General features: G+C 35.8%; 1 protein-coding gene across 1 annotated transcript; it reads left to right on the forward strand.

Annotated features, from left to right (window-relative positions):
- The first annotated feature begins 19,994 nt into the window (after positions 1–19,994).
- Positions 19,995–92,946, forward strand: FAM149A (family with sequence similarity 149 member A). Its single transcript, XM_074275389.1, is given in 15 exon segments — positions 19,995–22,756; positions 61,980–62,090; positions 64,751–64,889; positions 65,879–65,948; positions 65,951–66,020; positions 68,271–68,396; positions 69,520–69,669; positions 70,470–70,660; positions 72,992–73,146; positions 80,369–80,472; positions 81,428–81,655; positions 87,469–87,589; positions 90,657–90,785; positions 91,142–91,220; positions 92,697–92,946. Coding segments are annotated over 15 exon segments (2,934 nt in total). The 5' UTR covers positions 19,995–21,569; the 3' UTR covers positions 92,771–92,946.
- Positions 92,947–102,000: the final 9,054 nt, after the last annotated feature.

Genomic DNA, 102,000 nt, shown 5'->3' on the forward strand with positions numbered 1-102,000 from the left:
CATACATATATAATGTGTGTATATATATTTTATATATGTTTATGTATAATACTTAATAGTATTTTTTCCAATTACATGTAAAGATAGTTTTCAACAGTCATTTTTGTAAGATTTTGAATTCCAATTTTTTTTTTCTCTTTCCCTCTATTGCGGTGTAAGAGATCCCCAGGCCAGTGTCACAGGTTTTTGTAAAAGAATTTGCAGTCCTGAGTGCAAGTAAGGTTTTTGCCCCCAAATGGGTTTATTATCCTGAAAAACAACTTCTCAGTGAGCTCTTCCAAAAGGAATCTAGCAAAGGTAGGTTTTGGCAAAAATTAATTTGCACTGAGAAACAACTTCCCAGTGGGCTAAATCCAGAAAGGAATTTTAGCATAGGTTTGGGGTACAGCTTTTGATTATATTAGGTTTTTATGGATTGGGGTTAGGGAGTGATCTCCAGATGAATTTGAGGGACTAATTTTCAATTCAATAAAAGGTGCTAATTGTTTCCCAGACCGAAATGATTATCAGATCAATTGGGAGTGGGAGATTCCAGGGGGAATTGTTACACCCCTATGGACTACTCTAACCTGGTAGCTCCCCTTAGAGCTATTCTTAATGCCCGTCCATCGACGGCACAGCTAGGCCATACTTACCCGTCTTTGGGCACCAACCCGGATCCCATAGAGACAGACCACCATTAGATAGGGGCAAAGCGAAAGAGAGTTTTATTTTGAGATAGCATATATTTATATCCCACTGATGATATGGGGGAAGCGGGAAGTCCTCTAGGAACCTGGCATAATGGGATTGGCCCAAGAAGAAGGAGGGAGGCGTGCTAGGCCTTGAGAGCACTAAGGAGGGGGGTGTGGTACCTGGAGTCAGACACCCCCTCATGGGGCTATGCCCCACCTCCACGTAGGACTTGCTTGCACCTCAGAACCTCTCATCCCTCAGGTCTTCCCACATGCCTTGAACTGCATTCCTTGCTTCAAGAGGCTTTTTAACCCTTACATATCCCCCTTTTTTATTAATAAGACCAAATGTTCTCATGTTGACAAATGAGAAGCTCTTCCATAAGCACCTCTAAAGAATTTTTAAAAGAATATATATAAAGCATCCTAGCAAAGTAGGCAAAAACAAAAGAAGCAACAATACAAAAATGGCTCCATAGAGCCCATGGGATACAATAGAAGGGTTTGGGAAGGGAAGTATGTTGGATCCAATCACTAAGTTGGTTCAGCAAGGGTAGTCATCTCTCTGCTATGGTGCTGTTTTGGGCGTCTCCTGGGTCATCTCCTTCTCTTCTTCTTCAGCCCCTATTTTAATAGGGGGAACTCTCCTTATCCTTCTTTCTGGAATCCAGTGGCCTTCCCCATCAGAATCTGCAAGACATAAATATCCCAGCCCTCTCCAAAGTAATAAGGATGGACCTTGCCAACGTCCTTCCTCATCCTTCCAGAGGACCTTTTGAATGTTCTCTAGCACTTGAAGTGCAGTTTTCATGGAGCTTAGTTTTCTGTTCTGTCTATAAAATTGTGCCAAATATATCATTCCTGGAGAGAGGCTGATATCCCTATCCAGGCACAAAAAATTGTAATTATATAAAGTCTTATCCATGTCCACCTGTGTGGGCCATCGGGGGTTCTGTCTACTTACTCCCCCTTTCTGTTTAACAAGGGTGGCCTTCAGAATATGATGGGCTTGTTCCACCAGGGCCTGACCCTGTGGATTATAGGAAATCCCTGTAGCATGCTTAATGGTGAATGTGGTGAGAAGGGTGGCCATCTGTTTAGAGGTATAAGCTGGCCCATTGTTGGTCTTTATGGTATTAGGAACTCCGTGAGAGGAGAAACAACTACACAAATGTTTAATGGCTGAAGGAGTGTTCTCACAGGAGGTCACTGTGGCCCAAAGGAATTTATAATGTGTCAATACAGACGTGGATGGCCACACAATCCACATGTGTCACATCCATTTGCCACAAATCATTGGGGAATAAACTCCTGGGATTAACTCCTTTACTAGGTGGAGGAGGGAGAAACTGAGCACATTGCTTCCCTATCTGTTGGGCTTGTTCCCAGGTGAGGCTATAAAGGCTATGCAGAGAATTAGCCAGTAAGTGGAGAAAATCATGGGCACATTCAGGAGGTGTGGTGACCATGAGAAGGGAGCATTGTAAAGCACGGTTCACTACCTCATTGCCAATAAATATGTCTCCTGCACATTTCTGACTAGGAAACATCCCATTTACATCCTGTAAAATCAGCCGCAATTCATCAAGAAGGTCAGCAATTGAAGAATTCTGAGGCTGTAGGACAGCATCCTCAATGCCTCTGAGCATTTGGACAGCATTTAAGCTATCTGATATTATAATAAGGGGCTCTGAGTATCTTTTACACCCTTTTAAGATGTCATATAAAGGCTGCATCAAAGAAATAGGAATAAGGACATGAGCCCTTAACCACTGACTTTGTCCAACTAGTTTCTGAAATAGGTTCAGAGTATTCACCTTATCTAATTGTAAGTTAGGTATCTGATTAGTAATTGCAGAAGTCCCCATGTGGAGTCCCGGGTAAATGATGGGAAACTTATGTGGGATTTTTCCTGGGGCTACCACCAGTCCATGTGGAGCAAGAATGCTCATGGTCTCTTTAAGCAGGGCAGAGATATCTTTTTCACTGCTCATTGATAACAGTATATCATTCATATAATGTAATATCATGGCATGAAGCCACGCTTTCCAAATTGGCTCTAGCACTTGCACTATGTACACCTGATACAAAGTGGAGCTACAACAATCCCTTGGGGGAGAACTTTCCATTGGTAGTGCAAATCAGGTCCTACATTGTTTATAGAAGCAATGGTAAAAACAAATCTTTTCTTATCCACTGGGTCCAGAGGGATGGAGAAGAAACTATCTTGTATGTCTCTTACTGTAACTAGCCAGCCGGTAGGTACTAGATTAGGAGATGGCATGCCAGTCTGTAGGGCTCCCTTAGGTTCAATAGTAGCATTAATGGCCCTAAGGTCCACTAGCATTGTGAATTTTCCACATTTTCTCTTTTTAATAAATACAAGGCTATTCCATGGGCTGGACTTTGATCCTATATGTCCAGCCTCCAACTGTTATTTTATAATTTCATATAAGGTTCGGGTTTTATAAACTGAGAAAGGCCATTGAGGTACCCAAACCCGGGTGTTAGATTTCCATGTTAATGGTGTGGGCATGATATGAAACAACACCAAACACTCAATGACCCCGATTAAAAATCCTGTGGAGGTCGTACATAGATTGAGGCTCCACAAGCCTTCCATATATCCCTGTTCCATAGATTGTATCTGAAACTTGCAACCACCAGGGGTTGGAATATCCCCTGTTTGCCTGCAAACTGCCAGGGCAGATCTTCTGCTGCAATCTCTTTAGATATAGCAGCTGTGAGGGCATCCATTTGAAAGGCACTGGAGCCAACATTCTCACATCTCTTTATCATCTCTTCCAGGCCAGCCTCCCCATCTATAGTAGGCATGGCCCTCTGGCAGTTAGTATTAGCATTCTCCCTTGTCAATTTCTGTATAAGGAGGCTGGAGGCTTCTCCTCTACCCACAGACCTCTCAACAGCCACCGGTAGCTATGCCACAAAATCATGAAAAGTTTCATCTGGGCCCTGTTTAATCCTAGGCATTGAGGGCTTCTGCTTTCCAGAAGCTTGAATTTTGCTAAATGCTCTTTGGGCACATTGAGATACAGCTGCATATACTGCTGCATTATATTGCATTTGATCCTCATTTCTCTTATATTTTCCAGCTTTCTGTATTATTTGTCCTGAACTTGTCTGGGAATCTGCAAAGCCTTCACAAGCGGGCTCAGAGGGAGCTGACAGGAGACATATCTCCTCAGGGAAGGAGGGGGACGAGGGGGAAGGCCATGCCTCAGAGACAGAGGCAACCTTCCCTCTGTTCCCTTTCTCCTCCCTCGTCTTATCACCCTCCTTTACTTCAAGGTCATATGTGTCTCTGTTTATTTTCTCATTACTCATCTTATCCCTACCCCATCCTGTTCCATCATATCCACTTCCTGCTTCTTCCTTACTACCTCTTCCTTCTTTCATGTCACATCCACTTCCTTCATCTTCCTGTTTATTTCCTGATTCTTTTCCACAGCTAACTTCCCCCGGCTCCATTTTATGGGCACGGCTGGTCCTGGTGAGTGTCGGTTTATGACCCTCATTTGTTTTATGACTCTCCCTTTGTACTTCATTATCTACTTTTAATGGATTGAAGCTTGCACCTCTTAAAGTGCCCCCAATTACTTGATGCCATTCCGGGATGGCTCCAGGAGTTTCCTTATCATAGGAAGCCATCTGACTACCTACTACCTCCTACTTTTTAAAATCCATTTCCATTTCTACTTGCTTTACTATTCTAGAAGCTTCTTTCCCTGGTACCTTCTGGTCTGGGACCATTACAATACCTTGTCCCATTTTCCTAACTTTGTACTCATTCATTAGAGCAGTGTTCTGTCTCTTTTCTCACCGGTAAGCCTGCTACAATTAAGGTCCTAGCCAAAATTGTCCCTGTTCGGGCGCCACTTGTTACACCCCTATGGACTACTCTAACCTGGTAGCTCCCCTTAGAGCTACTCTTAATGCCTGTCCGTTGATGGCACGGCTAGGCCACACTTACCCGTCTTTGGGCACCAACCCAGATCCCACAGAGACAGACCACCAAGAGGTAGGGGTGAAGCGAAAGAGAGTTTTATTTTGAGATAGCATATATTTATACCCCACTGATGATATGGGAGGAAAAGAAGGGGTCCTCTAGGAACCTGGCATAATGGGATTGGCCCAAGAAGAAGGAGGGAGGCATGCTAGGCCTTGAGAGCACTAAGGAGGGAGGCATGATACCTGGAATCAGACATCGCCTCATGGGGCTGTGCCCCACCTCCACATAGGACTCGCCTGCACCTCAGAACCTCTCATCCCTCAGGTCCTCCCACATGCCTTGAACTACATTCCTTGCTTCTAGAGGCTTTTTAACCCTTACGGGAATCAGATAGCTTTCCCAAGGGAGATTCAGGTGAGTGGGGATCATTTTCAGAAATTTCCCCAGGCCAGGTGGCCCACCCCTCACAAAGATCTGGGAGACACAGAGTCCTCATTACATTACCTTCTTTTGTCCTGTATCCCCAAGACAGTAAGCAATTTGATATAAGTTATACATGTACAATCATTTTAAACATATTTCCATATTATTCATATTGTGAAAGGAAAATCCAAACAAAAGGTAAAGAACCTTGAGAAAGAATAAAACAAACAAAAGGTGAAAATAGTAAAGGATCCTATTATATTGTCAGTGAAAATAGATAAGGTCTAGATTTAGGGAACCAAAATGAGATTAGGGTTTCTGCTGGTCAGGGAGTTAAATGATAAGGTCTAGTGGCAGATTCAGGGTTCAGGGAACCAAATGGAGAGGTTTGGCTCCCCTGCAACTCCTTGGAATTCGGTGCAAGGGTAGGGAGTTTTGGGGACTCCCTTCTGGCAGCACAGAGGTTCTCTGTAAAAGAATTTACAGACTCAAAAACCTAGATTGATAAAAGAGGTTTATTATGGGGATTGGAAGTAAGGTTAGAAATCCTGATAGAGAGGCATAAAGTCTGGGAAATAGGTGAGGATAAAGAGAGGATAACACTGGATATTCCAGTGTGGTACCATTGCAAGCATGGCATAGCTGGCATGTTTGGAACCTCTGCAAAGAGAGGGTTTTAGTTTGGCTCTTTTATAATGGGAGCTTTAGCTGAAGGGAACTTGTGGGTGGAGTCCCAAGTTGGCTCATTTTGGGGTTTCAGCTTGAGCTGGAATTTGAATTGAATTCATTGAGTTTCAGGACTGAGCTGACCCCACCCAGATAACAAAGATGAAACTGTTTGCTCTTGGTCGAGGTCCCTCACTGAGGCAGAGTTGAAGGAGATTTTCTCTTTAAGGATTTTTAGAGTTTCAGGGTCCCCTCTTCATTCCCCCTCCTAAGCAGTCACCTCCAAATGCATTTTGGATAGAGAGGCAAAGATCTCATCTTCATGTAACTGCTTCAAGCTGGCAACGGTTGTAGAGATTTTGGGGGGTTCATGCCAGGAGGTGAGGTGTGAGGTGTGGGGTCTGAAAATGGCAGCAGGGCATCTAAGGGGTGTTTGTCCTGGTCAGTCATCCCCAGTCAGTCATCCCATGTTCTCCCAGCTGAAGAGCAGTTGAGAATCCAAAGTTTGAAGCCTAGAGAAAACAGATCTCAGGAGCAGATTACAAGTGGGGTATCATCCAGTGTTGAGATGGCGACATTTGGGAATGGGGCCTTTAGCAGGAAATGCATCAGGTCCCTTTCACTCCAATATCCAGGAAAGCTAATTTCTCCTGGGGTTTGGTCAGGGTGGCAAGGATTAAGGGTATGGACTCAGAGAGTCAGGCTAGGAGGAGGCCTTGATACCTATTAGGTTTAATAAGCCACTGATGTCCATAGGCTTCTTTTTTTTAAATAGAGAGTTGGTCCCTCAATCTCACCATAAAATCACCAAAATGGTTTAGGCAAAGATCCTGAGCCTTCTACTATCTCCACTTTTTATCAGGGAGGGATGGAAGGGGTCAGAGGGAATGAAAAATTACAGCGCTTTCTACCCAGCTTACTGGTCCCTGAGGTGTTTGAGCTGTCCTGGTGGATATGATAGGGGTTAAGGTCCCTTTAAGATTCTTTTCTGATTGCCCAACCCCCATGGCTGAATATCTGGGCCCAGCCCCCACTATCAGCTCAGCTTCCCCCAGCCCCCACCGGATCTGAGCTAACTGAAAAGCCCGCCAAGAACTTGCGGTACCGCCTACAAGCAGTCTCTTCTAGGTATAAAAGAGCCGAGCTGCAGCTCTCTCCTTTCAGGAGCCCTTCCCTCCAACACATGGTATCCTTCCAGCTATGTAAGGGTTCCTGCCCGCCCAGAGGCCACCTTTGGCCCTGGCGTCTTTCTAACTGAACTTTACTTCCAAATTTCTAAAATAAACCTTTTATTTATCAATCTAGGTTTTCAGGCCTGTAAATTCATTTACAAGGGACACTGCGCCTCATGGGATTATCTTACTATTTTTGCTCCGGCAAACAGGTTTCCCCCTTTCTTTTCCTTCGTCAGATAAAAGGGGAAACAGGGTCAAACCCCAAATTCCTACCAGAGAGCAGAACTGGGGGGGGCAGTCTAACCCCGTGGTATTTGCTGTTGTGGTGGAAAGGCAGTTCCTCCAGTGCTCCTCCTGCTCAAACTCAGGACAGGGACTGGGGTCTCCTCAGACAGTTTCCCTGACACTTACAACACGAACTTTTGGGGTTCCTGGCATAGGTCTGGGAGGGATTTGCATTAACAAGTCACCTCTCCTTTGAGTGTCCTTTCAGGAGGCAGAAGTTGCCCTGAGAAGAAGAGAGATGAGAGTCTTAGGTTTTAGTTCAGGTGAGTGAGTTAAAAAACAAAACAAAACAGCTGTTTGTAACAGCAGAGTGGGAGAAACATCAAGAGTTCAGAATGGGCTCCTCTAGTTTTGGCCTTAGTATATTGGCCTTGGACCGCTGAAAACATTTTCGGGGGGATCCCAGGTTTCTCGTTAGGCTGGGAGTTTTTTTCAGCTTTGAAAGAGACAATTCTGCTGGGCAGGTTGGTGTAATGTTCTTCTCTAAAATATAATTTCTCTGGGAGCAGTTTTCTTCAGGAGCTTCTGAGAGCAGCCTTAGTTTCAGTTCAGTTCAACAATCACCTCAAATACAGCCAGGAGCTAAAGTCCAGATCCTTTATTGTCTCCTTCAAAATAGCCTAGTTGGCTTTCTTGGAGGCCTATCTAACTCCTTGGTTCCAAGAGTTCTTGCTGCTAGTCCTTTGTCTCTTCCAGTTTCAGCCTCTAGCTCCCTCTGAATCCAAAGCTTCCAGCTAGCACAAAGGTGGAAAATGGAATGAATCTGACTCTGCCTCCAAGAGTGGGCTTGTGGGTCTGACCCACATATTCATAAATTATATTTCTGTACTAGTAAACTAATATGTCATATATAATAAGACAGACAGAAGTATACATTCAGAAATGGTGATAAAGAAGACAAACATTAAAAAAGTTAATTTCATTTTAAACTTATCTTTAAAATTAAAAATTGTTTCTCTTAAAATACACTTAAAATTTTAGGATTAAGGTTTTAATCAGAGAAATGTAAAAATTTGCTCTATTATTTTAAGAAAAAAAATCCTTTGTATATCCTGGAGGGTAGGGAGAAAAAGAAAGAAAGGAAAGAAAGAAAGAAAGAAAGAAAGAAAGAAAGAAAGAAAGAAAGAAAGAAAGAAAGAAAGAAAGAAAGAAAGAAAGAAAGAAAGAAAGAAAGAAAGAAAGAAAGAAAGAAAGAAAGAAAGAAAGAAAGAAAGAAAGAAAGAAAGAAAGAAAGAAAGAAAGAAAGAAAGAAAGGAAGGAAGGAAGGAAGGAAGGAAGGAAGGAAGGAAGGAAGGAAGGAAGGAAGGAAGGGAGGGAGGAAAGAAAGAAAGGAAGGAAGAAAAAAAAGAAAGGAAGGAAGGAAGGAAGGAAGGAAGGGAGGGAGGAAAGAAAGAAAGAAAAGAAGCAAAGCAGGAAAGAAGGAAAGCAGGAAAGGAAGAAGGAAAGCAGGAAAGCAAGAAAGAAAGCATGGATGAAGGAAGGAAGGAAAGAAGAGAAGAAAAAAAAGGAAAAGAGAAAAATTGAAGGGAGGAAGGAAGAGGGTGGGAGGGAAAGAGGAAAGAGAAGAAGGAAGGGAGGGAAGAAAGGAAGGGAATAAAAAAAGTAAGGGAGAAAGGAAGAAGAAAAGAAAGAATGGAAGGAAGGAAGAAGAAAAGGAGGGAGGAAGGAAGGGAGGGAAAAAAGAAGGGACAAAGGAAGGAAGAGTAGAAAGGACTAAGGGAAGGAGGATCACAGATATTCCTGTGTATCATATAAACATTGCCAAATAAAACAAATTACCATTGTTCATATCCAGAAGCTCATTTCTCATTCTGCATATTAGTTTAAGATGGCTGTCTTCATAAGTGAATAATGTCATTTAATAAAATGTCATTTTTCTTTATCTGGAATCATAGTTAATCATTGAATTTATAACAGATCTTTAGTATTTCAAAATTGTTCATTTTTTTAATATTAATGTCATAGTACAAATGTTCTTCTGCTTCACTTACTGCATCAGTTCACACAAGTTTTCCCATGCCTCTTAGAAATTATCTATTTTCTCACTTCTTATAGCACAAAATATCTCATTGCATTCCTATAGTACAATTTTTTCAAGCATTCCCCAGAAACAACCTGAGCAAAATTAAATTTAAATATATTTGTTTTTTAGGCAGTGGGGGTAGTTACTTATATAAGGAATTATTTTATGGGTAAATTTTACTCATAAAAGAATGCAGTTTGAGGACTATTTGGCCATTTACAATAGAGATAACTGAGTAATACAGAGTTTTATTTGCAGGTGAACTGGGATTTGCTATTTCCAAACATGCAGCAATTGCTTGTGAAGCTTTCACTTCACATTTTTTTTTATTTTTTCCACAATAATCTTCTGTAAGCAATGAAATGTAAAACTATGGATCTGTAGAGTCATACATGATCAATATAATATGATCTTTCAATATGTAGCAATGTTATCAGTTGAAATCAGATCTTGAATATGAGGAAAAGCCTACTAAGTACACATCTGTGTTAGTAGAGAAAGTTTCTCCCCACACCGATGAAAACACAAGTTTAGTCTAAGTAGTCCACAAAAGTATGAATGCTAAAGTATGTAAGTGAACATACATATATATGGAGTATATAAAGTGTGACAGTATAAATAGTATATGTCTATATATAATATAAATATAGTATATGAACCATATATTTAGAGGGAAAGAATTAGGATGCTCAGGACTGTCAGGAAGAATGAAGCACTGCTATTTACATGAGAAAACACCCTTCTTTCTTACTCTGGCAGAAGTCTAGGCATGAAAAATAGACCTATAAAGTTAGATATTACCTCTAAAGTCATTTAGACTGACTTATACCTAATCAGCAGCTAGGTGGCACAATGAATAGAGCATAATCTGGAGTCAGGAAGACCTGAACTTTATAGAATAGGTGTGGCCCAAGGCAAGTCATTTAATTGTGTTTATCTCAGTTTCTTTACCTGTAAAATGAGCTGGAGAAGGAAATGGCAAACTTTTCCAATATTTTTGCCAAGAAAATCCCAAATGGGGTCACAAAGAGTTGGACATGCCTGATAAAATTGAACAACAACTTTGGATCTAGCCATTGGACTGGTTCTGAATCCACTGAGTTATGCTAAACATTTAATTTTCATCTTTCCATCTGGTTCACAAGAATAGGATAATAAACTTTCAGATGCTTTGCTAAAATAAAGGTAAATTATAGTCACATAATTTTTCTAATTTAAAAGTCTAGCAACTTTTTTTTTTTTTTTTTTTTTTTTTAAAGAAGGAAATGAGGTTAATAAAACATGAACTGTTCTTAATGTAGTCATACTGGTTCTTCCTGATAATCACTTCCATTTTTCTGCATGTTCACTAACCACTCTGTTAACAATGTTTTCTGGAATTTTAATAGGACTTAAACTAATTGTTTACATTCTTTCCTTTAAAAATAAAAGGAACATTTGCCCTCCTTCAATGCTTCTGTGTGGGGCAGCTAGGATGGGAACAATTGATTATAATTTTATATTGGAGAAGTCATTGAAGAAGATTAGGAAATAGATTGTTGCTTTTAGTGATAAAAAATAAAACATAGTCAAAGTCAACTTGCCACAGAGTATCATAGAGTCACAGAAAGTTAATGCTTGTGGTAAACTGTATTTTCACATGAGAACAGTGAGGGAATGAAAGGAAATTGTTTTGAAGGTCTTGCTAAAACCCTTGCCTTGAGCCTCTTCTCCTGATATGGTCATCCAGATGTGTGCATGATTTTCATTTATTTTTTAAATTCTTTTTGCTAGTCTCTTCTACACAGTGTATATGTGTAGAGTAGGAAAACTAATATCAATGAGGGGAGATCTCAGAGCATTGTGGGTAGGATCTTTGGCTAGAAGATGAAAGACATAAAGGGGTACTGAGTGATTCCTGCTAACTTATTAGAATCTTTCCTTTCTGGGAAAACAAGGAGAATTCAAAAGTGTTTTTGTGTTTGTGTCAAAGTGTTCTTGCCATCACATACTACAGATCTTAACATTGCTAATTTACTCAATACCTTAACTATTTCCTTAGTCAAGTCTGTCTCGGATGTAGGAAAAAAAAAACAAACAAGGAAATTAAGATTTATTAGGCATCTATTATGTGTCAGGTAGTGCTAACTGTTTACAATTATAATTTGATCCTCAAAATGATCCTGAGGATAAAGTCCCCATTTCACAGTTGATATTGAGGCAAAGGTTAAGTGACTTGCCCAGATAAATTTGAACTCAGGTTCTCCTGATCTACCATGCCAGCTTACTTTTAAGAGGGTGTGTGTGTGGTTTGTGGTGTGTATGTGAGAGAGACAGAGACAGAAACAGAGAGTCAGAGAGAAAAACAGTGAGAAAGAGAGAAAAAGAAAGGAGAGACAGAGACAAAGGGGAAAAGCAGAGACAGAAAAACAGAGACAGAATATGATAAACAAATAGGTTTTAAACTATGTGACTTTTTTGTGTGTTCTTCCAATCCTCTATATGTAGAGCAAACTTTATAAATTCCATGACTTGCCATGGCCAAAAAAAAAAAAAAAAAAAAAAAGATCAATGATAGTCTTTTTGATGAAAACCCTGAGAACTTAGCTAAGTTCTCATCTACTCTTCAAATGACAAGAATAATCCAAGTCAGCATCATGGCCATCAAATTACATGATATTTCTTTTTTTAATTTAAATTTAAAAATTTTTTATTTATTATAGCTTTTTATTTACAAGATATATGCAAGGGTAATTTTTCAGCACTAACAATTGCAAAATCTTTTGTTCCAATTTTTCTCCTCTTTCCCCCCACCCCCTCCCCCAGATGGCAGGTATTTAACATGTTAAATACAATCTATGTATACATAACCACAGAGTTATTTTACTGCACAAGAAGAATCAGACTTTAAAATAATGTACAATTAACCTATGAAGTAACTCAAAAATGCAGATGGACAAAAAAATAGAGGGATTGGAAATTCTATGTAGTGGTTCATAGTCATCTCCCAGAGTTCTTTCGCTGGGTGTAGCTGGTTCTATTCATTATTGAACAAATGGAACTGATTTGGTTCACCTCATTGTTGAAGATGGCCACGTCCATCAGAATTGATAATCATACAGTATCATTGTTGAAGTATATAATGATCTCCTGGTCCTGCTCATTTCACTCAGCATCAGTTCATGTAAGTCTCTCCAGATCTCTCTGAAATCATCCTGTTGGTCATTTCTTACAGAACAATAATATTCCACAACATTCATATACCACAATTTATTCAGCCATTCTCTAACTGAGACATGATATTTCATATCTGTGAAGTCTAAAGTAGTAAAATGAGTTGATCTTAATGCAAAATCAAATATCTCCCCTGTAGTAGTATAATTGTAGAATGCTGCCATTATGGGCATGTAGAAGTACAGTTCTTATACTGGGAAGTTCTGAGGAAGAGAAAGAACAGAACCTATGCATGGTAGTTCATAGACTGACCTGTAGTGTTGAATGTTTCAGCAAATTCAATTCTGTGCTCTAAGGCTGAGGCTTGGCAGGGGCACAATTGAGACAATAACAAAGTGGTTATGTATTCAAAAGAAAAGCACACTGTATGTAGAGTTGAATTGATTCACTAAAGGCTCAAGGCAGGGAAAAGAAAGTGCTTAGTAAAGGTGAGATAGCTTGGGAGAGAATTGAGGGATCAAGCAATTGAAGATCAGAGTAAAGTTGAGTGAATTGCAAGGGAAAGCAGAAGGAGAGGTAGAAAATCAATATTTTATAGTCAAATAAGGGACTTTCAGTATTCTTGTACATGGATTTGGCATATTTGAGGAGGTTGGCAAGATTAAGAATGTGTTTGACCATCTTTTGAGTAGGATATGGGAAGAGAGTAGTTAAAGAAGGCTATTATTATAATTGAGAAAGATGAGAAATTTTATGTTCAAAACAAAAACAATGCAGTTAAAATTAGGACAATTTAATTAGGGAAAATCTTTGCACAATATTTCTATGATAAGAATCTTATATCCAAGATATATATATATATATGTGTGTGTGTGTGTGTGTGTGTGTGTGATTCAAATTTATAAAAATAAGAACAATTCCACAATAGACAGTCAAAGCAGCTTTCAAAAGGAAAAAAAATCAACAAATATACAAAAAATGTCCAAATAGCTAATAATTAGAGGAATGCTAATCAAAACAATATTGAGATTTCACTTCATGCCCTATGATTGGCAAAAATGGCCCCTCCCCCCCAAAAAGAGGAGAATGATAATTGTTGGATATCTTGGGAAAAAGCAGGCATACTAATATTGGATAATTAATAAAGCTGAATGAATCAAGGGAAGGTGCAGGAGTAGTTGCCAGGCTACATTTCCCCTGGGGTTGCTTTCTAGAATTATAGTTGAGAATATAAACATTCCCCATGCTTTCAGGTTCAGAGTCCTGAATTGTCTCCATTGAAGTGATAGTGGCCGACTCACTTGCTTGGCACATACTACTTTTCCTTTCTATCAAGGTGCTTTTGATGTTTCAGCTAGACTTATCTACTAAATTAGGTCTTGCTACCAAGATAAGAATAATTAAATTTTTAAATCTCTGCTTACATGATATATAACATGGTGCAACACTCTGTTGAAGTATTACATGTTAATTTTGGAATTTCTGTTATTCTGAAGCAATTTTGCTTTTTGGTAGATCCTCACAACAAATTTGGAAGGTATCTAGAGGGTATAGTGGTGGATGCCTCACTGGGCTTGGAATCAGGAAGACTAACCCTTGTAAATTCATATCTGGTCTCACTGGGCAAGTCACTTTACTCAATCTCATGGTCCTCATCTGTAAAGTGAGTTGGAGAAGGAAATGACAAGCCATACCAATTATCTTTGCCAAGAAAAACCCAAATGGAGTAACAAAGAGTCACATAAAACTGAAAGTATTGAACAATATGACTTATTCCCAATGAGAGTTTGGTAAGTGACTTAGAGAATGTAAGAGTAAAAAGAGAGGACAAGACTGGACAGTTTGAACTTCAGAAAAGGAAAGATTAGTGATGGAATGGAAAGGGAGTAGTCTGGAGTTTAGGGAGAGTATTATGACTTATGAATGGAGGGAATGAAATAAAGGTATTTTCCAAAGAATGGGACTTCAAATAATATGATCAATCAATCTACCAACAAATATTTTAAGCAGATGCTACATTCTAGGTTCTGGGTATGAAAATGAAAGCGTCTTTACCTCTAGAAAATACATTATATAAGAAGAAAAATGCATTAAGATATACAAAGTAATTTGGTAGGTAGCAGTTAGGGATCAGAAAAGATATCATGCATAAGATAATGGAACTGAGCTTTGATTTGAGTGAGGGAATTTAAAAGTCAGAATTGGGACTACATTTAATGTAATATAAAGTATATGAAGACAAACAATGTATAAGATTTTATCCTGGAGTGAGATCATGGAAAGTTTAAATATCAAAAAAGATGAGTTTACTTTTTATTCTAGAAATAATAAGGAGGTGCTAGAGCAATTCTAATAGGAAAGTTATTTATACAGGTCTATACTTTAGGGATATTAATTTAGTAGTTATTAGGAAGATAGAATGAAGAAGAGGAAAACTTATTAGAAGTCTACTTCTACAGTCCAGGAGAGACATAAGAGTCTGAAGAAGTGGAGCTATAAGGAGAGAGAAGGGAATGGATGTGTGGTATGGTGGAGGTAGGGTCTTTGAGATGTAGAAAATTATTTGATATAGGAGTGAAAAGAGAATGAAAAGTGGAGAAAGACTATAAGATTTTCAACTTGCACAACTAAGAGGCTCATGGTAACTCAACAAAAATAGTGAGGTCTGTAAGGAAATGGTTTTTGGGGAAGAGGTAATGTATTCTGTTTTAGACATGTTATGTTCCAGATGCCTTTTATTAAGCCTGTGGCTAAATAACTGTTTCCCATAAATAATTGTTGGGAGGCACAAGGAAATATACTAATAACAGCTCTTTTAGAATGATGGTAGAGGAGACAGTAGAGTTGAGTATTTCTCTCTTTTATAGTTTACAGACTTTTTATAGAAATTCAGCTACAGAAACAAGCAAAACTCAGTCTACTTCCTTAACATCTGTTTCCTGAAACATTCTGTGGTTATCCTGAGCCCCTAGTTCAATCTTGTTCAAGTTTTTAAGACAGAGAAGCTATATACATATCACAAAACATACATATAAAGTACATATATATTAATTTATAATGCATATATAAATACATATACATTTACATGGTGCCCAAAAGTCTTGTGGCAGTTTTAAACCTTAGTAGATTTAGTAATAATAAATAAAAATAATTAAATAATAATAAATAATAGCAATTATGTATGATTGTATGTATGTATGTATGTATATATATATATATATATATATATATATATATATATATATATATATATATATATATGAATGCATGTATGTATATATGTGTATGAAACTTTGCCTTAGGAAGCTACTCACATGATTTTTTAAAAAGTTAAACAAACACTTGCAAAATTATTGAACTGTTTCAGGTCATGAAACTTCTAAATATAGCATCAGTATAAAACCTTCAGTCACAATGTCCAGAGTGATATAGTAGAAGGCAGCAATGTAGTTTAGCTGTATCCCACTGTTAAACAACCTGATTACTAAATAGCTCATCTCTTAGACAAGTTGTAAATATGTTCTAGTTGCTGTCACCAGTGAAAGTGAAAGACTTCAGACATCTCTCAGGGGGAAAGCAAAGATGAAAGTGAAAGACTTGCCCTTTTGAAAGCTTCAGGAAGATATTTTCTAAGGTACTAGAATGAAACTGATAGATTTGAGAATTAAGGTCAAACAAATAAATATGACAGTTGTGTGTTTTTCTCTATCTACATTTAGCGGGACATGAGTAGGAGCAAAGGCAGAGAAATCATGCAAAGTTAAGACTTAACAGATACAATCAATAAAATAAAGAGGCAGGGACTCAAAAAAGAGGTTAGTGTAGTTTTGGATACATTCACCAAGCGATTGAAGTGGAGAAAAGAGGATAGAGTATCTAGCCTGGGAGAGAACTGAAGATCTGAAGGAATGGATGTCACTGAATGAATAGTAGGGTTTGATAAAGGTTGGCAGAGAGAGATGAGGTGAGCTAATAGATTATGGTCAGGTAAAGGTATTTTGGATTGGACTTGGAGGTGATGCATTTGTTCATGACAGCAAGATTAAAGGTATGGCCATCTTTTTGTGTAGCTGAGATAGGATTGATGAGTAGGTCATAAGAAGTAAATAGGTAGAGGAACTAAGTACTTTGATGTTTGAGGTAGAGTCAATATGGATATTGAAGCAAGCTGATATTAGGACAGAACTTAGGAAGGGAAGACAAATTCTGATCTATTTAGCAGATTCATTGAAGAAGGAAGGGGCATAGATAATGGATACTAGAATTTTGATTTGGTGTAGATATGAATAGCATGTATATCAAAGGAGGACTAACATAACTTTGAATGTGAATGGAATGAACTCACCCATAAAACAGAAAGCAAAATCAAACAATATGATGATTCACATTTAGGTAAAATAAAAAGTTAGAGCAAAATCTCTTATATCTCTTCTAAATACACACGAGATAGGGGAAACAATTATGATTTCACACGAAGCTACAACAGAGTATAAACTTAATAAAAAGAGAAAAAAATAAAAAGTACATTTTGCTAAAGGGTAATATGAACTATGAATCAATTTTAATACTTAATATATATATGTATATATATACTCAATAGTATACCTTCAAAATAATTAAAGAAAAAACTAAATGAATTATAAAGAGAAATAAGTAATAAGATTATAATGATAGAGTGCCTCAATTTATTCCTATCAGTTCTAGATAAATCTGTTCTTTTATCCTTAAATCCTGTTCTTTTATCACCCCCCTTCCCATATTCCATTCCCCTCCTATTTTTCTGCAGGCAGAGACAGATTTCTATACCCCTTCTCAGTATTTATGGCTTCTCCTATTTGAGCCAATTCTGATGAGAGTAAGGTTCACTCAACCAACCTCTTATCCCCCTCTGCCTCTCCACTGGAAAAGCTTTTTCTTGCCTCTTTTTCTTATGGCAGATAATTTGCAACATTCCACTTCTCCCTTTCCCTTTTCCTGGTACATTCCCATCTCACTCCTTTTCATTATTTTTTAAAAAAAGATATTATCCCTTCATATTCATCTCATACCCCTTATCCCTCTGGCTATGTATACTACTTCTAACTGCCAGAATATTGAGAATGTCCTAAGCAGTTAAACATGTATCATACTCGTATATTGCATTGTAAACAGATAAAGCTTAAATCACTCCCAGCTATATAGATTCTGCCTCAGTCTCTCTCTTGACCTCTTTTCCCTAATTCTCTAATATTATAATATCTGTTGGACATTTTGACCCAGATTCCCAATTGCACCTGAATCTCAATGTGTCCAAAACAAAATCTGTTCTTTGTCCCCCACCCTCTGCCCCTCTTCTGAAATTCCCTTTTCTGTCACCCAGGCTTGCAGGCTCAGTCACTCACCACTCTTCCCTTTGCTTAGCCCACATATCATCCATTGAGGTAGGCATCTTTTAATTCCTTATTCAACATTTTTTCCACCGGAGGTTTTCTTTTCTTCATTCCCATAGCTAACAACTTGGTCACCTTGTACACCTCTCTCCTAAACTTTTCTGATACCCTCATTGTTCCATTATGATTATGCCTTCTGATGTTACTTATCTATATTCTGTATTTATCTAGCATATTCTAATTTATGTACTTTTGGTACTACTTCTTAGAATGAATTTTTTGGATATATTTCTCATTTAATACAGTTACTGATATAATAAAAACTATTACTATATGTTTGCTGATTAATTGATTCTCATTGTGGGGAAATACATGATTTCTTTTCACTATATTGAATTTCAGGGATTTCCTAAGGGAAAAGAATGTCAACAGATAAATACTAAGCTTTGGTTTCAATAACTATCCTATCTTCCCAGTTAATGGAGTAGCAAGCAGCCCAAGAAGGTCCTAATAGCTCATCCTATGGAACTGTCAGACTTATAATCCATGGGCTTCTATCCCTGCTTCTTCTTTCCCCAAAGAGTTCTCTCATATTTGTATTCTCGAATCCACAAGACCTAAGGGCAAAGTAGAAACTACAATGTAGGACAGAAGGGCCAGAATGAGAGGCTTGAAAGTCTTAACCTACACTTCTACCCTGGATAAATCTTTCTCAACCCTCTTAGTACCTTGAAGCACACCAGCTTTCTAAAAAGAAGTGACAGATTGGCTACCCAAGAAAGGGATTTTTCACACCTACACTAGACATCTACAGGTACAATGAACAACTGTGCCCACCCTCTCCAATTTAAAAAAATGGAGTAGGTATGCATTCTGAAATTTCAGAGAAATTTTTTATTAATTTAAAATATAGTTTGGAGAAAGGTGGGATAGACTCCAATAGTTGTCAGAAAATTAATTATCAGAAAAGGGTTAAGAACTTGGATGCTTCTCTGCCTCATCTCCTCACTGGCTAAGGGCATCCACAAGTCTCTGATAGTTCAGCTTGATCCCCCAATGGGGGGAAATGTTTGAATGCTCTAAGCAATGAGGACCTGGAGACAGTCTCAGGGTCTCATCAGGGAGAGAGAAAGTGAGAGTAAACACCTCTCTTCTGTCCTTTGCACTGTACTTAGCAGCCTTTACCAATATACCATCTCATTTGATCCTTACATCAAACCTGTGAGGAAACAGAATAGGTGAAATGGTTTGCCTCAAAGACACTCAATTCTGTCTGACTCAGATCACCCCATTGGAATTGCCTTGGGGTCTGAGAACCACTGAGAAGAACAAAGTCTTTCATAGTTAATCATGGCACTCATTTCTAATAGAACAAAAATATTCCATTATTCACATTAATATTCACATACCATAACTTATTCAGCCACTCTCCAATTGGTGAGCATCCATCCACTCAATTTATAATTCCTTGCCACTACCAAAAAAAAAAAAAAAAAAAAGCACCAAAACCCCCTGCTATATGCATGCTTATACAAGAGTCCTCTCCCTTCTTTTATGAAATGAGACCTTTATAAGAGACATTGTCAGTCAATTATCCCAATTTGGCTTCACTCACCTCCATACACCAACCAGCCTTGACCAATTGTACATATTCTTAACATGAAAAAACTTGTATGAATTGCTGCAGGGGGAAGAAGGCACTAATAGAAAAACAATTTATACTGCAACATCAAAATTATCAAAAAAATACTCTTGAGGACTATTATAAATTAAGGATAAAATGAAATAAGCAGAATCAGGAGAATATTTTCTACTACCATAGAAACAAGAACTATGATCTGTACAATGATTATTCAGCATTTCAGAAGACTAATGATGTAACATTATCTCCTTAAAGAGTTGATGGATTTAGGGGGCAGAATGAAACATATATTGTTGTCAACATATATTGAATAAGTTTGTTTTGCTTGATTATGCATATTTGATACAAGAAAATTTCTCTCTATCGCTATTTTAGTGGTACAGGATTTAGAAGGAAGAGAAAATAGATTTCTTGTTTCTTAAAAGAATTAACTGGGGAGGCAGCTAGGTGTAGTGGACAGAACACCAACCCTGAAGTCAGGAGGATCTGAATTCAAATTTGACTTCAGACAAATTTGACAATTCCTAGATGTGTGATCCTAGATAAGTCATTTCACCCCAATTGCCTGGGGGGGGAGAATTAAGGAGAATGCTACATGCACTCTAAGATGAAATCACTGAATCATTAGTTTTATTTACTTATTTTGTTTTGTTTGAGAGACTTCTCATGAAATGAGAAAGCACATCAATAAAAAAAAATACTTTCCATTTGGCAGTTGGTGATGCAGTAATGGAGTTCAGGCAAGAGAGACTATGGTTGAATATATTTTAATATCCTCAGGGGAGAGGGGAAAGTCACATATAAATTCCTTTTCCTTATAGTCAGCTCCCAAATATTCAGTTCTCAAATATTCAATTGGGTATTGCCCTATTGAATCCCTTCCAGGAGCTCAGTGTCCTAGCCAAGAAACTACATTGTTTCTTAAATTCTCCCTACAATTTCTGGTCTTTGGGCCTCCTCTCATGGTCCTTATACCCTGAAAATCCTTTCTCATTTAACGTATCACTAATCAGCCAAGAACTATTGTGCCATGTGCCTGGCACATGATTGTTTCCTTCCATCCCAACCCTCCTCTTCTTTGTATATGAAATAACATTTTCCCTTACATCTTCTACTTGGGGGTAATAAACCTCAGAGTTAAGGACTTGAGAGAGGCTTCTATCAATACTGTTTTAGGGTTGTTGCCTTTTCAGAAAGAGTACTTTAACACTAAGGCTCAAGAGAGCTGAGGCTGTAAAAAACTAGCATTGAACAAAGAGGAAGGAATCCAGGGAGCTGAGTGAATCGACCCAACCAGCAGAGATGGGACCCTATGCAGAACAACCTGCTCAGATCAGTTTGGCCTTTCCAAACTGGGAATCAAGGAAGAAGACAGTCTCTTTGGCATTTATTTCCAGGGTAATCCAACACTTAGTGCCGAAACTCTGCCCTCCTTTCACACTGGGCCTGTGACAGCTACAGCTCCCGGCTTCACCCCACCCTGCCAACCGGGCTCCTATCTGGAGTAGGGTTAGGACACTGGGGACGTTGATTACTATTTTTTTAAACTACACCAATCCAATTGGGAATCCTTTGCATCCACAGTGGACTTCAGGTCTGGTGCCCAATTAGCGGTGAGTTCAGTTTTTGTTTAGCTTAGCAACCGCCTTCCTTTTCCCTCTGCTGGGTGTCACCTGTGGAGGCCCACAGAGGGAACGGGGCAACAGCGACGGTGACGCCGGCGACTGCAAATGCCAGTCCCTCTGGGCACGTTCTCCTCGCAGCCAGGACTTCCTGCCGCTCTGGCTGGGCGCTTTCACCCCCCGGGAAGGCTTGGATGCTGTGGAGAGAGGGAGAGGCACTTAACTTCGCTCAGTCAAGGATCTGATTGTGCCGCCGCCTCCTCACGTCCGCGCTTCTCTCCTTTTCTTGGAGGAAGAGGAGCTGGGGAATGGGTCAGTCCTGAAGTTGGGGCCTTTTTTGCAAAGATCCGAAGAATTGATGCACACAGAAGAGCGTTCGGAGCCGGAGAAGTGACAGCGCAGAGTCGGGGGCGTCGCTAGTCCACTCGGCTTTTCTGTCTAGGGTTGTCGCTGATCTCCCACAATCCCCTCCCGCTAGGGTGGCGGATCGAGCTCAGCTGCCAAGGGTGGGCTCGGTGCCCGTGATTTAACTGGACTTTTCGGGACACGGACTGCCAGTGCTGAGATATGAAGGTCGCAGTGTTGGACCTGGGCTCTCTCTTTGCCAAAATCTTCAAAGCCTCAGTGCAGCCCCAGGCGGTCGCTTCCCCCGCAGCCTCGGCTTCCTCGGCGGCCTCCGCTTCCACGGGCAGCGCCTCAGCTGTGGCTGCGACTGGTCCGTCGGGCTCCAGCGTGGGCAGCGCGGGCAGCGCCGCCACCACCGGCCTCAGTGCTGCTCAGAGCGTCACCCTCTTCCCCACGGTGGCTCCCAGATCCCCAGCTGCCCCCAGGGTACCCTCGGTTCCGCTCCCGTCCCCGAAAACTCTGCACCCTCTCCTTACTGCCTCCTATCCCAAGGTTTCCTCCGTGAGAAAAGTAACAGAACTCGCGGGGGCCCCATACTCCTTGCCCAGTAGCCCCAGGACAGACAGGCTTCAACCTCTGCCCCTGCCTCACCCCCTGTCCCAGTCTCAGAGCCTACTATCATCCCCATCCCAGCCCCGGTCCCAACCTCAGCTTCAGCCCCTCTCACAGCCCCCTTCCCAACCTCATCTTCAGCTTTTGTCCCACGGCCAGCCGCAGGCCCTCCCCCAGTCTCCTTCTCAGCCGCATCTTCAGCCTTCGCCCCAATCCCAGCCACAGCCCCTCTCCCAATCTCATCTTCACCTTCTGTCCCGGTCCCTCCCTCTTCCCCTTCCCCAACCTCACCTCGAATTCCTGCCCCTTCCTCAATCCCAGCTCCAGCCTCTTTCCCAATCCCGGTCTGAAGCCCCGTTTCAGGTTTTATCCCGTCCCCAGTCTCAGTCTCAACCGCACTTTCTCCCCCAGCTCCCACCCCAGCCCCTGCCTCTTCCCCTTCTGCACTCTCCGGTCCAGACCCCGGCCCGGCGAGGCAGTGGCGGCGGCGGCAGCTACTGCAGCAGCAGCGGCTCCAACTCTCCCGCTCTTTCTCTTCCTGTGGCTCTGTGGCGGCCGCCCCCGGGCTCGGGAGGAATCGGAGTGGTCCTGCAGCCCATTCCAGGTACCGGCGGCAGGAACAGCGGCTTATCTGCGAGCCCGGCTCGCTCTCCGCGCCAGCCTGGCCCTGGAGAACGCGAAGCCAGTGGCTGGATAGGGTCCGGCCCCGGCCCCAAGCCTCTCTTCTTCACGCTCCCGGACATCGGTGAGGAGTGGGGGACTGACTGTGAATCCGAGGATGACCGTGGCCATGAAACGTGAGTTACTTAATCTTTTTCTTAGCCCTCTCTCCTCTGCCACTCTCCCCCGCAATCTCCACCCCTCGAGGCTTACAGGATCTACCGCGCATCTCCCAATAAACAGGACATTTGGTCTTGCCTAGAGACTGAGCTAAAAGTCCTCCTTTTCCTGCGCTTTCCTCAGTCTTAAGAGTTTGCTCGTACTTTTCCCAGACCTCTACTCATCGAGCTTAAGAACACCTCCGCCTCCTATATTCTTTAGGGGAGGCAGAAAAGAAAAGGGAGGGGACAAGGAGGGACAAGGGAAAAGACTTTTCATTTGTTCGCTTTTAAATTTTGACGTTCTTGCATTTGCACTTGCTATTTAAGTTTATGTTGTCTTCTTGTTTGCTTTGAGCCTTTTATCCAGAAGCTCCGGAGCCTTGAGAAAACATTTCTCTTCCTTGAAAATTGGCAAGAGTGTCTTTTACTCAGAGTAACCAAACACAAACACTGACAATATTGAATTTGCTGCAAAACAAACACAATTATCTCCAGATTAAAACAACAATAACAAAACACTTCTAGTTTTTACCCCAAATAGGCCAAGATTAGGTTGGAAGGGTGCGTCTTTTTGATACTTGGACACAGAGAACTTCAAACTTTATAGCGGATATTAACACATTCCCTCTTCCTCCCTCTCTCCTCTGTTAATGCTTTTTGCTTGACCTCATTTAGGAACACACTTCACAGACCAACGATCCCCATAATATTAAAAACGTTCTCATAGCTAAAACATTAGGTTTTTTTATAGTCATTTTGAAGGCCTAGAGTTGCATTTATTTATTTATTTTTTTACAGACAAAACATGTAAATCATTTAGTAAATACAAGAACTTTCACTCCTCAAAAGCTGGACGAGCAATGTGAAAATCAAAGAGAACACTAGATAGAATAGTTTTCATTGAGATGGAGATTCCCCTCTGAATCTAGAAAGACTATGAACAATAATTTCTAACAAATGGAGAAAAATGTTTTCTTACAACTAAATGCCCTAGTGATTTGACTTTAAAATATGCTTTTAAAAATGCTAATGCTATGTATGCTTGAGTAATTGTGTGCCCACGATATATGGAAGAATTTCACCAAAAGAGCCAGAATTGTTTTCTAAGACAATTCCATTTCACTTGAGTAAGTAGTTGGATGAGAGTCTCAGGAACAAGATCTTTGTTTTCTTCTACTGGTCCTTAACCTTTATATTATTAATGCTTCATGAGTAAACAGAGCTATACACCTGCTTTAAACTCTGATCTGACTGTTCTTCCTGAGAGATCCTGAATACTCAACAGGAGATTTGAAAAGGATTGCTAGAACAGGTGTTTTAGGGTTTTGTAATTTTGTGAATGGAGATTGTTTTCATCATTATCAACCAAGTCCTTTTCTTTCTCCTCTCTTTCTCCCTTCTTTCTTTGGTGGTGAGGAGTTTTGAATATAAGGAATGCTCTTCTCATGGAGTTTGTAAATTTTTCTGTGGAAGATATGATGTGCATTGATAAACATATAACAGTTCAAAGGTGAAAGTAATGTACGTTAAGAGATACAAAGTACTATGAGATCTAAGGGGAGGATTTCTAACAGAGGATTAGTCAATAAATCAATTATCATTTATTAAATACCTACCATATGTCATGTACTAATAGATATGTGTGTTTGTACATACACATATTATATATAATATTTTTATTTTCCCTTAATTGCATGTTAAAAAATTTAAATATATTTCTAAAAAGTTTCAAGTTCCAAATTCTACCACTGCCTCCCTCTGTCCCTCCCCTCTCCCTTCCCTGAGATGGTATACATGTGCAGTAATGAAAAGCATTTCTGTAGTAGTCACTTTTTGTACAAGCAAACTCAGGTTAAAAAAAACAAACAAACTAGGAATGGAAATGAAAAATAGCATGCTTCAGTCTATAATCAAACAATATCAGTTATTTCTCTGGAGGCAGATAGTACGCTTCATCATTAATCCTTTGGGGTTATCTTGGATCATTGTATTGCTCAGAACAAGTCATTCAGTTTTTCATCATACAACAGTATACAATGCTTTCTTAGTTCTATTCACTTCACTTTGCAATCAGTTCATGTAAATCTTTCCAGGTTTTTCTGAAATCATTCTGCTTGTTATTTCTTACATCAAAATAATATTTCATCATAATATTAAACTACAGCTTGTTTAGTCATTCCCCAATTGATGTGCATCGCTTTGATGTCCAATTCTTAACCACCACAAAAAGAGCTGCTATGAATGTTTTTGTAAAAATAGGCCCTTTCCTGTTTTTGTGGGATGTCTTTGGCACATAGAGCCAGCAGTGGCATTGCTGGATCAAAGGACATACATAGTTTTATAGCCCTTTGGGCATGGTTTTGAAGTGCTCTCCAGAATGATTTGATCAGTTCACAATACCACTAACAATGCATCAGTACAAGACAGACTTCTTGAAGAAGGCTGTTTGAAGAACTGAAAGAGCTGACCAGGGGCATCTAGGTGGCACAGTGGATAGAGCACCAGCCTTGAATTCAGGAGGACCCAAGTTCAAATCTGGTCTTAGACACTTAACACTTCCTAGCTGTGTGACCCTGGGCAAGTCACTTAACCCAGCCTCAGAATTAAAAAAAAAATGAAAGACCTGATCAAAGCTCTCAAATTGTAAGAAACCTCAGAGACCATCTCTTCCAATACCTTCATTTTATAGATGAGGAGACTAAGAAAAGTCTTATTTGGGTTTTAATTTGAACTTGTGTCCTATTAGAAGTTAAGCTTTTTGAGGTCAGGAACTGATTGCTGCTTCATTTTCATGTGTCCAGGGCCTTCCATATACATGAACTTCAACTATGACATAACATCAAGACCCCACTTTGGTGATGCGCTTCCTACATAGAAGTGATACTTTTGAACTGAACTGAATTCTAGGTGAAAGAAAGTGAGCCTAGAGTAAGTAACCTATAGCATAAGGAATGTAATAGAAAAACTCAGGGCAAGCTCAGCAAACAGTATATAATCCAATTTGCTTGAAATATAAGATAAGTAAAGAGAAGTGATGGAAGATAAACTGGAAAAATAAATGGGATGCAATTATGAAAGACTTTGAATGCAAAAGGAAGGGAGGTTGAACTTTATTTAGTAATAATAGCTGGGCATTATAGAGAGCTTTAAGGTTTGCAAGGTACTTTATAAATATTGTCCCATTTTACATTTACTTATAGTAAAGTAATAAGGAGAATGAGAGCTGTACTATAAAAGAGTGAATTGAGTTTCAATATTGGGATGAATTTCATAAAAAAAAAAAAAACCTTTATAGAATTGGGCACTTTTAGATCATATGATCTTAGCTATGTGCCCTGGGAGAATCAATTAACTTTTGTGAATCATATCTATTATCTATAAAACAAAGATGTTGTACTTTTTGGATCCTAAGGTCTCTTGAAACTATTAATCTCTATTCCAATTATTTCAGAGTAGATATAGTATGGAGCAGTTAGGAGGTGCAGTAAATAGTGTCCAGTCTGAAATGAGGAAGGCTTAAGTTCCTAAGTTGAAATATGGCTTAAGATACTAGCTGTGTGATCCTGGGCAAGTCACTTAATTCTGTTTGCTGAGTTTCCTCATCTCTAAAATGAGCTGGAGAAGGAAATGGTAAACTATTTTGCTAAGAAAATCCCAAATGGTCATAAAGGAGGGAAAAGGACCCACATAATGCAAAAATGTTTGTAGCAGCTCTTTTTGTGGCAGCAAAGAATTGGAAAAATTCATCATTTGGGGAATGGCTGAACAAGTTGTGGTACATGAAAGTAATGGAATATTATTGTTCTTTAAAAAAGGATAAACAAGTTGATTACAGAAAGGCTCGGAAAGATTTACATGAACTGATGCTAAGTGAAACAGGTATTATTGTACGTAATAGCAGCAAGAAAGTCTGATGGTCAACTATGAAAGGCTTACTTCTTCTCAGTAGTTCAGTGGTCCAAAATAATCCCAATAGACTTTGGACAGAAAATGCCATAAGCATCCAGAAAAAGAACTAAGGAGACTGAATGTAAATCAACACATGCTATATTGACTTCTTTTTTCAGGTTTGTTTTTTTTTTTTAATTTCTGTCATGGTTTTTCCCTTTTGCTCTGATTTTTTTTCTCCCAAGATGATTCATAAATCAATGTGTAGTAAAAATAAATAAACTTATGACAATAAAAAAGAAAGGACAACTCCAAATGGAGTTACAGATTCATATATGACTGAAAAAATGACTGAACAACAGTAGAAATACTGGAGTCTAGAAGATCAGTTAGGAACGTATTACAGTAATCCAGATGAGAGGTAACAAAGGTATTGCCACTGGGAATAAAAAGGTGAGTTTATTATAGAGGTAGGATTAATACAACACAACAACTGAATGCTTGTCATGAATGGGAGGAGAAAGTTATAGAGAAAGAGGAGTCAGCGAAAATTCTAATATTTCTAATCTGAAATGTAGGGGAGAATAGTATTAATAATAGAAATAGGGAAGTCAGGAGGATGTCTCTAATCTATAATACAAGTTAAAAAACAGGGGGAAAAGCTATGATTTTGTTAGTATAGGTTTTCTATTTACTGATATGCTGATATGCATATCAATCCCCAATCAAAACAAAAAAATATTTAGTAGTTGGTTTTCATAAGTTATTATTGAAAAAAATCATCATCTGAGAATCAGCCTTCTGATGAATTTTTCCTCCCTTAAAAAGATGAATCTTTAAATGAGAGACCTGCAATCCATCATCAGCTCTGTATCCATTTCATCTTGCCTTGTCTTAAATTCCAATGGTACAGAATTTGAGAATCAATGGCAACCTCCATTTTTATGAAGGATTTTGCAAAAATAAAAGTGCTGTATAAAAATTTTTAAAAAGTTAGCATTAGTAAAAAATACTGAAATAGCCTGACAATCTGTTGATTTTTCAGTACATAAGATCTCCCCGATATTTGCTTTTAGATTTGTAGATATCTTGACTTATGATAACAGTAAAAATAACTAGCAATTAAGTGCTTTTATAATTATTATCTCATTTGAACCTCACAAAAACCCTGGGAGGAGTTTACAGTTGAGAAAACTGAGGCAGACTAAAGTTGAGTGACTTGTCCACTCACATCCAGGGTCACATAGCCAGTAAATATCTGAGGCCGTATTTGGACTTAGTTCTTCTTGACTACAGGCTTAGTGCTTTATCCCCTGTATCTTTTTAACTGCCTAATTATTATAAAAACAGATTTGAAAATCAGATTTGGAGATTCTTAAGGCACCAGTCAGCTGAGGGACAGTAAGCTGTCTTAGAAATAAAACACTGTATTTCACGTGTACATTTTTTCATAGAGATACCATAAACAGTATTAGGAGTGAATACACAAACCTTCTGCTTGTAACAGTTATCTTGATATTTAGTTTGGAGCCAAGTTCATATAAAGGGAAAGTAGTGTGGTGTTCTAAAGCACTGGACTGGAATATTGGAGTACTGGAGTTGGAAGAGACAATCAAATGCAAACTTATTTTACTGATTAGGAAACTGAGGGAGGTTAGTGATACTGAAACTGAGAGAGGTTAAGTGGATCCAAAGTCAAACAGGTAGTAAATGTTGGCATTAGAATTCAATTCCTCTTTCTCAGGATCCAATTTTTTTTAATTTAAAAAAATTTTTATAATTATAACTTTTTATTGACAGTACATATGCATGGGTAATTTTTTTTTTTTTTTTTACATTATCCCTTGCACTCACTTCTGTTCTGAATTTTCCCTTCCTTCCCTCCACCCCTTCCTTTAGATGGCAGGCAGTCCCATACATGTTAAATATGTTATAGTATCCTAGATACAATATATGCATTCAGAACCAAATTTCTTTTAGCACAGGAAGAATTGGATTAAGAAAGTAAAAATAACCTGGGAAGAAAAATAAAAATACACTTATTTCTCAGTTTTCCTTCTCTGGGTGTAGCTGATTCTGTCCATCATTGATCAACTGGAACTGAATTAGATCTTCTCTATGTTGAAGAAATCCACTTCCATCAGCATACATCCTCGTACAGTATCATTGTTGAAGTGTATAATGATCTTCTGGTTCTGCTCGTTTCACTCAGCATCAGTTCATGTAAGTCTCTCCAAGCCTCTCTATATTCCTCCTGTTGGTCATTTCTTAAAGAACAATAATATTCCATAACATTTATATACCACAATTTATCCAACCATTCTCCTATTGATGGACATCCATTCATTTTCCAGTTTCGAGCCACTACAGAAAGGACTTCCACAAACATTTTGGCACATACAGGTCCCTTTCCCTTTTTTAGTATTTCCTTGGGATATGAGCCCAGTAGTAGCACTGCTGGATCAAAGGGTATGCACATTTTGATAACTTTTTGGGCATAGTTCCAGATTGCTCTCCAGAATGGTTGGATTTGTTCACAACTCCACCAACAATGCATCAGTGTCCCAGTTTTCCCACATCCCCTCCAACATTCATCGTTATTTGTTCCTGTCATCTTAGCCAACTGACAAGTGTGTAGTGATATCTCCAGAGTCTTACAAGGTTTGTTTTTTAAAGTATATTTTCTAGACTTACCATGAATCCCATCTCTAAGAACTCTTTTCCTGGGGCAACTGATGAATGTCATAGTAAAGAAGCCCTATATCTTCTTCTGCAACAGTGAGGGACTAAGCTATATACCCTTCTAAAAAAATGACCATAAAGCTTTGCCATCTGTCCTGACTCTTTGTCTTCTGTAGACCAGTCAATGCCATCCATTCTACAGCTGGTTCTTCCTACATGTGTCGTTCCTTCACCTTATTAGAAGGGCTGATCTATAAAATCATCTTTTACAATCATTCATTTACAAAAGGTTTGGAAGGAAATATTTGGACAAAACCATTTATGAACTGTACTAGTTGGGAGAGAGTACTTACTTGGATAAGATCATGGCTCCATTATAATAATAAATTATTAAAAGAATCCAATGCAATGACAGTTCCAAAGTAAGAACTCAGCTTTGGATTATTAATTTTCATCATTTCAAGACAAAATAAAAACAAAAACAAAAAAACCTGTCATGCTCAGTAACTGCCTGAGCTTCCAGCATGGAAGAGAATAGGAGAAGCTCCAATCCAGTCAATGGAGGATCACAAAGGTAGAGGTTTTCTAGGTCTTTGCTTTTTTTAATCTGTAAAATGAGAGTGAGTTAGACTAGATGGCCTACAGATTCTCTTTCAGCTCTATATCCTTGGTCTTATAATGTGGAAACACATGCTCCTTGGCTCAGGGATATAAAAGGAATTTTCTTTTTTTTTTAAATTAAAATAAGTTTTTGTAGTATATTATTATTTTCAATTACATATATAGTTTTCAACCTTCACTTTTATAAGATTTTGAATTCCATATTTTTCCCCTCCCTCACTTCACTTTCCCCTCCACAAAATGGCAAGCTATCTGATACAGGTTATACATTATAATCATATTAAATATATTTCCACGTTACTCATGTTGTGAAAGAAGAATCAGAATAAAAGGGGAAATATATGAGAAAGAAAAAAATGTAAAAATAGTATGCTTCAATTTGTTTTCAGACTCCATAGTTCTTTTTCTGAATGTGGATAGCATATTCCATTATGAGTCTTTTGAAATTGTCTTTATCATTGCATTACTGGGGAAATATAAAAAATATAAAAGCTGATCATTGTTCAGTGTTACTATTTCTTATATAATATTCTACTGGTTCTTCTCCCTTCACTCAGCATCAGTTTATGTAATTCTTCCCAGGTTTTTGTGAAATCTGCCTGTTCATTATTACCTAGAGTACAATGGTATTCTATTACATTCATATACCACTTCTTCTTCAGCCATTCCTCAACTGATGAGCATTCCCTCAATTTCCAATTCATTACTACCACAAAAATAGGTATTATAAATTTCTTTCCCATTTTTTATCTCTTTGAGATGTAGACCTAATGTTGGATCAAAGAATATGCGCAGTTTAAAGTCCTTTGAGCATAGCTCCAAATTGCTATGAGAAGAATTTTCATCAAAGATGCTTGCCTAGGAAGGAAAAATCAGTTAGAGTAAGGATGACCCATGTATTTGAAATGCCAAATTTACAGTGTTTCAGAAAAAACAAAACAAAAAAATGATATTTTGAGATGGAGAGGAAGTATTTTTTTTGACATTTTTATTTATCTTATTTTTAATTTATGGAATAAAGTGAGGACTTCCATAACAGTATGATTTTTTAAAATTGCACATGAAACTGCAAATCTGTTATGTACAACTTGTTACTCCTTTAAAATATAATGAAGTTATTGTGGACTTTCATTTTTTCTTCTTTTTTTTCTTCCCTCTGTCTTTTCCCCAGAGATGCTTACCATTAAACACAAATTTAAATATAAGTAAATATACACATATGTAAAATCATTCTATATGCATACATTCTACACATACTTTTTCACTTCTTTCTTTGGATGCAGATAGCATCTTCTACCATATGTATTTTGTAGTTAATTTGGATATTTATAATAATCAAAATGACATATTTACTAAAAATTTTTCTTAAAACAATATTGCTTTTAAGACAGTTCTGAAGTACCACTTCATACCTTTCAGAATGGCTAAGATGACAAGAAAAATGTCAGAGGGGATGTGAGAAAACTGGATCATGGTTGACAGTGTTGGTGGAGTTGTGAACTGATCCAACCATTCTAGAGAGCAATTTGAAACTATGCCCAAAGGGCTATCCAACTGTACATACTCTTTGATTCAGCAGTGTCTCTTCTGGGTCTGTATCCCAGAGATGAGAAAAACGGGAAAAAGAACATGTGTAAAAATATGGCAGCCCTTTTTGTAGTGGTAAGAAAGTAGAAATTGATGCCCATCAGCTGGGAAATGGCTGAATAAGTTATAATATATGAAGGAAATAATATTATTGTTCCATAAGAAATGACAAACAGGCTGATTTCAGAAAAGCCTGCAAAGACTTACATGAACTAATGCTAAGTGAAGTGAGTAAAACAAAGAGAATATTGTACATAGCAACATGATTATGTGATGATCAGCTGTGATGGATTTGACTCTTTTCAACAATAAGGTGATTCAAGGCATTTCCAATAGATTTGGAAAAGAGCCGTCTGTATCCAGAGAAAGAACGAAAAAAAAAAACTAAAAAAAAGAGATTTAAAGTGGATCAAAGTATAGCATTTCATTTTTTTTTTGTGGTTGTTAGTTTGAGTTTTTTTCTTTCTTGTGTTTTTCCCTCTTTATTCTGATTTTCTTTTGTGTGCAGCATGATAAATATGGAAAAGTTTGCACATGTTTAACCTATTTTGGATTGCTTGCTGTCTATGGGAGGAGGTGAAAGGGAGGAAGGAAAAAATTTGGAACACAAGGTTTTGCAAAGGTGAATATTTAAAGCTATCTTTGTATGTATTTGGGAAAAAAGCTATTAAAATAAAAAAGAATAAAAAGGGAAAACAATATTGCTGTTATTGTATATAACATTCTCTTGGTTTTGTTTATTTGCTCTTCATTATTACATGCAATTCTATCCACATTTTTCTAAGATCATTGAGTTCATAATTTTTCTTTTTTGATCTATGCCTAGTTTCCCTTTCCTTTTTTATCATAATTTTTAAACATTGATTTTTATATAAAATTTTGAGGGAAATATTCCATGAAGGCTTAAGAGCAATATAGCATAATGTCCAGAAAACTAAACTCAAGAAACTCTAAGATATTGGTTCATCTTGCTTCTGTTATTTATTGGTTATATGAACAAAACTCAACAAAAGTCATCAAATTTCTCACTGGTATAATTTCTTAGATTTAGAACAGATGTTAGCAAAGTGCACTTCCTCATAGGGGGTTCCTTAACACAATGAAATCACAGGTCTAGTCTGGAATACTCAGGAGGCTTCCATGTTGTTGTAGTAAAAATTGAGTAGTCAACCAGATCTGAACAAAGAAGAAAAGGAGGATGATGACAATCTCAACAGTGTAGAAAACATGATTCCTAGTCTTGGAATGCAAAGTCCTTTATGGAAACAATATAAAATACTAAGTGGGAAAATTCCATTTCCCCCCAGAATCCCCCTTTCTTCCTTTCTGCTTATCTCAGGAAAACCCAAGAGCATTTTAAATCTCTCTTATTTATAGCAATTGCTATCTTGGGCTTTTTTTTTTTTTTTTTTTTTTTTTTTGTCTGTTTGTTTTGTTACCAGGGAGACTTTCTGAATTTCTTGATGTTTTCTGCTGGGACCTTGTATTTCCATAGGGACCTGTTGGAGAGTGAGCTCACCCTAAGCATCATCATATGACTTTCCATTTATTGTTAAGGATAGTAATGACAAAGCTGTTGTGCTTTCAACAGGAGATAACAAGATGATTTTTTTTTCTTTCTTTTCTTATACAAGAATTTCTCACTGTTAAATCTCCCTTGTTTGGATTTGCTTATAAGTCTTATACTGCATATCTTGACCAAAATATTGATGAACTTGAAACCTCAAATTATGTTTCACAGCTGGCTAAATTTCAGCATTTTCAAAAAGTGAATCCACTTATATCAAACTAATATTTTTGCTTTTGAGTGCTGAGTGAGCATATATAACCTAGTCAGGTTGGTCATGGATAATGATGCCATTGAATAATATTTATAATTCTCAGCGTAAGGGTCTTCCTCTGGCACCTAATTATTGGCTGTGATACATTAAAATTAGGTGGTTGCTATGAATAAGGATGACAATATAAAGATTTTTACACAATGAGAGGCAGAATATATAGTGGAGAGAACATTAAACTTGGAAGCAGGAAAATCCGATGTGTGTAAAATACTTTGTAAACCCTGAATTGCTATATTAATGCTTGCTAGCTACTATTACTAAATCTATGATTTTGTGACCCATATCTTTCTTCAGTCTCAACCCACAGAAAGTTTTTATAAGGCCCTAATGTTTTAAAAGAACAGCACATACTATACAAACATATACAATGAGGGACATGATTCAATTAAGTATTAGCCAATGGAAACAAATGATGTCTTGTTCCCTGTGGAAGACAGAAAAACTCTAAGGATTTAAAAAAAAAAATAGAAGCTGCTGCCTTATAATGCCTAGTAACAGTGACATGATCTGTAAAGACTTGCAAATACTTTTATTTGGAAAGGTTAGAGTTTAAGCACTTCCCAGGTTTCTCCCACACCCCTGTATCATGGCCTAAAAGGAAGCCAAGTAAGGTCCTCCTCAGTGAATTTAATGGTTTAATTATTTAGGCTTTAATGAATTCAATGAAGAAAAGAATTAAAGAGGCAGCTAAATAGATCACTGGCCCTGAAGTAGGGAGGAGCTAAGTTTAAATCTGGACACTTAACTAGCTGTGTGACCCTGGGCAAAGTTATTTAGCCTCAACTGCCTCATTTCCCCTTCCCCCCCCATTTTTTTTTTTTTTTTAAAGAATAGAACTAAAACAAATGAAATATCCTTTATTGAACTCTTTTTTTGATGGCATTGGTACAAACTTATGGTTATTATTACTGATTGCAATATACTTCCAATATATAATGAAATCTCCTTAAAATACATAAGGTGGGTCTTCTTAATTTCTTAAACTTTTTTCTACTTGATCCATTTTTGCCTGAGAAATTTTTATGTGATTCCAGTTATACAGGTATATAACATAGGAAAACAAATTGGTTGATTAGTTGGTTGATTGGTTGTTGTCTTTTGTTTTTGAAGAAGACCGAAATGACATCACTATGTTAGAATCGAGTTACAGTGTGTCCGACTATGGCTGATCAGACCAATACAAGCATAGAATGCTTAGTGCCAGTACCTCCCATGTCATGCAATCATAGATTTACTGATAATACTGATAATTTACTGATGATACTTATTTACTGATAATAAATCATAATTTCACAACCTTCACATTCAGTCACAAGACCCAATATGAAGTCATGATGATAGTGAAGTTACAGGATAAAGCATCAGCCATGAAGTCAGGAGCCCTTATGTTCAAATATGACTTAACTCTATTGCCTCTGGGGAAAAAAACAAAAACAAAAAAACAAAGATTAAATACTATGCCTTCTCTAATAGAGAAAACAGCATACAAAGATATGTAGGGAGCAGATAGAAAATGCCTCAGAGGGAAAGATATTTGGAGCTGAAGAGGGACTAGGCAAGACCTCCTGAAGACCAGAGGATTAGAAAGAATCTAGAGAACCAAAGAGGAGGCAGTGATGTGTCTGTGTATGCATTCTTCTTATGGGAGATGACCAGTGCAAAGGCTCTGAGAAGCAAGATGGAGTATTGTGCTGGAGGAAGAATAAATACCCCTGCAGAGCTTTGTTGTAAAGTGCTTAGAGGAAAGAAAAATATCAGAAGAATGGGAAGGTACCAAAAGCATGATGAGTTTTTACATACCAAATGGAGCATGGGATCCTGGAAGTACTAGGGAGCCAGTGAAGTCTCTTGAGTAGGGTCATCCATTTTAGGCAACTGAATAGAGGATGGAAGGGGGAAGGGAGGTGGGGAGAAATGAGACAAGGTGAAGGCCATTAGAATACTCCTGAAGAGGGATAATAAAGGCCTGAATGAGTATTAGTGGTTATGTGAATGGAGAAAAGGGAAAACACAGGCCACATCTTATAAAGATAGAAAAAACAAGATTTGGCAATGAATTAATAAGGTTAATATATTAAACTTTTATGGCAGGTAATTGTGTTCAAAGGGAATTACTAGACTCAAAAGGTGTATTTTTTTCAGGGACTTGAGATGGTATAGTCTATAATTTCACCAGGGTAACGAACTCCTTGTATGGAAATTCCTTCCTCTCATGAAGCTCCTATACCTTATGATGCTATTAATCTAATAAAAATTGACTAATGTTTAGTTGAGAGAAGCATTTTTGTAAAATTATTGAATTAAAGAGCATTTTATCAATTAATGTTATTGTGCAACTTAAGTCCACTTCCGAACTAATATGTTAGAGGTGTGCTGGTAAATGCTTAATAATCACACTTTTAAATTTAGTCTGCATTATTGATATTTGCTATATTATTTTCTTAAGTTTAACGAAGTAGATCAATCTCTGATTTATAGTATGCCAATTTCTGAGGTATAAATGCTCATATTGAAAGTTGAACAATCATTATATATCCTGAATTAGTTAGAGCTGATTCCCGCTTATCCTATTAATTTTAGCTATATTTAAAATAGACCTGTCCTTTAAGAATGTCTTTCCTTAAAAAGTATAATGAAATGATGAAGAGACAAAATTAATAATATAAATAGAATGAACAAAAACACTATATAAATTAAATCTAAAGTTATGTTTTAAATGTTTTATTAAATAAAGTCTTAACACAAATAAAAAAACAATTTTAAAAACTTTTTATTTATTTTGACATTCAAATAAAATCTATCATTTGGTAAACTTTATTTTTATCTCTACTAACCTTATTATATAATTATTATTTATTTATTTATTTATTTATTTTTGTATACTTGCTGGTCACTGAGTTCCCTTCCAACTCTCATAATCTGTGATTCCATTTAATAGCAAAACAAATATTTTATTCATATCAGGAAAACATGTAGTGAGAATGTATTGTCTTTCTGGAAAAAAAAAAAAAACAGACAAAGAAGAAGCAATTAGATATGGCATTTACTCAGGGAAAGGCTATCCCTATACATAAGCATTTTTTTAATTAGAAGACTCCACTTAAGTGTTTAGGAGAAGCACCATAATTAAATATTGACAACCATGAACCTTCCAATGAGCTCAGATTGAAAGTTTATCAAGTTTGCAGAGTATGATATTTATCTCAGTTGGCTAATGAAATATTGGATATTTTATCAACTTTACTAATAGACATGAAGCCCTTTTGAAGATTTTTACTACTAGATATTGAATTGCCTGTAGATTTGAACATGATATTAAGGTTCTTGAAGACAATGTGAGCCAAACATAAGCTCTTGGGGTCCCAGCCAGCTAAAAAGGCTTCTGGGTTCCAGCCCAGTAATGGTTGACCATTAATTATAAATTGCCTAATTTAGGAAGAAAAAATGAATCCTGATAAGTTAAAAAATCCAACTGAAAACTAAAGAGTTTGTCTATTTCCTCATTCCTATTAACAATGTCAAATTAGTGAGGCACTCTCACTAATCCTTTTGCATAATTAATAGCCTAATCTGAGGATTTAGATTCAATTTAAAATCAAGTACAAGTTTATAAAGGAATTCTTTCCTATTCAGGTAAAATTACAGTCTGTTCTCTAAAAACAAGTTCCTGGTCTAGTTAGCATCTTCATATGCAGTAAAGCTACTCAAACTTCAGATCTTTTCCAGGTGTGGTCTGTTTTTTTTTTTTTCTACTTTGGAAAGGGCTTTTTCCTTACATTTCCATGCTTGCTTTTGTTGTTATTTCTCTTTTCTGGACTTCAGCTTTCCAAAATCTCAAGGAGGCAGACCTAGTAAAGTACTAGCCAGTTAGGTTGGGAAGACACTAGTATTTAAGAAATCAGGAAAGGAGTGATGTTTAAGCTACATCTTAAAGGAGGAGAGGAATTCTATGATAAGGAGAAGATGCATAATGAGTGGGATAGTCAGTGCCAAATTACTGCAGCTGGAAGTGTAGTGCCTGACGTAAGGAACAGAGAGAAGGGCACTTTTGCTGAATTACAGAGAAAAAAGGGAATTATATGTAATAAGCCTGGAAAAATAGGTGAGTGCTAAGATAGGATTTTGGTCCTAGAGATAGTAAGAAGGCACTAGTGCTCATTGCTTGGCACTGTACTTTGCATCAAGATTGGAGGGGGAAGAGCTGAGTTATAACTTGAGAGGGATACAGAAGTGGCATAGAAGAAAAGGAAAGAGAGAAATGTGGGAGGAGGAAGTGACAAATGAAAGAAAAAGAAAGGGTAAGTTTGTATTACTCCAATAATAACTTTTATATGGCACCTACTATGTGCCAGACACTGTGTAAGTGCTTTATAATTATTATGTCATTTGATCTTCACAACAGCCCTAGGAGGTGGGTGCTATTATTATTATTTTACAAATAAGGAAACTGAGAACTTTGTTAATGGATTAAACTAGGGTTACATAGCTAAATAAGGCTGGATCTGAACTCAGGACTTCCTGACTCCAGGTTCCACTCTGTCTAGTGTGCCAACTATCTTCCCAAAAGTCTTACAATTTCAAATCCTAGTTGCTATTTTACACACTCACACACACACACACACACATTTATATATATTTATGTGTATAACATTGTATCTTATATATGACAATATGAATGATATACTTAATGTGTATATGTAACACATGATCATATTTGTGTCTATATAAACATATACATATATGTGCCTATATATTACATACAGATAAATCAATCAATAGGTAGATATAGATACACACATAAACACACATATAGCAGTTAGTGTGGTTGAGAATCAATAGAACATAGTGGACAGCTTATTAAGTTTTGAAGTTAAAAGATCCAGCTTCATGTCCCAGTGTTAAAATTTACTATTTATGTGATCATAAGCAAGCCATTTAAGCTCACTGGCTTTTTAACCAACTATTTAGTCAAGTAACTTTAATTTCTTCATATGTAAAGTGGAGGTAATATTATCAGTAATATAGAATTTAATTTTGATAAGTTTGTTGAAAGATTTAAGTGAATTATGTATATAAATACTTTGTATGAATTTATATGCTTTGTACATTTAAAAAATCTATGCAAATATTAGTTATTATTATTATAAGTAGCTAAGAGCAGATGAATTTTTCATAATCCTTCCTGGGTAGGATTTAAACTTTCTGAGCTTTCTGAGCTGGAAGGAACCTTAGAGGTCAGGTAATCTACTCTCCTTTAATTACAGAAAAGAAAATTGTTTTTCAAGAAACTAAATGAGCTTCCTATGATCCCATAAGTAGCAAATTGCATAGCCAAGATTCAAACTCAGGGTCTTTGACTCAAATCAGCCTCTTCATTGTTCATTCTTTGGGACTTACCTGGCAGGGGTGATTTCATGAAAAGTGGTTTCCTCAGGGTGAGGCTCATCCACAGGGTTGGCCCCTGTGATTTTCCCAAATGCAACAAGCCAGACTGAAGTGGAAGGAGATTGGTGCATGACAGAATGTAACAAAATATGGATTTAATTCTCTGCTGCTTGTGCTAGTTTTAGCCTAACAATTAGCACCAAGAAAACATAGATACCCCATCAGCCAATACTGCAACATCCATATGTAGAACTACCAACTAGTTACTGCAAATGGAGAAATTTTTAATAGTATGGATAAATTCATTTCCCTTTGCAGTATACTTTTCAAGAATGTTCAAGTATATGGTGAGGTTGATGCACACATTGCCAGAGCTAGCTCAGTGTCTACCAAGCTGAAGGTCCACAGAGTTGCTATGCTGACCATGAGGTTGTTGTGAAACCTGGGCAGCATACCAGAGCCATGCCAGGAAACTGAAGCACTTAGATTCTAAAGATCACCTGGCAGGATAAGGTACCAGACACTGAGGTTCTTTCTTGAGCTAAATTGCCAGGTATTCAAACTCAATGGCAGAGAGAACAATTCTAATGCTTTGGCCACGTTGTCAAATGTCAAATGTTCATTTACTTAAACCACCATTTTATGACAAACTCACCAAAGCAAGTGTTCACATGGTGGTTAGAAGAAGTGTTACATGGGCACTTTCATTATCTATCTGAAGAAGTTTGGAATTGATTCTGAGATATGGGAGACACTAACAAAGGACTGCCCAGCATAGTGTGCCTATATCAAAGAGGGTGATGTATTCCATGAATGAAGGAATTGTTATAGCTAAAAAAAAAAAAAAAAAAAAAAAAAGACAATATGCACAAATTTAGGGACATCTCCACTCCAAATATTCATGAGAAATATTTGTGCCCGATCTTTTTTTTTTAATTAATAATTTTTTATTATATATATATTTTTTATAATATTATCCCTTGTATTCATTTTTCCAAATTGTCTCCCCCTCCCTGTATTCCCTCCCCCCGATGACAGGCAATCCCAGACATTTTACATGTGTTACAATATAGTCTAGATACAATACATGTGTGTGAATATCATTTTCTTGTTGCACAATAAACTTTAGATTCCGAAGGTACATGTAACCTGGGCAGACAGATATTAGTGCTAACAATTTACATTCACTTCCCAGTGTTTCTTCTCTGGGTGTAGCTACCTCTGTCCATCATTGATCAACTGGAAGTGAGTTGGTTTTTCTTTATGTTGAAGATTTCCACTTCCATCAGAATACATCCTCATACAGTATTGTTGTTGAAGTGTACAGTGATCTTCTGGTTCTGCTCATTTCACTCAGCATCAGTTGATTTAAGTCTCTCCAATCCTCTCTGTATTCCTCCTGCTGGTCATTTCTTACCGAGCAATAATATTCCATAACCTTCATATACCACAATTTACCCAACCATTCTCCAACTGATGGACATCCATTCATCTTCCAGTTTCTAGCTACAACAAAAAGAGCTGCCACAAACATTTTGGCACATATATGTCTCTTTCCGCTCTTTAGTATTTCTTTGGGATATAATCCCAGTAGTAGCGCTGCTGGGTCAAAGGGTATGCACAGTTTGATAACTTTTTGGGCATAGTTCCAAATTGCTCTCCAGAATGGCTGGATTCTTTCACAACTCCACCAACAATGTATTAGTGTCCCAGTTTCCCCACATCCCCTCCAACATTCATCATTATTTGTTCCTGTCATCTTAGCCAATCTGACAGGTGTGTAGTGGTATCTCAGAGTGGTCTTAATTTGCATTTCTCTGATCAGTAGTGATTTGGAACACTCTTTCATGTGAGTGGATATAGTTTCAATTTCTTCATCTGAGAATTGTCTGTTCATATCCTTTGACCATTTATCAATTGGAGAATGGTTCGGTTTCTTATAAATTAGGGTCAGTTCTCTATATATTTTGGAAATGAGACCTTTGTCATAACCTTTGTTTTTAAAAATATTTTCCCAATTTGTTACTTCCCTTCTAATCTTGTTTGCATTAGTATTATTTGTACAGAAACTTTTTAGTTTGATGTAATCAAAATCTTCTATTTTGTGATCAATAATGATCTCTAGTTCTCCTCTGGTCATAAATTCCTTCCTCCTCCACAAGTCTGAGAGGTAGATTATCTTCTGTTCCTCTAATCTATTTATTATCTCCCTCTTTATGCCTAAATCATGGACTAATTTTGATCTTATCTTGGTATATGGTGTTAAGTGTGGATCCATATCTAATTTTTGCCATACTAATTTCCAGTTTTCCCAACAGTTTTTTCCAAATAATGAATTTTTATCCCTAATGTTGGTATCTTTGGGTTTGTCAAAGATTAGATTGCTATAGATGTACCCTTTTTTGTCCTTTGTATCTAATCTGTTCCACTGATCTACCGGTCTATTTCTTAGCCAATACCAAATGGTTTTGGTGACTGCTGCTATATAATATAGCTTTAGATCAGGTACACTTAGACCACCTTCCTCTGAGTTTTTTTTCATTAGTTCCCTTGCAATTCTCGACCTTTTATTCTTCCATATGAATTTTGTTGTTATTTTTTCTAGGTCATTGAAATAGTTTCTTGGGAGTCTGATTGGTATAGCACTAAATAAATAGATTAGTTTGGGGAGTATTGTCATCTTTATTATATTCGCTCGGCCTATCCAAGAGCACTGAATGTCTTTCCAATTATTTAAATCTGATTTTATTTTTGTGGCAAGTGTTTTGTAATTTTTCTCATATAATTCCTGACTTTTCTTTGGTAGATGGATTCCCAAATACTTTATACTCTCAACATTTGTTTGGAATGGAATTTCTCTTTGTATCTCTTGCTGTTGCATTTTGTTAGTGATATATAAAAATGCCGAGGATTTATGTGGATTTATTTTGTATCCTGCCACTTTGCTGAAATTTTGAATTATTTCTAGTAGCTTTTTAGCAGAGTCTTTGGGGTTCTCTAAGTATACCATCATGTCATCTGCAAAAAGTGATAGTTTAATTTCCTCATTTCCTACTCTAATTCCTTGAATCTCTTTCTTGGCTCTTATTGCCGAGGCTAGCGTTTCTAGTACTATATTGAATAGTAATGGTGATAGTGGGCAACCTTGTATTTGTGCCCAATCTTGAGTTCATATTAGTCTGACCAGCCACAGTGGAAAACACTATATATACTTTGACTCTGACATAGTGATGTCATTTTAGTCCTATTCAAGAATGAAGGAAAACAAGCAACCAATTTTGGGAAGTGATAAAGAAAGTCTGTTTATAAGGTTATAAAATATAATTCTAGACAATAGCATTTCTACTTAAAGCCTTTTAATAAACATCCTCCTTAGTAGTCTCTTGACTACAAGTTTTGTTTCAAATTATCTCTGTTTTTCTTAGCAACAGTGGTTAAGTTCCTTATTCAGTTTGCTTTGCCAGTGGTTTGTTTGAATGAATGTCTGAGTTTGGAGGGGAGGAAAGGGAATCCAATAATTCACATTGAAAAAATAAATCAAGCTGCTTCAACCCAAAGTTATGCAATTTAATTTCTCTGCCTCCATAGAATAGGAAAGGCAGGGAAAATGCATTTATTAAAAGTCTACTATATGCTGGGCTAATATTATACTAAACACTTTTTTTTAAATCTTCAAAACAACCCTAGAAGGTAGGTGCTATTATTATTCCATTTTATGACTGAGGCAGAAAGAGACTACTTGACAGATTACCCAGCTAATAAATCCCTGAAATCAAATTTGAACTCAGTTCTTCCTAATTTGAGGTCCAGTTTTCTTTTTATTGCATCACTTCTAGACATCATTGACTGTCATGTTTAAGAGCAGTTAATAAAAATATGAACTTGGTCTCCTAACAAAATATTTGCAAAGATTCTTGGAGGAGGACAGGTCAGGTAATATTTGTATTATAGTCCCTGGGAGAGGGAGAGAGGAAGAGAGAAAAATTTTTGAATACAAAATCTTACAAAAAACAAATGTTGAAGGGCAGTTAGGCAAATCTCTCTGGGCAAATCATTTAACCCCTTAATCTAATTTTTTTTTTCCTGTAAAATAGGAATAATAGCAACTATCTCAAAGGGTAGATTTCAGAATCATCAGAAAAGAGATGATAATTAAATTTGTGGGAGTTAATGAGTTAATAAGTAAAATCATATAGACAGAGAATAGAATAGGATCCTGGACAGAACCCCTAGGGATACCTTTAGTTAGAGAATGTGATCTGGAAGAAGATTCAGCAAAGGAGTGAGTGGTCAAATAGGTAGGAGGAAGACCAGGAGAAAGTAGTATCCAATGTCCTAGAGAGTAAGGTATTGAGGAGAAAGTGATCAATAGTATCAAAAGCTCCAGAAAAATCTAGGAGAATTAAGACTGAGGCTTTTGAAAGTCAAGTCAACAAGTATGTATTAAAGACTTCTATATAACTGGCATGAGCTAAATGCAAAGAATTCAAATACAAATAGAAAAGTCATCCTTGCCATCAAGGAGCTTACATTCTTTTTTGTTTTTTTAAATTTTAGATAGTATTTTATTTTCCAAATACATGTAAAGATAGTTTTCAACGTTTGGTTTTATTATTATTTATTTATTTATTTGATGAGGCAATTGGGGTTAAGTGACTTGCCCAGGGTCATATAGCTAGGAAGTGTTAAATACCTGAGGTCACATTTGAATTCAGGTCTTCCTGACTTTAGGGTTAGTGCTCTATCCACTGTGCCACCTAGCTGCCCCTCAACATTTGGTTTTGTAAGACTTTGTGTTCAAAATTCTTCTCTCTCCCTCTCTCCCTCTCCCCAAGACAGCAAATAATCTGATATAGGTTAAACATGTACAATTTTAAAAACATATTTTCATATTTGTCATATTGTGCAAGAAAAATCAGACCAAATGGGAAAAACACATAAGAAAGAAAAAAAAAAACAAATAAATGAAATACTATGCTTTGATCCATATTCAGTCTACATAGTTCTCTCTGGATGAAGATGGCATTTTCTATCCTAAGTCTTTCGGATTGGCTTAAATCATGGCATTATTGAGAAGAGACAAGTTAAGCATCACATAATCTTGTTTCTGTGTACAATGTTCTCTTGGTTCTGAAGGGGTTTACTTTCTAATGTAATATTTGTGATTTCTCAGTTGTTCACCATCTACCAATACAGATTATAATAATATCTGTACCTTTTATAGTTACTAATAGAAACACAAAATGTTAAACATCTAGCATTTCAACCCAGTGGAATTCATTTGTTTGTTTAGATAAGCAATGGCTCCTGCAGCTTCTCAAGGCTGCATGGTGGTTTCAAATGTTTTTTGCTTCACGAACATCTTACAACAGCAATATAATTTGTTGCAAATTCACAGGATGATTTAATATACTGCTCATAATATTCTACTTACAATACCATTAAACATTTTTTTTTATTGTGATCCCTTTGGACCATCCTTTGCAAATCCTTTGCAAAAAATGAATCAGGCAATTGGAAGAAGGTTTAACAAGCAGAATATGTTGGCTTTGAAGACAGGAAACTTTGGTTCAATATCAGATCTGCTATTTCCTACTTTTGTAAGCTGGGGCCTCAGTTTCCTCATTTGAAAAGTGATCAGATTGTATAAGATTATAGGTATTCTTTTAATTATAGTCTTGTGATCCTTAAAAAAAAAAAAAGATTAAATAGTAACTAAGTTTTATAGAGAATCTAGTTGCTGCAAAGAAAGATGATTTCTTATCTCACAATTTTCAGTGCACCCATGATCTTAATAAATTAGCTGATTAAAGGATACATAGTGATTGTCATTTTTAGACTATTCAACAATTTTTTTTTTTAAATCAGGAACTTACTATATAAAAGATCTTGGTCTATGACTATGTACACAAGTCATTTTGATCAACTTCAGAGTGTCAATAATTCCTGCCCCTTCAATTAATTTTTTTTAATTAATAAAAGTAACTCTCTTTTTTTTTCTCATTTCAGTTGCTTTTTTCTTTTTTTTCCTGGTAACATCATGTGCTTGGTTAGGTAATAACACTATGAGCTTTGAGAAAAGGAAAAATAACATTGTCCCTAGTTTGAATGTTTATTTTGTAAGACAGAAAGCAAAAAGAAATAATCCAACATTGTCAGAGTTTGGTTCTTCATTCTGTTCTATGTACTCTGAGTAATGAAGAGAAATCTATTATGTCCTCCTCTCCCTATCAGTCAGTCATCTATACAAAACTTGTATTATGACTGGCTTGTAGTTTTCATTGTGGTATTGAAAAGAAGGTTTTCTCCAAAAGTTTCCTAGATTCTTTCTTGGGAAAGGATAACAAAGACTTACATGTGCTGATAAAAAAAAAAAAAAAGCAAGAGGAACCTTGAATCCAGAGAGAGAGAATCTGCCAATGAAATGTACAAATGATGGCCCCATCATATATGTATTTCAAGAATATCTTTTAACAGAAGGAATGTAATCAGAGCAAGCCAGAATGAAATAAACTGGGGATTTGTTTGGGGATGATGGGAGAGAGAAAGTTAAATCAAGATGCTCCAATTTATCAATGCTTTTGTAAATTGTGCCCAAACTGGGCACCATACTTCAGAGATGCTCTGAAAAGAAGAAAATACAGAGGAATGAATACTTCCTCATTCCTGGAAGCTCAGCTTCTTTTAATGATTTATTTCTGCTTTTTTGTCTCTTAGAAGTGACTACTTATTGATATATTTATAAATTTTATATAATTATATTGTATATTACATTTTTATGTAAAAATACAAGGTATAATATATGTTGTAATGCGGGAGCCACCTGATAGTGGCTGCTGGAGATCCAACCCAGACTTGCAGAGTAGAACCAAGAGAACATTTTACATAGCAACAGCAAGATTATGAGATGATCAGTTGTGATGGATTTGGCACTTTTCAGCACTGGGGTGATTCAGGCCAGTTCCAATAAATATGATGGAGAGAGCCATCTGCATCCATAAGGAGGACTATGAGGACTGAATGGGTATCACAACTTAGTTTTTTCACCTTTTTGATGTTGTTTGCTTGTTGTTTTTAAATTTTTTTTTCCTTTTTAAATCTAATCTTTCTTGTGCAGCATGATAAACATTAAAATATATTTAGAAGAATTGTACATATTTAACCTATATTGGATTACTTACTATCTAGGAGACAGGGTAGAAGAAAGGGTGGAAGAAAAATTTGGAACACAAAGTTTTGCAAGGGTGAATGTTGAAAACTATCATTGCATATATTTTGCAAATAAAAAGCCATTATTAAAAAAGAAATATAGCTAGAAATTCATAGACGTTGATAATGGAGAAAATGATATTTTAAAATTTTAACACGATGAATGGATGACAAAGCAGAAACACATAAGTGCAATGGATATTCTAATGCCATAAATTCTGATTCCATAAAAGTGGAATAGTGGAAAAAGCAACAGATTGAGAACCATAGACTCAGCACTTTTTGTTTTTTATTAAATCTAAGATACATAAACAAAAGTGCTGGGCTCTCCCCTTCAGAAAGCAAAGGTGGACACCTAGTGGTCCTCTTACGGTATTGCATACGCATGTGGTCTGTAGCAGACAATGGTGGAAATAGTGTCAAGAGTTTTGAATGACAAAATAAGGAATCTGACCTTTTGTAATTGGGGAACGATAGAAAAACCAATGAAAACCTCAATAGCAGCATGGAGGTTTTTAGTTGGAGCCAGGAAGACTTGAGTTGCAATTCCACCTAGAATTTGCTTAGCTGGATGCCCATGGACAAGTTACTTAACTGCTCTCTGCTTCAAGTTTTCTCCTTTGTAAAATTAGGATGATAATTGCACATGCCTTCTGGGGAAGTTATGGGAATCAAGTGAAATAATATGTATAAAGGACTTTGAAGCCTTAAAGTGCTATATAAAAGCTAGTTATTATATACATGTTTATATATATATATGTATATACACAATACATATGAATGAGAGAAAGAGCTTTCCTAGGGCGGTGGCAATGGGAAAGGAGAGGGAGGGACTAATGAGAGATACTCTGGGATCAGGAGCAACAGAATTTGTTAGGTTGGAATGCATGCTTCTTGAGAGTGGTGATCCCTTTACATTCTTCTACTTGTAACCCTCACATTTAATAAAACCCAGCTTCTTAAACTGTGTTTTGCCCTGTATCGAGTTTCATAAATGGATGTGGGGGTTGCAAAATTATTATTTATTACCAATAAATGTTTGATTTATATATCTATTTTATATACCTATATACCCAGGTATGGAAAATGTTTAAGAAGACCTGTAATCAAGTGCTTGGTAAATAAATGCTCTTGGAATGGGGGGGAGGGTGGAAGTGAGAGGAGAGAATAGGATAATAGGATTATAGAACTCTAACTGGAAGGGATTTTAAAGATCATTTAATCCAATCCCATCATTTGATAGATGAGGCAACTGAGGCCCGGGGAGGTTAAGTGATTTTCACAAAGTCATACAACTTAAAAACATCTGAGGTAGAATTTGAACCTGGGTCTTCATGCCCCATTCATTTCCTTTCTGCCTCTTATGAATGGGGAGAACAGATGTAACTGATATAGAAATCTTACTTCTACACTTTTGACCGAGTTTGATTTTCTTGCTGCGTGAGGCAGAAACCGGAGCGGGCTCCCTATTCTAATTTAGAGGAGGAAAATCCAGAGGGAGGGGTGCTCCTTCGGAATTAGCATCCTCTTGAGGAAACTGTGGAGTAGGGATGCTTGCTCTCGGGATGCAGAAGACGGCTCGACTGGGTTTGCTTCTTTGTTCTTTCCATTTTCCCATCCCGTATTGAGTGATTTATTACTACTCCGGGGCAGTACGCCGGTAGCATAGAGGTAAAAGGCGTTCCCGAGTTTGTGGCCTGGGAATTTGGGGAGAGCAGGAATGGGCCAGGAAGTCTGACTGGGCCTCCTGGGGTTGGAGGTCGGAGCGCCTCCCTGTCACTTGACAAGGAAATCTGGCATCTGCTTAGGGGAGGCTCCTCGCCCTTGCCCCAGAGGGGAAGACTGGCGGATGTTTTCATCAATTCCAGTGTCCCTGGAAGGCAAGTGCTGCTAGCCGTGGAAGCTCCGGGGGAGAGTGGGAGCCAGAAGCGGGGTGGGGGAATGAAGGAGAGGTCAGCTCTTCCCAGCCTAGCTAGGACTGGGGGCAGAGAAGTCTGGGAAACGCTGCGGAGCTGCCTAAGGAGAGAGAATCCAGGAAGAACATTCGGGTCATTGGCTGGCAGGAGGGAAGCTGGCTGGGTCCGGGCGGCTTCCCACGCCTACCTAGCAAGGAGAAGAGACCGGGGCTATCCCGGGATAAAGGGCGGCTGCAAAGGACGAAGGGTCTTCCAGGGAACCCCTCAGGAGCCCATGGCCAGAGCTGATCAGCTCCAGGACTTCGGGCAGCCCATGCTCCCTGACCGGAGACTCGATCCAGGACGCATTCCCTTGGACCTAGTTGGGGAGGTCCGTGCCCAAGACTAGCCAGGGTTGGATTCCTAGGGGGACGGCTGCACGCCCCGAGGGGGCGTAGGCCCTGGAAGAAGGGGCGGCCGCGGAGTGGGCGTAGGGGAACCAGGAGATTGGAAGCCCTGAGCTCCCGGGGGGGGGGGGGGCAGGGGGAGCCAGTTGCCTGCTTCATGCATGGGGGCCGTGGGGGCTGGCACCGCTTCCGGGCCTTACACCCCAGCAGCGGTCGGCAAGTCCGGGACCCCTCGAGCAGCCGGAGCAGCAGCCACTGGAGCAGCTTCAGCAGCAAAAAAGGATTGATTGTCATTGGGTAAGTCCAAAGGGCAAGCCTTAGCTGTTTATCCTGGAGCTGGGGCAGGGCAGGAGATTAGAGGCCTCCAGGATTTTTTTCCTCCGCAGATATGGTTTTAGGGTTCCGGGAGGGTGGATTACCTTTCTACTGGGTTTTGTAAACATGTAAACGGTCTCATCAATACATTCCGTAGATATTTAACATAGGAATACAAAGATTTGTTCTTAAAACGTTTTCCTGAATGAAAAGATTTCATTTGTCTAGAGCACAGCATTCTCTCCTTACAATGCATTTATATTGTTGTAAAAAGGAACTGGAGCTGTGATTTCATTGATATAGGGAACTTCCCATTGGAAAAACTCCTCATAAGCATGCAGATCTGCACCTTCCCTCCATTTTTACTGTCCCTTTTTAGAAGCATTGCCTAGAGGAACTAAGACATTTAGCGACTTTCTCTGGAGTACAGAAAGCCAGGATAAGTCCAAGGTAGGACTTTAAACCAGATCTTCTTTCCAAATGAAGTCAACTTTTAACCACTGTATCAACTGCTTATTTATACAATTTAGGTAAATTAAAAATGCTCTGGATTAGATAATATCTCCCTTTTTATGGTGGCAGCTTTCAGATATCCGCTATGTATGGGAATCAGAGAATGAATCCAGAGAGATCAAAATCTAGATTAGAGCTGTCAGGGACCTTCAAGACCATCTAAATGCTTCATTTTACACCTGAAAAATTAAGGGAAATGATTTTCTCCAGCTCTGGAGGTAGTAAGTAGGTAGTAAATGCTTCCTCTCATTTAGTAGATGATGAAACTCTTCTCTATGAGGAGGGAACTGAGGGAGCAAACCAGTCCTGTTACAGACAAAGGAAGCTGAAGCCCAAGATTTCACAACAACCTAGTTTTCCTGATGCAGGTTAGAACACTGGGTTTGAAGTCTGGAAGACCTGAGTTCATTTGAGGCCTCAGATCACTTATAGACCATTTAATTGTGAGGAGAATGTGAAATATTTGTAAAGTAGTTAGCATAGTACCTGGCACAGAGTAGGTGTTATGTAAATGTTAGCTATTATCAATTTGATGTTGCTTTCACTGTGTTATATATGTAGAGAGTGGTAGTCCTGGGAAAGGAGTGCTTAACAAAAGCATTTGATCTTTAAAGTTCTTAGAATCATAGGATTATAGATTTAGGGTAGGATGGATTTTAGCAATTATGTATTTCGAACCCCTCATTTTGCAGATGAGGGAACAGGTCTCTAGAGTAGTTTGTTCAAAGTTAAAAGTTACTAAGGAGAAGAGTCAAGTTTAAACCAGATGGACTGACTTGAAATTTATCACGCTGCCTCACTTGTCATGTCATGCTAATTGTATTTCTATATGATGAATGGGTAAGGCATGGTGCCAGAAACCATGCTAAGCACTGGGGATAGAAAAGAAGAGGTAAAAGACAGTTCTTGGCCTCAGGATTTGGGGAAGATCCTACTAATACCTCCCCCCCTCCCCCGCCCCTTACTCTATCCTGCCCCCTCCCCTGTATTGGGGTGGGGCATAATTCCTTTGAATAGCTTGCTCAAGGTTGGCATTAATTGAGAAGTAAATAACTTTAATGAAAGTTCAAGTCCAGCTCTTCATCTTAATATTTATTCTCTCATTAATTATTAACCAATCAGATTTGAATTTCATCTTTCTGAATGATCTAAGAAAGTGATGGTTAAATAATCATCCTTTTACTAAAATGCTGGCATTATTAATAAAATGATTAATTATTCAAAAATTATGTTTCTTGAACCTTTCTAAATGCTATAGACTCTCAATCTAAACTTATCACAACACAGATTCTAGCTATGCCAGCAAATAATAAATGTAAAAGCAACTAGATGGAAAGAATGCTGGACCTGGAGTCTGAAGGACCTGAATTCAGATCCAGAGTCAAGATAATTAGCTGTGACCCTAGGCAAGTCACTTAATCTCAAAACTTCCCCATCTTTAAAATGGGGATAATAATAGCACCTGTCACTCAAGTTCATTGTGATTGATAAAGCATTTTGCTCTAGTAAATGCTAGTGGTAGTGGGGATGATGATGATGGAGATGTTCTGGTTACAATTATCAAGTTAAGATCAGGTGGTGGTTCTAACTCACTTTGGAGAAGAATATTGCAAGATCATCTATGAAATAACTTTATGCCACTTAAAGATTGTTCATTGAAGTGTGGTAGGGCCATGACCAGTGTTAGTGAAATCATAGCTTCTTTGTAGTCCTGGAGTGAGCCATGAGTATCTTTCAGCCTCAGCTTCACCCTGTTGATCTTGGATAGGTCACTTAAGTGATTATCTGGTGCCCAGTCTAGAACTAGTAGGTTTTTTGGGCTGAAAGATATGGTGGATCGTCTTATCCTAGCAGCCTTTTCAACTTGGTTAGATTAACCTTTTGTGGGCATAATCTTTCAAACTCAGATGACTTCTCTGCTCCTTAATGGGATACAAGGGTACAACTTTTAGAGAAAGAATTTGCAGCTATCATATGATAATAATGGTTAGCCTTTACATAGCACTTTAACTTTTGCAAAGCATTTACAAATATATTCAATATTGAACATGTATAACGGCCCCTTAATATTTGTGAATGCATAAATAATAACAGGTGACAGGACATATAGTGAGAGAGGGTCAGCCTTAGAATCAGGAAAACTTGGCTTTAAGTCTTGCCTGTGACACAGAGTTCCCTTTGTAACCAGCAGCAAGACACGTAAATTCTTAGTGTCCCCAGGTGCCTCTCTGAGATTAAGCAATAGAGCAGATGCTGATATTCTTCAAGAAGAGGTTTCATTCCCAGAGTTTCCTTCAATCCATGTTGACATTTCAAGTTGAGATGGTTATTAATAATATTAATATCAACAATAATATATTATCACTAATTTTAATAATTATAATTAATTATAATAATATTATTATCATTATTATGATCTATCTGCATGATTAGCTATAACAAGAGACAAGTGTTCTTTTCTAGCACTTAGATGCTAGCTTAAAAATAAAGAATTCATTACACTCTTCATAGATATTTCCTAGATTGATTTGAATTTCTGTAATGTGATCCAAAATGTCTTCTAACTTAGTAATAGCTAGCATTTTTATAACACTCAAGATCTGTAGCACTTTACACATATGATTTCATTTGATCCAATGAGATAGGTGCTGTTATTATTCCCATTTTATAGATGGTGAAATTAAAGTAGAGGTTAAATGACTATCCTAGGTCATAGAGCTAGTAAATATTTGAATCTAGATTTGAACTCAGGGATTTGTGACTCTGGGTAGAGCATTAGCTCTCTGGAAATGTCTTTCTACTAATTGATTAGTCAACAAGCATGTATTAAATATCTACTATGTGCTCAGCACTATTTTAAGTACTAAGGATACACATATGCATATGTATACACATATACAAAAGTTTTAAGTTATCAGAGCTTTAATAGATTAAGCTACAGCTTTTATAATTTAAAGATTTTTGAGATACTTTATATAAAGAAAATATATGTAAATAAATAAAAAGTAGTTTGGGAAGAAAGATGCTAATTTCAGGGACCAGGAAAGGCTTCATCATTAGTATTTAAATATTTAGTTGAATGTCCCATGTGCGCCATGTAAAAGCAGTTTAAATTCTGGCAATGTGAATTTATAATCTACAGTCAATAAAACAATATTCATTAATAAGTACACAAATACCTCCATATGGATTTCCTGTACTTCAAAAACTGCCTGAATTACCTACCAGGGTGGTTTCTAAATGAAGAAAAGGAAGGGGAAAAATCTTAGTCCTAATTCAATAATTGGGTCTTAATAAAGGAGAGAATTATTTCTTTCACTTGTGTCCACTTTCTATATTCTTATTTAATATACTTGTCATCTCTTATTGGAATGGAAATTCCTTGAGGGCAGGGATTGTTTTTGCTTTTTCTTTGTATTTTCAGGACTTAATACACATAGAGATATTTTATTAATATAGGAATAAGTGCTATTAACATAGGAGCATATATTTAATTTTATTAGTAAAGGAAACTCCCAGGTAAGGAATCTAACTTATCCAGCCAATGAAAGCTGGCACAATTTATAGTCTTGGAGAGCTGCCTAAAGCAAGTGATTAAAGCAAGAATGTGACAAAAGGAGAATTGAAACCCAGGTTTTTCTGACTTTAAGGAGAACTCTCTCTCCACAGTACTATATGGTCTCTCCATAGATAAATGCTTCTTAATGAATACTTATTGATTCATTGTGAAATGTAGAGAACATTTCCTAGAACGTTTTCTATAACTGTTTAATTCCACAACTATTTCTAAACTTTCAACTACAAGAAATTCAGTAATTAGGAGATTAAATATCATTAATAGTTTGTATTGCCTTGTTAAAGGATCATAGATTAAGACCTGAAAAGGACTTTAAATTAGACTTCAATTCTCTCATTTTATGGAGGAGTAAGTTTGTCTAAGGTCACTTAGATAGGAAATAGTAGAACCAGGTCCTTAAATGAAGTCCTTTGACTCCAAATCCAGTGGATATTTTTTCTGTGATCCCATTTTAATTCCCAATGAATTGAAGGTATAATATCCAAATCACTTTATTTTTAAATGACTTTTAATATTTTAGTCTGTCAATCAGTAAATATGTATTAGTGCTAATTATGTGCCAGGCACTGTGCAAAGCTCTGCAGGTATAAAAAGAGACAAGACGGGCATCTTGGAACTCACAGTTTAATGGAGGAGAAAACAAGCAAAAAAGATATACAAATAAGTTAATGTAGAGGATAAATGGACAACAATTAACAAAGGAAAGGGACTAAATTAAAAGGGTGTGGAAAAGGCTTCCTATAGAAGATGGACTTTTAAGTGGGAATTAAGGAAAGCCAGGGCAGCTACATAGATGGAGTGCTGGACATAGAGTAAGGAAAGTTCATCTTTCTAAGTTCAAATCTGTCCTCAGAAACTTACTAGCTGTGTGACCCTGGGTAAATCAATTAAGCCTATTTGTCTCAGTTTCCTTATCTGTAGAATGAGTTGGAGAAAGAAAAGGGAAACCATTCTAGTATCTTTGCCAAGAAAACCCCAAATGAGATCACCAAAAATCAGACATGAATGGAAAGGACTGAACAACAAGACAACAACAACAACAACAAAAAATAATGAAAGCTAGGAAGTGCAGATAAGAAGGGAGAGCATTTCAGGTGTGGGGGACCACCAGAAAAGAGGCTTGGAAAAACAGATGGAGCATATTGTTCTTAATCTGGCACTGATTATAGCTAATGTCTTATTTATGTGTTTATATTTTATTTTTATTTATGTTTTTTTTAATTTGTTTTATATTATATTCTTTTAGGCATGAGGCTTGCCTTAAATTGAAGTTTAAGAATTTATGTTTATTGAGGCAGCATACTGGTCATTAGGGATAGTATGTTTTAAGGCCCTTGCTAGGGACATCTTACTTGTTTAAAGATAAGGACAAGCAAAGTGTACATGAAATGAACACAGTGATTTGGAGGTGGGACAGGAACATAACAACTAGGGATCCAAAGAGAGATGGCACCTAAGCTGAGCCTTAAGAAGAGTTTCCAGTTCCAAGAGACAGAATGGAAGGGGCAAAATTGAAGACATGAAGGACATAGCCAGTGGGAGGGCTTGAGGGTGAATGATGAAATGTCATGTATGCAGAAAATCTAGTGAGCTTGGATGCAATGTAAAGTACACGTTGGGAAGTACAACATATGTAAGCAGCCTAGCAAGGTAACCATGGAGCAAGACTGGGATGAGTTCTAACTGTTAAAGAGAAGAATTTATATTTTATTCTAGAGGTGATGAACACCTGAAGGGTGGGAACTTAGTTGGAACTGGGTTTTTAAAGGTGAGAAATGTGGCAGTTGTGTGGATATTAGGTTAAAGAATGGAGAGAAAATGGACCCAGGGAGAAAAATTAGTAGACTATTGCAATAGTCAAAGAGATAAATGAAGGGATTAGGCTGGCTTACTGGGAAAAGGAGAATAAAGACAATCCATGTTGAGGATATTAATTCAATAGGATTTAGAAGCTAATTAGATATTGGGAATGAAGGAGAGTGAAAAGTCTAGAATGACTCCAAGGCTATAGACTTGGATGGTTAAAAGAATGATGATTTCTTCAACATAAATTGAGAAACTTGAAAGAAGGGTAGGTGAGTTTAGGGGGAAAGAAAACAAGTTCTTTCTTGGAGCTGTTGAGTTTGGTATTTCTAGAAGAGGTACATTCTGGTGGAGATGTCCAGCAGTCTACTGGAGATGACAAAGGCAGAGCATGTACTTGGTAGTCCTCTAGATAAGAATTAAACTTTTTCGACTCGACCTCTTTCCCCCCCCCCATTTTATATTACCCCCAGTATATGGGTATAAAAATAGGTACATACATCAAACACTGATAATAAATCATAATTTATGACTCCCACATTCATTTACAAGACTAGATTTAGAGTCATAAATCACAGTTTAAGAAACTGGGGTCTATATTGTGTGCATTTTATTTCCATAAAAAATCATAGACCTCCCATAGCATTGGCAACTATTAGTACATACTGACCAAGAATTTAACTGGAGTTAAACTGAAGTTTTCAGAAGGTTCAACAAAAGGACATTTAATTATTAACAATGAATGCATTCCAGTGGACAAGTACTTTATTCCATGACTTAAAAGGTATTTTTCAATTACCATTTTTTCTTAAATAATCATATTTTTGTGTGTGTTAATAAAGAGGCAGCATGATGTAATGAGTAGAAAATTGGCCTCATACAGAAAGGCCTAGGTTCTAATCTTGCGTCTAATATATATTAATTGTGTGCCTCTGAGAAAGTTATTTACACCTAGTGCTTATCCCATACTCATCTCTAAGAGTATAAATTTTTTTCCATGCTGTTTTTTTTCTTTTTTTAATTATTATAACTTTTATTGACATCACATATGCATGGGTAATTTTTTACAACATTATCCCTTGCACTCACTTCTGTTCTGACTTTTCCCTTCTCACCCTCCACCCCCTCCCCTAGATGGCAAGCATTCTTATACATGTTAAATATGCTATAGTATATCCTAAATACAATATAAGTGTGCAGAACCGAACAGTTCTCTTGTTGCACAGGAAAAATTGGATTCAGAAGATAAAAATAACCTGAGAAGAAAAACAAAAATGTAAACTGTTCACACTCATTTCCCAGTGTTCCTTCTCTGGCAGCAGCTGATTCTGTCCATCATTAATCAATTGGAACTGAATTAGATCTTCACTTTGGTGAAGATATCCATAAGAATACATCTTCATACAGTATTGTTATTGAAGTGTATAATGATCTCCTGGTTCTGCTCATTTCACTCAGCATCAGTTGATGTAAGTCTCTTCAAGCCTCTCTGTATTCCTCCTGTTGGTCATTTCTTACAGAACAATCATATTCCATAACATTCATATACCACAATTTACCCAACCATTCTCCAATTGATGGGTATCCATTTATTTTCCAGCTTCTAGCCACCACAAAAAGGGCTGTCACATTTTGGCACATACAGATCCCTTTCCCTTCTTTAGTATTTCTTTAGGATATAAACCCAGTAGTAATAATGCTGGATCAAAGGGTATGCACAGTTTGATAACTTTTTGGGCATAATTCCAGATTGCTCTCCAGAATAGTTGAATTCATTCACAATTCTACCAACAATGCATCAGTGTCCTCCAACATTCATCATTATTTTTTCCTGTCATCTTAGCCAATCTGACAGGTGTGTAGTGGGTTCTCAGAGTTGTCTTAATTTGCTTTCTCTGATCAATAGTGATTTGGAACACTCTTTCATATGAGTATAAATAGTTTCAATTTCATCATATGAAAATTGTCTGTTCATATCCTTTGACAATTTATCAATTTGAGGATGTCTTGATTTCTTATAAATTAGAGTCAATTCTCTATATATTTTGGAAATGAGGCCTTTATCAGACCCTTTAAACCTGTAAAACCTGTAAACCTGTAAAAATGTTTTCCTAGTTTGTTACTTCCCTTCTAATCTTGTTTGCATTAGTTTTGTTTGTACAAGGGTTTTTTAATTTGATATAATCAAAATTTCTATTTTGTGATCAATAATGATCTCTAGTTCTTCTTTGGTCACAAGTTTCTTCCTCCTCTACAAGTTTGAGAGGTAAACTATCCTATGTTCCTCTAATTTATTTATAATCTCATTCTTTATGCCTAAATCAAGGACCCATTTTGATCTTATCTAGGTGTATGGTGTTAAGTGTGGGTCCATGCCTAATTTCTGCCATAATAATTTCCAGTTTTCCCAGCAGTTTTTGTCAAATAATGAATTCTTATCCCAAAAGCTGGGATCTTTGGGTTTGTCAAACACTAGATTGCTACAGTTATTGACTGTTTTGTCCTGTGAACCTTACCTGTTCCACTGAACAACTAATCTATTTCTTAGCCACTACCAAATGGTTTTGGTGACCGCTGCTTTATAATATAGTTTTAGATCAGGTACAGCTAGGCCACCTTCATTTGATTTTTTTTTCATTAATTCCCTTGAAATTCTCTACCTTTTGTTTTTCCATATGAATTTTGTTATTATTTTTTCTAGGTCATTAAAATAGTTTCTTGGGAGTCTTATTGATTTGCACTAAATAAATAGATTAGTTGAGGGAGTATTGTCATCTTTATTGTATTTGCTCAGCCTATCCAAGAGCACTTAATATTTTTTCATCTATTTAAAGCTAACTTTATTTGTGTGGAAAGTATTTTGTAATTTTGCTCATATAATTCCTGACTTTCCTTTGGTAAATAGATTACAAAATATTCTATGCTATCAACAGTTATTTTGAATGGAATTTCTTTCTTTTGGTAGATAGATTCCCAAATATTTTATGCTATCAACAGTTATTTTGAATGGAATTTCTCTTTGTATCTCTTGCTGTTAGATTTTGTTGGTGATGTATAGAAATGTTGAGGATTTATATGGGTTTATTTTGTATCCTGCAACTTTGCTAAAGTTGTGAATTATTTCTAAAAGCCTTTTAGTAGAATCTCTGGAGTTCTCTAAGTATACCATCATATCATCTGCAAAGAGTGATAATTGGGTTTCCTCATTACTTACTCTATTTCCTTTAATGTCTTTCTCAAGTCTTATTGATGAGGCTATATTTCTAATACAATATTATATATTAATGATGATAGTAGGCAACCTTGTTTTACTCCTGATCTTACTGGGAAAGGTTCCAGTTTATCCCCATTACATATGATACTTACTGATGGTTTTAAATATATGCTCCTGACTATTTAAAAAAAAAAGTCTATTTATTCCTATACTCTCAAGTGTTTTTATTAGGAATGGATGTTTTATTTTATCAAATGCTTTTTCTGCATCTATTGAGATGATCATATATTTTTTGTTAATTTGGTTATTGACATAGTTATGCTAATAGTTTTCCTAATATTGAACTAGCCCTGTATTCCTGGTATAAATCCTGCTTGGTCATAGTGTATTATCCTGGGAATGATTTTTATAATCTTTTTGCTAATATTTTGTTAGGATTTTAGCATCAATATTCATTAGGGAGATTGGTCTATAATTTCCTTTCTCTGTTTTCAACCTACCTGGTTTAGGTATCAGTGTCATGTCTGTGTCATAAAAAGAATTTGGTAGGACATTCCCTATTTTTTCAAATAGTTTATAAAGCATTGGAGTTAATTGTTCTTTAAATGTTTAGTAGAATTCACATGTAAATCCATCTGGTCCTGGGGATTTTTTCTTAGGGAGTTGATTAATAGCTTGTTCTATTTCTTTTTCTAAAATGGGATTGTTTAACCTGTTTATCTGGGCAAGCTATATTTTTGAAGGTATTCTTCCATTTCATTTAAATTATTGAATTTATTGGCATAAAGCTGGGCAAAGTAATTCCTAATTATTGCTCTAACTTCCTTTTCATTAGTGGTGAGTTCTCCCTTTTCATTTTTAAGCAATATCAATATTTTGATAAAAAATAAGCAATATTTAGATGGTATGCCACTTGGTGCGTATATGTTTAATATCAATATTATTATATAATATATAATATACAATACAATTATCTTAATATATAATATATTAAGAATTTGCAGATTTTATCTAAGCCTTTCATTTTATAGACAAGGAAATTGCGACATCCAGAGAGGCTAAGCAACTGTTCAAAATCACACACAAAATTAATAAGGCTACTAAAATCTTAATCTAAGTTTAGAGTTGACCAGATTTTCCCCATTCCTACCTTGCAGAAAATTCCTTGTTACCTCTTTTTCCTCTTTCCTTTCCCTTCCCCCCATCTCAATCCTCCTCTCTCCCCCCTCCTCCCCATGGCAGTTGGGGTTAAGTGGCTTGTCCAGGATCACATGGCTAGAAAGTGTTAAGTTTCTGAGGTATTTGAATTTGAGTCCTCCTGACTTCAAGGCTGGTGTTCTATCCACCCTGCCATCGAGCTATCCTACTCCTTGTTACTTTTAAGAACAAATTGAAAAATCCTATATGGCATTTAAAGCCTTTTTTCCTTTGTATCTTTCCGGTCATGTTATATTTTATTCCCTGACACAACACTATATGATTCAACTGTTCACATTGGCCTAATTACCATTACTTCTTCTTCATTGTGTGTTTGCACCCACTCCATGCCTGGAATACCCTCTTTCATCATCTTGACCTCCTAGTGCTTTGACCTCCTTAAAGAGTTGCTTTAAAACCTGCCTTTCACAGAATGCCTTTCATGATTTCCCCAGGTGCTAGTGCCTTTTCTGAAATTGTTGTTGCTCAGTCATATCTGATTCTTTGTGAGCTTGTGTGGGATTTTCTTGTCAAAGATACTGTAGTAGGTTAACCATTTCCTGCTCCAGTGGTTTAAGGCAAGTAGAAATTAGTTGACCAGTGTTTGAGCCCACATTTGAACCCCCAGGTCTTTCTGACTCTGGATCTGGCACTCTATTCACTGAGCTACCTATTTGTCTTTCTGAAAATACCACATGTTGTCTCCTGTATTAGAGTATGATCTCCTTGAATGTTTTTGCAGGGAGGATGTTTTTGCCATCTCTAATATTTAACCCAGTGCCAGGTACATAGTCAAGCAATTGATACATGCTTATAGATTAATCACTTGATTAATTGATTTCAACTACATTATGCTGGGAGTCCTGAAAAGTAATGGGAGAACATCTAGTCATGAAATCAGCTTCATACCTTTCCTAATGAAAGAGTTATCAAGTATGGGTTACTAACTCTGGGATGGGATGGTGTAATGGATCAAACCCATCCTGGGAATACCATTTCAGTTTTTGATATTTAGTGGAAACTCACATGTCTGAGGAACAAGACTTTTATTCTATTAGGTCTTAGTGTCTTGCTGAATATAAACTTCATTTTTTTTTGTTGTTCAAACATGCTTTTGTTTTTGCTTGATGAATATTCTTGTGGAATGATCACAGCAAAACTCCTCATTCCAATGAAATTACTACAAAATTATTTTAGCGAGTTAGAAAAAATAATAAGAAAATCCATTTGGAAGAATAAAAAGTCATGAATTTCCATGATACTAATGAAAAAAATATATAAAAGAAGGAGATTCAGTAATATTAGGCCTTAAATTAAATTATAAGTTGGTAAATACCAAAACTATCTAATTTTGGCTAAGAAATAGAAAGGTAGATATGTGGAACAGAATAGACATACATTTCACAATAGTAAAGGACTATAGTAACCTTGTGTGTGACAAATGGAAAGATTTACATTTTTGGGATAAGAAATCATTATTTGGTAAAATAGTTGGGAAAGCATGAAAGCAGTTTGGCAAAAATTTGCATAGACCATTATGTTAAACCATGTACTAAGATAAGGATAAAATGGATATATACTATAGATAAAAGGAAGGTATCACAAGAAAATCAGAAGGCTATGAAACATATTATTTATCAGGCTCATGGGTAGGAGAATAATATATGAAGAAACAAGAGATGTAGAGAATTGAGGGAGAAATGTATGATTTCAATATTGTTTAAAAGTTATTATCCAAATAAAATCAACTAAACTAAATTAGAAGTAAAGTAGAAAATTGGAGGAAAACTTCCACAGACAACCTCTCAGATATGCAAAGAATTTTGTCAAATTTTTAAGAATAAAAAGCATTCTTCAATTGACAAATGGTCAAAGGATATGAAGAGGATGTTTTTCAATGAAGAAATCAAAATATATATAGTAATGTGAAAAAATGTTCTAAATAATTACTGATTATAGAAATACAGATTAAAACTACTTTGAGATATTATCTTACTGATTCAGGCCTATTCTTGTGATAACGAAAGCCATCTGAGTGGATTACACCACAGCATTTCACTCTTTTTGTTATGGTTTGCTTGAATTTTATTTTATTTCTCAATTTTTTAATCTGATGTTTCTTGTACAGCAGGATAATTGTATAAATATGTATTACTATTTAGACATATTTATTACTATTTTGGATTTAACATATATTTTACCATGTTTAACATATATTGGATTATATGCCATCTAGGGGAGGAAGGGAGAAGGGGGAGAAATTGGAACACAATTATTATTCTTGCTTATGTTTTGAAAATAAAAAACTTCAATTAAAAATGATACATAGGGAAAAAAGAGATATCATCTTACACATATCAGATTGCCTAAAATGGTGGATGCCTTTCAATTGGGGAATGGCTAAAAATGTTGTGTTGTATGACTGTGATGGAATATAAGAAATGATAAGCTAGTTGATTGTAGAAAAACATGAAAATACTTGGACCTACAAAGGAAGATACTTTCTAGTTTCAGAGAAAAAGTTGACAAGTAGAAATTTGTACAGTATGATCATACTCACACACACACAGGTGTATGTGTATTTATATATGTGTATATGTATGTCTACATATACATGTATATTAATGTTTAATTGTAGCCTTCTCCAGGATGAGGTGAGGAGGAAGGGAGGAAAAAAATAAAATTAAAAGTGCAACAAAAGAAAACTTAAATGGAAGCTTAGAAAAGTAGGTAGCCTCAAAAATGGTATGTACTAATTATTTCATGGGTTTACAAAAATAAACAGTTGGAATGGAAATTTGTTGATTTATATTAAATCCTCTATATTCTGCTGTATATATGGAAATGTCCTTTTTTCTTCTCTCATTTTGTATTTAAATATAAAATTAACAAAAAGCAAGAGAAGCACATATGTAAAGAAATGCTTCTCTATCAGAATTTGTAAATTGATCACAAAATGCACAGTAATTAGATTTTCTGGAAATAAAGATTCTTAAGGATGGTATATATATTAATGTCCATTTCCTCTTTTTTTCTATGTTTTGTTTTGTTTTTGTTTTTCCCAGAAAAGGATTGACTGAAGGACCTGGAGAGCAACGTCTTACTGTGAAGAGTAAGGACCTTCTTCCTAAACATTTCACCAAAAATGTGCAGGAGGCCATTCATAATTATAAGTGGTAAGAATAACCCTATGATTTCTTATGGAATTCAGAATGGAGAAATGTGTGCTGACTATGTGGTAGGGAAGAATATTAGGTGGAGGCCTTACATGTATAAAAGTAAAGCATCATAGAGTATTTTCTTAGTCTTTAGAAAATATTATAAAGCTATTAAATCAGAAAACTTTGACAACACTTTTAGGAAATCTTAGAAATATAAAAATAGCACAATACAGTGTAGTATAGAATACTATGGTAGGTACTCTACTATGGTGGTTGGATTATTAGTATAGCATAGCATAGCATAGTAGTATAGTATAGTATAGTATAGTATAGTATAGTATAGTATAGTATAGTATAGTATAGTATAGTAATAATATAGTATACTATATTTATTTGCATAAATATGTATATTGTACTCAAATGTTACATATATTAATTGGATATTTTGTGTATATATGTATGTACACATATACAATATTTAAAATGTGTATATATAAATAAAATATCTAACCATGTGTAATACACACACATGCATGCATATACATATATATGTAGATGGACACACACATTTACATATATATATACACAATGCATCTATGTGTATATGTATATGTACATAGAAGACAGAGAGAGGGAGACATATTTGTGTATGCTTTGTCATATTTGCAATTTCAATATCTGTCAAGGCAAGACTTGAACCCTGATCTTTCTGACTCAGAGACCAGCTTTTCATTTTTTACATCATACTGCCTCTCTGAAACTCACAGATAGATATTTGGAATGGACTTCAGAAATCAACAAGTCCAATACCTTCATTTTTAAAATGAGAAAATTAGGGCCTAGAAAGGTTATAGTCTCAAATCTAATTCTGTCTTTAGGGACTAGACTGGTGATTTAATTGGTGGAAGGCACTCAAAGGGGCAGAAACTATTTTGCCAAAGTTGGTTGGAATTTTCTTTGCAATCTATAGTCTTAGAGGATTGCTTGGATCAATGAGAGGTAAGGTGGCTTAGTCAGGATCACACAGTCAATATTTATCAGAGGCAGATCTTTTTGGCTTTGAGACCACTACTGTACCAACTAAACCTGCCTTTCAACTACAGACAAAATAAACTAAATCTAGACAAGGAATCCTTAACTAGGAGTCAGTGAAAAATAATTTTCTAATTATATTTCAATATAACTGCTTTCCTTTGTATGGATTTTTTTTTGTACATCTGAAAATGGTGTTCCAAAGGGATACCCCTTTCACCAGACTACAGAAGGGGATCAATGTCACAAAAAGATTAAGAACAAGTGACTTGTATTTCATTATAATTGTAGATCTGGAGGTATATGTGTAGATGGATAAGGATAATATAGTTGTGGACTGATAGATATAAAAATATGAATGTAGATATGTAGATATATCCAAACTATAGATATGGATATAGATATAGGTCTAGGATTAGGTATACATATACAGGAATATAAAACAAGGATTGAATACTTTTAAAAATTTATTCCTCGGTAACTAGGTTACATATGAGCATATAATCCTCCAGTGTCAAATATAAAATATTTTTTGTTGAAAGCCATAAACTGGCTCCCTTCTGCCTTTCTCTTCTTTTTTACACCTTACTCCTCTGCCTGCACTCTTTGAGCCAGTGGTCCTGCCTTCATTGCTGCTTCTGGAACATGACACATGCCTCTTGACACCAAGAATTTTCACTGGCTCATCTCCAGGCCTGGAATGCTTTTTCTCTCATTTCTGTTTTCTAGATTTCCTGGTTTCCTTCAAATTTCAGCTAAAGATCCAACTTCTACAGGAAGTCTTTCCTAATCCCCCTTACTTCTAATGCTTTCCTTCTTTGGATTATTTGAAGTTTATCCTGTCTAGCCAATGTATACATACGTCCCAGTTTGTGAACTCCTTGGGGTTTTTTTTAGGGTTTTTTGTTTGTTTGTTTGTTTGTTTGGTTTGTTTTGTTTTTGTATTCTTGGGCACTTAGCACAACCTTTGGTACATAATAGGTCCCCAATAAATGCTAATTGACTGATTATTGAGAAATATATAAGAAACATATAATCTCTATAATTTGGTATATATATTCATACACATTCACATATATAATCTAATTATCAAGTAATAAATTTTTAAATGCTCAACTTTTTTTGAATAACTGAATTTTTTAGAGTATATGTGATACATAATTTTACACACATATCCATGTAAATATCTACTTTCTGAGAATAGTTTCTTTCCCATAATGTTATTTTTTCATGGATTGCTTGTAGCTGACAAGCCTTATTCACTGTTGCCTAATGATAACCAGTCCTAAAATTAACCAAAGTTGTTATCATTTCAGATTACAGACACACAGTAACTTTATCATACTCATATACATTATATCTATTGCTTGCTAGAACACTGATAAAGTTTGTCCCCTGTTGGTATGGATTTATAAGTTCACTTCTATATTATGATGAAGAATTGGATCTTTAAGTGGAAGATGGAAGAGAGTTACAATTTCAGATTGCAGATTGATACAGATATATCTGTTTTGATAGCTAAATGAGCTCATATAAAGACAAAAAGAAAAAAAAAGAAATGAGCCACAAAAAGAACAAAGCTATCCAATGCATTCCTTTTCTCTCTAAATGTTATTCTTGCCCATTTGCTTTAATTTCTCCAGTGAATCTGTTTCACCTCTTTTGTCGAGTGGGAACACCACCCCCACAGACTTGAATAATTCTTGGTCCGGAATACAGAGTGTTACTACTGAAAGAAGTGCGTCTACTGAACGAAGCTCAGTCTCCTCTTGGACAGATGATGTATGTTGATGAGTATTTTGTAAACTTACCTAGAGAAAGTGGGGTAGTATAGTGCATTGACCCTGGAGGGAGGGAGGCTCCCAGATTCAGTCCCTGGGTAGGTCATTTAACCTCTGTCTGCCACAGTTTCCTCACCTGTAAGATGCTGGTGATAATAGCACCTATTTTACAGGATTATTGTGAGGATCAAATGAGATAATATTTGTTGTATAGCATCTAGTATAATTTCTGGCACAAAGTATGTGCTTGGAAAATGGTGATTCCCTTTTTAAATTTTCATTTATGATCTGAATGCAGAACTTGAGGCAGCATGATACAGTGGGAAAAACATGAGCTCTGAAATTAGAGTAACTGGGTTTCAGCTCTGGCACATACTACTTCTATTATATTGTCCAAGTCATTAAACTTCCCCAGCCCTCAGCTTCCTTTTTTGTAACAGTTGCTACCACTTATATAGCAATTTAAGGTTTGCAAAAACCTTTACAAGTATCATTTAATTTATCCTTGGATCAGTCATCCCTGGAAGGTAAGTGCTGTTTTATTCCAATTTTTCAAAGGAGAAAAGTGAGACACATGTAGTTAAGTGACCTGCCTAGGGTCACACAGTTAAATAGTTATTTGAAGTCAGATTTGAGTTCAGTTTGAACTCCAGGTTAAGTATTCTGCCTCTAGTGCCATCTAGAAGTCTAGACAATGAGAGTGATACACTAAATGGTCTTCCTTTTGCTTCTGATCTAGGATCCTATGACTTCCTAAATTCCTTCTAGATGTCTATGCAAGACTCAAATTGTCTCAATCTACTCACAAATTTCAAGATAAACTTGTATCATTGGCATTTGTATTAGGAATTGGGTATACCCTTAAGGGTGACTGTGGTATCTTTTAAGAAATTATTATCCCTACTAAATTCAAATATACTTTCAGGTTATAAATACTTCTTTCCTAAGAAAATGTCAGCAAACAGACTTTCATTTGTGTTGCTGCTTTAGGAGTTTGATAAAGCTACAACAAAAAAAGTTGAGCAGTTATTCCGAGAGGTGGATGAAATGCTCTTTGAAGGAAGATCAGTCCTCATTGCCAGAATCTGCAGGCAGAATGTCAAGAGTGGACTAGAAGGTCACTTCATCTCAGGTAAGAGAAATATTGGGGTGGGTCCTTGGAAACATTAGTGAAAGAACCCTATCAGCCAGTAAATGACACTAGAAATTGTTCCCTTTATTGCAAAACTTTAGGAAATATTGAAATATCTAAATAATTGTGTGTGTTGTACTAATGTAGAGCATAATTGTGTTTGTAGTATTCAGTGTAGTATTAATTTATAATGTAATGTATGTGTATGTTTAAGTAATGTAGAGCAGAGGTCTAACATACTTCCAGCCATATTACCAAGTGCATCTTAATTAAAATACATTTGGGAACTATTTAACAAAATAAAATAAAGTTCAAATAGAACATTTTGTTTTTAGTCATTTCAGTCATGTCTGACTCTTTTTAACTCCACTTGGGGTTTTTTTGGGCAATGATACCAGAATGGTTTGCCATTTCCTTCTCCAGTTCATTTTACATATGAGGAAACTGAGGCAGAGTTAAGTGACTTGCCCAGGATCACATAGTAAGTGTCTGAGTCCAAATATGCACTCAGATCTTTCTGATTCTGCATCTGTCACTCTATCCACTTCACCACCAACTGGCTGTAACATACAACATAAAGTTATTATGTGGTTTTCTAAGTCAATATGTCCCTGTAGTAATCCTTATTTATGGTTTAGTAGTCCCTTTCTTTTTGACTTTGCCACCATTGATTTATACAGTCCACCTAATGCCTTGATTGGAAGGCATAGATCTAGAACAAAATTATATTTATCATAATAATGAATCTCCTACTTAAGAAGAAGAGGTCAGTATGAAGAAATAAACTGAAGTTAAAGAATATAGGAAGTTCACAAAGGGAGAGTTTTCTGCCCTCAGTCCTCAGATGGCTATGTATTTAATATTCTTCTAGCCCTAAAGGGAAAATAAAGCTTAATCATCTGGAAATGCCTTCATTCTATATTATGATACATGAACATCTATCAGCAAAACTTCCTATTCTGTACTATTACAGTGCAGGATACTGAAGATTCAGAGGCAAGAGAAAACAGTTCCTGCCTGCAGTGGGCTTATATTATAGCAGGGGAAAAAGCATTCCCATACGTGGATATGTTTTATTAGTTGTATTTGAGTTCCCAATACTTAGCACAGTGCCTGACACATAATAGATAATAAATAAATACATAGTGATGCTGTATAACAGATGCAAGTTAACCATGGGGAAAAAAGCTGGGCCAAATTGGAAAGAAATGAATTTGCAAACTAATTTTCATTGTCCAGAATGCTATTTTTCTTTACCTAGATAGATAGATATTCGAATAGCCTATTTGTCTATATATTAAGGTTCATATCTTCATACTATTATAAACTCCATCACTACTACTCTGTCCCATGATAGAAATATGTAAGAGAACTCAGTAGATACTAATTTAATATGTTTATAATTACCCTATTCCATCCAATGTGTTACATGGAATAGGTAGTGTAATTCCAAATAGTTAGGGACATAGAAAGGGTCAATGAATGGATATCCAAAAATATCTAGGCGGCACAATGGTTGGAGCACTGGATCTAATGTCAGAGGAATTGAATCCAAATCCTCCCTCAGATACTTGTTAGCTATGTGACATAGGACAAGTCATTTAAGCTATGTCTCCCTCAGTTTTCCCATCATACAAAAGAGACAATAAAAACGGCACTACCTTCCTATGGGTTTTGTGAGGTTCAAATGAGATATAAAGTCCTTTGTAAATTTTAAAGTGACATCTGTGTGTGATAGTTGTAATTACATGTTCTTTTTTTTAAATTAAAGCTTTTTATTTTCAAAATATATATCTGGATAATGTAAATACATGTTTAAAAGTATGTGACTTTTATGTATGTTCTTATATTTTCTTATTTTTAAATCTTATATTTGTATCAGTGTTTGGTGCAGGAAAAATTCTGGATTTAGAATGAGAGAATTTGAGTTCAGCTCTTGTCCCTGCTACATATTAGCTGTGTGACTGTAAGTTAGTTAAGTTCCTTAACTTCTCATCTTCTTTTTCAGATGAGGAAATTAAGGGACTTAATTAACTAGATGAAGTTGATGAACTTAGATGAACTAGATGACCTAGAGGAACTCTAAAGTCTAGTTTAGTTCTAAAAATATAATCCTATCGGAAAAAAAGTTCTTTCTTCTCAACATTTTTTCCACTATATAACCATGCACTCTATTCTTAAAAATTCAGAATGATATTCTTATTGTGGTTATATTAATAGCCATTATTATCTAATTTTTTTATTTCACAGGGTTCTAGGAAAACAACTCATGCTTCCAACAGATGAAGGTTTTCAACATTTTCCAAGCAATACCGCTAGCTCTGTCCATACCAAGTCTTCACTTGATTTCTGTGAAAGCAATAACAATCTCAAAGAGTATGTCTCCTTTTTTTTTTCTTTAAGTTTTATTGATGCTTTCTGAGTTGCCCTTGTGATTTTCGGATGTGGCTCCTCTACCCTGTCACAGAGCTGTCCTTTTTACTAAGAATCTATATAGGCAACCTAAAAAGGTTGTACCTTATAGCAATCGCTCATCATCTCATCTCTGTGGTTGTTCATCTTGACACCAGTAAGAGAGAAATGTATTTCATCATCTATTTTCTGTGGTCAAAATTGTAATTATGATTATCTCAGTTTTTTGTTCATTATATTATTGTAGTCTTTGCATATACTATTATCCTAGTGTTCTGGACTGAGCCTGACTGAGGCCAGCTTCCTGGTAGTTTGGGTTTGATGTGACACTCACAAATCAGTCAACATATAACAAAAGGAGATTTATTTAGTCAAGGGGGAAGGATAGTATATTAAACAAGGATATATATTGAGGACACACTGAGTTGATTCAGATGAATGATGTTCCCTTGCTTCTGAAATGTCCATTTGCTTTGCTAGCCAAGCATCAAAGGTCCTTATGGCTCTTTCTACTTAAATGAACACAAAGACATAACAATAGCCTGAGTCTTTAGTTACTTGAGCCAATCAAGTCTTGATGCTGATTTCATTACTTTAAAAAAAAAAAAAACTAAATTTGTATGAGGTTGAGGGCTTATAATTCTGTTTCTGTCACATTACTTTTCTTCACTCTGTCACTGTTTCTATGAGTTATTCTTAAAACGTTTTCCCCCTCATAATTTATCATACTCGTGATCATCTCAGTCAGTTCAGGAATCAAAGCTGATGACATTCAGTAACTATTGGCAGACCAACATATCAGAACATTGTATATAGAGGATTTTATTTTTTGAGGAGTGAAGTTCTGGTTTTATTTTATTTTTAAAGGTATATTATTTTCTTCAAAATATACATTTATTAATATATATTTCTTTTAAAACACAGTTATTTATTAAAAATGCATTTTGATTTGACTGATTTTTTTTCTTTTGGAATTATGTTATTTCAACAGAAGTTGAAGTTAGCCATAATCATTTAGGTTCTGGCCTGGAATTTTTGGAGCACCTTCCTGAGTATAATCAATGGTTATCATCTTTGGTGATTATAGGCTGTGCATCTCAGGCTCCAAGCTTGTCCCAGAAGATTTCACAAGGATTTCTTCTGTTGTTTCTGATGTAACTGCTTCATTCCTAGAAGAAGAGATCTACGATATGGATGGAGAAATTGAAGAGTATTTTGCTTTTGACAAAAAAGAACTGTAAGTAGAGCATTATATTAAGATACACGAAGTTTCAAGGGTGTTATTATTTAGCTTGAACTTAAGTCTTCAAATTTCTTTGCTTGGTTGATTGATGCTATAATTCTCAAATTCCTAAGGTTCCTTTTTGAAACTCTCATGGATTTTAAGTCAAATTTTTGGGCAAATGTCTTTGCAAAGTAACTTAACAAAGGGATATTACAAAGATCACAAGCTAGAGTTGTAATACTGTCTCTCTGGCCAACAAACTGTGTCTTGAAAAATGTCAGTTAGCTTCTGAACTTGATTTCTTCTTGTGTAAACTGAGGAGACTAAATGATTCCTCTAAGATCCCTCCCAACTGGATTAATTCATTATGCTCAATAAATCAATTTATTAAGTTTAGCCAAACCCTAGAAAAAACAATTCCTACCCTGAAGGAGCTTACATTCTCATGGGGGAAGAAAACATGCAAAGAGCTATGTACATATGAGATATATACAGGGTAAATTGGAGAGAGTCTCAGAAGAAAGGCAGTAGCATTACAGATAGGAATGGTTCTAATTTGTTATGCTTAGAAATGAAATAGTGAAGGTTTTTAAAAATTATTATTATCTTATGATCTCTTTCTTCCCCATTTGATGCCTTACTTAATCCTAAGATAACTAGTTTACTACCAATCTGTGATTTATACATAATCAAATTAGTTGTGAAATAAATGCATGTTTGACCCTTTTAATAATAATTTTCATTAGGGAACTTTTTTATTAACAAAAATTGACTGAATTTAGTAACAAGAATCTCCTCATTTTTCTTTTAAGTGATAATGAAAGTCTGGAACCCAAGAATGCTATGGTCAGTCAACAAAGGAATAAACATGGTATCCCTCCCATTTCTCCTGAGGACTGTATCAAAGATGCTGCAGCTGCCGAAGTGTTTGATCATGCTTGGAGAAATGTGGTTGAGATGTTGGAAGATTTGGTTAGAAAAACATGGGAAACTAGCCCTGGAGGTACTTGAGAAATATTCTTTATGTAAGACTTTAAAACAACAACAAACAACAATCCACCAATACATACATACATGTATGTATATGTGTGTCTGTATACAAATATATGTACACACACATATATATATATATTTCATACACAGACACACACATACACACACACACACATAAAAACACTTTCAAAGATTATTTCCCAGCTCGGTTTAGTTTCTGTTTCAGGCACATCCCATTATTATGATACATAAGAAGGCTTTCTTTTTCCTCAAAGTAAGCTAAGCTTACTTAGGCACTTACTTAGGCAAATCCCATTATTATGTTACATAAGAAGGCATTCTTTTCCCTCAAAATAAGCTAAGCTTACTTCCTAAGCTTTCTTAATGAGAGAAAATTTTACTTATTATTTTGTTCACTATCGTTGCTAACACTGGAGGAGTTGTAATAAAACACAATTCAAGAAATGTATTTGTCAAAAAAGTTGTGCCTGGCTTTATTGTTTATCCAGCTTCCAGTGATAATTTTAAAAATAATATGTTTGGTTGGCTGACAAAAATTGACATGATGAATAATTATAAATCATAGTAAAACTATTTTGATGACTAATTGTATATAATTAGTATCAAAAAAGCTAATTTTCTCAATTTTCCCCTCTAGAAGGAGAAAAATAGATCCCCACAGAGACAGGCTATGCATAATTTATGGCCTCACCATACATCAAACCAATTTTTAAAAAATGGATTGTTATTGCTCATATTCAGTCATTTTCAGTCATGGGCCCAATCTTTGTGAGCAAATTTGGAGTTTTCTCGTCAGAGATCCTAGTATGATTTGTCATTTCCTTCTTCAGTTCATTTTATAGATGAGGAAACTAAGGGAAACAGGATTAAGTGACTTGCCCGGAGTCAAACAACTATTAAGTGTCCAAGACTGATTATGAATTCATGAAGATGAATCTTCCTGATTCTTTCTTCCCAATTTTGTTAAGATCATTTTTAGCATTCATTTTTACAAGATTTTTAATTCCATTTTTCTTCTCTTTCCCTCCCCTCCTATCTTCCAAAAATGGTAGACAATTTGATATATCATGTAAAATATATTTCCATATTAGTCACAGTTGTGAAAGGAGAAACAGATATGGGAAAAAACTATGAACAATAAAGTAGTGAAAACATGTCTCTATCTGCATTCTGAGTCCATCAGTTCTTTATCTGAATATGGATAGCATTTTCCTTTATGAGTCCTTTGTACTTGTTTTGGATTATTTTGTCGTGGAGAAGAGCTGCGGCATTCATCGTTGATCATCACAGAATGTAGCTGATACCGTGTACAATGTTTTCTTGGTTCTATTCATTTTACTTTGCATCAGTTTGTACAAGTCTTTCTAGGTTTTTCTGAAATCTTCCTGTTCATCACTTCTTATTGCCAAATAGTATTCCATTACATTCATATGCCACAATTTATTCAGACATTCTCCAATTTCCCTCATTTTGCAATAATTTGTCACTAAAAAGGGTTGCTTATAAATATTTTTGTACATATAAGTTCCTTTCCCTTTTTATGATGTTTTTGGGATTCAAACCTAGTAATTGTATCATTGGATCAAAGAGCATGCACAATTTGGATGCCTTTTGGGCACGGTTCCAAATTACTTTCCAGAAAAGTTGGATCAGTACAAAATCCCACCAACAGTGCATTCATTAATCTCACAATTTTCCCATATCTTCTCCAATATTTAATTAATTATTTTTTGGGGGGTCATATTAATCAATCTAATAGGTATTCAACACTTCAGTGTTACCTCAGAGTTGTTTTAATTTGCATTTCTCTAATCAAAAATGATTTAGAACATTTCTTTATATGCCTATATATGCCTTTATATGCTTTGATTTTTTCATCTGAAAACTGTCTCTTCCTATACTTTGACTATGTATCAGTTCCAGAATAGTATTACTGATTCTAAGCTGAGTGCTCTATCCATTGTGCCACCTAGCTGCCCTTTGAAATGAGTGAATAAAAGCACAATGGATCACTTTATTATGTGTCCAGTGCTTCACACAAAGTCTTGTAGACAGCAGGTGCTTAATAAGTATTCATTGAATTGGGCTGAATTGAATGCTCCTTGACTACTTTGGTACCTTTTCTCTTCTGACTGAGGAGGGGACTCATGTTACTTTGTGGTATCATGAATGAAAAATTTTAGTTTGATTCTTTATTGCTAACAAAGAGAAAATTGACAATTCTCTCATAAAAGAACTTTTAAAATTACATAATTGCATTGCATATACTGAATAATTGTTTGTGGTTTTGAATAGTTATTTACACTTAATGTTGTTACAGGAGGAAGTAAACAGAGAGAAAACTTGAAGACAATTGAAAATAAATTGGCAAAACTCCCAAGTTCTCGTATTCCACCCAATCCATCAAGTGTTCCCCCTTCCAGAGGTTCTGAAACCCACAGTGTGTCATTGGGTTCTCATCTGGGTCCATCTCAGGTCAGATACTTTTCTGTTCAAATCTATTCTTCTGTCCTGAAAACTTCTTAGTTTCTTCAGTTGAGATCATTTCTTTAGAATCATCTCCCAGAAGGATCAGATCTAAATATAGGATCTTACTGAATTCTGTCTATATATATTTGAAAAACAATGGAAGAAATTTTCTTCTTGATTGAATAATACAAAGACTATAGAGTTGCATATTTGAGAGATAGAATTGACCATAAGGATCATTTAATTCAATTTGCAGATGATGGATTAGAGGTCCAGAGAATTGTAGTGACTTGTCCAAAGTCATATAGCTAGTAGATCTGGGAGGAAAAAACATTTCCTAATTTTAAGGTTTGCATTTAATAGCAATAATTACATGGTACTTTTGTAGAATTTTATCAAGTCTCACACCTCACCTTTGTGAGGTAGGAACTACAGGCATGATTTATTATCCCCATTTCCTAATTGAAGGAAATTGAGTCTCAGAGCATTGAAAATTGTTGTTCATGCTTTGTTCTTGAAGAGGACCAATGATATCAAGAGGGTGATGTCTTGAATGTAAGTGAAGCAGCACTGTGCAAAGTCATCAGCTCACTCTGTCCTCTAGTGTCTTTAAAGTTCAGTGGCAAAACATAAGTCAGAATGACTGGTGATGAATTGCCCATGATCACAGTACTATTAAATGTTGGTAGTAGAACCTAGGTCTTATTCCAAGGACAGCTACTATGACATATGGTCTCTCTGTTTCTTTCTTTGCTTTGGTTAGGGAGAGAGGTGGAAAATGCTTTATTTTTATATTGACTTTGTATCATTTTGGAGTAATAAAGATGTGAGAAACGAATAAACATTTATATCAGTGCCTACTATGTGTCTGCTACCATGCCAAATGTTTTACAAATATTTTCTCCTTTGATCATCACAACAGCCCTGGGAGGTAGGTGTTATTATGATTCCCATTTTTCAGTTGAGGAAACTAATCTAGGCAGAGGTTACGTAATTTGCCCAGGATTACACAGCTAGTGTCCAAGGCCAGATTTGAACAGATTCTTCCTGACTCTAGATCCCATTCAGCAAAGCACCATTTTTTATTCTTTAATCCCTTATTTCCGTGTCCTTATGGTGTTTCTTCCTTGCTACTTCGGAGATATAACATGTCTCTTCTGTTTTTCTTATCAAGAAATTAAATAGTACTAGAGGAGGCCATGCAATAATAATGTTCTACTACACATTTGTTTTGTTATCTCATGTTGTCATTTTGTTATCATGCCTGCCCAAAGTCTATTGTGTTAATCTTGTTTTCTAGCTTCTATTTAAAACTTCAAATCTTCACTTCCATCTCCATCCTAATTTTTTTTTAAATCAGGTGATCTTACCTCCTATTTTACTAAAAAGAGTGAAAGCATCTATTGTGAGCTCCTGTGTCTTCCATTTTTTCTGCATTTCAAAATTCCTCTATATCCTTTTCTATCTTTTCTTTAGCTTCAACATATGATCTGACTTCTTATCAATTTTAACATCACACTTATGGCCAATATCTTCCAACTCCATGACTTTGCTATTAGCTCACAGCCATTTTTTTGGGGGAATTTTAATCTTCAAGTCCAACTCTATCCTAGGCCCTCTCCTTGCTCTCTTCTGTAATGGGAGTTCTTAACCTAAGATCTGTGAATTTGTTCTTAAAATTCTTTTTTAATAGCTATATTTAAATGGAATTAGTTTCCCTCGTAATTCAGCATATTTTATTTTATGCATTTAAAAGCATTACTCTGAGAAAGAGTCCATAGAGTTCATCATATTTCTGTGAAGGTCCATGACAAAAAATATTAGAAATTTCTACTTTGTACACTCTATCTCTTGGTGATCTTATCAGCTTCTATGGATTCAACTACATCATTCAACTATGCATGTGAATATCACATTATTCAAAAGAATTATTTTTTTCCTGAGCTCCAGTAACATACTTCTAAAGGTATTGTGCATTTCCATCATTATGTTCTACAGGCATTGCAAACCCAATATATCAAAGGCAGAATGCATTCTATCCTCCACTCGACATCCCCCTAGTTCTGTAAGGAGTAGTACTATTCTAGTTACTTAGATTTACCACTTATAAGGCACTCTAACTCTTGTCTCTCATTTAACTTCTAATATCCAATAATTTCCCAAGTCTTATCCATTCCACCTCTTAAGCATCTCTCATATTCATCCCCTTCTCTCTAATCACATCAAGCCACCCTAGTGGTTGCTTGGACCCTAACTGGTGTTCTTGCTTTCAGTGTCTTCTCCAAACAGCTCCTTAATTCATATTCCCAAAGCCTTCTCCAGTGCCATATAGTGGTATTTTTTTGCCTTTAGTTTAAAATCCAAACTCCTCTGGCTCTAGGCCAGCATTCCAAGTGGATTATACTTCTACTTCTACAGTTGCTTTTAATTTTTTTTACAACATGTTAATTCTCCCCTTTCCACTTTTATATCTATCTCTTGCCCAAGCTATCCTCCCATGTTTGTAATACTCTTCCCTCATCTCCATCTCTTGGAACATGTAGGTGTCTTCTAATGTGGAGGGTTTTATATGTTAAGCCAAAGAATTTGTATTTGATCTTAAAAGCAAGAAGGAGTTAATAAAGATTGTGGAAGGGGAAATTATAGTTATGCCTTAGCAAGAATTTTTATTTTTATTTTTTTATTTTTGGGTAGAATGGATTGAAGAAGGAAACTACTAGAAACAGGGAGACTAATTAGGTCACTCACAATAGTCAAGGTGAAAGATGATAAGAACCTATGCTACTAGGCTGGTTGATACAAGAGTGAAAAGAAAGGAAATGAAAATAATTGGATTACAGAGATAGAATGGACCTGTCTTAGGAGCTGACAGGATACATTGAGTATCCTGAGATAGAGAAATATCAAGAATGTTTGGGGTAAGAACCCAGGTTTTGAGAAATGCTCTTTGAGCAATGGCTCTTGGCAGAAAAGTTTGGTAGAAGGGCATTTTTAGAAAGATGATATTTTATTTTAGACAGTTGAATTTGATATGTCAATGAGAAATCTAGTTAGAGAGAATCAGCAGGCAATTGGCCATGTGGGACTAGTGTTGAAAGTCTGGGTTTATAAATTAGGGAGTCATATGCACATAGATGATAATTGATCCCATGGGAGAAAATGAAATCACTAATTGAGAGTATAAAGAGAAACTAGGACCCAGAACAGAGTCTTAAGGTCAAATAAAGTATGCTTAGAGGGCAAGAGATAGAAGATTCAGCAAAAAAGTTCATAAAGGAAAAGATATAAGGAAGGAGAAGTGGTAGAGAATATTGTCATGGAAACCAAGCAGTAGAACGTGTAGTCAACAGCATCACAATAATCTTCAGAAAAGATTGAGGAAAAAGCTATTGGCTTTGTAATATAAGAGCTCATTTGTAATCTTAAAGAGAGCAGTTTCTATTAATTACTAGGGTCAGAAACCTGACTGCAAGGAATTGAGAACTTAGTGGGAGGTGACAAAGGGAATTTGGTGGGAATAAATAACTCTTGTCGTTCTTTAGTCTGTGAAAAGAAGTAATAATTGACAATGGTTGGAAGGGATGTCAAATGAAAATGTTTTACAGATGAGGAAGACTGTATAACATTTTTAGGTAGTAGGGAAACAGTGATTCAAAAGGAGATGATGATAGAGGGAATGGTAGAAAGGCAAGTTCCTGAAAGAGATGAGAAAGGCTGAGTGGGATAGGGACAGCTGGATAATTCAATAGAGAGAACTCTAGACCTGAAGTCAGGAGAACTAAATTTAAATCCAGTTTTAGATTATTATTTATTATTTAGTTTATGTAATTGCTCTGTGCTTCAGTTTCCTCATTTGTATAATGGGGTAGATAATAATAACTTCTATCTCAAAATTATTGTGGGAATAAAATGAAATAATATTTTAATGTGCTTTCTAAATTCTATTACAATAATCTATTAATTGTTGTTATGTAAAGGATTGAAAGCAGCTTCCTTGGAAATTGAGGAAAGAATTGAGTGATTTTTTAGATATGGAATAAGTGATATGAGAGATAAAAGGCATAAAGAATAGCCTTAATTTTATCAGTTAAGTAGAAGGCAGTCATTTGCTGAAAAAGCTGAGTGAGGGAAGAATAGAGAGTTGGAAAAGAGAGTAAAATTTTATAATCACTTTTGTGGAGTGCATACAACTGAATCAGGGAAGAATTTTTGAAGCGATTGCCATACACCAGTAAGAGTGAAAGTGGATGTAAATAATCTGAATTATGTACTCATCAGCACAACTCTGTGACTTCCTCAGTAGTACGGAGTAGGATGACATCTGGTGGGTGACCAAGCTTGAGAACTAGCCAAGAGATAAAGGCATTGTCATAAGAAGCAAAGGTTTAGAGTTGCCCTAATTGTTTGTATTGCATTGTTATCTGCTTTGCTGCAAAATTAATATGAGGATCTAACAAATGAGGTTTAAAAACAGAATAGGGAAAGAACTGAAAACATTTGGTAAAGCAGGTAGACCTGAAGAAGATGGGGATTTAAAAGCAAAGCAAATAGCAATTATACAACTGTCTCATCCTGCCAATTCAGAATGTTTCTGTAAATTATTTATATTTTGTATTTTTAAAATTTTCTTTTGATGAGGATTGTGATTTTGTCTCTGTTTAAAAAGTTCCCAGTTAGGCTTAAAAATGTAGATTGGCACCTTTTCAGCAATTTATTCTTAGCTTGGCAGTCTAGCGAAGCCTATGGACCCTTTTTTTTTACAATAATGAATAAAATAAAATATATGGGATTATAATGAAATATATAGGAATTATATAGTATTACAATAAAAATCAATTTTATTGAAATTTGAAAAAGAACATACACATAAATATATATAGAGAAAGTGATTGATTGATAGTTGCATATAAAAACTCATGAACCTTAAGTTAAAAATAATTTGTCTAGGGTTACAAAACTAATGTGTGTCAGAAGTGGGATTTGAACCCCTGTCAGTCAATCAGTCAGCCAATAAATATTTATTAGATACCTGTTGTCTTCCCAAGCACTAGAATGTCTTCCTATCTTTGACACCTGCTCTCTATCTAGTCTGCCACATTACTGTCTTTACATTGCAAATATTGCAGGAGATGAGTATTGAGTCCTGGACCTGGACCCATCCTCTCTTTGATGTAGGAAACTCCCATTAGTAATAAAAGTCAGTAACTCCTTTTCAACTTATATTCTTTAAACGTTGTCCAAAATTCTAAAACTTACAGTGACTTGTGTAAGAATATATAGCTAGTCTATTAGTAGCAGATTCAGATTACCTAGTTCCCCAACCAGTTCTTTATTAACTACAGCAGTGTTGTTAAAGTAGGATTCACAAAAGTTCTAAGAACAGCCCAAAATAGATTAAAATGTGCCTTCTTCGTGATGTTAATGTGTTAATAAAAAAAAAAAAAAGAAAGAAAGAAATATATGACCATATGTGGTTTTCTAAGTCCAGCTGCAGTTTGAAGCCTTATTATGTATGGTTTAATGGCTCCCATTTCAAGTTAAGTTTGATACCATTGGACTACATAATTCTGCCTCCTCCCAGAGAATAATTGATCTCAAAAATATGTAAAATGATATGTGCGAATATATGTATATGTATATGTATATTATATATACATTTGTGTATATAGACAGACATACACACACACACATATAAATATATATTTATATATATATATATATATATTTTTTTTTGTTGTTGTTGTTGTTGTTGTTGTTGTTGTTTGTTTTAGCCATTTTCAACTTTTTGTGACTCCATTTCATGTTTTCTTGACAAAGATATGGGAGGGGTTTGCCATTCCCTTTTTCCAGATGAGGAAATTGAGACAAACAGGGTTAAGTGACTTGCCCAGCGTTACTTATCTAGTAAGTTCTCTGAGGTCAGATTTGTTTGAACTCAGCTCTCTCAGGTCTGGCACATGAATGATCAGGGATTAAGAAAATGCAAAATAGTTCTAATTCTAGTTTTTAATCAATTAATTCTTTTGCATATGGAGTGAGAGTTAGATGTCATAGAATGGAAATATTAAAATAATCCCACAGTACTTTGTGAGGATTAAATGAGATATTTGCAAAGTACATTACAAACTTTCAAGAAGTATATTTTTATTTTATTTTTTATGTTAACTATAAATGATCTATTAAAAACTGAATGTTGAACATCAATAGAATCATCTAAAATGTAAATATTTGCAATTAAGCTAATTTTATTTCAAAGAATTAAATCTGATTTTTTAAATGTCTATTATTGCCAACCTAAACTCTTATTTTTCCTTTTGCACAGACATCCAGCATAGAAGAGTTGAATTGATCATTGAACTAAAAAAAGAATGTTAAGAAATCCTGTTATATATCTATTAAATTATTCTTCTGATAATTTTATGGAAAAGGCATATTTTAGCAAAGAATAAGTGTAAGTTTTGGGGCAATAATCAGGAAAACATGTTCCTGAGGTCAAATCTAACTTTGGATACTTACTAAGTGCTGGGCAATCTCGGGAATGTCACTTAACCCTGTTTCTTCAGCTTCCTCAACTGTAAAATGAGTTGGAAAAGGAAAAAACAACATCTACTTCAGTATTTTTGCCAAGAAAATCCCAAATAGGGTCATGAATAGTCTGACATAACTGAAAAATAACTGAACAACAAATGGTATAATTTATTCATCTCAATATTATTGTGAAATTGCAGTCTTTTGATACTTGGGCATATTTAAGATTTCATCAGTTTTCATAGTGATTGGAACTGATGTCCCATTGTGTTTGATTCTTATCCAATCTCACTCCCCCTTTTCCATATCCTACTTTCAAATAACCCATACCATGCCCACTAGAGTCCCTTGAAGTTTTAGCTTTTGGGGAAGTCTACCTCCACTACAGACCTACTCTTATCCTGGATCATGGTGTATGGGACTCTAGTTCTCTAAAAGACTAGATCTTCAGAGCAAAAACTCTAGCATGTTCCCTTGAAATAGAAAAGCTACAAGGAAAATTCAGCAATGGGATGTTTGTTATCTAAGGACTAGTCTGATTAAATGTAGAATGGCTCTTCACCACTATTCATATATTATTATTATTCATGTAAGACTATAAGCCTTATTCATATAAGACTATTCTTACCTTTGCTCATATCAATTTAAGAAGCTGACAAATAATGACTATAAAGACTTTCATTTTTACATTTTTCTTTAGAGCCATCGCTTATCCAGTAGTTTTTACAATGATTTAAATGGTGTGATGACAATTCAAGCTAAACCTCTTCAACAAAGGCATACCCATTTTGGAGACAGGACACTGTGAGTATGGAAAAATGACCCAGTCTCCATTCTCCTGTGCCTAAGGCTTTTGGGGATAGGAAGACTGTGAGAGCTACTATTTAGTGGATAACAAATATGCCTAACTTCCTGATTGAGAGAAACATAATTTGGGAGATTGTAAAGTACTGCAAACTTATGTCTGCATGTGTTTCTTTGTGACTAAGGCCAAAGAGGTGTAGAATGTCAGAGTTAGACAGAATTTGAAAAACCATTTAATTTAATATACAGATAAAGAAAAATGAAATCAGGGAAGTTTGGAGAGTTGTTTAATATTACTCAGCTATTTAGTGATAGTACCAGAACCCAAACTCAGATGTTTTCATGACCTCATAGAATTTGTTGGAGAACCTTAGAGAAATTGCTGAGTCCAGGGATAATGAATTTCACAGGATCTAAGAATTTGGAGAGGGGAAAAAATATGCATCTTTATTTCAATATAATGTTTGCTTTGTAATACTACAATGTATGTTTTGCATTTAATAACTTTTAGAGAAGGCGTCCACAGGCTTAAACTGAAAAAAGGAGTCTGTAGCATTAAATAAAGCTTAATCTCAGGTCTAGTCTAATCCTATAATCCAATTCTCTTTTTTTCACCTAAATTCTGTTACCTCCTAACTCCTATTCTCATGGCTCTTAATCCATGGCTACCCTTATGGAATTCAGTTTTATAACATAAAATAATAGACCTGTGTCAGGGAAGAATGGGCCAAGAAGAGTGGAGGCAACTGATACCTGACATAGACTTAGGGGCTCTCTCTCATGAAATCCATATGGAGAAAATGAAGAAAGTAATATGGAGCACATGCCCTTTAACTTAACCCTCTGGGTACTGGTTTTTGTTGTTGTTATTATTTATTAGTAAACAATAAAAACATTTCTAGATGGGTTCTTTGATCTAGATGGGAGCAGTATATAATTTGAGTTTCCTTCCTAGGTACGATCAAGAGGACAGACTGATGGTTGTAGGGTCCAGTGTTCTCTCCTCAGCCCGGCATCGGTTGGGACAAATCTCAGAACCCAGTGTTCTCTCCTCTTCTCGGGCACTATCTACATCTGCAAGGAAAACACCTGCTCACAGGAGGCTGCCATCTCTCTCTTCAGATCTGCATCAATCAAAAACCTCCACTGTGCACAATGATAAAGTTCTCAGGGGCACTAAGCTGTAAGTCTTGTTTCCTTATTGTTAAACTGAATATCAATTTGGACAAAAAAAATTTTTTTTTCCCCCATCAGGGTTGAAGAAAGAAAAAAATTGAGATGTTATCTTGAAGGAGTTGAAATCTTAAGTGATTTCCTTCTGAGATTAATTCCAATTTTTCCTATATATATTTTGTTTGTACATTATTGTTTGCATGTTGTCTCCTCCAAAAAGCTGTGAGCTCTTTGCAAGCAGGGATGTCTTTCTTTGCATCCTGATGTGTAACACAGTACTTGGCACATAATAGGTTTTTAATAAATGCTTCTTGATTGTTTTTGTTCAGTTTTTAAGTCATGTCCAATTGTGACCCTAGACACCAAGCCATTTTGTCCTCCATTATCTCCCAAAGTTTGTTCAAACTTATATTCATTGCTTTCATGATACTATCTATCCAGTTCTTCCTCTGCCATCCTTTTCTTTTGCCTTCAATCTTTCAGTCTTTTTCAATGAGTCCTATCTTCTCATTTTGTGGCCAAAATATTTAAGCTTCAGTTTCAGTATTTGTTCTTCCAATAAATAATCAAAATTAATTTCTTTAAATATTGGATGATTTGATTTCCTTGTCCTTGTCCAAGGGATTCTCAAAAGTTTTTGCAGCACGATTTGAAGGCATCAGTTTCTGTGGTGTTTAAGTTTCCTTACAAGTCAACTTTCATTGTCATATTTTACTCCTGGGAAAAAAAAAAAAAAAAAAACATACCTTTTACTATATGGATCTTTATCAGCAAGGTGAAAACTCTGATTTTTAATAGGTCATCCAAATTTGCAATATCTTTCCTTTAAAGGAGCAAGACTTTTTTTTTAATTTCATGGCTGTAGTCTCTGTCTACAGTGATCTTTAAGCTCAAGAATATAAAATCTGACACTGTTTTTATTTCTTCTCCCTTTATTTGTCAGGAAGTGATGGGAGCAAATGCTATGAGTTTAGTTTTTTTTTAATCTTTAACTCCAAGCAAACTTTTACATTCTCCTCTTTATTTTCATCAAAAGACTTCTTAATTCATCTTCACTGTCTGTCTATCAGAATGCTATCATCAGCTTATCTGAAATGGTTAATATTTTTCCTAGAAGCCTTAATCCTGGCTTTTGATTCATCCAGCCAGACATTTTGCAGGATGGATTCTGCTTATAAAATAAATAACTAGTGTGACAATATACAACCTTGGCATCCTCCCTTCTCAATCTTGGAATAATCAATTGTTATATGTTTGAATTTAACAGCTGTTTCTTGATCCTCATAGGGGTTTTTTAGTAATGATCTACTAATTCCATCTCTTTGAGGATTTGACACAATTTGTTGTGATCCACACAGCAAGAGGCTTTAGTCTAATCAGTGAAAGAGAAGTAGATGTTTTCCTGGAACTCTTGTTTTTTCTACAATTCAGAGAATGTTGGCAGTTTTCTTTCTAGTTCATCTCCCTTTTTGAAAACCAGATTGTTCTTCTGCTAATTTCCTTGTCATATATTACTGAAGACTAGCTTGCAGAATCTTAAGCAAAACTTTGTTGGTGTATTGAAATCAGTGTAACTGTTTGATCAAACATGCTTTGTCATTGTGCTTTTTTAGGGCCGGGACATAAACTGACCTTTTCCAATCTAATAGCCACTGTTGAATTTTTCAAATTTGATGGCATGAGTGCAACATTTTAACAGTTTCAGCTTTTTAGATTTTAAACTCTATTCCACTAGCCTTATTATTAATATTGCTTTATAAGGTCCAGTTGACTTTACCCTCTAGGGTATCTGGTTTCAGGTCAGTAACCATATTACTGTGGTTATCAGTAATATTAAGATCCTTCTTGTAGAGAAAATTCTTTTGTATATTCTTGCTGTGTCTTCTTAATCTCTTCTACTTTTGCTGTGTCCCCACCATTTTTATCTTTTACCATGCCCATTTTTTAGCATGAAACATTTCCTTGAAAACTCCAATTTTTCTGAAGAGATCTCATCTTTCTCATTCTATTGTTTTCTATTATTTTTTAAGTTTCTCATTAAAAAACACCTATTTCTTCTTGCTTTTTTATGGAATTCTACATTCAGAATTCCTTTTTCCTTTGCCTTTTGCTTTCCTTCTTCTTTCAGCTACTCATAAAGCCTCATTTTCTTTGGGTTATTTTTGTTTCTGCCTCCTGTACAGTAGTGAACCTTTGTCCATATATTTATCAGATCTAATCCTTTAAATCTTTTCATCACTTCCACCATGTATTCCAAAGGAATGTTGTTTAGATCATATCTTTCAGGTCTGATGGCTTTCCCTTACTTTCCTCAATTTAAGTCTAAATTTTACCACAAGAATTTCATAATCTGAGCCACAGATAGTTCCAGGTCTTGTTCTAATTGATTAGATTGGGCTTGTCTACCTTTAGCTGCCAAGTATATAATCAATCTGATTTGGGCTTTATGCATGTATATGAGTATGTATGTCATATCTACTGGTCTCTGTCCAGTTTCATTCTATACTCTAAGGACAAATTTATTTGCCATTCCAATTATCTTTTGATTTTCTTACTTTAGCATTCCAATCCCCTACAATTAATGTGACAGATTGTTTTTATTATTTCCAGAAAATATAGATCTGCACCGAATTGAGCAACTTTGACCTGAATTGTTTGCCTTCAATTCAAATAGAATCATTTTCATTTTTGAGACTGTACCTCAGTTCTGCTTTTGTTATCCTTTTATTGACTGTGAGGGCTCCTTCATTTCTTCTAGGGAATTCTTGCCCATAGTAGTATATGTAATGATCTCTTGAATTAAAATTGACCCTTCCTGGACATTTAAGTTTATTGGCACCCAAGATTTTGATATTTAACCTTTTAATCTCCTTTTTTGACCATATTCACTTTACCTTGGTTTATAGGTCTTAAATATTTCTAATTCCCATACAATAAGATCTTTACAGCATTGGATTTTCCTTTCTTCACTAGATACACTTGCAGCTGAATTACCTTTTGGTTTTAGCCCAGGTGCTTCACTCTTTTTGGAGCTATCTGTAGTTACCATACACTCTTTCCCAATAATGTATTGCACACTTTCCAACCTGAGGGGCATATCTTCCAAGGTAATGTCTTATAACATTTTAATATTGTCCATTAAGTTTTCTTGCCAGAGATACTGGCATGGTTTGCCATTTCCTTTACCAGTGGATAACCTTTTGTTGGAACTCTCCAATTTGATCTGTCCATCTTGGGTAGTTTCATTGAGCTATGCAAGCCCCTCCACCATGACAAGGCAGTAATCCAGGAGGGGCTTCTAGATTAACAATCTCTAAATCATGGTTTCTTGGGGGGGGTATTTGTGTGTGTGTGTGTGTGTGTGTGTGTGTGTGTGTGTGTGTGTGTGTGTACATACATGTGTTATGGGACTCCTTTGGAAGTCTAGTAAAATCTATGAACTGCTCATGTTTTTAAATGCATAAGATGAAAAAATGGAATTACTAAGGAAATCAAAATTTAATGAAAATGATGATGAATTTTATTTCTTTTTCCAAGTTCATTGTACTCATTGAAATCTATTTATAAATTCCCTGGGGTTTATGATTTCTAGGATTATAATTTCCATTAAGTAAGTAGTGAACATTTTGAATATTTGACATTTATCTTTCAAGGACTATTTCCAAGATCATTTGTCATATGATCAAAGATTTAGAACTTAAAAGGATCTTAGAGGGCATTCTATTACATTCCACTATATTTCTCTCACGAGGAAACTAAAGCATAGAGAGGATAAAATAACTTGTTCAGAATAATACCTAATAGTGTCTGAGCCAAGTTTGGAACTCAAGCAACATAATTTGAAATGCGAAAGTATTAAGACATGAGCATCTAGGAAAAAAATGCAAGAAAAATGGATAACATTTTTCTGATAACCTCTGTTATACCTTTTTTTCTTAAATTCTCCATTGTTTATAATGTGGTGTATTCACAATCACCATACACTTGTCCCTTGTCTGTTTGGTAATCATTTTCATTTCATCAGAATAATATATGATAGGAAAAAAGAAGACTTTTCATGTGATGAGGAACCACAGAAGGATAGTCACCATGCCCAAGTGGTATCTTTATGATGTCAGGAGAACCTGAAGAAGATCTTAATAGTGGATGCATTCTGGGAGGACATGGGAATATATAGACAAGAATGACCTAAGATAGGCAGGCATGGGCAGGTTGGATTCTGTACAACTAGGGAAACTCTCAAATTAATGAGATCACAGATCCATTTGAGATCTTTATTAACAATGGGCTTGGAGCACTTTGAGGTGAGGTGGCAAGGAAATGGAATGTTCATCATTTAAAATGACTTTTCTCGTGGTTTTCTATGCCTTCACTTTCTAACATACATTATTTAATAATAATTGTATACAAAGAGCTTTTCCTCAGTTCTCTCCAAATTTCTTTCTGCCAGCCCTTCTTAAAGCTTATTTTCTAAGATCTTTGGGAAATAAACAAAAAAACAAAAAATAAAAAAACCTCAGATTTGTCTAATCACCAATATTTGGAGGCAAACTTTCCACAAGGTTTATCCTTTTATGCCTGCATAATTTGGATTATGTGACAAGTGAATAATAACTACATAGTTACTCCTTGAACATGGTAGAAACTTCCTCCTGATTTCAGAGTAAAAGATTATTCCAGTGATGATGAAAACAGAGGCCAAGAGAAATTAAGTCCATGGTCACGAAGGTATTCAGTGAAAGAGATTAGGGATCCTTGACTCCCAGTATCATGCTCTCCTTGGTACCTTTGCTTATTTTATTCTATAGTTTTGGATTGCCTTCCTTCTTTTTCCTTTCAATCCACATTCTATATGTGCCACAATTTAACTCATAAAGAAAGGCCCATGATGCTACCCTGACTTGAGCCTTTTTGTTTTCTCTTCAGCAATATTTTTTAATCTATGGTCCATAAACTTTATATATATATATATATATATACACACACACATATATCTTCTCTCTTTATATATTTGTGATATATATGAGAATATATACATATATACACATTTATTAATATGTATGTAATATATGATATATATGATATGTGATATTTAAATATGTATTAGTATGTGTGTATATTTCAATGTAAATGTCTTTCTTTGGAATTTCATGTATTTTATTTTAAATATTTTTAAACTTTTAGGCTTTACCAGACTATCAAAGGGGTTGATGACATACAAAAAGTTTCAGAACCCCTGATTTACATCATATTAACATGACCTTAATCTTATGACTTAGGACTAAATTACATTACATAATGCCTTCCTTCTCTAAATCTTTCCTGTATGGTTAGTCTTGTTTCCCAAATAAAGTGCCAGCTTTTTACTGTTATAGGTCTTCCTTATTTCCTACAGAGTCTAGCAACATTGAGGTCATAGAGAACACTAAATATATGTTTCATTTGAGAGGAAGCCTGGACTCATTAGTGTTGTGCTCTTTAAAGACTAGCAAAAAAAAAAAAATTCCTAATGGAGGTCAGTAATTTCAAATAGTTATAAGACATATTAATTAATATTTTTAAAATATTATTTTGATGACAAAAGCTGACTTGATAAAGTAGGTCATCTCTTTTAAGTCTGTGTATCTTATATCTCTGTTTCCTTATCACTTCATACAATGAATAAAGCCATGTTTAGTCCAAATTACTGTGTGCAAAGCAATGGAAAAGTAAGTCAGCCCCTACTCTTAAGAAATTCATAATCTACTGTAAACACAAAACATTATATGGCTTTGTATACATTAGGTATTTAGTAAATATTTATTTGTTTGTTTGTTTTTACAGGCAAATGAGCTCAGACCACTTGTCTTCTCCATCCATTCAAGTGCCTCGAAACAGGTTACCACCTATAAGTTCAGAGTCTGGTGAACAGAATGTTGCTACTCCTGGACCCCGCCAAACCTTTGTAAGACTTACTTTATTGTAAGCTGTTAAGAGGCAGTAGGACATAGAAGAAAATGGGCCATCCTCATTGAGAGAGAAGATTTAGGCTTAATTCCAATCTCTGAAACAAACTGTGTTATGTGGGGCAAATAAACTAATCCTTTACTGCTCCCAGTTAAATCTATTAAGATTCTATAAAATGCAGGTGAGCTGTGTGTCTACATCAATGGAAGTCATTTCCACACTGAATTCCTGCTGAAGTCACAACTTCAGACCACCAGAAAAAAATGTAGCTATTAACTGAGCACTGGAAAGAAGTTAATATTTATAACAGAAGTCATAATAGAATAAAATGCTCATCATAATGGTCTCTACTTGAAATCATTTCCATGAGCTTTTCAGAAGGGCATCATATAAGTTAATTAAAGCTAATTATATACCATTTTTTAAATGGAAGAAAATACTGGTTTAGGCCAATGGAAGCATGAGTTAACATTCAGATGTCAAACAAAGATTCATTTTATAAAGCTACAGATTTAACTGGAAGTAGTATGGTCCAGCAGAAAGAAAGTTGGTTTTAGGATAAGAAGACCTGTGTTGGAGGAGTTTGGGTTCAAATCATTTAATCTTCCCATACCTCAGTTTCCACTTCTGTAAAATGACAGGATTGGCCTAGTAAATTTCCAGTTCTAGAGCCTTGATTCTCTGGGCTAGTCTCTCAGTGGAGAGACTTTATTGCCACACAGTCCCACTCCTGTTCCAAAAAGGCTAGGATTATAGCTCTAGAACTGAAAGGAAGCAAGCTAAATGATCCAGTCTCCTCAATTTTTCATATTAGTAAACTGAGACCCAAAGAAGTTAAATAATATGCTCACGGTTACATTGGTAGCAAGTATGAAAGGTCAGATTTAAACTCAGATCCTCTGACCAGGAACCAGAGATCTTTCCACTGCATTGCATAGTCTGAGGCTGTTAGCTTATTAAACTTCATCTTTTTTTCCTCCAAATTATATACTTAGACCAGAGGTTCTTCAACTACGGCCCACAGGCCAGATGCGGCCCGCTGAGGACTTTTATGCAGCGAGCTAGGTTATGGCGGATGGGCTGAGGGGCAGAGACAGAATGTGAACTTTTTTTTTTTACTATAGTCCGGCCCGGCAGTGGTCTGAAGGACAGTGAACTGGCCCCCTATTTAAAAAGTTTGAGGACCACTGACTTAGACTAATGCTATATATCTCAAGTACAACCAGCCATGTCACTTTGAAAAAGAAAGCTATTTGATCATTGATCAGATGGTTCTAAAATGAAAAGAACAGGAGTCTGAAGGTAGAGGGTTTATGCTCAGTGGAATATTTTTTCCCAAAAATTATATCCTTAGAATAGAGCTATATAGCTCAGGTACAATCATCCAGTGTCATTTGTATTACTGAAAAAGCTCTAGTTTGATCAGTGGCCAAAAGCTTCCAGGACTAGTGAAAAAGGCAGAAGCCTGAAGATGAAGGAATTGAGTTAAGATAGTTAACATATCCAGATGTCAAACGAAGATTCATTTTATAAAGTTACAAATTTAACTGGAAGTAGTATGGTCCAGCAGAAAGAAAGTTGGTTTTAGGATATATTACTCTCAGTGGAACATATTACATACTGAACACAGACAAGAGTGGCAAAGCTTGTTTGATTGTTATGACTCTGTGGCTTGAGGTGATGTGATGGAAGGAGGTGAGGGAAGGCTATAGGGAAGGGAGAAAACCCCAGAAGAAAATCTGGGCTCAAATCCAGCCTCAGATGCTTATTAATTGTGTGATGATATACCTCAGTTTTCTTATCTGTAAAATGTGAAGAACAAAAGCATCTATTTTGCTGGATTGTTGAGGATCCAATGGAATGATCGCAAAGGGTTTACGATGTATTTAGCACATAGTAAGTATTATATAAATATTAGATATTATTCTTCTCAAAATGCAAGGCATTTAACATGGTTTTGATGTGTATATTATTTTTTAAATCAGCTTAAATATTTCTTTTACCCCATTCAGAAAGATTGAGGACAATGGTATGGAACACTGCATATAATATTAGACTTTTTCCATATGTAACCTTATCTTAGTAAACTGTTGCTCTCCCCTTTTAATTTTTTATGTTGTTTTTGTCTTTTTTGTTTTTATTTTAAAACTAAATTCATTTTAATTTAAAATTTTAATTCAAAATAAAAAAATTAAAGACATTAAAATGTCTCTCTGAGTGGGAGAAGGGAGAACATCTATGCTGGAAAATATAGATAATCTAAAAACAAAAGTTATCAATAAACTAAAAATAAAATAAATAAGATTGCCCTTCAAATTTTGAAATTTTAACCATTAAATAATTAAGGTTCTTTGGCATCTTATCAGAATTAACACTTGGTTAAACAAATTATGAATTTATAAATAAGCCTTGCTGAGAAAAAAAAAAAAACACCTCCCCATATTGTTTTGCACAGATTGGGAAGAAGGGTAGTCTGTGCAAATGCAAAATATTGCATGTAATATCAATGGTTTTTTAAGACTATTGATCAACTTTGCTGACCTCATTTTTTATCCTTCTTCCTTTCTTTTCTTTGTTATTGTTGTTTTAATTTTTTAATGGAAGATTGCTCTGTGGGAAGAGAGGAGAGGAAAGAATGTAGGAGAAATATTGATGATATTAAAAATAAGAATAAAAATTTATTTAAATGACTCAGTAAGCCTATCATAATAGTTAATGTGTCCTGTGCTGCTCCTTAATAGCAGCGCCATCATATCATAGGATTCTGAGTTTTGAGGAGTCTCAGAGAACATACATTTCAGCACCCTCATTTTATAGATGAGAAAAATGAGGTCCAGGGAGGTGAAGGTCATACAAGAAGAGTGAGTATATGTCCAAGAATTATTTTCACTCCAAGTATTTTCACTCCAAGCCTATTTATGACTCATATATTAAGGGCTCAGTAAATACTTGTGAAATGAATAAAATGAATGAGTTAAGTGGCTCTCAGGATTATTCAGTTAACCATGGTAATATTGAAATTTGTTATAAACTTGGATTGACTGTTTGTGTGTTTTTAACTTAAGCACAGAGGAAGATATCCTCAAAACCGAGTGTTAAGTGCTGTGCCTGGCAATATTGAAAGACCACCTCTTCGGGAAAGGACTGTTATCTCCGAGCAATTTTCAAGGCCTAATACCACTCACACTTTCAGGGTAAGTTCTTCTCTGCTCAAAAGTGTCTTTTATTTATTTATTTTTAATTTCAATAGTATTTTATTTTTCCAATTACATATAAAGATAGTTTTCAAAATTCATTTTTGGAAGATTTTGAGTTCCAAATTTTTTTCTCCCTTCCTCCCTTGTCCGTCCCCTTCCCAAGATAGCAGGCAATATGATGTAGGTTATACATATATCCATATGAGTGATGTTGTGAAAAGAAAAATGAAAAGGGAAAAGCATTCAGTCTCTATAGTTCTTTCTCTGGTTGCAGATGGCATCTTCTAAGAGATCCTATTTTGGAAGAATTTGAAACAGCCTAAACATTTCTTTCTCCCTTTTTCTCCCAATAGTCTGACACTCCTCACAAAAGGTCATTGACACCAATGGAATTTGCAAACCACACATGGACAGGTCAAGGTTTCTTAACAGGTGAGTAAAGTTTTATTTCAGAATACTCAGATTAGTTGTGAATGGTTTGAATTTTTTTTTCTTACCTAGTGCTACCTGAGAATCATTTTTTGGTAGGGCAAGAAGAACCAGTGTCGATTAGTAGAAAGGACCATTTATTTTAGGAGTAAAATTGTCCTGTTGAGATATTTTAGTGGTCCTGGTTAATCATCATCATAAATGATAATTTAATTAATAATAATAATCATCATCATAAATTAATTATCTGCATCAGGAAAATAACAATGGCACACATTTTCCTTTGTAACAAGTCTTTGATTTTTTTGCTTTCCATTACCATATTTACTGAACTGAACCTTGATTTCTTGTCAGAACAACTAGAGAGATAGCATGTATCTGGCTAGCCAAGGAGTCACAAACCATCAGTTCAGAGCCTAGCTCTGTTACCTATTTACTGCCAGTGTAAAATTTTCTGGTGGTTGAACATCTTTAAGTGTTAATACTATTGATATTTAAGCTACTTAGCATGGAAGTCTTTCTAAAGATGTATAATGGACTTTAACCTTAATAAATATAACGATAAACACAAACTTCAATATTTAAGTTAGAATGTAAGGAGCAGCTAATAGCATAATGGTTGGGGTGTTAGACCTAAAATCAGGAAGCCTTAAGTTCAGACCTTTATTAACTGTGTCACCCAAGGCAAATCATTTATCTCTGTTTGCTTCAGTTTCCTAAATTATAAAATGAAGACAATTATAGTACCTATCTCTCAGGGCTTTTGTAAAGGTCAAATGAGATAATATTGTTATCACAGTGTCTCCAGGATCTGGAAAATTCCAGGTAAAATTTTTTGTTCCTAGTCTTAGAGAAAAACACAGTTATAATGAAGAAGTCCATTTTACTTGAAATGTGGCATAATTTTGCATTGTCAATAAAGCACAATTCAAACATTTAAATGATACAGATGGATTTATAAGGTTAAATGTCTTATCAGAGACAGTAGTGGAATCCAAATGTGCCTGGCTCTGAGGTTGGCCTTCTATTTACAATGGCATGCTCCTTTCATCTCTTGTAATAAAGATTAAAAAAGAAGGGAAAAAAATTTCAGCAAAATTAACCAATAAATGACTATGTGATGGCAGACCATTATCTTATCTATTATATACAGTTCTGCAAGCAACTTTTTAAGTTTTGAGCCAATATGGTGATGGAGGGAGTTTTAACAATGGAAGCTTCCCACTGTCAAGCAGTCAATATGCATTTATTAAGTGCCTATTAGTGACAGGCCTGCAATATTATGTATTGATTAAATTAGAAGTCAGGACTTTAAAAAAAGAATTCACTATATTATCACAATTCTTTTCTTAAAATGTTATTATATTAAATCATGGCTTTTAGTGACAAATTCCAAAGTACCTACATAGACTTTAATTTATCTTTTTTTTTTTTTTTGAGATCATTTTCTTACACTTTTCTTCATATTTGTAATTTCAGGTTCACAACATCTATCTAAATCATATCAAAGAAATACCTCAACTTCAAGAAGGAGATTTCCAGTGGCTTCCTGATCCAACTTTGGCTGATCAGTCACTGTACTAAGTGAAATCTGCCAAGTGTCAACTTATTCTTTATTCCTTGAGAAATAACAAGTATTATGCTATCTTTATGTGTCCCTTTGTTTCTTGGTCCTTGAGACAGGACTCTTAAAGAAAATCAATCATAATAAACATGTTCGTTTTTAATTGGAATGTGCCATAACTTTGCATCATTAGTAAGACACAATCTAAGCATATACACAAACTTTCACATCTGTATGGGTCTATTTCTTATGCTTAAAGAGTTGATCTATGTGAACTTGACCAACTCACTTAATCCCTCTAATAGTGATCCATTACTTTAGAGCTGTTGGTTGTCCTCTATTCTGCTTCTTATATAAAATTTGCAATTTTCAAAAAAACAACAAAGCAGCTTTGTGAATTTTTTTTATCCTTTCTGTTTTCTCATTGCAGTACAATTCTACTAAATTTTAGTAAACTACTATTAATTCTACTAAATTTTTTATAGCATTTCTCTCTTTAAAAAACTTTATTTACCTTTAATGAACTTTAGAGATTTGTGACCTCATCAGTATGTGTGTTTACCACCAGTATGAATCAGAGCGATTACTTATTCTAGTGGATGGTCTTAGTGAGTCACTTAGTGAATCTTCATCTCCTGGTAGCCAACTATCTAGTAAAGAAATGAAAATGATTTTGAAATCAGTCAAGCAAGTTCTTAGATGATCAATTCAGTTTCTGCCAACAGATCTAGTCTCAAAACTTTTCCAGATTAGAAGAACCTGCCAGAGTTTACCCTCTAATGCATTCAAAAGTTACAAGTCCCTAGTTTATGACTGTGAACCCTGAAAAGAGGATTTCAGATGTGATCATGTGTGACATGTGATATAATATGAATAAAACCATCTTTTTTAAATCCAACATTCTAAGTTCCTTAATAAAAAAAACAACAGACTCAAAATAGGTCTCAATATTCTAAAAAATGGCAATGGCTAGTTTTAAAACAATGTTTATGCTTTAATTTGGTGATGACATTGGCAGCAATACTTTTAGAACAAAAAATATGATTCTTAAATTAAAAGAATAATTATCAAAATGAAAGTCTTCTGGGAATTTCCAAAGGTCTTTGAATCAAAAGGTTATGGATTTCATTCCCATTTCTATTACATATCACATACTCAATGTGTGACCCTAGACAAATCCCTTCACCCATCAGTAGCCCAGTAAACTTATTACATAAATTCTTTACCTTTTTTTTTTTTTTTTTTTTTTTTGATGTGTGTGTAATTGATCCCTTTGGCATTCTGGAAAAACCTATGGACTTCTTAGAATAATAACCTCAGGTTGTAAATGGATTATGGTTCGTAAAGTGTCTTTTGCACACATACACATACACACATTTAAATGACTGAACAAAATAATGAAATTTTATTTATAGGTGGGTAAAAAAAAAGGCATCATTTTTCATCCATCCAACTTTACAGATGTCCTGAAATTTACACATAGACATCTTTTTTTGGTAAAGAAACTAGACTTTTAGAAATGCAAATGTCACTCTTCATTGGTAGAGAAAAATCCCTTCCTGGGAACTCTGAATATAGATGAAATCAGAGGGCCAGAACCCCCTCCCCCAATATTCAAGGAGACAGAATCTGGTTTATAGAAGTTATTTCTAAGATATTAGCTTAATAGTGCTGTATGTACTTTTATAATCCTCTTTCTCTCTGAGAAGCTTGAACTACCCTAGATTCTCTTGGTGAGGTTCTTCCTTTTTTCCAAAGTATTCATTTCAATGAATTTATATTTTTAAAATATTTTAAATTGATGCTGCTATCTTTTTTACATCATTAAGATTTCCCAATGAGTAACACTTTCCCAATAGAACTCTCTCTTATAATAAATATTCACAATCAAACAAAACAATTCAATATAATCCCTATCAGAAATCATTTTGTTTCTATTGTCCACCACATCTTTACTCAAAGGCAGGAAACATGCTTCCCCACCAAGTCCTCCATAGTCATTATTAGTTGATGCTTTGTTCAGAGTTTTGAAGCTTATCAATGGCGTTTATGTTTACACAAATTGTGGGGGGGTCACATAATTTGTTCTTTTAGTTTTGATTATTCTCCTCTACATCAATTCATATGAGCCTTCTCAAATTTGTCAAATTCCTCATATGTGGTATTTCTTACAGCACAGTTAGCTCAATGGATAAAGTGGGCCCAAGGTCAGAAAGAACTGAGTTCAAATTTGGCTTCAGACACTCACTATTTGTGTGATCCTGAACAAGTTAACCTATATCCCTTAAACCACTGGAAAAGAAAATGGCAAAGTATCTTTGCCAAGAAAACCCTATATGAAGTCATGAAGAGTTGGACATGACTGAACAACAACAATAGCACAATAATATTCCTTATGGTGGTTTAGTAGATAAAATGCAGCACATGGGGTCAAAAAGACTCATTTTGTGAGTTCAAATCTTACATCATATATTAACTAGCTATGTGACCCTGGACAAATTACTTAACCCTGTTTGCCTCAAGTTTTTCATCTGAAAAAGAAGCTGGAGAAGAAATTTAAAAACCACTCCATTATCTCTTCCAAAAAAAAAAATGAGGTCACAGAGAGTCAAAAGGACTGAAAATTGATTTAACAACAATAATAATGCATTTATATTCATTTATCACAATTTGAAGAAACTATAAATTCAAATTATAGCCTAGGCTCTTTAAAATGCCTAAGGCCAATTGGTTAACAATTTTAAAATATTAACTACTCTTAATAGTTCATTTAAAAACTATGCATGTTAGGCATTTTGTAAAAATAAAAAAGAGTATTTTAAAAAATGAAACAAAGATTTAAGACTAAAGACCTACCAGTCTACCAGTCTTTGACAAATGAAGTTACAACCTGTTGAAGTCCAGCTCCATTAGTGAATGAAGGGCATGGAATTTGGGGACCAGGTGGAGAGAATTAGATAAGAACTCTTCAAATTTTATGGATCAGACAAATATATATGTATGTATGTATATATTTCCAATTCTCATAGGCTTGATACAAAATACACTCTTTGATGTCCCAATACCTTTTCTAAGAAGCAATATCTAGTGAGAAGTAAATGATTAAGCCCTAAGATTACTTAGAGATGTAAATAGTAGCCAAGTTACTGTAAGATTCAAGACCTGGAATGGATTCTTACCTCCTGGCCCTCTACAACAAGCTTCTATCTGTTCAGCTGTTTCCTACTTATATAAAAGAGACATGTCTTTACCCAGGCTCCTAATGTGCCATGAGATTGAAAGATAAGTGAGCTAATGTTTGTATAAAATTGGACTCCTTGGAACAAGGATATCCTGTAAACACCAATCAGGAGAATGTTCTACACAGTAATAGCAATAAAGAATTGTACATGATTTAGCTATTCTCAGCAATACAATGATCCAAGTCACTCCCCAAGGATTAATGATGAAGCATACCATCTGCCTCCAGAAAAAGAACTGATATTGATTGAATGCAAACTGAACGTGCTATTTTTACTTTCTTTTTTTCTTTTCTTTTTTTCTCATTTATTTGAGTCTTCTTGTACAAAAATGACTAATATTGAAATGTTTTATATAATTGCACATGTAATCTATAGCTGATTGCTTATCATCCCAGGAATGATGGGATGGGGAATGAGAAATAGAATTTGGAACTCAAAACTTTAAATAAGGGGCAGCTAGGTGGTGCAGTGAATAGAGCACCAGCCCTGAATTCAGGAGGACCCAAGTTCAAATCTGGTCTCAGACACTTAACACTTCCTAGCTGTGTGACCCTGGGCAAGTCACTTAACCCCAGCCTTAGGGGGGAGGGGGGGAAACTTTAAATAAAAGGTTAAATTTTTTAAAAAAGAAAATAAAACATTTGGGACAGTTTCATAAACCAGCCACTCTTACAAATCACCAATTTTTCCCAAGGTATTTTTATTTTAAGGAAATTGTTAATGTGTTTTTAATTCTTCTTATGTTTTATGTTTCAGTTACTAGCTATATTGTATAATTTCCATTGTTTTATCTCAGAAGAAAAAAGAAGGTTTTTGGAGATAATCACTGATCCACAGCTGGAGCAGGGGAGAAGAAAGAAGGGAAATAAAATAATGAAATGTTATCATGAACTACTGGGTTCTTTTGCAAGGAAAATAATTATGCTGACCAATTTTGAAGTCAAATGAGGCAGTTATACAAATTAAGATATGTAAAACATTGTATACAGTTTATATAATATATTTAATTTTCAAAGTTTTCTGATAGGCAGAAATTGATGAGGACGTCTAGTTTTTGGGGTTCCTGGATAGGGGACCAAAAATATGAGGTCTACATTTAGAGAACCAAAATGAGATTAGGGTTTCTGGTGGTCAGGAAGCTAAATGATATTGTCTAGTGGCAGATTTGGAATTCAGGGAACCAATTGGAGAGGTTTGGCTCCGCTGCACCTCCTTGGGATTTGGAACAAGGGTAGGGAGTTTTGGGGAACTCCCTTTTGGCTATACAGGAATTTACAAACCCAAACACCTGGATTGATAGATTGGAAGTCAGCCTTTACTATGCAAGAATAGAAAGGCTAAATTCCTTAAAGGCAAAATCTGACAGAGAAGTTAAGTCTGGAGAAATCCCAACAGAGGGGCATAAGGTCTCGTTAGGAAAATAGGTGAGGGCAAAGAGAAGATAGCACTGGAAAAGAATATTAGTCCAGTGGGCAGAGGCTTCCTTGGCATAGCATGGCATGTTTCGAACCTCTGCAAAAAGATTTTCTCCTTTAATGAGTTTTAGTGTTTCAGGGTACCTTCTTTTTTTTTTTTTTTCATATATGGACAGTGAGGTCTTATTTTTCTTTTCTTCTTCTTTTTTTTTTATTTATTATAGCTTTTTATTTACCAGATATATGCATGGGTAATTTTACAGCATTGACAATTGCCAAACCTTTTGTTCCAATTTTTCCCCTCCTCCCCCACCCCCAGATGGCAGGTTGACCAATACATGTTAAATATGTTAAAGTATAAATTAAATACAATATATGTATACATGTCCAAACAGTTATTTTGCTGTACAAAAAGAATCGGACTTTTAAATAGTGTACCATTAGCCTGTGAAGGAAATCAAAAACGCAGGTGGACAAAAATAGAGGGATTGGGAATTCTATGTAGTGGTTCATAGTCATCTCCCAGAGTTCTTTCGCTGGGTATATCTGGTTCAGTTCATTACTGCTCTATTGGAACTGATTTGGTTCATCTCACTGTTAAAGAGAGCCACGTCCATCAGAACTGATCATCATACAGTATTGTTGTTGAAGTATCTAATGATCTCCTGGTCCTGCTCATTTCACTCAGAATCAGTTCATCTAAGTTTTTCCAGGTCTTTCTGAAATCATCCTGCTGGTCATTTCTTACCGAACAATAATATTCCATAACATTCATATACCACAATTTATTCAGCCATTCTCCAATTGATGGGCATCTACTCAGTTTCCAGTTTCTGGCCACTAAAAGAGGGCTGTCAGGGTCCCTTCTTTAAAATCATTGGCAGTTGTTTTTGTTTCTAATTTTTTTTCTAACAAATTAGATTGGAAGATTCTAACAATGGAAGGGAAAGACAGAACTTGCAAAGCCAGTGAACTTTTAAAACAACGTCCCCTTTGCTTTCATCATGGCTATGAGATCTGGACACATTTATTGTCTGACATGGTAGACACTGGCACAGGACCATCCAGCATGGCATGCCCTCATCAGAGAAGAGCAAAGCAGAATTGAACTAGCTCAGAAAAATGTGAGATGAGCAAAGTTAGAGAAGCCGCCCCAAATGTTTTTAGGGATTATCTGTGTCTGATCTGTGGCAGAGCATCCCAAGCTTATACTATTCTGATCAATCATAGTCAGATACATAGTACTCAGCTCTCACATAATGATGTCATTTTGCTCCTCTTTGAGAAGGATAAGGACTAACTGCTTGATCAAGTAGTTTAGGTTCAAAATTAGAATAAAATGAAGCACTCATAGGTTATTCAGCACTTAACAAAAGGAGATTTATTTAGCCGTGGAAGGAGAAAGATATGACTAATGGAAGACACAGTGAATTGATTCAGCTGAATAAAGCTCCCTAACTTCTGGGTTGTCCATAATAGTCCAACTGCCAAGCTTCAGAGAAAGACTGTAGATCATGTGATTTATACTCAACCAATCACAGTGACATGAATAGCTAGAACTTTTTAGTCCACTGAGCAAAATCAAATTTCAAGGATAGCTTTAATACTTTTAAGGAAAATTCCTGGGACTATATGTGGCTAGATGGCTCTCCTAGAGCAATCTTCAAGTTCTTTGCCTATTTTATCTAAGAATCTCCAAGTATATTAGGCTGATGAAGATAGAAAAAATATTATGCATATGATATTTATAGCATATGTAGATATGCTATAGCATCAAGTCAATACTAACATTGGGAAGGTTGCCAGAATAACTGATTTAACTTTTTTTCTTCACTTGGGAATAAATGAAAATTGTTCTTTGCTTATTATAGGGGGTAGCCATTATTTTTACATATTCTTAGCAGAGTGTGACTCTTACATTCAGCTCTAAATTGAACTGAAATCTATCTATGCTTCTGTCTTTATCTTTCTCAAAGATAAAAAACTTTAAAAAACTTTAAAAACAAACAAAAAAACCCCCATTATTATTGGGGCAGCTAGGTGGCACTGTGGATCTGAAGACCTGAAGTCAGGAGGACCCGAGTTCAAATTTGTTCTCAGACACTTAAGACTTCCTAGCTGTGTGACCCTGGGCAAATCCCTTAACCCCAATCGCCTCAGCAAAAAAACAAAAACAAACAAACAAACAAAAAAGAAACTTACTATCTCTTCCGAATACTCTCTCCTCACTCCTCAGCAAAAATCTCCCTTATAAAACACCTGTAGCACTCACTCTGAGGCTACTTTTCCAACTTCCACTCTCCGTAGGGATCTGGGTTTCAGGAGGGCAGATTGACTACTGTTTCCTTCCAGGATCTAAGAGAAATTGTAAGGGGCCAAGGAGTTTCTAGTACATAGTCAATTTTGATTAAATAAAATCTCAATACTCAGTTTATTAATTGGCAGGGCTTCACATTTTTGCCTCTCCTATTATTGCTGCTTCCTTTTGCTTTAGTCACTCATCTTGCACCTTTTTCCATGGAGCAGAGAAAGATCTATTAATTTGACTTTAAAATTCCTCTCTCCCTCCCCCCCTACTGCAAAGTATTATCTCTATGTTAAATATGGCCTTAAGGAAAAGTTATATAAATAAATCTGTTAATTTCAATCTATTTCCTTGGAATCCATTTTGCCAGGATTATAGAATTGAAGCTAAAAAGAAATTTTAGAAGCCATTGAATCCAATCACGCATTTTGCAGATTAAGAAACTGAGGCACAAAAGGGATGCAGGGGTTTACACAGTTAGCCAGCATTGAGGAAGGAGTGGATTTGAACTTAGGACTCCTGATTCAGTCTAATACTTTGAGCTACCACATTCTGTTGCTTCTCAGAATGACTAGATTTATTTTTCTCTGGGAGGTGAAAAATTTCTTAAGCTATTAACAATCTTTTACAAGTGTAATTTTATGACCCGAGGGAGATCTCTATTGGAAGGGGGTTAGAGAAGGAAGGGAGATCTGAAAGGCACTGTTCAGAAATCTTGACTCTGGAGAGAAGAATGGGGAGGTGTGGTGTCCTGCTTTTCAGTTTTGCCTATAACTGGTTCCAATTGGATGGATAATTGAAAAAGATCATTTAGTCTTTGGCCCAGTGTGCATCTTGTTTCTGGCTTTGCAGGTCTTGAGTCAGGAAGAGACACAGCAGCTGGAATGATTCCTCCTACTTCCCATCAAAGATGCCCAGTATTGTATATCGATGGTTTTAGTCTTGGAGAAGCAAAGTCGGTTCTTTTTTGGCTGGGTCTGCCTCATAATGGTTTATATTTGATATTGGGACAAATTAGACATTCATAGCAGTTAACAAAAGGAGATTTATTTAGCTATAACAGAAGGACACTCAATAGACATAGGCACTAAGGACACCTTGAACTGATTTGGCTGAGTGAGCTCCTTAGCTCAGGCTCGTCACTGTGATCTGCCAGCTCAGCATCAGAGAGGATGCTTGGATTACCTCAGGGATGCTTTGTACTTGGGGCAACCAGGAAGTGATATCAACAGCTTGAGTCTTTGGTCTCCTGAGCCAACCAATTCATGGGGATGGCTCAACACATTTTTAAAGGAAAAAATAATGTAGCTTGGAAGGAGTCAGGAGTTGGAATATTGTGCTTATCCTGCTCCTACAAAGGACACAGTAATGTAGAGAAGTCTATGCCTGCTTTAAAGTGGGAGTCAGAAAAGCTGGGTTGTTAAACAAAAAAACAAGAGCACAGATGGTTTCTGCTTCTCTCCTCAGGTTCACTCAATCTATTTGGCAGCAAATGAAATACATTTTTGAAAAAGGATTTGGTTGTTCTGATCAATACAGAAAAAAGAACTACATAGTTTGTAGAAAAGTGAATTGTAGGAACACTGCAGCAACTGGAAGTTTATAAAAGAATGGGGCCAAAAAAAGGCATTTTGAGGGTGTTAGTGAAGTTCCCTATAGAGCCTTTTGCTTGAAAGTCCAGAATTTTGAAGTGTTCATATTCTAGTATAGTGGTTTTCAAATTAAGACAGGTGTTCTGGGCTGACTGTGGCATTCCCCAGAGAGATTGTCATTTGACTATAAGAAGGTCAACGATCCTACCCAGATGTTATAACCAATCCTGAGGCTTGTTTGCAACACTTACCCAATCTGATCCCTTCCTCTGCTGTGTAACCTCCTAACCACCTCCCCTACCCTTTGCAGGTGATAAGCCTCCCAGGACAGTTATAACCTAAATTATCTGCTACCCTCAATAGTTGCACAGGTGTCCTTGGAGAAATTCTGCTCTCCTGCAGTCCTCCTTATCACTTTATGGCTTCTGAAGACATCCCTTCACGGAGTTAGTGGTAGAGGAACAAAAATCTCAGCTCTTTTTATTTTGGGTGGGACAGAGTATTAACACAGGACAAATAAAATTGGAAGGGTTGTGACCTCCATGAAGATCTCATTACATTATTTCCTTTCATCTCCCTTGCCCCAAAAAACATTTCTTCCAAATTTCCCTATTATTGTCAAAGCAGAAAGGAGAGAAGACACAGCATTTTATCTACTGCAGCAT

Source organism: Sminthopsis crassicaudata, chromosome 6 (assembly GCF_048593235.1).
Source record: "Sminthopsis crassicaudata isolate SCR6 chromosome 6, ASM4859323v1, whole genome shotgun sequence".
Classification (NCBI taxonomy): domain Eukaryota; kingdom Metazoa; phylum Chordata; class Mammalia; order Dasyuromorphia; family Dasyuridae; genus Sminthopsis; species Sminthopsis crassicaudata.